The 121,896-nt window shown below is 43.4% G+C and overlaps 2 protein-coding genes across 7 annotated transcripts; one reads left to right on the forward strand and one right to left on the reverse strand.

The window, feature by feature from the left end:
* Positions 1 to 1,654: 1,654 nt before the first annotated feature.
* On the forward strand, positions 1,655 to 46,112 carry nfkb2 (nuclear factor of kappa light polypeptide gene enhancer in B-cells 2 (p49/p100)). Of its 5 annotated transcripts, none has more exons than XM_056291707.1 (24): positions 1,655 to 1,736; positions 2,736 to 2,862; positions 18,047 to 18,089; positions 18,313 to 18,388; positions 19,584 to 19,624; positions 20,168 to 20,266; positions 21,876 to 22,027; positions 22,463 to 22,575; positions 22,804 to 22,962; positions 23,535 to 23,639; positions 24,541 to 24,626; positions 24,933 to 25,071; positions 27,508 to 27,624; positions 27,806 to 28,054; positions 31,034 to 31,175; positions 31,862 to 31,976; positions 32,520 to 32,727; positions 37,322 to 37,491; positions 37,626 to 37,728; positions 38,508 to 38,695; positions 41,248 to 41,326; positions 44,594 to 44,766; positions 45,370 to 45,481; positions 45,573 to 46,111. In XM_056291707.1, the coding sequence occupies exons 2-24, from the start codon at positions 2,846 to 2,848 to the stop codon at positions 45,647 to 45,649; spliced, it is 2,763 nt and encodes a 920-aa protein (XP_056147682.1). In that variant the 5' UTR covers positions 1,655 to 1,736; positions 2,736 to 2,845; the 3' UTR covers positions 45,650 to 46,111. The 5 variants fall into 5 exon arrangements, with proteins under 5 accessions (XP_056147682.1, XP_056147683.1, XP_056147681.1 ...); XM_056291708.1 differs by having other exon boundaries at positions 1,661 to 2,233; positions 22,807 to 22,962; positions 45,573 to 46,112; XM_056291706.1 differs by having other exon boundaries at positions 1,661 to 2,233.
* Positions 46,113 to 46,601: 489 nt separating this feature from the next.
* psda (pleckstrin and Sec7 domain containing a) lies at positions 46,602 to 120,665 on the reverse strand. Of its 2 annotated transcripts, none has more exons than XM_056291712.1 (13): positions 105,112 to 105,850; positions 88,565 to 88,759; positions 88,040 to 88,120; positions 87,641 to 87,753; positions 87,277 to 87,335; positions 87,028 to 87,117; positions 68,080 to 68,123; positions 66,203 to 66,393; positions 65,797 to 65,867; positions 55,641 to 55,798; positions 53,769 to 53,913; positions 50,039 to 50,182; positions 46,602 to 49,405 (listed from the first exon to the last, which is right to left on the reverse strand). In XM_056291712.1, exons 1-13 carry the CDS (start codon positions 105,192 to 105,194, stop codon positions 49,106 to 49,108), a joined length of 1,674 nt encoding a protein of 557 aa, XP_056147687.1. In that variant the 5' UTR covers positions 105,195 to 105,850; the 3' UTR covers positions 46,602 to 49,105. The 2 variants fall into 2 exon arrangements, with proteins under 2 accessions (XP_056147687.1, XP_056147688.1); XM_056291713.1 differs by lacking the exon at positions 105,112 to 105,850 and adding an exon at positions 120,594 to 120,665 and having other exon boundaries at positions 47,053 to 49,405.
* Positions 120,666 to 121,896: the final 1,231 nt, after the last annotated feature.

Genomic DNA, 121,896 nt, shown 5'->3' on the forward strand with positions numbered 1-121,896 from the left:
TCCCCACACCTGCCTGGCACCTGTCACCTTGGCCAACTCCGGAAAAGCAATAAGTCCAGCCCCTCTCCAGGTGTTTGGTACCAGAGCCCATGCTATGTGTGGAGGTGATTCTAACTATATCTAGTTGGTACCGCTCCACCTCCCGCACCAGCTCAGGCTCCTTCCCTGCCAGAGAGGTGACATTCCACGTCCCGAGGACCAATCTGTGATGCTGGAAGTTGGCACACTCCGGTCCCCGCCTTTGCCTGCCGCCTGGCCTGCATTGCACCCTACCCCAATGCTCATCCCCACGGGGGTCCACGGGTTGGTGGCTCCATGGGCCGAGGCCCGGCCACCAAACGCTCGCCGGTGAGCTCTCCTCCCAGGTCTGGCTCTAGGAGGGGGCCCTGGTTTCCCTTTTCCGGGCGAGATGCTGTAACTCTGCTGGTGTAAGTTCATTGGGTTTTTTGGGAATCGCTCTTAGTCTGGCCCCTCCCCTGGGACCAATTTGCCTTTGGAGACCCTACCAGGGGCTACTGCCCCCAACAACACAGCTCCCATGATCACTGGGACACACAAACCCCTCCACCAAGTTAAGGTGACGATTCTCGGAGGAGCTTATTAACATTTCCAAGGCAATAAACATTTCTTATTAACATTTCAAAGGCAATAAAATTTTAAGCTCAAGTTTTTTTGAAAAATATAACAGTAAACTTACAATTTAATTTTCCTAAAAATTCCTGTTTATTCCAAAAAATGTTTACAAAGTTCGGTTATTGCAACAGTTTTTCACAGTGTTAATTTTAACATTACTGCATTTTTTTTCAATCATTACGGTATTTATAAAAATAACATCTTATGTCCTTTAGAGGAGGAATTGTGAATTGCGGAATTTTAAACAGCCGTCATCATCCTCGGCTTTACTCAGTTTTGTTTAAAACACTCTTCCAGCTTCCTCTAGTCGTGAGGGTGGGGGATTGGGAGGGACCTCATAAATGGAATAGCCTAGGGCCTCCCTTCATCTACGGATTTAGATGGGTGTCGGATTTAGATGAGTGTCGGACAGATAGATATATGAGTACACACTGAACTGAGGTCGGTTTTATGTCATAGTACTCATATCTGTGTTAGAATATGAGTACTATGACAGCGTCGTCGTAAAACCATAAAACTGACCTCAGTTCAGTGTGTTTTGTATTTGCTGTAGGTGGGTCCGTTCCCTCTTTTTCACCAATGAGCAGGCTGGATTTGTCAAATTGGTGCGGAATTCCCCGCGTGCTCCGGGGCTTTCCAGTTGACCCATCCGTTACCTGTAAGCAGCACAAATAATATTTCCGGTTATAAATACGTGTTTCAAAATAAAAGCACATCAAAAATCCTGCTCAACGGATGCCTTCGTTTTGACAAAAAGAAGTGAGAAAATGACTTTTTTTTTTCACACAACTAAAATTTGAATCTGCAGTTAGCTAAATAAGATCTACATCCATGATCTTTTCCTCATATTTACTCTGTTATGTGACATGTCTCATGTGAAACTTTATATATATATATATATATATATATATATATATATATTATTTATGAGGACTCTTATTTCAAAGAATGGTAACGACAGCATGTGTTTCATTACTGCTGTCTTGACAACGGTTTAACGGAGAACGGACAAACAGACGGACTACGATCGGATCAGACAGACCTTGTCTGTATGTCAGTCCGAACTGGAGACCTGCAACACAGACTGGATCCAATTTGATCAGGTAGAACTAATATGACAGTCATATCTTGCATGCAGACAGGAGGAACAGCAGGAACTTTGCAGTAAATTTCCGGAAAGTATTTGCCTGCAGGCTGCAGACTTTAGTTTGGCTGTTATGATGTGATCAGAAATGACGGCTGACAGTCGGGAAATAAACGCGTTTTGTGGCGCAGAGGCCAGAGAATTGTGAATTAAAGATCCAGGCGTGTTTCCAACCAAACCCTCGGGTTTTATGAGCGTTTTTCACCGTGTATTTAACGGAAGACAGGGGAATTTAAATGCACCTAGAGGCACTGAACCGAATCAACATTGATCCTGAACGCCTGGAAACCAGATGTGACCACCACTGGAAACCAGTATGACCACCGTTAACCTGGTTCACATGGACAGTGAATGAACTGTACCAGGAAACAACCGTCATCTAATAAGGATCCTAATAACATAAGATGCTGGTGAAGTCTGCAGGGCCTCATTGAAGTCCCCAGATTAACGTCACAGGTTCGGTAACCGTCATGCGTCCACATTAAGGATTTTAAAGCTGATGCTCTGAACTACATCTGTTTTTCTGAATGCGAATATGTCCGATAAATGCCTAAACACGAAGGTAGACTCAGTAATCAAGAAAAAAAGGTCAACGCTTGAACAGCAAATGTTTTCTCACTGACATTTCGTTAAATATATTGGACGTCACTCTGTTATTGTACAAATTCATGTTGCTGAAAACGTTGATTTTAGTTTTGTTGAAGTTTTGTTGTTGAAAACAAAACGGGGATTCTTTAGTTTGTGACTGGAAAACGATGGAAATCAAGGATTGTCCCCAAGTAATCATCTAGGCAGTGGAAATTCCCTTGTTAGTGTTCTATTTAAACACAACTTTATCACACACACACACACACACACACACACACACACACACACACACACACACACACACACACACACACACACACACACACACACAGCAATAAACTGAGGATAACTTCTAGTTTGACTTCTATAGGAAAACCCCTGCTGGTAAAATCAGCTTCCTGCTGATGCAGGTCAGCTCTTCCTCCAAAGCATCATCATCCTCTTCACCAACGTCATCTTCGTGGGTTTGGATCCACTGTCATGGCCAGTGCTCTGAGGTACCAAACCGACTTTATTGTATTCCACATATTAAACGTGTCCTGTTCACTAAATCTCTGAGATCTGACTCTTGTCGTGGTGAGTTGATGGTTCATATCCTCTCAGCTAGGCGGCTTGGGTGCAGTTTATAAAGGCTTTGGGTCGAAGTTTGTCAGATGGAGATTTTGTCTCAGCTTTTCTGGCTAATATTAAGAAGTTGCGGTTTAAATCTGAGAGTGAATCGGATGAACTGTGTCACGTGCAGCTCCAGTTTAGAGTTAAAGTCCCGTTACTCAGTGGCGTGTTGACGGTTGGCGACATTGTTGGTAAGAAATCTTACTGAACGACAAAGCTAAAAAGTCTGTTAGAAAACGTTAACAGAACATTTAGTCCTTTCCAGGGGAGATTGTTAGAGACAATATCGCTCCTATTTCAAACGTTGTCCACGGACAGAGTCAGAATCTGCCATGAAGTTTTTCAGATGGTAAATTAACTTGAAGAGAACTTCTTTTGTAATTTGTCCTCTCTTCATATTCCAGCAGGGAGTTTTTTTACAAACTGATTGTTTTCATCAGAAAGCTGAAACGTCTTTAGACGGCTGTAATTTTCACTGAGGTTCAGGTTCAGAGGCAGACAGATGAGACGCATTGCACGCCGAGACAACATAAAGCCCCAGAAACACAACCAGCTCATCGGCGCTGTAAAAAAAAGAAGAAGAAATTTCCTGTATTATTTTCCTTCTCTCGGCCGATAAATCAAAAAATGTGTCTGCTGATATTGAAACATGTCTGAACCGTTTAAAATCAAACTCTTCATAGGAAAACTCAGGAACTTTCTATCGGAATCACCAGAGAACTGTTCCCGTTAAACACTGAACGCAGAATACATCAACAGGACTTTAGCTTGGCAGTTTCTGCTGTGAACCACAGCCGTGATACCTAAATGACTGCTAATTTATTGTTGAAGAAATGTATGAATCTACATGGAAGCACTTTTGGGAGGGGGACAGGGGGTGTAGCTTGCATGGCAGAGTTCACCCATGTAACAGCCCTGGGGCTTAGGAAAAAAATGTTACCAAATCTGGCTGTGTGAGTAGAAATACTCCTGTAACGCCAGATGGTAATAGAGTAAACAGGCAGTTTCCAGGGTGAGTTGGATCCTCGATGATATTAATAGCCTTCCTGGGGCAGCACACATGTTGTAGATGTCCCCCATGGTTGTAAGTTGTGATCAAATAATGCGTTGGGCAGTTTTGATGACATGTTGTAGGGGTTTCTGGTCAGCTTTGGAGCATCCCTAATACTTTGTGCCTTTGTGCACAGAGAGGCACTGCCTGTTGACACCTATGTCCTATCGGACTTGAGCCTAGTTTTTTGGTACTTAGTTGCATTGTTGTCTCCTGACTAGATCCTTGCTTGTGTTGTATTAACTCCCAGATGTATACGTCGCTTTTGATAAAAGCGTCTGCTAAATGTAACATTGTAACATTGTAACAAGGGGTGGGAATCCCTAGGCACCTCACAATTCGATTCGATTCCGATTCCGATTCTATTGATGCGTCTTGATGCATCAGTATTTTTGATTTCTATACATGATTTATTTTTCCTCACCGTGTGACTATTTGCAACTTTTAAAGCATAGCATATTTGTAATGATCCATAATCAAAATAAACCGATGAATTTACTTCCATTATCTTTTATTAATACAGTAACAAATAGAAGAGATGTGTCAACTGAAAGGTCACGTTTCCCAGCATTGCAAAGAACCAACAAGAAAAAAAAAACAAAAGTGTGCCTGTAGCAGCATCCTTTGTAGAAATTAACACGGGCTTCAGCAAAACTTCAGCAATCACTTGATAACATAAAAAGCTGTCCTCATTCACAAATAAATAATAAAGACTTAAACCGAAATCCTCCTGTTATGGGCAATGAGCACAGAAACCCTCAGACAAATTTTTTTTTTTTTGCTTTGCTGTATCTTAAAATAAAAAACAGCTTTCATACAAAAACAACATAGAATTCTGTACCAGCTGTCATACAAAACTAACACTTTCTTTGGAATATGTGTTAAAAGAATAAAAAATGGAGAAAATACAAATAATAGGCCACAATGAAATCATGGAAATGCATGGAAGTGCAACATAGCAAATGTGCTTCACTGGTGAATGCTGGAATGTGTACGTTTTTGTGTAAGAACAGGAGTTGGTCTACATGCTCCGGTGTGCGTCGCTGTGCAGTAACGATATCCCCTGAAGTAGAGAAGACTCTCTGCAGAGCCACTGGTGCCTGGAATACACAAGTATCTCTTGGCCAACTTGGAAATCAGAGGTAACATCACCTCATTCTTACATCACCAACTGAGAGGGTCCTCAGAGAGAGGGGTGAAGCACTACAATACCTGGCCACTTCCTCCTCAGCTCTGGTAGAGGCTGACATGGGTTGCTGAACTCTAGCATCAGTGAAGGTCTATCCCAACAGATTCACTAGCAGAGAAGATGAAGCCTTTCTTTTGGGAGCAGAGGGGCTTAACTTATTCCAGCAGTGAGAAAAATGAGCATCTGTGACCAAGAGAAAATCGCTGGTTTGAAAAAGTTTGTGAGGTTCACAGCATCTCATCCCTGAAAGACGTTCAACAATTTTATTTGAACCAGTTTGTAGTTTGTTGGCCCTGTGATGGCCTGGCGGCCTGTCCAGGGTGTCTCCCCGCCTGCCGACCAATGACTGCTGGGAGGGGCTCCAGCATCCCCGCGACCCTGAGTAGGATAAGCGGTTTAGATAATGGATGGATGGATGGATGTTTCAGGCGGGTCTGTTTTTTCGGTAGCTACATTTCAGAACTGACCGCTCCTAAACGTCGTGCCAAATCAAAAGTCTTTGATTGGTCGTTTTGAATGTCAGTCCAAATCCCTTTTCGAGTTAAAGTAGACGACTCTTAAACTGGTCAAAGAACATTAAGGACCAGACTTCATGACCCCAGTCAAAACACTACATGGGGCCTAATATTCTAAGTATAATCTTTTTAAAAGCCCAGACAGAATAAAAATGCTCCACATAAACACTTCAATCGGAGTTAACAGGCCAAAACCGATAGATATTTCAATTGGTTCTAGAAGAGTAGTTTAAACCTTTTCATAAACAGATCACAAGAAAAACGGTACCATATAAATTATTTAACCTGATTTCTTTCTGGCTGCGTTCTTTCTGCGCATGCCATGCTGAGTCATTTCTGGTTGTCAGCTGACGGTTTGTTTTTGTTTGTTTGTTGCTCTGCTTCCTTGCTTACCAACTTTTAACGTTAAATAACTTTTAAATTATTTTATGGTTTGCCTGTACTATTTTATGGATTTCATCCAATCGTCAATTATTGCACGAACTTGATCGCGCTGAGGTCTCCGACTCTGTAGTGCTGGCACTGTATGTGGCAAGAACCGTGTGGACCCAACCCTCAGCCGTGGCCGTGATCGACGGGTTTGTTTATATTTCCTCGCTGAGCTTTTTGTCCGATATCTGGAAATACAGTCAATTAATTGTTTAATTTATGAATGGATTCTACTGTCGCTTGACTGTGGCTACCTGACACTCAGACTGGGCTTTCCTGGCTTTGTTCACGATCGCTGATCCCTGCATTTGTATTGCTAGCAGATTCTGTTGCTAGCTAGCACCAGCTTGTTTTTAGCCAAAGTAGCTCGCTAATGCTCAAAGACATTGACTTTCGCTGGGTCGTATCTCTCTAAAGACTCCAGAATTCTTTTGTGTGTGTCAGTCGTGGTCTGCCACTTGTGGGACTGACATCCTTCTACCTCACAAAAGTCGGATTGTATCTGGATCAGCCCTGTGATGACTGCCAGCTGCTCCAGAAGACGAACAGAAAGTCTGTTAAAGAGCTGAACATTATTGGAAGCCCAGACGGTAGGGAAATAAGAAATAATGACCTGTTCAAACTGTCATAGTATTACAGTTAATACGGTAATTGTTGACGTCGTCATCTTTGAGGGCAGGAATACCAGCTCAACTAGACTCATTTCACGGAGAAAAATCACGCATGCACTTCATCGGTGTTGCTGTAACCGGAATGGTTTCTTTATTTTGCGCATGCTCTTTCAATAGCCACATGTCAACACAACGGCGCGCCCTCTATTGGTGACATCAGTATAAGAGCACATACACATAACCTTGGTTTAGCCAATAATGTGCACGACAGTGACGGAAACTGTGAGATGTGGCTGTACATGAAAGGTGTTTTTACGACAGTAGACTGGATGCGTGAAATTCGTGTTGCATACATGTGAACTGACCTATTAGCTGAATAAAGTAGACACTTAACCTGCTCCGTTTGACTGGACATCCCGTGATTTATTACATGGTGTCAGAAGTGAGGCATATATTCACAAAGATAGTGAATTATGGAGAAGTTTAGCCTACCAGAAAACTTTTGTTTTGATAAACCGACGGAATGGACTGACTGGAAAAGACGCTTCGAGAGATTCAGAACGGCGACCAAGCTCCACAAGGAAGATGGTGAAGTACAAGTGAGTTCTCTAATATATGCGATGGGGAGTGAAGCAGAGAACATTTTCAAGTCTTTCACTTTTGCTGAAACAGCACACGAGAAGGATTCCAATATAGTCATGGATATATACAACGAGTACTTTTTCCCTAAACGTAATATAATCCACGAGCGAGCCATTTTCCATCAGCGGGGGCAGCAGCCAGGTGAGAAAGCAGAGACATTTATCAGAGCCCTTTATGAGCTATCAGCGCACTGCGAGTTCGGGATAAATAGGGATGAGAATATTCGTGACCGGATCGTGGTAGGGATTCTAGATAAAGAGCAGTCTCGTAAATTGCATCTCATGAATGATCTCACGCTAGTACAAACAGTACAGTCAGTGCGTCAGTCAGAGACCGGTAGCATGCAAATTAGCAAGCAAGGGGAAGCTACAAGCGCTGCAAGCAGCTGTGCAAGAGGTTCACGCACAGGGCGCGTGGAAGAAAAACCCAAAATGGCAACGTAACGCTAAACAGAAAGGAGGCAAAGACTCCAGAAACACGGAGCGCCGAGGAAAGTGCGGCAGATGTGGAAAAATGCAACACAAAACCCAGAAAAGATGCCCAGCGTTCAAATCAGCATGCAACAAGTGCAACAAAAATGGACACTGGGAGAGAATGTGTAAGAGCAAATCGGTGAGTGAAGTTACAAAGACTGATGAGCAGAATGCATACTTTTTGGGATCAGTGAATGCAAACTTGAGTGATGAAAAATGGACAGTGCAGCTTCTCATTGGTGCAACACCAGTGGAGTTTAAGATTGATACTGGAGCAGACGCTAGTGTTATGTGTGAAGAGACTTTCAATGTGCTAATTCCAGAGAGCTAAAGCAGACCAGCATTTTACTATGCAGTCCAAGGGGTCAATTGAATTGTCAAGCGCAATTTCAAGCATGCACCATGTACAAGGGGAAGTCATACTCATTCCCAATGTATGTTATCAGAGTGCAGAATGTCAATAACTTACTAAGCCGTTCCACTGCAGCAGAGTTGGGCCTTGTGAAGTGAGTCGAGGAGGTCCATAATACATTTGGAGAGCATGGCACTCTCAAGACAGAGCCCGTAAAGATACAGTTAAAGGACAATGCCACACCATATGCAGTGCACACAGCGCGCAGGGTCCCAATACCACTAATGCACAAGGTTAGAGAGGAGCTGCACCGGATGGAGGAGAACGGCATTATAGAGGAGGTAACAGAGCCGACAGATTGGTGTGCCCTATGGTGCCCGTCCTGAAAAGGTCTGGAAAAGTGCGAATATGTGTGGATCTAAAGAAACCGAATGAACAGGTCAAGAGAGAGAGAGTCATCTTACCTACACCGGAGGAGATCATAGCCAAGCTGAGTGGAGCAATGGTGTTCTCCAGCCTCGACGCAGCCTTGGGATTTTTCCAGATCCCTTTGCACAGCAACAGTGCCAGGCTGACGACGTTCATCACTCCATTCGCCAGGTACTGTTTCCGACGCTTACCATTTGGAATAACGAGTGCACCAGAGATATTTCAAAGAAAAATTACAGAGACACTGCATGGCCTACAGGGGGCAGCTATGTACATGAACGACATAGTCATATATGGAAGGGACATAGAAGAACACGACCTTTGGCTTCAGAAAGTCCTGGAGAGAGTTGAGTCCGCTGGACTTAAGCTCAACAAGGAAAAGTGTGTGCTGAGGCAGAAACAGCTTCACTTCCTGGGACATGTGATCGATGCTGCTGGCGTGCGACCAGATCTAGCCAAAGTGGAGGCTATCCGAGAGCTTACCATACCAGAGAATGTGCAGGACCTGAAATGAGTCCTTGGTATGATGAACTATCTCGGTAAATACCTGCCAAACCTATCCACAGTGGGCCAGCCACTGTATGAGCTGCTAAGGTCCAAGACAGCATGGACCTGGGGGCCAGCACAACAGACGGCGTTTGAGAGACTTAAAGAGCTCCTGATGACATCGCCTGTGTTGACATTCTATGACATCAACAAACCCACCGCAGTCTCAGCTGATGCAAGTAGCTATGGGATCGTTGGCATGCTACTGCAGCTGCATGGGGAAGACTGGAAGCCAGTAGCATACTGATTCAGAAGATTGACTGATGCGGAAACCAGATACACGCAGATCGAGAAAGAGTGTTTGGCGTGTGTCTGGGCCTGCGAGCGGTTTGAAAAATACCTCTATGGCCTCTAGAGTTTCAAACTAGTGACAGACCACAAGCCCTTGGTCCCACTAATGAACAGCAAGGACTTAGATAATGTTCCACTACGGTACCAGAGACTTCTTATGCGGCTCATGAGGTTTAAACCCATAGCGGAGTATGCACCTGGAAAGACACTCATTGTGGCAGACACACTGTCAAGGAGCCCTGTGCACCACATGAACAACGAGATGGACACACACTCAGATGTGGAGTGCTACATCACAGCTGTCATTGAGAACATGCCTGCTACTCCACAGAAGCTGGCCAGCATCAGAGCAGCCACAGCAGTGGATGAGATGCTACAGACAGTGATCAGACACATCAAGTCAGGGTGGCCTGAACACGTGAGTAAAGTCCCAGGTAACATAAGAGTATTTTCCAATGAAAAGTTAACTTTCAGAGTGTAAAGGAATGGTTACTAGGGGATACCGAATAGTGATACCTGAGACATTGAGGACAGACATTCTTGATAGGATTCATGATGGACATCATGGCCTCACAAAATGTCGAGAGAGGGCAAACGCCTGTGTCTGGTGGCCAGAGATTTCCTCACAGATAAAACACAAGGTTTCTTCATGTCAGTTTTGCTGTGAGTCAAGAAGAGCACAGCAAAAGGAACCATTGATCTCTACTCCGCTCCCCGACAGCCATTGGAGCGTATAACTCTGGACCTGTGTGAGTACAGCAAACAGAACTATTTAGTTATCTCAGACTACTACTCTAGATACGTAGAGATTCTACACATGACAACAACAACTAGTGCTCATGTCGCTCTTAAGCTAAAAGCAACATGTGCCCAGTATGGCGGACTGGATGTGGTCATGAGTGACAATCGGCCACAGTTCTCGAGCGCCGAGTTTCAAGACCTAGCCCGTGAGCTCGATTTTAAACATATCCCTTCGAGCCCACACAACGCACAAGGAAACGGTCACACTGAAAGGGCCGTGCAGACTGCAAAGAGAATCCTGAAACAGAAGGACCCTCTCATTGCACTCATGTGCTACAGGTCGACTCTGTGCAGCACAGTGGGAGCCAGCCCAGCTGAGCTCCTAATGAGCCAAAAGATCAGGATGATGCTTCCTACCCTTGAGAGAAACCTGCAACCTAGATGGCCTAATTTGCAACGAATCAAGCAGAAGGACAAGGCCAAAAAGAAGAAGCAAGCCTTCTACTATAACCAACGTCACGGGGTGAGATCCCTACCTCCACTGCAGCCAGGTGGTCATGTTCTCACCAAACTGGGCCACCAGAAATCCTGGACAACTCCTGCAGTAGTGACCAGCGAGAGTGTCACACCACGCCCTACCTCATCGAGACACAGCAGGGTGGAATGTTCCGGCATAACTGTTGCCATCTCCAGGAGATGCCTGCTCCAGAGCCAGCTGGGAACATAGCGCCTGTTTCACCTGTTCGCAAGGACGCCAGTCAAGAGCCTTACGACACAGTTGGACATGGGACTGGTCCACACACCCCCAGTGTCAGTATACATGCTGGTACAGAGAAACTGTCACAGATCAGGTCTGGACGGGACATTAAACCAGTTGTTAGACTGGACTTGTGAGTGACTGTGTTCTCACATCTCATGGCCTTTGGGGGGGATATACATTTATGAAAATAGGGGGGGGAAGAAAAGGGTGAATAAAGGAAAAAAAGTTCAAGATAAAGGGTGAACAAAAGAGAAAAAAAAAGTTCCAGATGGCAAACTATATAACTAAGGAGTTATTTGGAAATGTCAGAAGAGTTCCAGAGTATAATAGGTTGTGAAATGTTAAACTGAATGTTGAAGTCTTATTGTTGCTCTCAGTGTGGTAAGAGTTTTATTGATGCTACAGAAGAAGAGCACTATTTACATAATGTTTAACATAATGTTATATCTGTTTACTTTAAAAGGTGAAAGAAAAACTAAAAGGGGGAGATGTCATAGTATTACAGTTAATACGGCAATGTGCATGACAGTGACGTAAACTGTGAGACGTGGCTGTACATGAAAGGGGTTTTTACGACAGTAGACTGAGTGCGTGAAAGTCGTGTTGCATATATGTGAGCTGACCTATTAGCTGAATAAAGTAGACACTTAACCTGCTCCGTTTGACTGGACATTCCGTGATTTATTACACAAACAAGCTCACGAAAAAATGTCACACAGCGCATGGCACACAGCTGTTTCTATTAGATCAGATCCCATGTAAACAGTTGACCCGAAATCTTCAATCGGAATGATTTCAATAAGAACCAAAATAGTGTGCATGTACCTGCAGCTAACTGTGGCCACTAAACACACATTACTAGACTATGACTAGTCATAACCAACTATCATCATCATCATCGGCGGTCACTTGAAGCAAGTATGACTGTCCTCTCTGTTGGGTTGTCTATTTGTGGGTCTTCAGATGGCTGTTGAGGCCGATCTGCAATCCACATACTTTGGTGCAATGTGGACAGGGGAAGTTGGTGGTGGTGGTTGAGCCTTTTTCTCTCTCTCCTTGCGGTGCTGTTGCTTTTTCTCTGCGGCACAGTGGAGTTCCATTTCATGACGTGCAGCTCCTTCTGCACGGATTTCTTCCAGGATCTGTGTGGGGAGACGTGTGTTGTACATGCGGATGACATGGCCTGTCCATCAGAGTTGGTGCTGCATTATTGTGATGGTGATGCTAGTCATGTTGGCTTCTTCCAGGATGCTGATGTTGGTGCGTCTGTCCTTCCAGTTGATCCTCAGGATCTTTTGTAAGGATCTTTGGTGGATCTATTGTTCCAGGGCTCTCAAGTGCCTGCTGTAGGTGGTCCATAACTCTGTTCCATACAGCAGGGTGGGGAGGACAACAGCTCTGTAGATCAGGTGAATTGGCCATACTAAATTGTCCCTAGGTGTGATTGTGTACACCCTGTGATTGATTGGTGGCCTGCCCAGGGTGTGTCCCCACCTGCTACCCAGTGACTGCTGGGATAGGCTCCAGCATCCTGCGACCCTTAGTAGGATAAGCGGTTTGGATAGTGGATGGAACGATGGATTATCAAAACTGAGCTTAGCATCGAATATTACCCCAAGATTCCTAGCAGCCTGATAAGACTACCTGACAGACCACCAAGTTTAGTAACAAAAGGGCTGATGGAATTTTCAGGACCAAACAGAATGACCTCAGACTTATCATCATTAAATTTGAGAAACATCCAGGATTTAATGTTAGAGATTCAAGTTGTGAGATTTGCTAGGGCGCAAGGATCTGTGGGTTTTACTGGCATGTATAACTGAGTGTCGTCAGCATAAAAATGGTAGAGCACATCATGATTTTGAATGACCTGGCCAAGGGGCAGCATGTATATAGTAAAGAGAAGGAGGCCAAGAACTGAACCTTGAGGGACACCACAATTGAACTGAGCCACCGAGGAGGTAGAGTTAATAAGAACAACAGAAAAAGTTGTAGTTGTAGACAATAGGTGAAATATTAATTGGAATTAGACACCTGGTTGACAATTTTGACAACCAACGCTTTGGACAATGTGGTCACACTTTTGATAACATTAAATGTTTTGTTCTTTAGATTATTAGGTACTTCGTTACACATTTCACCACCACCAATGTTAGCAGTTATAATTAGATTATTGTGAGTCACACATTTAGGAGAGGAGAGCTTGGGAGCAATACAACAGGCTAGGGAGACAGTCTCAGTGTTACAGACCAAGCTGTCAGTCTGATAATCTACATTATGAGAAATTCCCTGGCTAAACATATTAGTTGAATTAGCTGACTCCACATCTGCACTAGATTTAAACCTAGCAGGCTCTCTAATCGCCTGCTGAATGATAAGTTCTTAGTGTCAAAATAGATATAGACAGCTATCTATATTACTAGACAAAAGAGTGGCACTGTCCCCACTAGGGTGAATGCTGTCCGCTTTCAGCAGGTAAGGGTGGCTCCAGAAAGAAGGCCAGTTATCAGCAAAGCCAAATCCCTGCTCATTACAGTAACGAGTCAGCCAGCAGTTCATTGATGTGGGCCTGGTGTACATACCATCATGACCCCTCACGGGTAAGGGACCAGAGACAATTAATCGATGCTGACACATCTTTCTGGCAAACTCAAGCGTTCTGACTAGGCTGGCTTTTGTGATCTCTGATTGCTTCATCCTAGCATTATTGGTGCCGAGATGAATAACAATGTTGCTGAAAGTGGTGGTGCTGTGTGCCTGGGTTCCCTGATACTCCCTCCATGATGCCAGCACCCTAAGGTTATCCTCTGTGTTGGAGAATCTGGCACTGGGTAAACAGTGAACCAAGGCTGGCGATGCTAATCTAATATTGCGGGTAATGGATGCTATCACTAGCGTGTGTTGATTTATTCTGTCGACAGGGGTGGGGGAGGCCTGTAGGACTACCAACAGGGCTGGTGAGTGGCGGAAACCGGTTTGCAGTCAGTAGAGTTGACTACAGACCAGGCCACATGACCAGTGGCTTGCTCTTGTAAGCCTTCCCACACTGGTAAACAGAGACAAACTCTACCCCATTTGCCGAAGAGGCTAAGCTAGTGCTAACAATAGCAGGTCTGCTGTCAGGCCAAGGGTTAACACTATCTGGAGTGCCCGTCACATCTAAGAAAGAAGCTGCTCTCACTCACGGGCATGTCTCTCTAGTAGAGACAACCTATCCGTAACTGTGGAACTGTCACCACACACCATCATTTTAACGTGGCTGCTAGGGGGCGTCCGGGTAGCATAGCAGTCTATTCCATTGCCTACCAACACAGGGATCGGTGGTTCAAACCCCGGTGTTACCTCCGGCTTGGTCGGGCGTCCCAACAGACACAATTGGCCATGTCTGCGGCTGGGAAGCCGGATGTGGGTATGCTGCACTAGCACCTCCTCTGGTCAGTCGGGGCGCCTGTTCACGGGGGAGGGGGAACTTGGGGAATAGCGTGATCCTCCCACATGCTACGTGCCCCTGGTGAAACGTCTCACTGTCAGGTGAAAAGAAGCAGCTGGCAATGCCACATATATCGGAGGAGACATTTAGTAGTCTGCAGCCCTCCCCGGATCAGCAGAGGAGGTGGAGCAGCAACCGGGATGGCTCGGAAGAGTGGAGTAATTGGCTGGATACATTTGGGGAGAAAAGGGAAAAATCCAAAAAACGTGGCTGGTTTGACTACAAATGTAATAGAGCTAACTGCTAAGCTAGGCTAAGCTCGAAGCTAGTAAACTAGGAACGAGAGCCTGCCTATTAAACACACGAGTCGTTTGAGAAAGAGAATTTAGCGATAAGTGAACTAAGCACAGAAAATAGCTAAATCAGTTGAACAAATGAAGCGGTTAGGGCAGAATACAGAGAAGAGATAGTAAGAAAATAAACAGCAGTTATCGATCTCATGAAACCACCTCTCACGAAGGTGGAAGCAGGAAACAGCTGGCAGTGACATCCAAGGGTGCAATGATGCATCCCTGTTTGACACCTGTTTCCACAGTGAAGGGCTCTTACTCAGAGTTGCTGTTGCTGAGCACTGTGACTGACATGCTGTCATGTAGAAGCCTCAATATTCTGATGTATTTGTCAGGGCAGCCATATCTTAATAGTATGCTCCACATAGCCTGGCAGTCTACTACTCAAAGACTTTTTTAGGTCTATGAAAACCATGTACAAAGGCTGCCTTTGTTCACGGCATTTTTCCTGGAGTTGACATGCTGTAAATATCATGTCTGTTGTACCTCTGGATGGGCAGAAGAGATTCTGGGAATACTTCCTCAGCTAGTGGTAGCAGTCGGTTTGTGAGGATGTGAGCGAGGACTTTGCCTGTTGTTGACAGGAGTGAGATGCCCCTGTAAATTCCACATTCCGCCTTGTCCCCTTTCTTGAATATGGCCACTGTTAGAGCATCTCTGAGCTTTGAGGAAAATTCTTCTTTTTACCAGACCTTGAGGAGGAGAACGTGGCTGTGGTACAGTAGCTCTGGTCTACCTTCTTTTAAGATCTCAGCTGCAATCCCATCTGGACTGGTGGCCTTATTGTTCTTAAGGCTCCTGATGGCATCTTGGAACCTCTGTCATGGTGGGAGGGTCCCCAGTGTCTTCTCTGGTGGGACTCTAGGGAATGTGGCTGGCAGTGTCTGGTTCAGCTGTGCTGTTTAAGTTGAGGAGTTCCTGGAAGTGCTGCTTCCATCGGGCATTAATGGACTCATTGTCCTTCAGCAGCTCCTGCCTGTGCTTTGAGCGCAGCGGGTTTAAGCTGTGGTTACTTGGATCATAGATAGCCTTAATAGCGCTGAAAAAGCCTCTGGTGTCACCCAAGTCTGCCAGTTGCTTGATTTCTAGAGCCTTTTCTGTCCACCAAGAGTTCTTAAGCGCCCTCACCTATCTCTGGATGTCTGCCTTGGCTCTGGAGTGAGCCACTCTTTAGCCTTGCACTATCTATTAGTGTGTGCACATTCCGGGCTCCAAAGTTCATGTTTCTATGTTTCTGATCGCATGTGGTGATCCCTCTGGACGCAGTAATCCAGTCAGGAGGTTTGAGGCAGGCTATTTTAAGGCACCTTTTCTAGCCCCTTCCCCAGGTGGGGTGAGCAATGTGGATCCTAAAGAGGGCTTCTTAGTCGTGGGTGCAGTTACTGAAGGGCTCTTTCTACTTTGTTCCAAGAGTCCAGCAACTGAATCTAGCACCCACCACCTGATGTGCTGGCTCATGACTAGAGGTGTTCAGATCTAACAATCCTGCTCACGCCGCCACTTGCTGGTTACCATAGGACTTAATCCAGGATGTTAGGGTGGATTCCCTTTATGGAGGACGCCTATGCATGACTTTGTTTAATGTGGAGAGACTGATGCATAAACAGACAGCCACCACACAGTCCTTGACAGATCTGGCCAGGATCTAGTGATATGGAGTCCAAGTCGACTGGGGGCCCATTTCTGCTGCAGCCTTCATCCGCCTTCCGAGCCAATGTGACGCTTTTCTAAAGTCAGTCATCAATCCTCCGCCTATTCCACCGTTGAGGTCTTGGTTGGATTGTCGGCCATCAATCCTCCCCGCCTGTTCCACCGTTGAGGTCTTGGTTGGATTGCTCTTTGTCAGGGACCTTCCCTTGACTTTACTGCCATAGGTGACCCTACCAGGAGCATAGGGCGCATCAGGGATCTCAGGACCATGCAAGCTTCACCATGACAAGGTGACAATCCACAGAGATTAACTGACTATCATCAGAATATAACTCAAAAAGCCAGACTATAGCGGGATTATAATTGAGTTAATTTATTATAACAAGATTATAACTATAATCATATTATAACTGGATTAATCAGATTATAGCAGACTAGTAAATCCTCTAAATATGTCTTGGCCAAGTCTCTGTGGCAAGTCTTTTTCTGTCTGTCTGTTTGTTCAACCTGCTGAACTGACTCGTTTTAGCAGCATGTCACTTTGGGTCGAAGGTCAAATACAAACTTCCCCTTTGAGTTTTATGTTCTTTCCGGTGAGAAAGAGTAAAAGTTGTGCGTCTTTATGTTTTTGTGGTTTGCTGTTGAAAGCTGTCCAGGTCGGTTTAGGGACGGTCCCGTTCTCCTGAACTGAGCAACTGGGTATTTATTCGGGTTTAGATTTGACGATATGAAGCACCAGCCGTTCCGATCAATAGATTTATATTAATAATATAACGTGTTTGAACTGAGATGGGTTTTTCTGATTCTGTTGTTTTGGCCCAGAGTTACAGGAAGTGATCTGGATTTGGAAAACCACAAAAATAAATAAATAAAAATGTCGCCAGTTGCTCCTTTTTGTCACTGAAATCTGATTTTACTGAGTTTACATCTGACTCACAATATGTATACCTCTCATCACGCGGTGGTTAAGATGTCTTCTTCTGATAAAATTGAATTATATGTTGTTGATTTGTTTGCCTCTCTCCCTTTTTTAATGCAGCAGATTCTCTTTGATTAAAACTTTGATTATAAATGAACGTGTTTCATTCTCCTTTTATTTTTCCATCTTAATTCCACATCATGTTGACTCTCTCCTGTGGGACAGTTTGGAGAGGTGAGGAGAGGCGCGCTGGCTGCTATCTGCCACCAGAGGCAGCACTGAGCTGGAATTCTGGGGGCTTTCCTTCACGCTCTTTTCTTTTCTTTTTTTCATCCCCACTTCCAGGAAGTGACTCGGGAGCAAAAAGGGTGGAGTCGGAGAGAGAGAGAGAGAGAGAGAGAGAGAGAGAGAGAGAGAGAGAGAGAGAGAGAGAGAGAGAGAGAGAGAGACTGATCGGGAAATTCAGACGTGTGACTTGTGTTTTGCAGAAGAAGACGAGGGGATTTTAAGTGAGTCAGGCTACAGGTTTTACTGCTGTCACTCACTTCCTGTGTGTGTGTGTGTGTGTGTGTGTGTGTGTGTGTGTGTGTGTGTGTGTGTGTGTGTGTGTGTGTGTGTGTGTGTGTGTGATCGTGGGACAAATTTGTAGTCAACTCATTTTACATGTTTCTATCTTTCTGTCTTTGTTCAGGATGAGTGAGGCTCAGTACAACATGAACATATATGAAAATGAGGTAAGTCTTCATCATGATTCCGTTTGGTTCAAACTAAATTTCATGTGAGGGAATTGATAAAGACATTTTTAGCTGGTTGAATGCAGAAAGGCGCTGCAGGGTTTGTGTTGAGGTGAAGTTGGTTTGATTCTCACTGTTCAACATTTCAGAGAAATGTATCCACCAACTGTCAGGTGTCGTGTTACGCAAAGATTTTATTAGTCTAAATCTTTCATCTGTTTAGCTGCTGATGCATCTGACGACATATGACTACATTCCTCCCATGGACATTAAGACGGAGCCCTACGTACCTGAGACAGGTGAGGACATCTTAAAATGTCACAAAACCTTCAACATCCGTTCTGTTCCACTTCAGTCAACGTTCAGCTCAGTCCCAAACAGCAAAGTCCTTTTTAACACAAGTACTTCCTGAGTATTAGAAGAGACAAACTAAGAGTAAACGTACGAGTATTCTTTGCTTTATGAGTAAAGAATGAGTAATTAATTGCTTTGAGTAAAATGACTCAGTCTTACAGAAATGCAAAACGTTCTTTACGTTTCTAACAGGAGAATATTTTGTGATATGGTTATTAATTTTTGTTAATATTTTTGTTAGTTTATTAATTCAGTGATTACAGATTAAAAGATCATCCGTTGTATCAGGAAACCTCTGTTTGTATTTATCAGTTAAAATCCGCCTTTCACTAAAGTGAACGGCGTTCAGCTGACGGAGGAAAAAACTATTCCACTTATGAGAAATGTGATGATTTGTCGTCTGTATAATTAATTCCACTTTTTTGTTTATAACTGATGAATTGTAACAGTCAGCCGACACTTAAGAGAACTGGTGTAATCCGCATTTAGTATTCCAGAAAATTTTAAATATTTGACAAAAAAGGACTTTTATGAGGTTTTTGTCTGACATTTTTTGATCATTTTATTCAGTTAAAGCGATCCAGCATGTCTCTAATAAACTCAAATGTCCAGAAAACTACGGAAACTGAAAAAATGCATAATCTCTTTTAAAGTGTAAAACTCCAATTCAGAGGATTTGATTCTTTGTAAAACTCAACAGCCAAAACCACCAAATTCATAGCCACCGACCGAAAGGTTTCTTTCTCTCTTCATCCAAACTTTATTTCACACTCAGGCTCCAGATAAAAAACAGGACATTACATAAAATATATTACAAAGGCACCTTAAGAGATTAATAAATAAATATTTATGATTCTGTCTAAATTAGTTTCTTGTAATCTGGATTATCTTCGTCCTCTACACTTCTATAATGGTCTTCAGACCTCCCCATCCTCACACGCTAGCATCACTTTATAGACTTCATAGAAAGACAGTCACTGTTAGATCCTGAAAACATCTTTTAAATCTTGATTTTCTGGCCAAGCAGACTCCAACAGCCCATGTCCTGTTAATAATTTTGTCTCTGCGTCCTGGACGTGTGATGGTTTGAAAGGAGAATTAACAAAGAAAGACATTAACTGGTTCCTGTTCCTCTTTCAGCTCACGGCCCTTACATTCAGATCATCGAGGAGCCCAAACAGGTAAAATGCCTTTCATCACTGGATTTACTCAGCGACTCATAGAGAACCATCATATCCTCTATCAGCTGGTGTACCAGTAACCGTGGCAATGAAATTAAGATGATGGCGGGAATAGACATCTGTTGTCTCCATGGAGACAGAAAATGCAAGGAAAGACGGAATAGTTGTACCAAGACAGCCGATGATGAGGATGAGAGAAATCAGGAGAATATTGGTGTTTAATACATTTTTTTTACGTCAGTCATTGCAGAACTCTATTCTACTTTCTACTCAAAACTAAACTGATGGATTACAGACGGACAGTCCGTAGTTTAATCAGATGGCCTTTGACACGAGGACAGACAGACAGAGGAGCACACAGTCTGCTTTCTGTCACTGTGCTTCATTTACGATGGTTTTAAATTTGTTTTCACTTTTTGTTTAAAAAGTTTAAAGATGGCAGAACAGTAAACTGAGTCTGATGTGTCAGCATGTGACTTTTGGAAAATCCGGGGGATTAAGGAAGTAACTGGCGGACTAACTAGTGTATGTGTGTGTATACAGAGAGGATTTCGTTTCCGGTATGAGTGTGAGGGTCCGTCTCACGGCGGGCTCCCCGGGGCCTCCAGTGAGAAGAACAGGAGAACATATCCTACCGTCAAGGTGAGACGCGATCATCATGGCAACACACAACTTGTGTAGTATGATGCAGTTTTCTGACACATGTGGCATGATGGTTTTCTGATGTGTGTAGTATGATGCAATTTGGCACTGGTTTAGGCCGGGGATAAATAAGAGATTTTAGGGATGAAAGGTTTTAGTTTTAACTCCATTGTGTCGTTTAATTCCAAATTGATCAACAAATCATAAGTTCAGTCTTGTAACTGGAATTTATTCATTTTATTTTACTTACCAGATCAAATTATGCCATGAGGTTTATCTTAACAAGTTTGAGACGGACTGGTATGTGGCCGGTCTCCAACACTGAACAAGTCAGTGGACTTTACCGCGTTTCTCAGACGGTCGGACAGTTTTCTTGGACTCACTATCGAGCTATTTTAAACGTCTTTCCTTACAGATTATTAAACCAGACATCATTAGATATCAGCAGAGGTTTTTAGAAAGTCGAGTTCAGCTAAATTATGATGGAAAATTGCAGGTTAACCCCTAAATTAGCACTTGGATTATAAAAATGGGAAAAGAAATGAAAGGAAAACAATGAGAACAAATGATGGTGTTAATTCAAAGTTCAGTGGTAGTAAACCTGCATTTCTCACTGATGGATGGTAGGTTAAGTGGAACAGAACTAAACTTTAGCAAATATACTGCAGTTTATCTTAGTTATACTTAAAGCTAATCAAATAATGATCAGTCAGTCATGATTAATGATATGATTGATTATAATCAATCAGATCATTGATACTGTCATCATTGTTAAATTTCAGTAAATCAGCTTCCGCTTTTTTCCAAAAGTATTTTTTCAAATAGCATTCTCATATTTCAGTCAAAGTTTTTTTTCCACCCTCCCCCCTTTTCTCCCTAATTGTACTTGGCCAATTACCCCACTCTTCCAAACCATCCTGGTCTCTGCTCCACCCCCTCTGCCGATCCGGGGAGGGCTGCAGACTACCACATGCCTCCTCCGATACATGTGGAGTTGCCGGCCACTTCTTTTCACCTGACCCTGACAGTGAGGAGTTTCTCCAGGGGGATGTAGCACGTGGGAGGATCATACTATTTCCCCCAGTCCCCCCCCCCCCAAACAGGCGCCCCGACCAGCCAGAGGAGGCGCTAGTGCAGTGACCAGGACACATACCCACATCCAGCTTCCCAACCGCGGACACGGCCAATTGTGTCTGTAGGGATACCCAACCAAGCTGGAGGTAAAACAGGGATTTGACTCACCGATCTGTGTGTTGGTAGGCAGCAGAATAGATAGCCATGCCACCTGGACGCCCTCCAGTCAAACAGTTTTAATCTGCCGCTCAGTTCTGATCTGTTCAGATCAGAACTGAGCGGACACAACACATTTCAAATAATTTAATGAATATCCGTCATCAATCCGTCTGACAGACAATCTCAGTATGAAGAAGATTCATCTTAATATTACGGAGTTATTACAAAGTTAAACACTGAAATATCCCCAATCCCACAGAATGAACAGAAAAACTACCAATTCATCCTCCAATCATCATTCCTATGCTGTCTGTTTGTCAAACTCTGACATCCCCCCTTTCTCTCTGTCTGTCTGTCTCGCTGTCTCTCATCCCAGGTGAATAATTATGTGGGTATTGCCAGGGTGGAGGTCCAGCTTGTGACCCACACCGACCCCCCCTGTGTGCATGCTCACAGCCTGGTTGGCCGACAGTGCACGGAAAATGGCACGTGCACACTGGACGTGGGCCCCAACGACCTCACCGCATCGTAAGTAACTAATCACATTCACCAGATCACTTTTTGTTTTTCTTTAGTAGGCGCTAGATGAAAACTGAAGCTACAAGTTTTCTTTTAATCCTGTTTACTGTTGAGAAATGTGTATTATAACTTTGGACACGTTTCAAAGAGGAACAAGGTCCACAAATCAAATACTTAAATGTAAGAAGATCTATTTAGAAAGTGCTGATGAAAATATTCAACCAGTCTTGTATTTATTGTATTTGTACATTTTAATGGCGATATCTTTTCCCCTATAAAGAACACTGTATTGTATTTTTATGCAGGCAATATGGTTTAGAAATGGGGTTTTGATTGATTGATTGATTGGTTGATTGGTTGATTGGTTGATTGATTGAACCCTTAAGGTCAAACGTGGCTCTATGCAATTGTGTGTATGTGTGACTTTACTTCCTGTCCCCGTAGCTTCAGTAATCTGGGAATTCTCCATGTAACCAAGAAGAGTGTTGTGGAGGTTCTGACCAGGAGGCTGAGAGAGGAGAAGAGACGCCAGAAAGGAACGCGCTATGATTCTGCCGGTTAGTTAAGTTTCCTTTAAGTTTAGCCTAATTTAGTTTGGACTTGTGTGAAGTTTGGTGTAGTAAAATTTAGTTTAGTTTGATTTCGTCTTAAGTTTAGTTAGTCTCATTAGTCTAACTGGCTATTTTCTAGGTTGTTGAATGTCTGGCTCATCTCAGACTTGGTTCCAGGAAAGTCTTTGTGATTCCTGTTTAGAAATATATTTAAATCTCCTCTTTCCCGTTCAGAAGCAGAGCAAAATGCAATACTGAAAGAAGCCAAGGAGCTTGGCAAAGTGATGGACCTGAATATTGTGAGGTTAAAGTTCACGGCTTACCTACAGGACAGTAACGGAGGCTTCACCAGAGCGCTCAAACCAGTGGTGTCCAATCCCATTTATGACAGCAGTGAGTCCTACACTTTCCGCTCCATGCATGGAAATGAACAGAGATGACCTTAGTTAGCTGTTAGACACCAGAGTCTGAAGTTTGTTAGCTAGTTAGTTAGTTAGTAGTTATTAATAAGCTATTTGGTTTGCTAGTTAGCCGAAGCTAGTTAGTAGTCGGTTAGCTAGTTAGTTAATAAGCTGTTTAGTTCATAGTTAGTTAGCTAGTTAGTAGTTAGTTATTTAGTTCTGCCATGTCAAGTGAAAGAAAAATCTGCTGGTCTGATGCAGCATGGGCAGGGTGCATTTAAAGAAGGCTTACACAATGAGCACCAGTGGATGTAGTACTAATGCAGTATGTAGTACATTGCAAACCAAAGCAATCACAATATAAAACTAAATAAATAAAATGAAATATAATAGCTGAAATCAAAATCGACAGCTGCCTCTGCAACCATCCTCAGTGCTTCTGTAGCTTTGAGCATAATTTAAATTGTAGATTAATGCATCTTAAAGTGATCAGAGGTGACACAGTTATTAGATTAATCAGTCAGTTTCCAGTCCTGATTTACTGTCTTGTGTTTTTACCTGCAGAGTCTCCAAATGCCTCCAACCTGAAGATCTCTCGCATGGATAAAACCTGTGGCTCGGTTCTGGGAGGAGACGAGATCTTCCTGCTGTGTGACAAAGTCCAGAAAGGTTCTGAAACACTTGGTATTTTTTCACATAAAACTCTGGACCATCATCCACGTCTCTGTTGGACTGTACTAATCCGGTTCATTTAATGCTGCCTGATACCAAGTGCATCGTTGGGCTTAAATCTGAATTTAAATGAGATGAGGACATGAATGCAAAGCATCTTGGGTAGACAGTGGGACGTTTGGTTTCCTTTTTAGCATGCTAACAGGATACAGATGATAACCAGGATTGATCATTATGAGTTCTGTACTCCCATGAATAATTCAATTCAGTTCAATTTATTGTCATTAAAAACAATGTGCAGGCACATGTAAAAAATGAAATGAGGGGTTAAAAATTAAATGAGGGAATAAAAGTTATGAATCACCAGCGAGGCTCCATCTCACCTTGTCATTGGGATTCTTTAGGTTTTGGATTTTAAAGCAAACTAAACAGTCCACTGTGAACCCATAATGCCATCCCATCCTTCAGCTTGGCGAGCACCATAGTCCATGTGGAATATTCACACTTGACAAAAAAACAAACTTCACCAATTGTTCAGAAAATTTGGACCAAAGGATGTTGGTGTGAAAACCATCTCTAAAACATATTTACAGACTTTTTTTTATCAGCTGTTTCCATTTATTCTGTCCTTTTAAAATGAATTATCAAATGAATAAGCTAAACTGTTTGACTCTTCTGGCTTTTATCACAAAGGACTGAGATTAGCTTTCCTTTTTTATTGTGTTAATCTGACTTTCATTTGGTTTTTCTTGTTCAGGTTTACCTTAGCTCTTATTTGTAAAGACTGATCTGTGTTAAAAGTGTTCTTGGGTACAAGTACAGTTTAATCGTATTGGAGAGAGCAATGAGATTTAATCTGACAGTGAGTGAAAAGTCATTATGAATGTTTCTGTTGCAGATGACATAGAGATCCGTTTTTTTGAAGACGAGGAGGGAGGATGGGAAGCGTTTGGTGACTTTTCACCCACAGACGTGCACAAACAGGTAGCATTTCTGTGTGTGTGTGTGTGTGTGTGTGTGTGTGTGTGTGTGTGCGTGTGTGTGTGTGCGTGCACACGTACATGAAATTGAACCTGCATGTAGACAGGCATATGCATGTCTGTGCACATGCATGCGGGAGTGCTTTGTGTGTGTGTATATGTATGTGTACACTTTAGGTGTGTGACCAGTCTTTTGCTGGTCAGTTTTTGGTGCAGGCAACTTGCATACACATTGTCATTATTGTTGTTGTTGTTGTTGTATTATTAGCTGGATGTGTGTATTACAGCTGTGTGTTGTCCCTGTGCGCAGTACGCCATCGTGTTTAGGACACCGCCATATCACAGCACAGAGATCGAGCGTCCGGTCAACGTCTTCTTGCAGCTGAGGAGGAAGAAGGCGGGTGACAGCAGTGACCCCAAACAATTCTCCTACATCCCCCAGAACCAAGGTCAGTCTGTCTGCAGTGAAATGTCAGATGAACTTTATCTTCACCAAAGTGCTTCACAAAACAAGAGGAACAAACAGTAAAACACTTTGTATGAGTAGAAAGAAACAATAGAAGAATAAAAAGCAATAAAATGTAAAAACAACTCATAAATTATAAAGATAAAAGGTTCGTGGATGACATTGTAATCTGTAGTGAGAGTAGGGTGCAGATTGAGGAGAGCCTGGAGAGGTGGAGGTATGCACTGGAGAGAGGAGGAATGAAAGTCAGTAGGAGCAAGACACAATACATATACATGAACAAGAGGAAAGACAGCAGAATGGTGAGGATGCAAGGAGTAGAGGTGACGAAGGTGGATGAGTTTAAATACTTGTGGTCAACTGTTGAAAGTAATGAGGAGTGCGGAAGAGAGGTGCAGAAGAGTGCAGGCAGGATGGGGTTGGGTGGAGAAGAGTGTCAGGAGTGATTTGTGACAGAAGGGTACCAGCAAGAGTTAAAGGGAAGGTTTACAAGATGGTTGTGAAACCAGCTATGTGGTTTGGAGACAATGGTACTGACGAAAAGGCAGGAGGCGGAGCTGGAGGTGGCAGAGTTGAAGATGCTAAGATTTTCATTGGGAGTGACGAAGAAGGACAGGATTAGGAATGAGTTATCAGAGGGACTGCTCAAGTTGGACTGTTTGGAGACAAATCAAGAAAGGCAAGATTGAGATGGTTTGGACATGTGTGGAGGAGAGATGCTGGGTATATTGGGAGAAGGATGCTGAATATGGAGATGCTAGGGAAGAGGAAAAGAGGAAGGCAAAAGAGGAGGTTTATGGATATGGTGAGGGAGGACATGCAGGTGGCTGGCATGGTAGCGAAAAATACAGAGGACAGGAAGAGATGGAAACATGATCTGTTGTGGCGACCCCTAACAGGAGCAGTTGAAAGTAGTAGTAGTAGTGGTAGTAGTAGTAGTAGTAGTAGTAGTATAAAGATAAAAGGTCAGAGCAGAATGGCTTTTCTCTCATCATGAACAATATGTGTTAATTTTTTCATCTTGATCTTTATTTTCTTTTTCTTGTTTAAAGATTATATTTTTTGGCATTTTCTACCTTTATTTGATAGTGATAGTAGAGAGAGACAGGAAAGACAGGGGAGACAGAGAGGATGACATGCAGCAAAGGGCTCGGACCAGATTCGAACCCAGGCCATTGCGGTAAGGGCTCAGCCTTATGTGGTACGCAGTCTACCTGGTGAATCACTGGGACGCCCCCGATCTTTATCTTCTTTGAAAGCATTTCAGTATTTTTCCTTCCGCAGCCAAACAAGCCCTATAACAGTCAAATGTGAAAATGAATGTTTTCATTTTCAGTGAAAAGGAAAACACATGCCAGCAAGGTTCATGTTACTGGTCCATTAGAATTACAGGTTTTAACAGAATAATCTGTACTTCTCTGTGAGTTTATAATTTTGGTTGGTATCTCATGAATCCATGCAGGAGAGTTGCAGGGCTGTCTGGTGTTTTGGTGGATGTCTTATAACAACAGTGATGACAACATGTCAGGTTTCACATTCAATATTAATTTTCTCTAAAGATTCATTCAACATATTTAAAAGTTTCAACAAGTTTCAATGCAACTACTTATATTTTCATAGCGCATGTTTTTTTCCTCTTTTTTTTTTTTAAAGAAATTAACGTCACTGTCTGGCAAAAACCACCAACGCATTTTCTTTTTCCATTATATAAACCCATGTATTATATTTACCCCTTTGAAGCTCGTGAACACATCAGTGTTCCTAGACAATGAAAAGTGTTTAGAACGCCTGTGAAAATGTCATTTTTGGATATGAAATGGTGAAACAATGAGTTTTTCCCTCCCTTTAAAGTTAGCTCCTTTGCAGATCCATGGTTCTGTAGTCATATGGATGCAGATGTGTTGGGGAGGTGCATTAGTAGAAGGAGGTGTTGGAGTCGTGACTTCAGCGGAACGGGACAGGTTGAGAAGGACATTGGGAGTTTTACTGTCAGGGTTAAGGTCACAGTCAGATATGTTTCACATGTGTTAACAAACAGGCGAAGAGGGGGTGCCCTGGTGGCTCACCTGGTAGAATCAGAATACTTTATTCATCCCCGAGGGGGAATTGGGAAATTAGAGCATGTACCGCATAAGGCTGAGTCCTTACTGCGTCGGCCTGGGTTTGAATCCAGTCCGGGCCCTTTGCTGCATGTCATCCCCTCTCTCTCCCCAGTCTTTCCAGTCTCTCTCTACGGTCACTATCCAATAATGGCAGAAAATGCCAAAAGAAATCTTTAAAAAAAAAAAAAGAAACAGGAGAACAGCTCAACTACTCCTGTTCTTCATCTCTTTCTCTATTCTTTCCTCTTTTCCTCATTTGCCCTTGAACCTCTTTCCTCCTCCTGCTCTCTCTGTCTCTCCCCATCTCGCTTTTTCAGACAAAGAGGAGGTGCAGCGGAAGAAGCAGAAACCCCTCCCCCACTATGATCCGTGGCGAGGAGGAGGTGGCGTTGGTGGATTTGGAGGAGGTGGAACAGGAGGAGGGGGGGGTGGAGGTACAACTCAGCTAAAACACAATCCTGAAGATAAACTTAGAATATGAGGTCAACTTTAAGAACATTAACCAAGAAGTGCACTGAAAACAGAATGTTTGTCTGTAGACTGGGAAAATTGGGAAATTAAAATCCTCTTGCTGGGAGAACTGGGAGTTTACTGACACTTCATTTCTTCCTCCAGGTTTCCAGTTTAACCAGCAGATGAATGGTGGAGGAGGTGGCGGGAACTTTTATACAGGAGGCTTCATGGGCTATGGCGGAGGGGGAGGAGCCCAGATGTCAGGCTCCACCCCTCTGACAGGAAGCAGTCAGCAACAGACAGATGTAACCCAACAACAGACAAATGTAACCCAACAACAGACAGATGTAACCCGACAACAGACAGCAAGACAGACAGGTTCACATTTACAACAGCACCTCCTCCAATTAGGTAAGACACTCTACTGTCTCTCAGTCTCTCATCTAATATGGACATGTTGATATTTCATTCTGATTGGTCAAATGTGAGTCTACTGTATTGATACTATACTCTGATTGGTCAGATGTGAGTCTACTGCGTTGATAGATCAGTTAGCAGTGATTTACTGATTTTCATTTACTGGAGTCTTGTGTTAACCATGCAGCCTATTGGTGAGCTTCCCTTTGCTTTCCTGGTTTTTATTCGTCTGTATGTCCACTACTTTTCATACAATGAACATGTTGGTAAATGTATAAAAGCCAGAATAGCCACGAGGGCATTCTTTCTACTGCCTTCGCAGCTCATTAATAAATGAAATCTGTGGCGCCATATAACAAGTAACACTTTTCTTCATACCAGTAATTTACGCAATCAGTCCACAGCTTCAGACTGGATGGGAAGTATTTTAGTTTATGTTTCCTATGTGGATTTATCATTTATTACCTTCACCTGGATTAATGTCGGTGTCAGATGGCAGGTCTCAAAGAAAAAGTAGAAGTCCATTTTGGTTGCTTTGGTTTCAGGGCTGTCAGCACAAGAAAAGAGGCTGCAGTTGAGTGTTTTTTAATAACATCACAAATATGCAGCCCATCACAATCGCATGAACGTGCCAGTTAAGGCTGAATATTATTGAGAAAAAAGTCAACGCTGCAATATTTTTGTCTTGTGTGGTATGTATTTTAATATTAAAGTCAACAAGAGTTGGTCAAAACCTAGTATTTGGCTGGACCGTTTATGGTCAGTGTTTGAAATTGTGGCCAATTTGTTAAAGGGATAGTCAGTGGTAGTGTCTATAATGTGAATTCCTGGATATTAAATGTTCATCTGCAATTTTCTGAAGTGGCACCAGTAATATTTGTTGTTCAAGTGTACTGAATAGCATATCACATGACATGGTTAAGCTAAGTTTGAGTAAAAAAAAAATATATAAATGCAGTTGCAAGAACAATACTTTCCACTCATATCTTGGGATGTTTGATTTGAAAGAGAACTTAATTCAATTGTAATTATAACTATTCTAATTATCTGTTAACTCTTCCTCCTCTTTCATCAATTTCTCTGCGTATGCCTCTCGTCTTTCTAAGACTCGGTCTGTGTTGATAGGTAAATTCAAAAAGAATGTATTGCGACCGCTGATAGCACCATGAATTACACATCACTGTTCTCTCTCCCATCTCAAAGTCTGATTCACAAAAGATATTGCGCAAATGATATTAGAGTGCAAACACACCCAAATGGTAAATGGACTGCCTATATATAGCACATTTCTAGTCTACTAACCACTTAAAGTGCTTTACAGTGCATGCCTCACATTCACACACACATTCATACACTGATGGTGGAGGCTGCCCTGGAGGCGCCAACCTGCTTATCAGGAGCAGTCAGGGGTTCAGTGTCTTGCTCAAGGACACTTCGACACGCTGTCTGGAGGAGCCAGGGGTCGAACCAGGAACCTTCTGATTACTAGACAACCCGCTCTACCTCCTGAGACATGCCGCCTCATAACGTTTTGCAGCTGAGTGCAATTTGTGTCTGATTGTAACAAGATTTTCCTCATTTCCATGTGAGAAAGTATAAATGGTGGCTTTGCGCCAAGAACACATTAGCCAGCCTCAATGTCCTCTTTGATGTCGTCAAGTATAGCGAGAATTGTTTGACCTGGCAACCTGTATCTGCCAATGATTTCAGTCTCAGTTAAATCAAAAAGTGATATTCTCCTTTGAAATATCCACTCACGAGCATGCCTTGCATGATGATACCTTCACATGGCTACAATCACTGCTGCCATGATCACTGGAAAGTCCGGGTGTCAAGTTATCACCAACTCACTGAAGATGCTAATAATTTTCACTCTAACTGCCTGTGGCTATTAGCGTTGGTGTTTGTGAATTGCACTTTTTTTTTTTGCTTGCATTGAAGCTCATTTGCATAGAAAGGGGCCAATTTTGTTCCAAACTGTAGATAATATGCAGGTGAAAACCTGCGTATTATCTACATACAAATAGCACTGGAGCACCAAACGCTATTTGTGTGGCAGTGCAGTTATGGGTTCATTTCATGCTTTGTGGGTGCTTTGAGAATTTCCTGATGACATTTTGTCTTATTTGTACAGGTTTAGCAGCTACAAAAGTCATGTCTGTGAATGTTCTCATTCATCCAGGTCATGGTTATCCAAAGGAGTTGAATCAAGTGCAACTGGACTTGGTATATTTCACGGATATATACCAAGTCCAGTTGCACTTGATTCAACGCCTTTGGATACGAAAGTCAGGCAATCCTTTTGTGAATTCGCCAGTGAGTGTTTTGTCAGAGGGAGTGTTATTTGGGGTGCTTTAACTGTGCGCTCTCCCTCATGCCTCTTGGCGCTCAGCCGACCAATTATGTAATTTCAGTGATGTTCTTGGTTACCTGATACAGCAGCCCAGTCGTGTCAAACATGATCACTCAGTCAGTCAGCAACATTGGCGTTTGTAGGGCTGGCCCGGTACTCCGGTCCAGCCAAAAAGGAGTTCCATAGGTACACCAGATATGTGCAGCTTTTAACTTACAAAATTCCATTTGCAAATATTTGTCAGATGCGGTAGAACGTTTTTCTTCAAGCGTGGTTATAAAAAGTGGACCTTGCTAGATTTCATTTTCTTTCAAGCTGTAAGACGTTTATGCCAGACATGACTGATGGGCCCAGTTTACACTGCATCCTTTGCAGTGTGACTATTGTACATCTTGTGTGATCTTGACTCTTAAACAATGTACCATTCAGTCCTATCTCCAATTAGCGACCAGTGACATGACATTACCCATAAGCAGCCAGTCACTTGCGATACTATTTCCTTCTTATCTCTGGAACACTACTGTTGCTAAAAACACCACTGAGTTAACATTATTGATCAGAGAGCAGTGCTGTGGTTGATTGTCATGTAAATAATCTTTCCTTTCTGACTGTTTGTTCAGCTGCTTCCCTCCACAGTAGAGCCAGTCAGACAGCCAAGCAGACTGCCAGCGCTCTGCTACACTACTGCAGCACGGGAGATGTTCGGGTCCTTCTGGCAATCCAGAGACACCTCATTGGGGTCCAGGATGACAATGGAGACACGTGAGTCTTCATTGTGTTCTTCTGGATGGCTCTGTAAAGAATTCTTTACAGAGCCTGACTGTTTCTCCAATTTGAGAAGAACAGATAGCTGAAACGTTGTTGACTTTTTATTTGTAAGATGTGATTTTATTGCCCACTTTCAAGGCTTTAAATGGTCTTGCTCCTACATACATTTCCAATTTATTGAGCTGGTATATGCCCCCTCGACCATTAAGATCTGCAGATGGAGCCCTGCTGGTTATTCCCAGGTCTCGGTTTGTTACAAAGGGTGATCGGGCTTTTGCTGTTAGAGCCCCCACACTATGGAACTCTCTTCCTGTTGAGCTAAGACAAACCAAGTCTCTAGCTTCTTTTAAACCTCTTCTTGAAACTTCTTTTTGTGAAAGCTTTTACAAATGTTTATTTTTTTATTTATTCATACTGTTTTTATTTTTACTCTTATTTGGTCTTATTCTTATTTTTGCCTTGTGTGGTTTTATTTCTTTGTAAAGCACTTTGTAACATTGTTTTAGAAAAGTGCTGTAAAAATAAAATTATTATTATTATTATTTACAATGCAGTTTTTAAATCTTGGAACCCAAGAATGAAAAATGGTGTTGATTTGTTTTTTTGTTTTTTTTAATTTGGTCCTTTTGTTAACAGAGATGATCGACTTAAAGTCTGATATATTGTTTGTCTTCATACAGTCCTTTACATTTGGCCATCATCCATCAGCAAAGTGGAGTCATCCAGCAGCTGATTCACATTCTGATGAACAGCCAACAGAACCGAGTCCTCAACGCAGCAAATCACCTCAGACAGGTGACTCACCCGTAACTAACCCCTAAATAACTCAAAACTAACCGCTAACAAACCTGAAATCCATAACTAACACAAAACTAACCCCTAACAAACCTGAAAACTAACCCATAACTGACACAAGACTAACCCCTAACTAACCTAAAACAAACCCCTAACCAACCCAAAGTAACCCAAGTCACCCATAAATAACCCTTAACTAACCTGAAACTAACCCAGACATATCTCATAAGTAACCCCCAACTTACACAAAACTAACCTGAAACTGACCCCTAACACAAAATTAACGTGTTACTAACCCATAATGTGACTATAAATAACTCCACATTAGCTAACTAACTCCAAAAAGGAATTCCCTTCCAAGTCAGTAGAGCTAACCAAGGTGACACATACACATTGTGAGGTGTAAGGTAAGGTGTCCTTGAGTGCTCTGAAAGGCGCCCACAAATAAAATGTGTTATTATTATTATTATAATTGTACCTGGTCAACATGTTTTAGTTTGACAGTTAATTGCTGACTGAAGCTTTAACCCACTCTTCCTCCAGACTCCTCTGCACTTGGCGGTGATCACGCGGCAGTGGAAGGTGGTGGAGGTCTTGTTAAGGGCAGGGGCGGACCCCGGCCTGCTAGACTTGGATGGACGCAGCCCGCTCCACTTGGCTGCTCTGGCCGGAGATGACACGACACTCCGCCCACTGCTGGCTCACCTGGGTGAGCGCAACGCCTACCTTGTCAACAGCCCCGACTACCATGGTGAGTATTAATTCAAATGGGGTTATAATCTGATAAATCTGTTAACACGAGTTTGCCGTCATGTTCAAATGAATGTTAAAAAGAGTCTGAACAACTTTTACACACATTCAGCAGCTTAACCTGTCCTAGATATGTCTCTTCTGTTTCTACACTGCATGTCAGGATCTCCTTTTATCTGCACTATATCCTTGTTACCAAAAATAGAACATTTAAAAACTGCAAAACATTGGGTTGCAGCCTGTTCTTTATAATACAATACATGAGATTTGACTCTGGCTGTTACAGCTCATGTCAGACTGCAGTGTTGTAAAGTCTTGAAAAAAACCTCAATTTAAGGTGGAATATGTCTAAACAGCCTTAATTTATCTTCATTAAAATCAAGTTTTAAAGAATCAGGAACACTTTATTTGTCATTTCATTTCATCACTGTCCAAGCGAACGAATGCCAGGATGACTGTCGGAACTGCCGGTCTGCATGGGCTAGCAGTTAGCTTAGCTTGCACCGTTTTAAAAAAAAAAATTTTAACTTCCGCATCCTGTCAGACCGCCCTTGGTGTTTCTTCCTTGGGTGCAGCTCAAGAAGGCAGGGCCATGCTCCCTGGGCCCACTGGACACGGTAGACCCCCCCCCCCAGCCGATCCAACACCAGCTCTCCCAGCCAGACACCTTTGACACACCTTCCTACACTCCCCTAGATGACGCTAAACACAAAGTCAATGCTAGGTGAGGCCGCCGCAAGACCACCCTTGGTGTTATCTGAACCGCCGGTCTGCATGGGCTAGCAGTTAGCTTAGCCTGCCCCGCTTCCGCGTCCTGTCAGACCGCCCTCGGTGTTTCCTCTTCAGGCGCAGCTCCGAGGGCCGTGGTCCCTGGGTCCACAGGACGCAGCAGACCAATCTCTCCTAGCCATCAAACGAAGACATAATCAAACGAAGACAAAAAAAAACAAACTTAGACACAGATCTGGACAAAGACACTGCATGAACAGTACTGGGTGAGGCCGCCGCAAACGTAAGTTCACGCCGCCATCTTCCCACACTGGTACTGGGTGAGGCCGCTGCAAACGTGAATTCGTCCAACCATCTTCCCACATGATCATCAGAAAGACCTTAGACCTTCTATGCAAGCGGCTGTGCTGTGTGGGTGAGAAAATATGTTCATTATGACTAAGACCTTAGTCAGACTATGGTAATCAAAAAATCTGTTTACTTGGTTGTTTCTGATTCAGAATATCATTTCAGATTAAAACTAGAGTATTGGTGCCCGTGTGAATGTCGTCTTTCCAGTTACTTTAATGGAGTAAGGTGGCACGGTGGCCCAGTGGTTAACACTGTTGCCTAACAGCAAGAAGGTCCTGGGTTCAAATCCGAGGCCATCCCAGGTCCTTTCTGTGTGGAGTTTGCATGTTCTCCCCATGTCTGTGTGGGTTTCCTCCGGGTGCTCTGGTTTCCTCCCACCATCAAAAACATATGCATGTTAGGGTTAATACTCCTGCCTGTGCTCCTGACCAAGGAAATGGAAAGCAGAACTGGAGTTGGTCCCCCGGGCGCTGCAGCTGCCCTCTGCTCCTATACAATAGGATGGGTTAAATGCAGAGAACAAATTCATTGTTAGAATACAATGTCAAATAAAGTGGCTTTCATTCATTCTTCTTTCATTAAAGATTTGCATGAAGCAAACATCAGATTAGGCCTAGGCAATAAAATGAAAGTGATATGTACCGGCGATAGACACTTCATCAATAGCAATAAGAAAATTGTTCGATAGAATGTTTGATAGTTTCATTTAAATGCATTTTAATGCAAACCCCAATGAAAGCATATAATGAATACGCATGCTCCTTCCCCGGCTTATAAACAGCCTGTCATATCCCTTGATAATGGAGCGTGCTACGTGTGACATGCAAACAGCCAATCATTTAACAGGTGTGTTGATCGGTTGCACCATCGACTTGTGACAATAGAAATGGCGTTTAATGAAAAAATAATGAGTGCAGATGGTGAGGAAATTGTTGATAAAAAGGACAGGTAAGCTTGCCAGTATGGCAGTTTTTTGTTTTTTTTCCCAACGGCGTGCACGCAATGGTTGCAAACTGTAGTCACGCACTCACAGATGACCTGAGAGGGACTTTTAGTCATAATAATAATAAGAAGAATAAGAATGAAATGGGAGTGATATGGCCTTGTCTCTTGGAATTTGTTAACAGTCTGGCTGCTGAGTTTTGGATGAGCTGGAGGTGGGAGATGGACTTTTGACTGAGCCCTGAATACAGGGAATTACAATAATCCAGACGTGATGAAAGCAATACATGGATGACTTTTTCATGGTCCGTTTGAGATAGACATTTTTTAATTTTTTAATGTTCTTGATTTGGAGAAAGCATGACTGTACTTCCTTGGTGATTTGTGTGTCCAAACAGAGCTCAGAGTCAAAGGATACACCCAAATTACAGGCAGAGTGCTTGACATTGGCAGACAGGTTCCCAAGATTATTTTTCAGGTTGCCAGTCAGGTTAGGGGGAGGACCTCAGATCTGGACTCATTGAGCCAGAGGAAGTTTTGTTACATCCAGCATTTAATATTGGAGAGACAAACCATAACATGGGAAAGTTTGTCTGTGTCACTACCAGCAAGTGGAACATAAAGTTGGGTGTCGTGAAAATTAACATTATGACTGCAGATGATCTGACCCAAGGAAGCATGTAAATGGAAAACATTGGACCAAGAATTGACCCCTGGGGAACACCACATGCAAGGGGGGTTGAGGATGAGGAGAATTCTCCCATTACAACAGAGAAAGACCTGTTGGATAGGTAAGATCGGAACCAGGCATGAGCAGTGTCCTTAATGCCCACATAGTTTTTCCAGGCGATTTAAAAGGATGTCATGATCGACTGTATCAAAAGCGGGACTCAAATCTAGCAGGATTAAAATTGAACAAGCACCAGAGTCACTGGCAAGCAGTAACTCATTGGTAACTTTAATAAGAGCTGTTTCTGTGCTGTGGTGGGCATGGAACCCTGATTGATATTGCTCAAAGATACTACAATTATTCATGTATGGAATTAGTTGAGTGGCCAACTTGTATATGGAAGAAGTGAAGAGGGCTCTGATGTCTCTGACGTCCTATCCAGGGACACCACCTATCCATTGGTTCAGATTTGTGGATGACACCTCGATTAAAATTAAATCTCAGGATGTACCACATCAGGTTCACCAGGGAGGATGTGAAAAACGACAGGTTAGCCTTCTTAGACTGTGAAATTGTAATTGGTGATGGGGGACATTTGATTGTTGATGTTTACCGTAAATCAACACATACTGATCAGTACTTAAGGTTTGACTCTCATCATCCACTGGAGCACAAACTAGGAGTCATCAGGATGCTGTACCACTGAGATGACAATGTTCCCCCTGACACAGCTGGTGGGGAAGGGGAGAAACACCACATTTAACAGGCCCTGGTTAAGTGTGGTTATCCTAGCTGGGCATTTTTAAAGCCAAGAAGACGCCAAAACAGTGCACCAGTCGTTTGAAGAGAGGAGAATGACAACAGCTGTCTAAGCATAAACCAGTGGTGATTCCATTTGTGGTGGGAGTGTCAGAAGAGTTGAGATGGGTATTTTCCAAACACTGCGTCTCAGTTGCTTTCAAAGCCCAAAACACTTCTTTGTCTTTCAGCTTGTTCCCTGTTTCCCAAAACACGTGGCAAAAATTGGTCCACCCCAAGCATGGTTCCCCGGCACAAAAGTTGAGACGCGTATTTTCCAAACACCGCGTCTCAGTTGCTTTCAAACCCCAAAACATGCTGCGCCAGAAGTTGGTCCACCCCAAACAGCGGGTCCCCCAGCACAAACAGAGCAATATAGTGTATGCTGTTAAGTGCCAGGAGGATTGCCATGACTCGTACATTGGTGAAACCAAACAGACGCTGGCCAAGAAGATGGCACAACACAGAAGAGCTAACATGTCAGGCCAGGACTCTGCAGTCTGCACCCAACTAGAGGCCAGTGGCCACTAATTCAAGGATGAGGATGTGCACATCCTTGATAGGGAGGAGAACTGGTTTGAATGGGGAGTCAAAGAGGCTATCCATGTGAAGAGGGAATGACCATCCCTGAAAGGGATGACAGATTTACTCTTAGGGGGCCTAAGAGTACATCTGTCACCATCTTACAATGCTGTGATTGCAAACATTTTGCTCAGTAAACATTGTGTCCAGATGAACTGATTCAACTTTCTGTGCAAATTATTACCTGTATGCCTTGATAAATAGAGTGATTTAATTTAAAGTAAAGTGGTTAAATTCAACCTTTTTTCTCCTGGTCTTTATGAAAAATAAGTCATTAAAATTAATTACTTATTAATTACTGAAATTAAACATTTTATCGTGATACATTTTTCAGCTTTATCGCCCAGCCCTATGGCTGATAAGTGATTAAACAATGTAGAGGCTCTGAGAATTCTTTACATTAAGTATTTTCATGGTCAGAAGTAGATTATTTCAAATCAATCAGCTGTTATTCACAGAACAGACGAGACTGAACATCGCAAACATTTTCTTTTTCATATCTCTCTCTCTCTCTCTCTCTTAGGTCTCCATCCTCTCCATCTAGCAGTGAGGAGGGGTGGGGAGCGTTGTCTGCGTTTGCTGGTGGAGGGCGGAGCCAAGATCAACGCACCTGAACAGAAAAGTGGAAACGCTGCCCTCCATCTTGCTGTTAAAGACAACCTGTTTAAGGTGGCCTGTTTCCTCATTGAAGAGGTAGGACACACACAAACATAGACCCCAACACACACACACACACACACACAGATCCAAACAAACATACACATAAATACACACATACATAGCTAAATACACAGACAGACACACACATTAACCTCTGTTGTGTCCAGTTGACAGCTGATGTTAACGTCTGTACATTTGGAGGAAACACGCCTCTCCATCTGGCCGCCAGTCTGGGATCTCCGACGCTCTGCTCCATGCTCATTGCTGCAGGTCAGAAACACGCAAACCAGAAACACAACCACAACATAGTTTATATTGGCTTTGTTTAAGAAACACAATGAAACTTAACTTAAGATTGGAGAAAGAAAGAATTTCAATAGTAAATGAAATATGAAGTAATAAAAAAGGATTATAAATAGATACAAGGAAACTTAAAGCTACAATCCTGAAGATTAATATTAAAAACAAATTACTTTTTGATTTTCTATTTCCAGTTATGTAAGACAATATCTAATCCATGAACATCAGATCCTGCAGACTTTCGTAGTATGTGATGTGAATGGTTGGTGTCTGGTAGGACTTTGCCAGGAAAAGTGATAGGGTGCATAGTGTTTTCCATCTACATCATAGCAGCCAAATAAGGAAGAAGAAGGCAAGTAGTGTCAAGTTTGAAGAAGTGAAGTTGTTGTGTCTAACAAGCAGATATGACAGAACAAGCTGGTAGAAGACCTTTACCAACAGATAGTACAACATCAATAAGTAAAATGTAGGTTCAACTAGGGGTTTTGGTTGTCTTCTGACACAACAGCACTGCTGACTCTCATTCATTTGGAATGGAGCTCAGACAACACTCACCTTACCAACATTCACATAGGAGACACACTGGTACAATAAACCAGCAGATTCAGGACCATAGCTTTACCTAAAGAAAGGTGAAATAAAGAAAAATCGGTGTGACAAATATTTCGGAAAACAGAAACATATTAAACTAGAAACCAGAAAAATTGAGGTTCTGAAAAGCTTCTTCCTTTCTCTGTTTTTCTCACCAGGCGCTGACAAGAACTTGGAAAACGACGAGCCTCTTTTTTTCACCTCCTCTTCCTCAGAAGAAGAACAGGAAGATGATCAGCCAATCAGAGATCAGGTCAAAGGGCATGAGGCTTCCTTGCAGCCAGTCAACCCTCGTAAGAGGCTGGCATGCGGACACACTCCTCTGGACTTGGCTAAATGTCAGAAGGTTTGTTAGAAATGAAGTCATTCTCGTTTACAATGAACAAAAATTAATCAGCATCAAAACAATGAGGCAATGACAGAGATGTTGAAACAACCGAAAAGGAAAAAACCTGATGGATTCTAAGACGTGACTCTGTAGTACTGCTTAATAATAAGTAATTACAAGTCACTGATAATGATTGAGTGGTAATAATGAGCCAATATCATTAATTCAATAAATTAAAGTTAACTTTTTAGCTAACAGCTTGCGCCAACATACTGCACTGTCAGTTTTCTACCAGCTAGCTAGATGTTAAGACTATAAGCGGATCTCTAAATTATGATGAATGTTGGTTATCTGGTAAAATGGCTGCTCGTGAAAGAATAATTCAGCAGTCATAATCAAATCCGTCCGTCCGTCCGGCTGCTGCTTTCTATCTTAAACACAGACAACATGCAGGAAAGCCTGTCGTCCCTCAGCATCTTGATGGAAACGAGGAGGATTCTCTGGTTCCTCGTAACAGTAAAAAAAGAATTAAATCACAGCATTAAGATGGACATCTCCTAATTCACCTCATTCCAAGTCACAATCTGAAATTCAACACGGCAATGAGAAGGAGATGTTTTGATTTCTGCGTGACTAAAATAGGTGAATCTATTTTAGTTTCTGAACATCAAAAAATCCACCTGCTGGGGGAGTCCGGGTGGCGTGGCACTCAATTCCGTTGCTTTCCAGCATGGGGATTGCCAGTTCGAATCCCCCTGTTACCTCTGGCTAGTCAGGCATCCCTACAGATACAATTGCCCGTGTCTGCGGGTGGGAAGCTGGATGTGGGCATGTGTCCTGGTCGCTGCAATAGCACCTCCTCTGGTTGGTTGGGGCACTTGATGGAGGGGGGGCTGGGGGGAATAGCGTGATCCTCCCACTTGCTGCGTCCCCCTGGTGAAACTCCTAACTGTCAGGTGAAAAGAAGCGGCTGGTGACTCCACATGTATCGGAGGAGGCATATGGTAGTCTGCAGCCCTCCCTGGATCGGCAGAGGGGGTGGAGCAGCAACTGGGACGGCTCGGAAGAGTGGGTTAATTGGACGGGTACAATTGGGGAGAAAAGGGGGGGGGGAATCCAAAAAAAAAAATCTACTGCAAGGACAGGATGTTGTGTTGCTGTAAAGCCCCCTGAGGCAAATTTGTAATTTGTGATATTGAGCTATACAAATAGCCCTGTGATGGCCTGACGGCCTGTACAGGGTGTCTCCCCGTCTGCCGCCCAATGACTGCTGGAATAGGCTCCAGCATTCCCGCGACCCTGAGAGGAGAATAAGCGGTTCGGATAATGGATGGATGGAATGGATGGATGGCTGTACAAATAAAACTGACTTGACTTGACCTGCTGAATTCAGAGAGGTGAACTGACTAAAGCTTGGAGAAAAAGAGTTTAAAAAGTTTGAATCAAGGAAAAAAAACATTCAAAGAAGACTTTTGGGGATTCATTTTGCATTTTTAAGTGTTTTAAAAACATCTGTGGAGCAACACTTATCTCGACCTCATTTAATTTACTTTTTCCAAACTAGATCATCATTTTAAAAGACATTCATGTTCGTTGTCACCTGAACAGAAATCTTCAGGATCAGGAACACTTTGTCATTTTATTTCATGTACGGAAGTACATGCAATGAAATTAAATATTGTTTCCCCCAGCCCACAGCAGTGCAACACAAAGACCAAAACACATATCCCAAAACTACAAGAACTTCAAGAACACACATACTAACTAACATATATCTAAGCTAACACATACGTATATCCAAACTAAAAAAAAAAAAAAAAAAAAAATCACTGTCCAAGGGAACGAACGCCAGCCAGGATGACTGTTGGAACTGCCAGTCTGCATGGGCTGGCAGTTAGCTTAGCCTGCCCCGCTTCCGTGTCCTGTCAGACCGCCCTTGATGTTTCCTCCTTGGGTGCAGCTCCAGACAGGGCCATGGTCCCTGGGCCCACCAGACGCAGCAGACCAAGGTCTCCCAGCCGATCCAATGCCAGCTCTCCCAGCCAGATACCCCCGACACACCTCCCCGCACTCCACACGACGATACCAAAAACAGTCAACGCCAGGTGCGGCCGCCACCAGACCGCCCTCGGTGTTATTGGAACTGCCAGTCTGCATGGGCTAGCAGTTAGCTTAGCCTGCCTCGCTTCCGCGTCTTGTTAGACCACCCTCGGTGATACATTCTTGGTCGCAGCTCTAGGAAGGGCCGTGGTCCCTGGGCCCACAGGACGCACAGACCAAGCTCTCCCAGCCAATCCAGCACCAGCTCTCCCAGCCATCAAAGGAAGACAAAACTTAAATGCAGACGTGGACAAAGACACTGCATGGATGGTACTGGTTAGAGGCCGCCGCAAACGTGAATTTGCGCCGCCATCTTCCCACACCAGTACTGGGTGTGGCTGCTGCAAATGTGAATTCACGCCACCATCTTCCCACAGTGGAAGTGGAATAGTTCAGTTTATTAACAGGCTTCTTTACGCCGCTGACGTTTTCTTCTCTTATTCTTGTCTCTGCTTTCATCTTCTCTCCAGGTGAGGAACCTTCTAGACTCTAGACCGAGTCCAAAGAGCCGTCACAGCAGTAAAAAGACCAAAGCCAGCAGGAGTGAAGGTCAGACTGAGTCTCTGCCAGATCAGTTCAGTTCATCTACATATTAAAATTGTATAGTGCTAAAAAAGTAAGCATAACAGAGCCTGAAATTAATTAAGAATGTAAAATCTAAAATAAAGACAAGTAATAATGACAAAGAAGTAAAAGTAAAGACTCACTCTTCTGCAAATTCTTCAAATTTTATCTAACTTAATGAAAGTAAAGCTCATTATGGCTGTTTGGGGGGAAAATCATCTGTCTCATGGATCATTTCACTCAGAGAGGCGGAAGAATGTGTATTTATCGTCATTTAGCATTTTGGAAAGAAATTAACATAAATTTCACTTCAGAGTTCTGTTAAGGTTCAGAAACTCATTAAACCGCACACACACACACACACACACACACACACGAACCAGCTTTAAGACAGTTGTGTGCGTGTGTGTAGGTAGAATCTGATGTGTTGAATTTGTGAGCTCTGTGCAAGACTTAGTTTTGGTTTGTTGGGTTTGAGGTGAGGAAGGAGTGGCTATGACAGGTTGTGAAGTGGTGTGAGCTATGAGGGACAAAAACTCTATGTCATGGCAGATTCACTGAAACGCCAACAATGTGTTCACATAAAACACAAATCACAGCAAAATTGTTGTGAAGTCAGCAGCACTGTCGGAGGCACAATCTGAAATCCAAATGTGGACCAAAGTGTTGCCATACCACCAAACTACAAACCACAGGACAGGAAGCTGCTGTCTCTCCCAGATTGATTGACAGGTCTCTTAATACAAGGACTAATAGTAAAACAGAACTAAATCTGAATTTCTAATCAAAGAAGGTTGAATCAGTTCATCTGGATACAGCATTTATTGACAGATACGTTTCATCACTCATCTAAGTGACATCTTCAGTCTAAACTGACTGCAGGTATCCCCACATTATAAACAATACAGTACAGTTGCATAACAACTGAAACCAGTGACCAGTTTCATATGAAAATATGGGTGTGACCACTAACTAGAGTTTCAATGGACATGTGTACTATTTACACAGGATTTGGGAATTTTTTCAATCACAGCATTGTAAGATGGTGACCGATGTACTCTTAACCCCCCCCCCCCGGGTTCAGGAATGGTCGTTCCCTTTTAACATAGATGGCCTCTCTGACTCCCCGTTCAAACCAGCGTTCCTCCCTATCAAGGAAGTGCACATCTTCATCCTTGAAAGAGTGGCCACTGGCTTGTAGGTGGGTGTAGACTGAGGAGTCCTGGCCTGACGCGTTAGCTCTTCTGTGTTGTACCATCCTCTTAGCCAGCGTCTATTTGGTTTCCCCAATGTATGAGTCACGGCGAACATGGATGTGACCACTAACTAGAGTTTATTTGCATATGAAACTGTTCGTTGGTTTCGGTTGTTATGCCACTGTATTGTTTATAAGGGTGGGGATACCTGCAGTCAGCTTAGATTGAAGAGGTCACTTAGATGAGTGATGAAACATATCTATCAATAAATGTTGTATCCAGATGAACTGATTCAACCTTATTTGATTTTCTTACCTGGGTTATTGAGCATGCATCAAGACACTTCAATTATGTATAAATACGAGTGTACCTCAAATTTATATGGTAAAAATATTACCAATTGGGCTTTTAAATCCTTTTTCCAACTATGGAGAAAGCATGGCCTTCCGATAGCACGGTATCGATTTTCAAGAATAAGGGTGATGTGCAGAACTGTAGCAACTACAGAAGTATAAAGTTGATCAGCCACAACATGAATATATGGGAAAGAGTAATAGAAGCTAGGTTAAGAGGAGAGGTGATGATTAGCAAGCAGCAATATAGTTTCATGTCACGAAAGAGCACTACAGATGCAATGTTTGCTTTGAGAATGTTGATTGAGAACTATCGAGAAGGCCAGAAGGAGTTATATTTTGTCTGTGTGGATTTAGAGAAACCATATGACAGAATGCCAAGAGAGGAGGTGTGGTATTATATGAGGAAGTCGGGAGTTGCAGAAAAATATGTAAGAGTGGTGCAGGATATGTATGAGGGAAGTGTGACAATGGTGAGGTGTGCGGTTGGAATGACAGATGGGTTCAAGGTGGAGGTGGGATTACATCAAGGATTGGCTCGATGGACAGGTTGACGGACAAGATCAGGCAGGAGTCTCCGTGGACTATGATGTTTGCAGATGACATTGTGATCTGTAGCGAGAGTAGGGTGCAGGTTGAGGAGAGCTCGAAGAGGTGGAGGTAGGCACTGGAGAGAAGAGGAATGAAAGTCAGTAGGAGCAAGATGGAATACATATGCATGAATGAGAGGGAGGACTGGAATGGTGAAGATGCAAGGAGTGGAGGTGATGAAGGCATATGAGTTTAAATACTTGGGGTCAACTGTACAAAGTAACGGGGAGTGCAGAAGAGAGGTGAAGAAGAGAGTGCAGGCAGGGAGGAGTGGGTGGAGAAGAGTGTCAGGAGTGATTTGCAACAGAAGGGCACCAACAAGAGTTAAAAGGAAGGTTTACAAGATGGTTGTGAGACCAGCTATGTTATATGGTTTGGAGACAGTGGCACTGACAAAAAGACAGGATTTTCACTGGGAATGACGAAGAAGGATAGGATTAGGAACGAGTATATTATAGGGACAGGTCTTGTTGGATGGTTTGGAGACAAAGCAAGAGAGGCAAGATTGAGATGGCTTGGACATGTGTGGAGGAGAGATGCTGGGTAGGCCAAAGAGGAGGTTTATGGATGTGGTGAGAGAGGACATACAGGTGGCTGGTGTGACAAAGGAAGATGCAGAGGAAAGGAAGAGATGGAAATGAATGATCCATTGAGGCGACCCCTAACGGGAGCAGCCGAAAGTTGTTGTAGTAGTAGGAGAAAACACGGCCTTTAGTAATGTGGTGAGTGTTTGTGGGTTCGCTGACACAATGTGAATCAATGAAAAGTGAATGAAGAGCTTATATGACACAACAAGCCTGTTTCCCCCCACCGGGACTCACGCTGAGTCCCCTCTGACTTTATTAGAGAGCGATACTGATTGATTTATTACAAGAGAAAATACTTTCCCTTTATTTCATGAATCTCAGGATGAAACAGCTGCTTATCATGTAATTTCGCCTCTTTGCATTCAGTAACATAAAGCAACATTCAAAACATGATATGGAGGTCACCCATTTCCAACATCACAGATTCTACTTTTCAATAAAGTGTGACTGAATCATTTGTATAATGTATTTGGGAAGAGTTGTGTTTTTACGTTGGTGGCTCAGTGTTGTCCTGTGGCCTTCCAGAGATGGAAACCACGGAAGTACTGGATGACGAGACGGTGGTCCGGCTGGCGGAGGTCCTGGTTGAAGGTCAGGTCACCTGGAAGAAACTGGCAGAGAAACTGGGAATGATGAGTCTGGCTCACCTTTACCAAGACAGTCCATTGCCCTGCCAGCACCTCCTGCACAACTACCAGGTACAACACATTCAGACATGTTCTACTGCTTTTACATTAATTAATGGACAGCACGGTGGCCCAGTGGTTAGCACTGTTTCCTCACAGCAAGAAGGTCCTGGGTTCGAACCCCAGGCCGTTCCAGGTCCTTTCTGTGTGGGGTTTGCATGTTCTCCCCGTGTCTGTGTGGGTTTCCTCTGGGTGCTCTGGTTTCTTCCCACCATCAAAAAGACATGCATGTTAGGGTTAATACTCCTGCCTGTGCCCTTGAGCAAGGCAATAGAAAGAAGAACTGGAGTTGGTCCCCGGGTGCTGCAGCTGCCGACTCCTCCTATACAGTAGGATGGGTTAAATGCAGAAGACACATTCGTTGTAAGAATACAATGACAAATAAAGTGGCTTTCATTGTAGAGGCAAATAGATAAAGTGTGGGAGCAAGAAGAGCAAGGAGTGTTTACAGTAAAATCATCAGCACAAAACCTTTTCTTCTGTTGTCATGTTCATCTGGACTCTTAACTGAAACTGGAAGCAGTTCACACACAGAAACACACCTGCTGAACGCTCAACACCGACCATTACTTTGTGTGTGTGTGTGTGTGTGTGTGTGTGTGTGTGTGTGTGTAGTTGGGTGGAGGCCCAGTGCAAGGCTTGGTGGAAGCTCTCCAGTCTCTGGGTCTGATGGAGGGAGTGAGACTCCTGAAAAACACCAAAGTCCAACAAGAGAAACATACCACAGGTATACACATAAACACACACACACACACACACACACACATATATATATATATGTATAATTTTCTTCCCCCTTGGTCCCTCTTTCCAATCAGAAACCACAGTTGACAGTGGATTTGGCAGCCAACCAATGGAGGAAGAGATGGAGGAGCCCACCTTGGCCAATCAGTGAGGAGCAGAGGACCAATACACTTTAATGAAATTCATCTCAGTTTCCTGGGCTGAAGCGTTTAATCCAGCGAACCATGTTTTATATTTAGAACACAACAGAAGATACACAACAAACACACACACACACACACGTTTTCTTTCTCTCTCCGTTATTTAAAAACAAAAGGTGAATTTCCATGAACGATCAAACTGTTGCTCTTTTTGGTAAAGGCTTTCAGGACAGAAAATCCTGCATCTGTTTTTTCTTGGAAGTGCAGAAAAAATAAATATACAGAATGCTGTCAGTGTTTCCATTAATAATGTCTATTTCGTTTGGTTTCTCTTTTTAACCAAATACAGATGTACAGTCTTGACAGTATCAACATGTAGTGAAACATCACATCTTTGTGATGTGAAGTATTTTAAGTTTGTGTCTTGTCATTTTGTTGAATAAAAAAAACTCTCATTCCAAAATGTATTTATTTTGTCTGTATGCCTTCAAAAGATACAAAGCATTAAGTACATTTTGCTAAGTGCTATACCTGGACAGATATAGACGGTATTTACAGCTAAAGGAAGGCTGATAACTTAGGAGGAACATTCAGAAATGGTGTGCAGCAATAAAACCCTATTCAGAAACCACATCAAGTCTTTCAAATGAGCACAGGGGTGATGACAGACAATAGAAACACGTCGTCCACCATTTTAACACAACCAGAACCCAAAAGTGTCCAGCATGTGGCGCTAGCGAGGCGTTTAGGCTAACGGGAAGATATGGCTGTTCAACATGAAAATGTTCCGTTTACAGCATTCATAAAGAGAAGAGAGGATTCAGCGCCTACTGAACACCAAGGTCCCCAGCAGGACATGGACGGTTTACGTGTGCGTGCGTGCGTGTGTACGTGTGTGTGTGTACATGTGTGTGTGTGTGTGTGTGTGTATACAGGTACACCACTACATCCTACCTTTGTGGTCAGATGGGCCGAAGGAGTTAAGAATAAAATACTGAATTTTACAAGTTTTAAACATTCAAATATCATTGACTGATATCTACTTTACACTGGGCTGAGATATGACATGGAAATCTGATCCACTTCATTAGGTCGGTTTCTGTTAGCATCATTCATTAACACAGTTTGTTTCTCGTGTCCCTGAAAAAAGTGATTTGTTTAATTAACTTTTATTATCTGGACGGACAGCCCATTGAAATCAGCTTCATCTCTGAACAGGAGTACCTTTTCTCTTCCTGAATGTAATTATGTTCTCTGACATTCTTCTATTTCTGATTTTTCTCTTTTTCTCCCAGTTTAGTGGCCGATCGCTCCCTATTTTAGTTCAAACACCCGCCCTCGTACTGCATGCGTTCGCCAACTGCATCTCTCCGGCCGGCAGTCTCGAAGGAGACGCCTCGCCACTTTGGTGACAAGGCGAATCCAGGCCGAATCACTGCTTTTCCCCACACACACAGAGAGACGCATTCATGTGACGAACACAAGCCGACTCCGCCCCCCTCCCGAAGACAGCGTTGCCAATTATTGCTGCTTCATCGAGTCCGGCCATAGTCGGATCTGACGAGACCGGAACCCCGGTCCCCAGTGGGCAACTGGATCGACACAAAGCCGATGCTTAGACCGCTACACCACCGCGGACCCCTATGTTCTCTGACATTCTGAAACTACAGCATGAAATCTGAAGCCTGAGCAGATCTGATAGAAATGAAGAATATTCATTCATGTGAATTTCATGTTATTACAGCTTCCATAAAGTCTCAACAGAAGATGGGATTCTCGCTCCACTGACCTCCATTCAATCTGCAGAGAAAACTGAAACATTGAACAGAGGCCGGCGGCCTGCAGGATGGATGCAAATGAACAGATTCATCCTGAAGCAGGAATGCAGTGAACACTGTTCAACCATGATAAACCAAATTACCAGATCAAGACACTGTAAACAAACATACTTCCAATTTCCAAGGACTGTCTTGAAAATTAGTTTTCTGAACATGAACACATTTCCTTCTGTTTCAGTCGTTTCCATTGAACCGCCCAGCTCCACTTGGAGAAACGAGACAATCCAACCAGTTAATACGAGTCATCCATCCATCAGCAGCATCCAAACCTTCCCTGTGACTGGAGACGAGTCTTTTTATTCTGTAATCCAGTCATTAAAATGTCATTTCCAATGATTGCTTGTTGGCGGAGGTGGAAACTGGTTTCTCTGCTGTGATTATGATGCCGATGACGTCACATTCACACGTGGCACGTTCATGTTGCGTTTAATGATTCAATAATGGCCGTCCTTTCCAACCACCGCCATTCAAATGTAATGACAATATAATTCATATAAATTACATGTGTTTAAATATAGCCCTCACTGTCTGTCTGTTCTAATATAATCCACATCTTTCTTTTCTCTTCATTCGGCAGAACGCATCTGGTGTCAAAATAAATTCACACCAATACGCAGAATTCAGCTTCATTCCAGACTGAAAACACATCATCAATTATTAACAGCCTTATTCCAATTTAATAACCTGCTTCATAAATGTAAACCTGCTTATTGAGTGTTATAACTTATTTAGAAGTAATCAGAGTACTTTGTCCTCACATTGGGAATGTGGTGCTTTTAGACGTTCATATACAGAGTTTTACTGTAGTTTGGTGTGTATAAATGACACTTTCTGTTATTTGAAAGGTAGGTAAATTCCACTGGAATAAGGACAACAGAGGACGTGGGTTCTGGGATGCCTGCTGTGGTTCCAGTTTTCTCCCAGTGCATTATGGGAGTCTGTCTGGTTTCCCACATGGTATTCAGTGGATTCATTGAGAGAAGCTCAGCTCTGTGTTGCACGAGACGATGCTGGAATGGTTAAAATCTATCTTTGCTTTACAATATTAAAGTTCCCTCCGTGTTCAAACACATCCATGGGTTTAAGATTTTACCCTGGACAGGAAAAAAAAAACACACCCATTAATCCAACGGCGGCCAAAGCTGGTACAGAAAACAATCCAACCAAAAGCTTCAGAGAGATTGAGACGTCACATAATGGTTTGTTATCTGGTCCAATTTCTGTCAGAGGAGAGAAGCAGTTATTCTCCAGTAGAATATATAGAATATATCATTCTACTTATTAGAGATCGTATAATAATAGAGAATATAGAGTTCTACTTATCATATATTCATTTGGAAAACAGAATGATTCATGTCGCGGGATGGATGTCTTTTAGAGGAAGTGAGGATTGATTCATTCTGGAACAAACTGGAATGAAGAGGAAACACAAAACAACTCCTCCATCTCCTCCTCTGTTTCTGAACCTGATGAAGCTCCTCTGCTGCTTTACCTTTCAGTCCAGTTCTGTTGGAGCAAATCTCCCCACCAGGACTCAAAGCAGATTAAACAGAGCCAAAACATGACTGTCTGTTTGTTTATTACCCACAATCCTTCTCTTCACCCTACAGTTCGGTGCTCCTCTCTCCCTTAGGGCTCATTTCCCTGCTGGTTGCTATTCACCCGGTGGGAATCAGAGCGCTGACTGCTGCTCTTACTCCTCTTCCTGCTCCCTTCTCTGTCAGTGCTGGACGTCTTGAAGCTCCTGGAGCAGCTCTTCTCTCCTATGCCACCACCGCTGCCACTGCTCTCCTGTGGAAGCGTGGGGGAGGAGTGAGCCCTCTGGAGGCCGCCATCATCCAACAGCTGATCCTCAAACGCAGACAGGTCATCATGGCCGCTGCGGAGCTTGGCACGGAGCAGCATGGCATACGTCCCATATCGCGTTTTCTGAATCAAGACAAGACAGAGCATCAGAAAACTATGAACTCATTTAATTAGATGGTACTCTCCATGAAGTATGCATGTTGAAATCCAACTGGCTTTGTTTTTAAAGAGTTTTATAGTGAACTTACTTGTCAGGCCAGTATTTACTGTGGTAGTATGTTAGTCTGTTAGAGGTACTGTTGTCTGTGTGCAATGTGTATCAGTATGTACTGTGGTACTATACCAGTACTGTTGCATTTCGAAAGTGAATATACATGAACAGATAAAGAACAGAAGGAAGTGTGTAGCTTAAAGAATGCTGCATGTGGTTCTCCCACCCTAGAGAAGTTTTAAATGTATTTTTAATTCCAGCTGGAGGAGAATCACTTAGTTTTGCTGCTCAAAGGAAAACAGGAGGAATACTGAGACATTGAACTGAATCATTCCTCTATCTCTGGACATGTCCATACTTCTATTGACTTTATTGTTTGATTGATTTTGATTCACAAATTAAACTTTGAGCCTGAACAGATCTGTGACTGTTTTCAGACAAGCTCTAGAAGGATCTGGGTGAAGTTACTATTGTTAAAAAATTAATTAGAAGTGTGTGAGTGTGTAGTTACTCTCTCTGTCTAGCAGTGCATGTGCCCCACCCACCTCAAAGTCCAGGTACTCCTCCCGGAGTTTGTGTTCCTCCAGCTCACGACTTTTGACCTTCCGTTCTGGGGGCATGGCGGTGAGGTCGACCAGCTCCGCCGAGACAGCTCTGAAACGGTTCTCATGGGATTTGACCTGCTCCTCCTGTGGCACCCAGAAACCAGAAACCATCTGAGTATTACACGATACTATCCTATCCTATACTATACCATACTATAGCATACTATACTGCACTATAATATACCTCACTACACCATACTGTACCATATGAAAGTCAGTAGGAGCAAGACGGAATACCTATGCGTGAATGAGAGGGAGGACAGTGGAATGGTCAGGATGCAAAGAGTAGAGGTGACAAAGGCGTATGAGTTTAAATACTTGGGATCAACTGTCCAAAGAAACAGGGAGTGCAGAAGAGAGGTGACGAAGAGTGTGCAGGCAGGGTGGAGTGGGTGGAGAAGAGTGTCAGGAATGATTTACGACAGAAGGGTACCAGCAAGAGTTAAAGGGAAGGTTTACAGGATGGTTGTGAGACCAGCTATGTTATATGGTTTGCCGACAGTGGCACTGACGAAAAGACAGGAGGCAGAGCTGGAGGTGGCAGAGTTGAAGAGTTTTCATTGGGAGTGACCAAGAAGGACAGGATTAGGAACGATTATATTAGAGGGACCGCTCAGGTTGGACGGTTTGGAGACAAAACAATAGAGGCAAGATTGAGATGGTTTGGACATATGTAGAGGAGAGATGCTGGGAGAAGGATGCTGAATATAGAGCTGCTAGCTAGGGAAGAGGAAAAGAGGAAGGCCAAAGAGGAGGTTTATGGATGTAGTGAGGGAGGACATGCAGGTGGCTGGTGTGACAGAGGAAGGTGCAGAGGACAGGAAGAAATGGAAATGGATGATCCGCTGTGGCGACCCCTAATGGGAGCAGCCGAAAGTAGTAGCAGTAGCAGTAGTAGTAGATACCATACTGTACTACAATATATTATACTATACCATACTGTACTGTAAACTATGATACCATAGTGCACTATAAATTATGGAAATGAAAAGCTGGCCTCCTGATGCTACTGACGACCTCCAGGACTGCTTTGAGTCCACTGACTGGGCAGTGCTGATGGACAGCGCCGCTAACCTGGAGGAGGCAGCAGACACTGTCACAGATTACATTCGTTTCTGTGAGGAACTCGTTATCCCTACAAAAACAAAGTAAACATCTTTCCAAACAATAAACCATGGGTGACCATGGAATTAAAGGGACTCCTCAATCAGAAGAAATGAGTATTTATGGCAGGAGGTAGCAAAGACGAAAGGAAACACAACGCTGCCTACAAAGACAAAGTGGAAAATTACTTTTAAGAAAGTGATAGAAGGAATGCCTGGCAAGTCTTACAAACTATAATGGGTTACAAACGAAAAAAACACAATGACTGTTGACAATGACCTCACCTTTGCAAATGATTTGAAATTTAGTTTTAAACATGTTCTATTGTAGGTTTGACACATGCGATTTTTCATCGCAACATACAAGCAGTACTGGACAGTATAGACAGTACACCAGCTGTCGATATACTGACTTCCGTCAAAGATGTCAAACAACACTTCAAACGTATCAACCTGAGGAAAGCAAGTGGACAAGACGGTGTCAGTAGTAAGGCACTAAGACTTTGCGCAGAACAGCTTGCATCACCATTCCAGCAACTGTTCCAGCCGTCACTGAACAGTGGGGTAAGTCCAGACTTATGGAAGAAGTCACTGGTCATCCCTGTACCCAATAACAACAGACCAAAAGAAAAGAACGACCTCCAACCCATAGCCCCTATGTCGGTCCCAGTAAAATGCTTGGAGAAAATCATTAAAAAACGCCTCCTCTCTGATGCCTCACCCCTGCTCTAGACCTATACCAATTTGCACATCGACCCTCCAGAGGTGTCGAGGGCGCATTATCAAAAAGACATGCATGTTAGGGTTAATACTCCTCTCTGTGCCCCAGACTGAGGTAATGGAAAGAAGAACTGGAGTTGGTCCCCGGGTGCTGCAGCTGCCCACTGCTCCTATGCAATAGGATGGGCTAAATACAGAGAAATTTCATTGTAACCTCTACAATGACAAAATAAAGTGGTTTTCTTTCTTTCTCTCCTTACTGGTCATGTTGAATAACATTTACAAACACTTAGAAGAAGCAAACATTCTTGTGAAAATTGTGTTTATTGATCTCAGTAGCCATTCAGCACCATACAACCTCACTACATGGTGAAGAAGCTGATGAATATGGGGGTCAACTTTCTGCTGACAAAGCAGATTAACAGTTTTCTTGTGAACCCCACACAACAAGTGAAGTTCAATTCTGCCTTATCCATGCACAGAAAGGTGAGCACGGGTGTTACGCAAGGCTGTGTAATGTCCCCAATCCTCTAAACATTGTACACCAATGCCTGACGAGCCCTGAACCCATTGCACACATTTTACAAGTATGTGGATGACACCACAATTTTGGGTTTCCTACACTCCAATCAGGCATCTCTTGATGCTTTTTTCCCTTTTTTTCTTTTATTCCACCCCCCTTTTTTTTCTCCCCAATTGTACCCGTCCAATTACCCCACTCTTCCAAGCCATCCCGGTCGCTGCTCCATCCTCTCTGCCAAGCTGGGGAGGGCTGCAGACTACCACATGCCTCCTCCGATATATGTGGAGTCGCCAGCCGCTTCTTTTCACCTGACAGTGAGGAGTTTCGCCAGGGGGACGTAGCGCGTGGGAGGATCACGCCGAACAGGCGCCCGACTGACCAGAGGAGGTGCTACTGCAGTGACCTGGACACATACCCACATCCGGCTTCCCACCCGCAGACACAGCCAACTGTGTCTATAGGGACGCCCGACCAAGCTGGAGGTAACACGGGGATTCGAACCAGCGATCCCTGTGTTGGTAGGCAATGGAATGGACCGCCATGCCACCCAGACGCTGACACTGTATCTAAACTTTATTACCTGCTCACCAGTCACAGCCCATGAGTTTCTAGTCTCCTTCTGCAGTAAGGTTGACTGGATCATAAACAAATTTAGTTCAACTGAAATGTTAACCCTTTCTAGCTAGCTGGTAATCCAGTGTCAATACTACAGCTGTGGGATTACTGTGTTAGCATAATCACTTCAGTCAATCAACCAGGATGTGTACAAGGTACTATAAGTGTCACTGACATTTTGTCTCTTTACCTGTGTTGGAGAAGGTAATGTGAACTGGAAGCCCTCTGACGCTAAACTAGGATTTAGGGTGACAGTAAGGAACTGGATTTTGAAATTAAGTCTTGATTTTGTCTGTGAATGTTCTCATTCATCCAGGTCATGGTTATCCAAAGGAGTTGAATCAAGTGCAACTGGACTTGGTATATATCCGTGAAGACGTTTTGCCTCTCATCCAAGAGGCTTCCTCAGTTCGTGCCTTTCTGACTAGACCAAGCTAGTCTGACTGGCTGGTAATGAGACTCAGAATTTATCCTCTGAGTCTAATCACCAGCCAGTCAGACTAGCTTGGTCTAGTCAGAAAGGCACGAACTGAGGAAGCCTCTTGGATGAGAGGCGAAACATCTTCATGGATATATACCAAGTCCAGTTGCACTTGATTCAACTGCTTTGGAAAAGTCTTGATTTTATAGACCAAGACCATATTGAAACCTGGTCATGGTGGGACTGGGTAATGGTGGGACCTGGTCATAGTGGGGAGGGCTCTCATACCTGGGACAGTTTGGTGCTGGAACCTGGTAGCAGGGGCCGGCTGAACCTCTTCTGGGAGCCAATAGCAGCAGGGAAGGGCGGGGCCGAGAACATGGCTGCCACCGTGTTGATGCGTGTGATCCAGGACTGCATCTGCTCTGCATTTCTGCAGGGATGAAGAACAAAAAGTTCTCTAAAGCACTTATCACCCATCGCGCCATCTTTTCTCTTAGGAATAAGTGAAAGTGGGGGGAAATGAGGAAAAAAATGGAAGCAAATATGAAAAAGTCAGGTGTAGTAACTTCCCAGTGTGTTTAAGATAAGCACAACCCGATTGGCTCACATTTTAACCTCATGGCTCTCTCTCCATCTCATATTTCATGTCTTATTAAGAAAACACTGCCCATAAATAGCCTTATCATATGAAAACAACTTCATCAACAGACATTAACTGTTTCCATCAAATTGTCAAGTGAAGCAAACCTTTCTAAAGTCATAAAAAATAAAATGTGAATTGGGGCATCCAGGTGGTGTGGTGGTCTATTCCATTGCCTACCAACACGGGGATCGCTGGTTCAAATCCCCATGTTACCTCCGGCTTGGTCGGGCATCCCTACAGACACAATTGGCCGTGTCTGCGGGTGGGAAGCCGGATGTCGGTATGTGTCCTGGTCGCTGTACTAGCGCCTCCTCTGGTTGGTCGGGGCGCCTGTTCAGGGGGGAGGGAGAACTGGGGGGAATAGTGTGATCCGCCCATGTGCTACTTCCCCCTGTCGAAACTTCTCACTGTCAGGTGAAAAGAAGCAGCTGGCGACTCCACATGTATCAGAGGAGGCATGTGGTAGTCTGCAGCCCTCGGCAGAAGGGGTGGAGCAGCGACCGGGACGCTCAGTAAATCAGGTAATTGGCCAAGTACAATTGGGGAGAAAAAGGAGGGAAAAAAATGAATTAGGTGCTTTTCCACAGATGTTTAAATGAATTAAACCCCGTATATAGTTTCACATGTTGTACATCACATGACTATAGTTTAACACCACCAGATAGATGGACCAGTTAAGCTCCAGAGACAGATGATCATGTCATTCGATTCTGTTCATGTTTTATTTTTTTTTCTGACAAATGTGTTTCCTTCATCAATTTAGCACATACTCTTTATCGACAAAAGCAAAAACGACCTCAAGCAGCATAAAAAAAAAATTTTTTTTGCAATATTTCACAATTTTTATCGAATTTTGTAGTTTCCATCCAGCTTTTCTAATGCAACCCTTCATAATGTGCATCAAAATACTTTGCTGGAAACATGGCTATTGACCTTAACAGAAAATTACCCTTAAGACAGAAAATTACCTAAACAAATGAAAATAACCTTCATAACATTTGACTGATCAACAGACATCTATATGTAGGAAAAAAGAGAGCTAGATGTGTGCTATCTGTACAAACTGCAGATCACCATTGGACAAAAGCACCATTACAACTGGGAGGAACACTGGTCATGACTCAAAACACTGCTGGTTTATGTCTGTGAATGTTCTCATTCATCCAGGTCATGGTTATCCAAAGGAATTGAATCGAGTGCAACTGGACTCGATTCACGGATATATACCAAGTCCAGTTGCACTCGATTCAATTCCTTTGGAAGACTGCTGGTTTAATTTCACCTACTTAAAATACAGTCAGTATTACCCGCACATTTCCCTTGTCTAACTTCAGCTGAGCACTGGGAATGATCTGTCTCTATAAAACAGCCAACAGAACATTCTGTCTGACCTCCATAGTTTAGATGACGAAAGAAAGAAAAAGAAAGAAAGACAAAAAGACAGACAAATGGACAGAGCAAGAGAGAAAGGGATGGATAAAGGGAGTGATATATGGATAGATAGAGTGTCTTACGGTGCCTGGAAGAGGAAGACCCTCCAGTCAGCGGTGCGGAGGTAGAAGACGTTTGGTCTCTTGCCGTAGTCTGCCGCCCTCATGGCCAGAGAGTGATGGATGGACACAGCATTCTTCAAATCTTCATCACTCAGCTGGCGGTCTGGATGGTATTCACCCTGCCCACACATCACAGCACAGTTTACTCATCCTGTCCACCAATCACAAGGGAGTTTACTCATCTTGCCCTCCAGTCACAAAGCAGCACACAGTAGAATCAATACTAATTCACTGAAAAGGTTTGAAAGGACCACAGCATCTTTCAAAAGGCATTTTACTGAGAAATCAAATAAATATGGTCTAACACGTTTGGGCTGGTCATGATTTTAAAAACAGCCTCAGTGATTCAAATGTGACAACTTGCAGAAGCAGGAGAGAAAGGCTATTCTGTAACAATGTCATCAAACAGAAAACATCTTTCAAGTTTTAAGTTTGTCATATATGAAATCTAATTTTACACTTATTCTCGTAATGAAATGACACAACACACAAGCAGAAAATAAAATGATTATAAGGGTACTTAGAGAAACCAAGCTGCAAAAACAGGGTACATGTGCAAAACAGTCAGTACAGACTTCTTGTTGCTACCACTGAACTCTTCTTAATGTTATGTGGAAAATTACATATCTGGCTTTCATAAAGGGCTAAAAAACATTTGATTTCTAATCCTCATTGTATTTGACCCAGATGTGATGATTTTCCTAAGGTGTAGAACCAATCTGGGACAGTCTGGGTTTGAAATAGCAGCTTTGTGGGTGCAGAGTTACTATCAAACAATCCAAAAGCTCCTCGGCTGTGAAGCTTCTTCTGAATGAAAAAATTATCCGTTTTCAATCCACTGGATTTTAGTTCTTCAAACATTCAAAGTGTAAGTGAATACATACTGAATTCAAACATGTTGTAGGATGTGTTTGTGGACCCATGGAGCAGCATGGACAATGACTAAAGGATAATTCTGTTTTTTTACAACCTGGGTCTTATTAAAGGCTCAAGCCTGAAGGGCTGAAACCCTATTATTTTTGTGCTGGTTTATAAGGGGTCCAAGCTGAGGAGGCTGGGGGCCACATGTTGCAAAGCAGCATGGCTCCCAGTACCAGCGGTGGTGGGAGCCCTATTGTAATCACTCATTTTGATTATAATAATCATTCAGATAAACAGGAAGTGTTGAATATCTCAGCAACAATCGGTCCTATAAAAATGAGTCTCGGCTCAGTAGTTTTTCACGTACCACTGAGGCTTTTTGATAAATTTGGCACAAATCGGCCACTAGACGGCGCTTTCCCAACTACTACTACTACTTTCAGCTGCTCCCATTAGGGGTTGCCACAGCGGATCATCCGTTTCCATTTCTTCCTGTCTTCTGTGTCTTCCTCTGTCACACCAGCCACCTGAATGTCTTCCCTCACCACATCCATAAACCTCCTCTTTGGCCTTCCTCTTTTCCTCTTTCCTGGCAGCTCCATATTCAGCATCCTTCTACCCATATACTCAGCATCTCTCCTCCACACATGCCCAAGCCATCTCAATCTTGTCTCTCTTGCTTTGTCTCCAAACCGTCCAATCTGAGCGGTCCCTCTAACATAATCATTCCTAATCCTGTCCTTCTTTGTTACTCCCAGTGAAAATCTTAGCATCTTCAACTCTGCCACCTCCACCTCCGCCAACTGTCTTTTCGTCAGTGCCACTGTCTCCAAACTAGACAGCGCTTTCCCCAAAATCGCAAAACATGTGAAACTGACTTTTTCGGACTCCTAGGCTGTAAGTTCGATCTGCGCAAAATTTTATAACCAGAATCTACAGACCCTTGTGATTAAACGTTATTAAAAGAATTTGAGAATCCAAAAAACACGAGTTATACAGGAGCAACTTCCTCTGGGTTGCAGTCAAAACATGAAGCGTTGCATATCTCGGCAGCAATCAGTCCTAGTTACACAAACTCGGTTCAGTAGTTTCCCATGTGCCACTTATGAACATGCAAAATTTGGCACCAATCGGCCACTAAGTAGCGCCTTTTCACAAAATTGCTAAACATGCAAAACCTTCTTTTTCAAATCTGTCTTACGTTGTAAGTACAACCTGTATAACACTAACCCTTTTTTTTTACAATAACAGCTTCATCTTCAAACATCTGACAGTTCACAAAAGCTATTGTCCTTATTCCTGAAACCCATACTACTGTGTGACACTGCTGCACTTTAACCCTATACTTGTACTAACACCAATGATATGACACTCATACTGCAGCTGTTTAACATCACTCCTCAAGAACTTTAAACCCCCCAATTTAAGCCACTCTGTGGCTAATGTCGATTTGCAGCTTGCAAATCAATCAGGCCCATGGGCCTGCAGGTCTGACTTGCATGTACTCTGGGGCACCAGGTGGGACTTGCGCAGGGGCTTGGACCCTATTAAGACCCACCTGTGTGTCTAGTTATTATTATTAGGGGTGTCTTTATGCATGCTCAATAATCCAGGTAAGAAACTCAAAGAATGTTGAATCAGTTCATCTGGACACAATATTTACTGACAGATACATTTCATCACTCATCTAAGTGACCTCTTCAGTCTAAACTGACTGCAGGTATCCCCACCCTTATAAACAATACAGCTGCATAACGGCCGGAACCAACAACCAGCTTCATATGCAAATATGGGCGTGACTATTAACTTGAGTTTGAATGGCCATGTGTAGTATTCACAGAGGATTTGGGAATGTTTGCAATCACAGCATTGTAAGACGGCGACAGATGTACTCCAAGGGGCAGTTGCTACAAGCCATCCGGTCCTTGTATAACCAAAGTGAGAGCTGTGTCCGCATTCTCGGCACAAAGTCAAACACGTTTCCGGTGGGTGTCGGACTCCGCCAAGGTTGTCTCTTGTCTCCGCTTCCGTTTGTGATATTCATGGACAGGATTTCAAGGCGCAGCCAAGGTGGAGTGTGTCCATTTCGGAAACCTCAAAATTTCATCTCTGCTCTTCGCAGATGATGTGGTTTTGTTGGCTTCATCAGAATTGTGGATTGCTCCCTCCGGGTTGGGGATGAGTTGTTGCCTCAGGTGAAGGAGTTCAAGTATCTCTGGGTCTTGTTCACGAGTGAGGGTAGGATGGAGCGGGAGATTGACAAGTATCTCAGGGTCTTGTTTACGAGTGAGGGTAAGATGGAGTGGGAGATTGACAGGCGGATTGGTGCAGCATCAGCAGTAATGCGGACGTTGTACCGTGCCATTGTGGTGAAGAAGGAGCTAAGCCGGAAGGCAAAGCTCTCAGTTTATCAGTCAATCTTCGTTCCAACCCTCACCTATGGTCATGAGCTTTGGGTAGTGACCAAAAGGGTGAGATTGCGGATACAAGCGGCTGAAATTAGTTTCCTCTGTAGGGTGTCTGGGCTCAGCTTTAGAGATAGGGTGAGGAGCTCGGACATCCGGAGGGAGCTCAGAGTAGAGCCGCTGCTCCTTCGCGTCGAAAGGAGCCAGTTGAGGTGGTTCAGGCATCTGATTAGGATGCCTCCTGGGCTCCTTCCTTTGGAGGTTTACCAGGCATGGCCAACCATCCTCCAAAGTGAATATTCCATTGAGTCTCCAAAGCTGAAAGGCTCCATCAGAAACAGAGGGGACCAAAGACTGATTTTATGTAATAGGGGTACCAATAGACGATGGTGAGGATTAAAGATGGCAGTGCGAACTTACATTTTCGGCAGCCTCACCCAGTACCGTCCGTGCAGTGTCTTTGTCCACATCTGTGTCTTAAGTTTGTGTCTTCCGTTTTCAGGCTGGGAGAGCTGGTAATAGATCAGCTGGGGGAGCCTGGTCTGCTGTATCCTGTGGGCCGAGGGACCATGGCCCTGCCTGGAGCTGTGTCCGAGGAGGAAGCAATGAGGACGGTCTGATGGGATGCAGAGGTGGGGCAGGCTAAGCTAGCTGCTAGCCCATGCAGACCAGCAGTTATGATGGCACCGAGGGCCGTCTGGTGGCGGCCTTGCCTGGCGATGACTGTTTTTGGTGTCATTGTGTGGAGAGCGGGGAGGTGTGTCGGGGGTGTCTGGCTGGGAGAGCTGGCAGCGTTGGATCAGCTGGGACAGCTTGGTCTGTTGCGTCCGGTGGGCCTAGGGGCCACAGCCCTGCCTGGAGCTTCACCCAAGGGGGAAACACCGAGGGTGGTCTGACAGGACGTGGAAGCAGGGCAGGCTAAGCTAATTGCTAGCCCATGCAGACCAGCAGTTCCGACAGTCAACCTGGCATTTGCTCTCTTGTACAGTGACATTTTTTTTTTTATATGTTGGATATACACTCACTGGCCACTTTATTAGGCACACCTGTCCAACTGCTCGTTAATGCAAATTTCTAATCAGCCAATCACATGGCAGCAACTCAATGCATTTAGGCATGTAGACATGGTCAAGACGATCTGCTGCAGTTCAAACCGAGCATCAGAATGGGGAAGAAAGGTGATTTAAGTGACTTTGAACGTGGCATGGTCGTTGGTGCCAGACGGGCTGGTCTGAGTATTTCAGAAACTGCTGATCTACTGGGATTTTCATGCACAACCATCTCTAGGGTTTACAGAGAATGGTCCGAAAAAGAGAAAATATCCAGTGAGCGGCAGTTCTGTGGGCGAAAATGCCTTGTTGATGCCAGAGGTCAGAGGAGAATGGCCAGACCGGTTCGAGCTGATAGAAAGGCAACAGTAACTCAAATAACCACTCATTACAACCGAGGTATGCAGAAGAGCATCTCTGAACGCACAACACGTCGAACCTTGAGGCAGATGGGCTACAGCAGCAGAAGACCACACCGGGTGCCACTCCTGTCAGCTAAGAACAGGAAACTGAGGCTACAATTCGCACAGGCTCACCAAAATTGGACAATAGAAGATTGGAAAAATGTTGCCTGGTCTGATGAGTCTCAATTTCTGCTGCGACATTCGGATGGTAGGGTCAGAATTTGGCGTCAACAACATGAAAGCATGGATCCATCCTGCCTTGTATCAACGGTTCAGGCTGGTGGTGGTGGTGTAATGGTGTGGGGGATATTTTCTTGACACACTTTGGGCCCCTTAGTACCAATTGAGCATCGTGTCAACGCCACAGCCTACCTGAGTATTGTTGCTGACCATGTCCATCCTTTTATGACCACAGTGTTCCCATCTTCTGATGGCTACTTCCAGCAGGATAACGCGCCATGTCATAAAGCTCGAATCATCTCAGACTGGTTTCTTGAACATGACAATGAGTTCACTGTACTCAAATGGCCTCCACAGTCACCAGATCTCAATCCAATAGAGCACCTTTGGGATGTGGTGGACCGGGAGATTTGCATCATGGATGTGCAGCCGACAAATCTGCAGCAACTGCGTGATGCTATCATGTCAATATGGACCAAACTCTCTGAGGAATGTTTCCAGTACCTTGTTGAATCTATGCCATGAAGGATTAAGGCAGTTCTGAAGGCAAAAGGGGGTCCAACCCGGTACTAGCAAGGTGTACCTAATAAAGTGGCCAGTGAGTGTATGTGTTTTGTAGTTTTTGTTTTGTAGTTTGGATATAGGTGCTCTTTTAGTTTGGATATGTGTTTTTGTCTTTGTGTTGCACTGCTGTGGGCTGAGGGAAACAATATTTCATTTAATTTCATGTGCACAGATGCATGGAATTAAATGACAAATAAATGTTCCTGATTCCTGAATAGGGAGCTCTTTAAAATTGAAAGCCTGTCTAAATTGTTTCCAAATCTTAATAGACTCACATATGACTAGACTATCAGGAAATTTTGGTATAGGGCGAGCCCAAGGGACTGCTGAGCAGAGAAGTGAGTGCAAAGATACATGAGAGTCAGATGACATCTCAAAGGCTAACCAACATGTCTTTATGCATGCTCAATAATCCAGACAAGAAAATCATAGAAAGTTGAATCAGTTCATCTGGACACAACGTTTATTGAGAGAGAAACGTTTCATCACTCATCTATGTGACCTCTTCAGTCTCAACTGGCTACAAGTATCTCCACTCTTTTAAACAATACAGTGGCATAACGACCGGAAACAACGATCGGTTTTTAGGTGGCATGTGGTGGCCCAGCGGTGAGCACTGTTGCAGAAGGTTGCATATTCAAGTCACGTCAGGATCCCCACCTTGCCGTGGTGGAGAAGCTTGCATGTGCCAATGATCTCAAGAGCTATGCCATCTGAAGCTTGGCTCTTGATAGGGTCACATAGGTCAAGGGAGAGGTTCCAGATGAAAAGCGATCCAACAAAGACCTCAACGGGGGAACTGGAGGAAACAGGGTGGTCCCCAATCGTCTTGGTTCTCCATGCCATTGGACTTGGGCCACCCCCTACCAAGGACTGTGGGATGGCTACAGGCGCATCAGCCACTCCACAGAAAAAGCTGTCACGCTGAGGCATTATGCGGCTCCAGGATTGGCCTCTACACCCACCTTAAGATCCAGAAGGACGACGGTCATACTTGACTCTGAGTGACTGCCAATGATGATGAGCACTGTTGGCTCACAGCAAGAAGGTCCTGGCTTCAAACCCAAGGCCGTCCTAGGTCTTTTCTGTGTGGAGTTTGTATGTTCCCCCCGTGTCTGCGTGGGTTTCTTCCAGGTGCTCCAGTTTCCTCTCACCATCAAAAAGACATGCAGGTTAGGTTTAATACTCCTGCCTGTACCCTTGACCAAGGCAATGGAAAGAAGAACTGGAGTTGGTCCCCGGGTGCTGCAGCTGCCCACTGCTCCTATACAATAGGATGGGTTAAATGCAGAACAGAAATTTCATTGTAACCATTGTAACAACTGTACAATGACAAAAATAAAGTGGCTTTCTTTCTTTCATATGCAAATTGCCATGAGTGTTAACTAGAGTTTCAATGGCAATGTGTACTATTCACAGAGGATTTGGGAATGACTGCAATCACAGCATTGTGATTGGTGATGGTGGACATTTGATTGTTGATGTTTACTATAAACCAACACCCACTGATCAGTACCTAAGGTTTGACTTTCATCCTCCATTGGAGCACAAACTAGGAGTCATCAGGACGCTGTGCCACTGAGCTGACAATGTCCCCACTGACACAGTGGCCAGGGAAGGGGAGAAACCCATCATTAAACAGACCCTGGTTAAGTGTGGTTATCCTAACTGAGCATATGTCAACACCAGGAAGACGCCCAAACAATTGGATAACAGCTGCCTAAGCCTAAACCAGTGGTGATTCCATATGTGGCAGGAGTCTCAGAGAAAAGGTGAGACGTGTATTTTCCAAACATCGCGTCACAGTTGCTTTCAAACCCCAAAACACACTGCACCAGAAATTGGTCCACATCAAGGATTGGGGTCCCCCGGCACAAACACAGCAATATAGTATACACTGTTAAGTTTCAGGTTGATTGCTGTGAATTGTACATCAGAAGAGCTAACACATCAGGCCAGGACTCTGCAGTTTATACCCATCTACAGGCCAGTGGCCACTCTTTCAAGGATGGGGATGTGCACATCCTTGATAGGGAGGAATGCTGGTTTGAACAGGGAGTTAAAGAGGCCTTCTATGTGAAGAGGAACATCCATCCCTGAACTGGGGGGGGGTGTAAGAGTACATCTGCCGCCATCTTACAATGCTGTGATTACAACCATTCCCCAATCCTCTGTGAATAGTACACATTGTCATTGAAATTCAAGTTAATGCTCACGGCAATTTGCATATGAAACCAATCGGTGTTTTCGGTCGTTATGCCACTGTATTGTTTATAAGAGTAGGGATACCTGCAGTAAGTTGAGACTGAAGAGGTGACTTAGATAAACGTTGTGTCCAGATGAACTGATTCAACTTTCTGTGGCTAACCAACATGGAATTTCGGTGCCTGCTAACTGAGACTTCCAAAAGGACAGTGCCCTTACATTACAGGACCAGTAATATTGATGAAAATTGGTAAAGCCATTCCACCAGCTTCACAGGGTTTCTGAAGGACCGCTTTGCGTATCTGAGGCATTTTTCCATCCCAAATGAATGATGAAATAAATTTATCTGGCGAAGAGAAGAATTTCTTTTTAATATAAATTGGTATAGATTGAAAGAGGTATAAAACTTTGGGTAAGATATTCACTTCAAATGCATTAATATGACCTGTGTGAGATAGAGGGAGCCCAGAACAGCATTCCAGATCAAGTTTAGTACGGCCTAGTAGAATTAGAAAGTTAGGTTTAAAAAGATTATTATATCTCCGTGTTACAACAATGCCAAGATATATAAATTTGTTAGGTGAAATCTTGAAGAGAATGGAGCTAAGTGGACATTTATCTGCCATGGAGTTATTTTGGATTAGTTCACTTTAATGTAAATTGAGTGTATATCCAGAAAATGTTTCAAAACTCCTTTCAATAATGTCAAGATTTTAGAGATGCAGATCAGGGGTCAGACACAAAAACCAACAAGTCATCAGCAAAAATTGATACCTTAAGTTCCTGGTCTCCATGAATACCACGGATGTTGTGGTTGCTACGCAGGGCTATGGCCAGAGTATCGATTGCTATCGCAAGGAGCAGGGGGCTTAAAAGGCACCCTTATCTAGTTCCTCTGCCTAACTGGAAAGAGGAATCGATTATATCATTTGTAAGTATTAAGGCCTTCGGGGGTGAGTACAATAATCTGACCCAGGATATAAAATTATCACCGAAACCAAATTTTCACTTAGCTTCACTTAGCTGAAATTCACTGCTTTACGTATAGATCGCATATATTGCACTAAAATGTCAAGATAAGCACCAGGGTTGATGTCTCTGACTTGGATGTGTCCAAGTACTTCAGTATTCAGTGAAAATAAGTTGTTTTAGTGTTAAGTTGACCTTTAAAGGACAGGTTTACGACTCCTGTTCAGTTGTCCCATAAGACACTGTTGTAAAGCGAGTCCAGCAGTGGTCCTGTGTCCAAAATCTATAAAATGAAGCCAGTAAGTAAAATGAGATCATAACCGATAGGAACAATGGGAAACACTACGACAATAAGACCTAGGTTGTAAAAAAATTAAATGATCCTTGAAATCATGGTGGAAACTAATTAGAAACAAGAATCAGACTGTAAAGCAGTCATACCAACATGTATCCTGGTTCTGCTGAATGACAGAAGCTAAGCAGGTGTGGACTTGGCTAGTACTCAGAAGAGAGACCTCCCAGGAAAACTGAGTTCCTGCTGGAAGTGGTGTTCGTGGGCCAATAGGGGACAGTCTTCCCTCTGGTCTTTAAAAAAAAAAATCCCAATGCTCCAGTGCAGTGACATGGACACTGTGCTGTAGGAGATCCGTCCTTTGGCTGAGATGTTAAACTGAGGTCCTGACTCACTGTGGTCATTAAAGATCCCATGGCACTTATTACAAAGAGTAGGGGGTCCCCTGATATCCCGGCAAAATTCCCAACCTGGCTCTCTCCATCTGGTCACCTGATCATCCTCCGTGTAATTCGATCAGTGATTCCTCCCTCTCCACCTACGGCTGATGGGTGAGTGTTCTGGTGCAAAATGGCTGCCATGCATAACCCAGGTGGGCGCTACACATTGGTGTTGGTTGAGGTGAGTTTCCCCCCCCTCCACTGTGAAGTGCTTTGGGTGTCTGGGTAAAGCTCTATATAAATGTAATCCATTACAATTATTATTATTAAAGACAAATAATGTGAAAGGTCATACGGTCTCAACACAGAGTTTTATTGGTCCACTCTCTTATCAGTCACATAGGAAGATGTATGATCTACATTAAATTTCATCAAAACCACAAATATTCACATCTTCTGTGGGCAGGAGTGAGCTTTTCATTTGCTTTTTTATCAGTCTGTCATGGTGTTGCCGTATGACTCAGACTGTCCAATCAGGGAGCTGTTCCTGTACCTGCTGGGGCGAAGTTTCAACACAGCACCTAAAATTAGGAAGTTTAGAGTGGCTATCTGTCTTCAACAATGTACCACGGAGACCCATGTGCACACAGGTTGTTTTTCCAACACAAGACCATCTGGTTTTACTGATTAACTCACCATCAATAACCAGAAAGCAGAGGACTAACCAGTGAAACCAGCTGGCTTGGTGTTGGGGTGGACAGAAAAGCTCCACAGCACATGGTTGAGGGGCACCGGTTTAGAGCTTTACCTTCTGTAAGTAGAGCACCAGACCCTTCAGCATGGCATAGAATGACTTCCACCCCCTCTTCCCACGTGGAGCTAAGGAAAAACAAGGCATGGTGAGAAATAAACGTCAGAGTGGCGTCTAGAGAGACTCTGACATTAGTTTCACTGAATAAACACGGATTCAAATCTGATCTATGTTATGCCTGAGAGGAATTTCCTTTAAATCAATTTGTGGGGAAAAAACATGTTGGACATTACAGGTCAACGCTGTGATGTACAACATGCAACGTAACATGAACTTCTCACAGATTAGACCTAATTGCCTTCTTTATACGGTGTGACTAGATGATGATGGATGACCATTTATACCTTTATTATTATTATTGTTATTATTATCATTGAATTCAAACATGTATGAAATGTCATACTTCTCTTTCCGTCCAAGTCAGCATGGACTTTGCGAACCAGGAAGCCGTTCTTGTAGAGGACAGCATCAGACTGCTGGGCCACACCCACCAGAGGGTTTCCTCCGCTCCCCATTCGCTTCATGGTGTGAGAGGCAGAGTCCGTGCGAACGTCTGCCAACTCTGACATGGACTTCCTGAGTTCCTCCTCATCACTGCATGTTTGAGGACATGAGAAAATAATTAGCTTCATCTAGCTGAAAATGGCTGCTGCACATGAACACAACACAAGGTTTCTTCTGGAGTCACAGAAAAGCAGCAACACATTAAAGTGCAGTCTTGAGCTGCACATTTTTATAACTGAAATCTGGATCAGAATCAGCAATGGGTCCAAAAGACACCATGGGTGAAGCCAAAACTAAAACCAGGCAATAATAATCACGTTGTCTCAGAGTCATCTCATCAGCCAACAAGGGGAAGTGGTGAGATGTACGACTATGATGTTCACATTACTCTTAATCTGATCAGATGTCATGTTAGCCATTCAGACCACCGACCAACCTGCAGTCAGATGTACCAATGGAGACCATGTCTATTTATTACACAGAGAAACACCTTTTGGCTGATCAGGACTGTTGACAGACACACAGGAAACAGGAAGTGTCAAACACGCAGCTGCACTGACGATCCAAATGAAGACACTGCGCTAAGTGGTTGCATTTTGTCAGGTTGGGTTGATGTTATCTCTGTGAACGCTTACATTTTAATGAATTATCTAATGTAAGAAATCTAAAAATGGAATTATGAACTTTATCATACCATCTACCATCTCTTCATTTCATTTATATCTTTAAATATTATCTCATATTATCTAATCAGATTATCATCTCATCCCATCTCATTTAAAGAATTTGTCAGTTTGCTAGTTTGTTTTTAAATTCTCCTGTTGTGATAAACCACAAAGCCCTGACTGGCTTTCAGAGGGAAAGGGGGTTTACGTGAGAGATCCAGGAGTTAGTTCCACTATGGTTTACTATGGTTTCTTCCAGCTCTGTCTCTACGAGAAATTAATGGGGCTTTGGCTAAATGTCTGAAATAAAGTCTGTGGCTGACACAAACTTTACAGATTTAGATGTTTTGTGCTAACATAATCTTTACAAATAAACACAAAATCTTCCAAGTTTTGAAGCCTAAATACCTTTGATATATGTAAAAAAAAAACCCACTAATTTGTGAATGGTCTGCCTATATGACATTGTGTTTAGGTGGGAGGAGTCTGTAGAGGAAGTGATGTAGGGTTTGGGTATGGTGTGACATTAACTATCAAAGGAAAGACAGGAAGTCCAGTCTCTGGTCTGGAACTGATTTCAGCTGTTGCTAAGTAACTGCGGATCTCTGAATCCACAAGAGAAAAGAACAGAGAGAAGAGAGGAAAGACAGAAGAGAGGAGCAGCAAAGAGGAGAAGTGGAGGAGTGGACTTAATTTCTAAGCTTGGATTTTGCTACTGTTACAGTAGCAAAATCCAAGCTTAGAAATTAAGTCAATTTTATTTGTATAGCCCATTATCACAAAAATATTTACATGCAACATGCCTCTGTGTGTGCACATGTTAGTATCTGTTAGTGTGTGTTGGTGTCTGGTTGTGTGTGTTTGTGTGTGTTTACAGTTAACATTGGTGTTGAGAAGTTGACCTGCAATTACAGGAAAGCAAAGACTGGTGTGTCCATGGCAACAGAGTTTTAAATTAAGCTCTCTGGTTAGCAGGGAGGGCCGGGTTCAAAATGACAAGATACAAATATTTTATACTATCACACAACCAAACACACACACAAAATACACGTAACGAGGCGTAAATAATGGTAGATGTGTTCGGGTGTGCGTTTAATATGACGGTACTCACATGGTCCACTGAAGCTTCTCAGTCTTTATGGAGCTGTAAAGCGTCTGTAGAAACACAGCACAACAACTTTACTATGTCTGTCTGTGTGTATGTATGTGTACATTTGTATGTGTGTGTGTGTGTGTGTTTGCCTGTGTTAGTGTACGTGTGCATGTGTTAATTTGTGTGTTTTGTGTCGGTGTGTGTGTGTGTGTGTGTGTGTGTGTGTGTGTGTCTGTGTGTCTGTGTATGTATGTATGGGTGTGTGTGTGTGTGTGTGTGTGTCTCAGCGATAGTGTGATGTGAGTTCTAATTGATACATTAATCAATCCAATAATAGATCATCATCTCCACATTAAACTGCTGAGCAGAGACATCCCACATCAGACCAACACAACCGCTTCTCTTTTACTTCCCTCAAACAGTTTTATTCATTTATTCTATTGTTTATTCATTGTCACTTCATTTTGTCTTTTGCTGTTTTTCTTTTACTTTTTTTTTTTTTACTATGGAATGATTGGGAAAAAACTCATTCTGTCTATTCCCCTCCAAAGTTGATATCAGATTTTCGCCCCTGCACAATCGAAACGAAAGTGGAACTAATAAAACATTCAGAGAGAGGTGAAACGCTCTTATCGTTTTTTCACTGACCCAGTGAGGCGAGCTCCGAGTGGGCTCTCGTTTCGCGACCCGCTCTGACACAGTGGCAGGTGGGGAGTTTGAAATGTAAGAAATATTTCTTTTAAGTTTATTATACATATAGACGTTCTCTCTCTCAATTATAAATACTGTAGCGATCGGGGTGGACGGTTGCTTCGACTCTCGGCGGCTCCGCGGTGGGGGAGTGCAAGGACTTATGGGACTGTTAATGTTCATGTTCAAATTGTGTTTTAATATTGTTCCGTTCATGTTGTGATTATTGTTGTTTGTTTGGGGGTTCGACTCAAACTAGGTAGACGACCATTTTACTGACTGACTGTAGGACCGTGACTCAGACTGGTGTTCTCAATAACGACTTTGTTACGGGAAGCCATTTTTTCAGCAACCATGAGGAGCAGGCAGGATGAAGACATACTCCTGGGGTCGTGCGGTGTATGAGACGCAGGAGCTGCCAGCAACCATGCAGAGCAGGCAGGATAAAGGAGTACTTCTGGGGTCGTGCGGTGTATGGGGCACAGGAGCTGCCATTCAAATTGAAAACTTGCCTCTCCTTTCCCGTCAGTTACATTCAGACCTGACGGAAAGTTAAAATTAAACACACTCTTGAAGTCATGCGGCGTATGGGCCAAGAGAGTTACGAATAAGAGATCTTTACCTCTCACTCTTCCATGCAGGTTCAACATAATACTGTACTCTTATTGAATGTATTATCATTACTGTATTGTTATATTTATAATGTTTTAGGTAAAAAATATATACTAAGACAAACATTGATTAATTGACGCTAGATGTGAACTGTATGTAACTGTCCTGAGTTACATACAAATTCAACATAGTAAGAACAGACTCAAAAATGGAACTCGTTCGTAACCCGGGGACTACCTGTAACTAAATCAATAGTCATTGAAGAGACTGACCTGTATTGCAATGTCTATGCCATCTGTATTTATTATTACATCCTCAACCTGGAATGGTACTGCTTTGTGAATTAGAGCACAACACCATGAGAATAAGATGTAAAAGAGGATGCGAAAACTTGCTCTTACCATCTCCTATAGACTTTAGGTAGCTCACACCTTGACAAATACTATTAGAAATACAAACGGTGAATTGATTTGTTTGATCTTAGAAAGTTTACAAACCGCACAGACATTCAATGCACATGTTTGTGAAGGGAACATAGGTGATGAGGAGGTGATGTATGGTGTCAAAGAGAGGAATGTGGAAGGACAGATGGTGGTGGATTTTATGAAAAGGATGGAAATGGCTGTGGTGAATACATATTTCAAGAAGAGGGAGGAACACGGTGACATATAAGAGTGGAGGAAAGTGCACACAGATGGGTTATATCTTATGTAAGAGGCTCGATCTGGAAGAGACTGGAGACTGCAAGGTGGTGACAGGGCAGAATGTAGCAGGCAGCATTGGATGGTGGTCTGTAAGATGACTTTGGAGATCAAGAAGAGGAATTGAGTGAAGGCAGAGCCAAGGATCAAATGTTGAAAGTTGAAGATGGAAGACTTTTGTGTGGAATTCAGGGAGGAGTTAGACAGGCACTGGGTGGTAGTAAAGAGTTGCTGGATGGCTGGGCAACCACTGCAGAAATATTGAGGGAGACAGCTAGTCAGGTAGTTGGTGTTGCATCTGGACAGAGGAAGGAAGACAAGGAGACTTGGTGGTGGAATGAGGAAGTAGCACAAACTATACAGAAGAAAAGGTTAGCAAAGAAGTGGAATAGTCAGAGAATGTCAGAGATGAAGAAAGTAGACAGGAGTACAAGGAGATGCGGCATAAAGCAAAGAGAGAGGTGGCAAAGGAAAAGGCATACGGTGAGTTGTATGAGAGGTTGGACACTAGGGAAGGTGAGTAGGAGTAAGGAAAGTGAGTAGGATTAAGACAAAATACATATGCATGAATGAGAGGGAGGACAGCGGAATGGTGAGTATGCAAGGAGTAGAGGTGACGAAGGCGTACGAGTTTAAATACTTGGGGTCAACTGTTCAAAGGAACGGGGAATGCAGAAGAGAGGTGAAGAAGAGAGAGCAGGCAGGATGGAGTGGGTGGAGAAGAGTGTCAGGAGTGATTTGCAACAGAAGGGTACCAACAAGAGTTAAAGGGAAGGTTTACAAGATGGTTGTGAGACCAGCTATGTTATATGGTTTGGAGACAGTGGCACTGACGAATAGACAGGAGGTGGAGCTAGCGGTGGCAAAGCTAAAGATGCTAAGATTTTCACTGCGAGTGATGAAGAAAGACAGGAATTGGAATAAGTGGGGCGTCAAGGTGATCGGTTTCTTATGCAAACTGCTGTGACCATTAATTAGAGTTACAATGGTCATGTGTACTATTCACAAAGATTGGGGTATAGTTGCAATCACTGCACTGTAAGATGGCAACAGATGTACTCTTAACCCCCTCTCGTCACGTAGATGGCCTCTTTGACTCCCCATTCAAACCAGCATTCCTCCCTATCAAGGATGTGCACATCCTCATCCTTGAAAGAGTGGCCACTGGCCTGTAGATGGGTGTAGACTGTGGAGTCCTGGCCTGACGAGGTAGCTCTTCTGTGTTGTGTCATCCTCTTCGCCAGAGTCTGTTTGGTTTCTCTGATGTACAATTCATGACAATGCTCCCAGCACTTAGCAGCGTATGGCCCCCTAAATCCCAATAAGCAGCCTGCAGGCCAAGTCTGGCCCATGAGAGCGAAATGTCTGGCCTACGCCGACCCATTGGCACTAACACACCTGTCATAACATGTGGAATAAAGTGCACATGTGAAATAAATTGCGTGCTGCTCTACTTTATTTTGATTCACCCCACACAGTACATGACCTATGCCGTAGCATACATAGTCAAGTTTATTTATATCGCAGATGTAAAACAACCACAGTTAAACCAAAGTGCTGCACAACCTTAAAATACAATATAAAATAAGTGACACATATGAATATAAAAATATATGTAAAGAAAACATAATAAAATGTGTATTGTACATGGGAAAATATGAATATGGGAAAATATGAATACGCATGCTCAGAATGTTAGTGTATTCAATGTAGATCATATGAATTTGATGACAATTGAGGCTGACGGCCAATATGCCCACCAGCCATGGGATATTGTCATCACTCAAACTGCTGGTAAAATTAACCGCGGCTTTAATGTGAAGGCACAAAAGAAGGTACTCTGCTATTTGGTGGAGATTGTACTTGGTCAAGGACTGGTTACAATGATTTGAAACATCTTTCTAAGAGAATTGCAATCCATGAGAGCAGCGGGAGTCATCTGGAAAATGCTGTGAAATTGGGCTTACTTAGAAGGGTAAACACCACTGCCCAAATTGAAAGAGCATACAGGCACTCCATTGAGCAGCATAACAAAAAAGGTGAAGAGAAGTTTGCCCAGAGGAGGAACGGTCATGCTGCCTTTCTCTTCAAGTGAGCCCTCAGCTTTGGTGAGTGAAAGCATATTTTATCAGCCTGCCTTTGTGGTGCTAGTCCATCCATTGGCCATATTGTTGTGCTGGATCGATATAGATGTGATGAGTGTGAGTGTGTCCATGCCTATCTATCTATTAAGGTTGTTCTCATAAAATGGATCTGTATCGATAAAATGTTTGTGTGCTTCGTTGGGGCCTTCAGTGATGTTGAGCTCTTTGCTGTTTGCTTATGGCCCTGTAGAATCCTTTGTTCTGAGCTTGGTTGTGTCGGCTTATCTACTACTGCTACTACTACTACTACTTTCGGCTGATTCCATTAGGGGTTGCCACAGCGGATCATCTGTTTTCATCTCTTCCTGTCCTCTGCATCTTCCTGTCATGCCAGCCACCTGCATATCCTTCCTCACCACATCCAGAGACCTCATCTTTGGCCTTCCTCTTTTCCTCTTCCCTGGCAGCTCCATATTCAGCATCCTTCTTCGAATGTACCCAGCATCTCTCCTCCGCACATGTCCAAACCATCTCAATCTCGCCTCTCTTGCTTTGTTTCCAAACTGTCCAACCTGAGCTGTCCCTCTAATATACTCGTTCCTAATCCTGTCCTCCTCCATCACTCCCAATGAAAATCTTAGCATCTTCAACTCTGCCACCTCCAGCTCCGCCTCCTGTCTTTTTGTCAGTGCTGCTGTCTCCAAATCATACAACATAGTAGCTGGTCTCACTACCATCTTGTAAACCTTCCCTTTAACTCTTGCTTGTACCCTTCAGTTGCAAATTACTCCTGACACTCTTCTCCACTCACTCCATCCTGCATGCATGCACTCTTCGCCTCTCTTCCACACTCCCTGTTACTTTGAACAGCTGATCCCAAGTATTTAAATTCACATGCCTTCATCATCTCTACTCTTTGCATCCTTACCATTCTGCAGTCCTTCCTCTCATTCACACATATGTATTCTGTCTTCTGCCTACTGACTTTCATTCCTCTACTCTTTAGTGCATACCTCCACTTCTCCAGGCTGTCCTCAATCTGCACCCTACTCTCGCTAAAGATCACAATGTCATCCACAAACATCATAGTCCACAGAGACTCCTGCCTGATCTCGTCCGTCAACCTGTCCATCACCATTGCAAACAAGAAAGGGCTGAGCCAATCCTTGATGTAATTCCACCTCCACCTTGAACCATCCGTCATTCCTACTTCACACCTCACCACTGTCACACTGTCCTCATACATATCCTGCACCACTCTTACACACTTCTATGCCACTCCTGACTTCCTTATGCAATACCACACCTCCTCAGTCAGCACCCTGTCATATGCTATCTCTAAATCCAAAGACACAAAGTAACTCCTTTTGACCTTCTCTATACTTCTCCATCAATATTCTCAAGGCAAACATTGTATCTGTAGTGCTCTAACATGGCATGAAATCATACTGCTGCTTGCTAATCATCACCTCTGCTCTTAATCTAGTTTCCACTACTCTTTCCCATATCGTCATGCTGTGGCTGATCAACTTTACACCTCTGTCATTACTACAGCTCTGCACATCACCCGTATTCTTGAAAATCAGTACGAGTATACTTCTTCTCCAACCCTCAGGCATCCTCTCACTTTCCAATATTGTGTTAAATAATCTAGTTAAAAGCTTAGAGCCTATCCTTGTTGTAATCCCACCTCTACCTGGAACCCATCTGTCATTCCAACCACACACCTCACCATTGTCACACTTCCCTCATACATATCCTGCATCACTCCTACATACTTCTCTGAAACTCCCGACTTCTTCATAAAATACCACACCTCCCCCCTCGGCACCCTGTCATATGCTTTCTCTAAATCCACAAAGACACAATGTAACTCCTTCTGGCCTTCTCTATAGACCCTTTTATGACCTACATCACACATAATATCCACACACATTTTGGCAGCAAAAGAGGCAATTTCTCCATCTCCAATCAATGCAGAGTGCAAGTGGATTTTTGATCGACTGATATTTACGTTTTTAAAATGTAATCTTGTTGTGTTGTGGGTTGTCAGAACAGGTTTAGCAAAACTAAAGGTATTCATTGCTACCATATTCCATCGGGGAAAAGACCGTTCAATAACAGGGGGCCAGATTAGGGTAAAAGCATACTTCGTCCTGATCTGGTCGCAGCAGTGTATTTTCTCACTCCCCAGTCCCAACTAAAGTCCAGGGCCAGCTCTTATTTTTGCTGCCAAAATGTGTGCGCATACTAAATCCCGTGATCACTGTTTACCAACTGTAAAAGGGTCTATACTTCTCAATCAACACTCTCAAAGCAAACATCACATCTGTGGTGCTCTTTCATGGCATGAAACCATACTGTTGCTCGCTAATCATAACCTCGCCTCTTAACCTAGCTTCTATTACTCTTTCCCATATCTTCATGCTGTGGCTGATCAACTTTATACCTTTGTAGTTTCTACAGTTCTGCACATCACCCTTATTCTTGAAAATCGGTACCAGTATGCTTCTTCTCCACTCCTCAGGCCTCCTCTCACTTTCCAAGACTGTGTTAAACAATCTAGTTAAAAACCCCACTGCCATCTCTCTTAAACATCTCCATGCCTCCACAGGTATGTCATTGTGGACCAACTGCCTTTCCACTCTTCATCCTCTTCAAAGCTGCCCTCATTTCCTCCTTGCTAATCCACCTTACTTCCTGATTCACTATCCCCACATCATCCAAACTTATCTCTTTCTCTCATCTTCATACATCAGCCTCTCAAAGTACCCCTTCCACCTTCTCAACACACTGTCCTCGCTGGTCAGCACATTTCCATCTCTATCTTTGATCACCCTAATCTGCTGCACATCTTTCCCAGTCAATCGATACAAGTCCTTTTCTCCTTCCTTAGTGTCTAACCTGTCATACAACTCACCATACGCCTTTTTCCTTTGCCACCTCTCTCTTCGCCTTAAGCTGCATCTCCTTGGTAGTGTCAGCTTATGACTAGGGAATATTGCCTTCTTTATTTAGACTTGTGACAGTGGTAACTTGTGTAATTGCTCTCCTTCTCTCTCTGTGTGTCTCTCTCTCTCTCGGTCTCTCTGTCTGTCTGTCTCTTTCTCTGTCTGTCTGTCTGTCTGTCTGTCTGTCTGTCTGTCTGTCTGTCTGTCTGTCTGTCTGTCTGTCTGTCTGTCTGTCTGTCTGTCTGTCTGTCTGTCTGTCTGTCTGTCTGTCTCTCTCTCTCTCTCTCTCTCTCTCTTGCTCTCTCTCTGTTTGTGTACAATACCTGCTTGAAGAAAGCCACTCTGTCATTAAAAGTGTTTTGTGGAGCCGTGCATGGATCCATGATACGTTAAAAAAACAACAACAAAAAACTTCAGCAGCAAGACAGAGTACTGTAGTTTTCCTGGTATGTAGCCTATCAAAGTGGTTGATACCTCACCATTTTTTACACATGAAAACATCACTATACATTGCAAATAGAGAGGCAGCATAATAGTTTTTTGCTGAGAGCGGCAGAAGTGCATGCGCTGGTCCTGTTCAAGACCATGACCCTTGCTTGGGCTGCTGATATTCATAAATGAAAGGGAGCTCTCATAAATGTACCCAAATTTGTGGACTGCTCTCAGAATTTGTCTTACTCTTCCAGTGACTGTGGCTAAAGCAGAGAGGAGCTTTTCAAAGCTGAAGCTCATCAAATCCTACCTGAGGTCCACCATGTCACAGGAACGCCCAAGTGGCCTTGCTGTCATCAGTATTAACCATGCAATTGCTGGGCAGATTTCTTGTGATGATTTAATTAATGATTTTAAATTAAGGAAGGCGAGAAAGGTCAGGGTTTGGATGGCAGTTGTGCAATTTAGTTTGTGTTTCTTATCTGAAGTGCAATAGAGTAATAACCAGGTTTGCTTCTTTATAAGTGTGTTATTCTATTTGTGTATTTGTGTGATATAGGATTTGTGCAATTTAGTTTTATTTTTGTTAGTAATAGGGTAATAATGTAATAATTTGATTTTTTTATCTGTACTTATATCCTACAATTTGTTTCTATATGTCTTTACTTCTTTTTGATATCTATGAGTCTTATATTTTATATTTATATAGTTTTAAATGCTATGATTATTTGTGTTGTTGAAAATGTCTGAATAGTTTGTACAGAATGTTTTTGGGTTTTTTTTTGGCGAGGGGATAGACAATTTTTGTTAGCAGGGGAAGGGGCTGAAAGGGGAGGGGGTCTCCCAGGGTGCCATACAAGCTAGAACTGCCACTTGTTCACTCTAATGAAACATCAGCTTGTCCAGTGTAGTTGACGCATGTGTTTGGCGTGTGAAGGAAACCAGGTGAACATGGGAAGAACATGAAGAACTGGAATCAAACCTATAACCCTCCAACAGTGAGACCACACACAGATTAATACCAAGCCACACGTTGTTATTATTATTATTACCATTATTATCATCATCATTACTATTATCATCATTATTGATGTACTTTTCTTTTTGGTTCTACCTTTTTCTTGCGGGCCTGCGGATGGTTCTGTCCGTCCTGGGTCTTTCCCAGCAGGTCCGGGAAGGCCAGTGGTTTGAGTGAGCGGGACCGTGGCGTTCGGGGATAATGAAATGGGTCTGCAGCTTTAGAGTCCCGCCCACTGCGAACTGAGCACAGTGAGCGTGAGCGCATGCGCCCTGTTGAGTGGATGCTATTGACGCCAATCATTGTGGCTGAGCCAATAGATGGCGAGTGCTGGAGGGAGCAGCAAGACGAGGAGAGTCCTTGTTTCACTCTAATTCATCTTTAATGTCGTCCCAATTTGTCTTTGTAGGAGTGAAGGAAGAATCCAAACGAGTGAAAGAAGAGAGGATAGAAAGCCTGGCCCAGCAGGCTGACCATCTTTTTTGTTAATTTCTTTTAATTGTTTCAGATGTGCAAAGTCCTCTAAAGATGACAGCAAAAGACAGAATGACAGAAAATTTTCAGACCAACACCACAAACACACAATTCACTCTCACTCACTTAAGATACTGCCAAACCTGCTGACTGCTTTTCCACACCTCCACTTTCACTGTTTTACTCAGAAACACACAATTCACCCAAAACAGTACACCCTTCAAAGAACCTCCAGCTACTTCAGAGATATTAAAGGATAAGCTTTAGGTGATGATTTTAGTTTTATCCTCCAGGTGATGCTTGGTTGCTGGTGGAAAACATGCTTGACACTCACAGTTCATCTTTTGGGGTTTCCCAAAGCAAGTTGCAGGGGCTTTGGCCCCAGCATTATAGACCCAACTCCATTATATTGAATGAAAACAGACTGACAACCAGCATGACTACAGAAAATTTACATCTGTTAAACTTTGAAACCCAGAGATTTATAGTGAACTTACGACGTTGTGTCAGTATATACTGTGGTACTATGTTAGTCTGTTAGAGGTACTGTTGTCTGTGTACCATGTGTATTAGTATTTACTGTGGTACTATGTTAGCACTATATGTAATGTGGTTGTCATTACAGCTCTACATCTGTGTCACTGAAACAAACTGCTGTACATTTATTAATATTGATAACAAATGATTCTTAGACAAGAGCAGCAACCTTAAACATTAATTAAGCATTGAATGTCTCTTTCTTTCTCCTGTGTGTGTGTGTGTGCGTGTGTGTGTGTGTGTGTGTGTGTGTGTGTGTGTGTGCATGCACCTATGTGTTCATGTTTTGCTTGCTTCACTGGGTGTTCACAGGGTAATCCTTCAAATTCACAAGCAATTATGCCCAATTCATCAACACACACACACACACACACACACACACGCGCGCGCGCGCGCACCTAGTAAATGATCTGAGCAGCAGACAGTCAGTCGACAGCCAGTCAGTCTGACAGGCAGTCAGACAGTTAGTCAGACAGTCAGTCAGTCAGACAATCAGTCAGGCAGTCAGACAGACAGGCAGTCGGTATGTCAGTCAGTCAACCAGTCAGGCAGTCAGACAGTCAGTCAGTCAGACAGGCAGGCAGCACAGTAAATCTGAACAGGCTTGTAAAGAGAGAAGGGAGGACAGGAAACGCCCCGCGACACAACCACACCTACAGCTAATCTACATGCTAGACACTTCCTCTACACAAACGCCTTGTTCTCAACTCTCTCTCTCTCTCTCTCACACACACACACACACACACACACACACACACACACACACACACACACACACACACACACACACACACACAAATCACAAATGTCCAAAAACAGATCAGGAAGAGGAGAGAGAGAGTACCCCAAAACTGACGTCACATTAACTCACGACCGAAACATGAAAACAAGTTCTGACTACTGATGAGAAGACAGACACACAGACACACATAGACGTGCAGCCAGATGCGCACACACACACACAGACAGACACAGACAGTCACACACACAGACAGACACACACAGACAGAGACAGATACGCAGAACAGCTGTGTCCTGTTGCTCTTCGATAACAACAGATCACTGAGATGAAGAGAAATGAGAAAATCCCCGTCTCTCCTTCTTCTTCTCTCTGTTGTCTCTCTCAGTCTTTTCTACTGTCAGCATCTGTCTCTCCTGTCCTCTGTCACTCTCTCTCTCCCCTCAAACTTCACCACACTCTTCCACTGCTGGTTATTTCCTGCGTCACCTCCTTTCTTCTCCTCCAGCAGAGAATCGCTCTTTTCACCGCTCTCTCTCCTTTTTTCCCCCACTGGTCTCTCTGTTTGCTCCTTCTGGTGTGTTTTCCCCTCACAGAGCTGAGCATCACTAAACCAACAGAGAGCTCTCCTCTTCCTATCTCACTCTCCTTTTCTCTCTCTCTCTCAATGCGCATTTCTCGCTGCCCATGCAGCCAATCATGGCCTTCAATTCTGAGCTACATCCCACCCCTCCTTGGAGATGTCAATCAGCCAGGCTTCATAGAGCACAGTGAGGGAATGTAATTCCACAGCTCAGCAAACAGATGGCCCAGAAAACATTGAACTGCCAGTACAACCAGTCTTCTACTTTCAGCCACTGGGAGCTGCCCAGTGTAACCACAGTGATGACTGTGCTTACACTGGGCAGCTCCACTGCACACCATGACTTCAGTGCTTCCCCCACAGCCTCATAGCTAGTGAAGGGTCAGAGACGAGACAAGTTAATATTGCTTATTAATTAGTATCCTGATAGTTCCTATGAAGAGTTTTTATATGTTTTTAACACATTCCTTATTTTATTATTTCTTAATTATTTCTGTTTGGTTTTGGAAAGGTAAAGTCTCTCCAGACCCCTGGCTGCTCAGTAACCCAGACTGATCCTGGTACCTTATTTAATAACACACAGCTACTTCCACTTCTCTGTGTGTGTATGTGTGTGTGTGTGTGTGTGTATGTGTGTGTGTGTGTGTGTGTGTGTGTGTGTGTGTGTGTGTGTGTGTGTATGTGTGTGTGTGTGTGTGTGTAGTGTGTGTTTTTGTGATTTTTCCTCGCTGTGATATTGTTCAACACATTGACAGAAAATTAAACTGGTCCTCTCAACTACAGAAGTATTCAGAGTATTCCGTTACATACATTATCAGAGGTCAGAATTATCATTAAAATTTATGGTAACACTTTAGTATGGGGAACATATACACCATTAATTAGGTGCGTATTAGCATGCAAATTAGCAACATATTGGCTCTTCATTGGTCTTTACTAAGCACTTATTAATGCCGTATTCTGCATGGCCTTATTATACAACCAGTAAGCCATTAACTATGAGTTTTCCCTCTATAACCTCAGAATTATTGCTTATTAGTAGTACCATCTCAATATGCTTTGCTTAGTATGGACTTTATAAGGTGGTAGTACCACAAGAAGAGTTATTCTCCCTTACTAACACGTAATGAATATGGCCTGTTCTTACATAACAAAACACAAAAGTACAAGTGTTAATAGTGTTAAATTACTCTAAATTAAGTTTTTGTTACTTAGCATATGTTCCCCATACTAAAGTGACATCTTGATCATTACTAATTCACTAGTAATTAAGTTTTTTTACTTAGAATATGTTCCCCATACTAAAGTGTTACCAAATTTATTTCTTTTAAACTGTTCAATCACTCATTTAAACTCTCAAGTTTTGCTCTTTAATGTTGTAGAACTTTTCACGATACAATAGAAAGTGAACATCTGTCTCAACCGCACCTGTCATATAGTGACGACATCTTCTGTTTTCTCTAGTCTCTGGTTATTTATGGATGTAGAAACTGGCTTAAACAGAGTTGGCACATTATCTCATCTCCAGTAAATTTAATAATAAATGAAGCAGTGGTGTAACTACTCTTACTTTTGGCTGTTCCCATTAGGGGTTGCCACAGCGGATCATCGGCTACTATTGCTTCCTGTCCTCTACATCTTCCTCTGTCACGTCAGCCAGGTGCATGTCCTCCCTCACCACATTCATAAACCTCCTCTTTGGCCTTCCTCTTTTCCTCTTTCCTGGCAGCTCCATATTCAGCATCCTTCTCCCAATACACCCAGCATCTCTCCTCCGCACATGTCCAAACCATCTCAATCTTGGCTCTCTTGCTTTATCTCCAAACCATCCAACCTGAGCTGTCCCTCTAATGTACTCCATCCTAATCTTGTCCTTCTTCGTCACTTCCAAAGAAAATCTTAGCATCTTCAATGCTGCCACCTCTAGCTCCACGTCCTGTCTTTTCGTCAGTGCCACTGTTTCCAAACCATATATCATAGCTGGTCTCACTACCATCTTATAAACCATCCCTTTAACTCTTGCTGGTACCCTTCTGTCGCAAATCACTCTTGACAATCTTCTCCAACACTGCACCCTGCCTGCACTCTCTTCTTCACCTCTCTTCTGCACTCCCCGTTGCTTTGAACAGTTGACCCAAAGTATTTAAACTCATCCACCTTCATCACCTCTACTCCTTGCATCCTCACCATTCCGTTGTCCTCCCTCTCATTCACACATATGTATTCCGTCTTGAACCTACTGACTTTCATTCATCTTCTCTCCAGTGCATACCTCCACTTCTCCAGGCTCTCCTCAACCTGCACCCTACTCTCCATACAGATCACAACCTTGATGTAATCCCACCTCCACCTTGAACCCATCAGTAATTTCAACCACACACCTCACCACTGTCACATTGCCCTCATACATATCCTGCACCACTCTTAAATACTTCTCTGCCATGCCCAACTTCCTCATGCAATACTACATCTCCTCACCCTGTCATATGCTATCTCTAAATCCACAAAGACATAATGTAACACCTTCTAACCTTCTCTATACTTCTCCACCAATGTTCTCAAAGCAAACATCGCATCTGTAGTGCTCTTTCCTGGCATGAAACCATACAGCTGCACGTTAATCATCACCTCTCCTCAAAACCTAGCTTCTATTACTCTTTCCCATATCTTCATGCTGTGGCTGATCAACTTGAATCGAACAGAACCCATATCTGGTCTGGCTTTTGTGGGTGATACATGCCGAATTTCGGCTGCTCCTGTTAGGGGTCGCCACAGTGGATCATCCATTTCCATCTCTTCCTGTCTTCTGCATCTCCCTCTGTCACACCAGCCACCTGCATGTCTTCCCTCACCACATCCATAAACCTCCTCTTTGGCCTTCCTCTTTTCCTCTTCCCTGGCATCTCCATATTCAGCATCCTTCTCCCAATATACCCAGCATCTCTCCTCCACACATGTCCAAACCATCTCAATCTTGCCTTTCTTGATTTGTCTCCAAACAGTCCAACTTGAGCGGTCCCTCTGATATAATTGTTCCTAATCCTGTCCTTCTTCGTCACTCCCAATGAAAATCTTAGCATCTTCAACTCTGCCACCTCCAGCTCCACCACTGTCTCCAAACCATATAACATAGCTGGTCTCACAACCATCTTGTAAACCTTCATTTTAACTCTTGCTGGTACCCTTCTGTCACAAATCACTCCTGACACTCTTCCCCACCCACTCCATCCTGCCTGCACTCTCTTCTTCACTTTGGACAGTTGACCCCAAGTATTTGAACTCTTTTGCCTTCATCACCTCTACTCCTTGCATCCTCACCATCCCACTGTCCTACCTCTCATTCATGCATAGGTATTCCATCTATCTTGTGCCAAGATAGATTTTAAAGTAGAACAGCTAGGAGAACTTGGTTTTAACAAAACTTTATGCTTCATCCATTTTTCATATAAAACATATTCATACACAGTATCTGTGTATAGAGTTCATCTGTTTTATACAATATATAAGATTCAAGAATCTTGAATCTGAATCTTTCCACTGTATATGTATATGTATACGTAATTGTTTTAGCTGTGCTGACGTATACCGCTACCCTTGGAAAAATGAATACAGCCCCCCAGTAGCCTGTGGTCCTCATTTGCATAGCCCGCATCCCTGTCACTACGGAAACACACACTCTCAATACAGCTAATCGTTTCTGTAGAGACGGAGGAGGAAGGATGGAGGGAGTGGGAGAAAAGACAAGAGCACAAAGTACTGAACAGAAAGAATAAAAAAATACAGAGAATAAAAAGACAAAGAGAGGGAAAGGGAGTGAGAGAGAGGGAGTGTGTAAAAGGAAAGAGAGGAAGACAGAGAGTAGGAAAGACAGAGGAGAGAAAACAGATGGGGAGAAACAGAAAACCTCATCTTTACCATGACAGAAAAGAGAGCCAGCAAAATAAAAATAGTGTAATCATACATCTACACTCACACACCAACAGAGCCAGCGGGACCTGTTTACTGGGATTTGCTTTGGACATTACCAGAACCATGAAGTCCTCTGAGGTCATCAATATGCAGACACAGACATACAGACAGACACAGACAGACAAGACAAGGGACAGAGACATACAGACAGACAAACAGAGAGACATACGGACAGACAGACAGACAGACAGAGCTATAGACAGTGACAGACATACAGACAGACATAGAAAGGGAGACAGAGACACAAACAAACAGAGACAAACATACAGACACAGACAGACAGACAGACACACACAGACACAGACACAGACACACACACACACACACACACACACACACACACACACACACACACACACACACACACACACACACACACACACACACAGAAAGAGACAGACAGACAGAGACATACAGAAAGACAGATAGATACACATTGTTTTCTTTTCAAATGTTTAATAAAGCGCATCATCAAAATCCAAACAGTTTCTATTCCACCAAAAACACTCTTACTGAACAAATTTGGACAAATCAACCCATCTCATGTTTGAGATATCTTGCTGACAGACCAACAGACAGACAAACTGAGAAAAAAATGACCTCCTTGCTAAGGTTCAAAGTTGCCAAGCATGAATGTCAATGAATCAAGCAAATACTCCAGTATCAATTAAATACTCTAAATTACACTCTTAATATGCTCTTGTAAAAAACAAACCAGCAGAAAACCAGACGGATCAACTTTCCCCCTGGTTAGAAAAGAGTTTGCATAGCAACTAAAAGAGAATTATGGGACTTATCACAGATGGAATATGTCTGTGGCCAATCTGGTTCCTGGGCTGAAAATAACGAGGGTAGCCATTGGATATGATTAAGCTGTTACACACACACACACACACACACACACACACACACACACACACACACACACTAAAACATATATATACATATGTATACATGTATGTATACATATCTTTTGTATGTACATATGTATGTATGTATATCTACATACATTTCTATACAAACACAAATATACACACACAAACACATCCACTCACACACATGCACATCCACAGACATCCATGAAAACTACACAAACCTATCGATGTCAACATTCTCTCTTGCACACACATACTGACAAGTACACACTATTGTTCACTTATCTGCATGAGACAGATGAACAGAGAGACACAGTGGAGACGTACTCACACTAGATACAGCTGCCTTGTACTGTGCCTGAGCACGATTGTCTCCTCTCCCCCGCTGGCCTGTGCTCACATTGCCTGTGCTCACATTGCGCTTAACATTCCGGGCCTGAGCACGCTTATGTCATCACGATGTGATTCTTTTTGTGTTGAAGAGAATCACTCCCAAATAGCACAATGGAGTTCATGATTTATTTACCTTGTGGCTTATTTGGAGTCGTTTTGGGCACGGTGACACATGACCCTCACATGCCTTATAGATTTACCAATTATGCGACACAGAGATTTCACTGAACAATTAAGATTTTGCTTCCTGAACACTTTTGGGTATATTTTATGGATTTTGGGCTGCTGATCATGACAGTCACCTTAAAATTGTCCTATCACGTACCGTTTTGTAGATATAACCTATTTTTGTGATTTCCTGTCATATTTTAAGTCTACTAGTTTCTTGCCCACAAAGCAAGCTGTTTTGGTCAGTCCAAGCATGCCTGGGCATGCATTCAGTGTAGGTGCTATGCAAATGATGTCTTAGGCATGCCTGGGCATGCTTAGTCAGGTTAGATGATGGCAGACAGGCTATAAAAGCTGCTCACATTTACAGATGCTGTTTGGACGCATGTTGACACACATGTTCTTCTGGCAATAGCATAGTGAGTATACTTAATAATAGGACTTATTGTCTTCAGGAAGATTTAATAAAGCAGAAATTCTCGTCAATGTTGCAACAGCTGCAATACATTCTGTTACATCTGTGGCGAGGATACGCTTCAGGCTCAAAGACGCACCATGACTGCACTTATTAAGAAAGCCTATGAGCTGTACTTCAGATCTAAAATTGGTGACCAAGAGAAACCCTGGGCTCCTCACAGTTGTTGTCCTCACAGAGACATGGAGCCTAGATGAGGCAATGAAGATGCCACAACGCATGAACCAGATGTGGAAAACAACACTGATCCAGATGTTTGAGCCCTTTATGCCTGGTTATCCTCATCTGATAACACAGCCAGAATTAAATGACCTGGTCAGATTTGTCAAAAGCTCAAGCAGAACTACTTGATTCAAGATTGCAAGGATGGGGTTTGCTGTCACCAGGTACAAAAATGTCTATCTTTTGGAACCATCAAGAACATCTGACAAACTTCTTCAGACAGGTTGAAAACCTCTGCTTCTGCACTGACATTGATGGATTTTTCATGGCTTTAGGTTGTATGCATGACCCACAACAATGGCGTCTTTTTATAGATTCATTTGTATCGGAGGAGGCATGTGGTAGTCTGCAGCCCTCCCCGGATCGACAGAGGGGGTGGAGCAATGACCAAAACGCCTTGGTAGAGTGGGGTAAATGGCCAGATACAATTGGGGAGGGAAAAAAAAAGAAAGGCTACTTCCCTTCTGGACTGCCAAGATCACCCCCTTTAATCAGAGTTTGAACTGTTACCCTCAGGTAGTCGGTTTATGGTCCGCAGCATGAAGACTAAGAGAAATGTTTCCTTTGACCCTGCTGCCATTCAATGGTTAATGGTAGATAGTATTTTACTGTTGTCTAGAGACTGCTTATTTGCACAGATTGCATACTTAACTTCTGCAGTTTGACAGTGATGCTGAATGAACTCCTTTAAATCTCTTTGCCCACTATGTCCTGTTGTTTGTTGTTGTCCATCAGTGCTTTGGTGTTTTGTGCATTTTTGTATACCCTGGCTACAAACCAATTTCCCTGTAAGGGAAAATAAAGATACTTTGAACTTTGATAAATATTGAGTCATAGTCATAGCAGCACCTACTGACAACAGGAAGTCAGCCTTATGTGACAAACATCATCCGATTTACATGAAGTTTACATGTTGTAGTCTACATGATATACAGCAATTGACATATAATTAGTGGATGTTCTGTAACACCACACAGTGGACACAGGAAGCAATATTTAACTCCTTCATGCAACATTCGATATTCATGAAAATTAATACGCATGTCAGACAACCTCCACTAAATGTATTGCTGCATTAATGAAAAACTTGTATAGCACCACCTACTGACAGCAAGAAGTGAAGAGTGATAGTTATAGCACCACCTACTGGCAAAAAGTTGTCAGCCTTATGTGACAAACAATTTGAGTTACATGAAATATATTACCTTGGCTTCACTTCATAACACTACTTCATAACACCAGGCAACAGGAACTGAACCCTAAGGGACACACTGTTCATCAGATGTATACACAAATTCCACCATGTACTGTCCAGCACCATGTACTACACAGTTAATATTTTACCCATTCACACAATGCCCGATAATCCAGAACATTCAGAGCAGTGTCAACCAACGTCCACTAGCATTACCATGGCTGCCACTCCCTGCGACATGCGTGAGGTGCGAGGGCCCGTTCATCACTGCTTGCAACTTTTAATTATTATTGTTATCTAAGATGAAGAAGTAAACATGTATTACCCAAACAGGTAACTTAACCAGAGGTGCCACTCCCAGAGGTGGGCATTTCTAAACTCAGACAATCAAACGGCTGCCTAAGGATTTCTGAGGTCTCCTTATCCCTGTTTTGTTTGATGGGAATTTCTCCAGACCTCCTTCAGCTTGACAAGATGGAGATCTGACTACATGAGATGAACCCAAACCAAACTGATTCCTGTCTGCTCCTTATTGCAGAGCTGAGACTGTCAGTTTCTTGTTTATGTGAGATACAAAGCAAAGACATATCCTGAACACACACGACACACAAGCACACAAACACAGACACACTTAATGACCATAGTGTGGACACAGAGAGGAGCATAGATTAGGGTACGTCTGAGTGATAGGTGAGACACAGATTAACTTTGTCTTTAAATGTAACAAATATAAAAACATAAGTATAGAATACATCCAAGCTTTATCAAACTAGTGTGCGTGTGTGTGCGTGTGTGTGTGTGTGTGTGTGTGTGTGTGTGTGTGTGTGTGTGTACGCACGTGCGTGTACCTTGAGCAGTTCTTTGGGAAAGTCTTTTCCATCATTGAGGCCCTCCAAGTTGGAGATGAACTGACTGCAAGACATCCTCTTCCCAATATTCTATCTCACACAGACACACAGACACAAACACACACACAAACAGACACACACACCCTTTGGTCTGTTGTTTTATATGTAAAAGATTTTAATAAAGTAATGGAATTGGCCACAAGGTGGCAGGATGACAACAGAAAGTTGAACATTCATTCATTTACTCACATGCCCATGTAGGTCGGTGTTGAGAAGCATCAGAGCACATGTCAACGTGTGAACACTGTCTGTGGGAGACAGACAACGTCAGAGAGACACATAGACAGGAAGGTAGGACAGAAAGTATGCAATATGAAGGAACAATGCTGCACACTGGCAAGACACGTTTATTTATATAGCACAGTTAATACACAAGGGCAATTCAAAGTGCTTCACATAAAGGCATAAAAATATATGAAAAAAGACACAGAACAGTTTTTGCATCTGAGTCAGAAAATCTCTCTACACACACACACACACACACACACACACACACACACACACACACACACACACACACACACACACACACACACACACACACACACCCTACCTTCATTGGGAATGGTTTGGGGGTTACACTGCAGGTATCTGTTGGAGAAGTGAGACAGGACTCTCTCTCTCTCCTGAGTCTCTCCCATCAGAGCAAACTCTCGCAGAAACACTCTGAGTTCAACACAAACATCCAGTTAACCTTACAACTGACCAGCAAACACACATAACACACAACCTATGTACCCGATCCAAACACACACACACACACACACACACACACACACACACACACACACACACACACACACACACACACACACACACACACACACAATCTCTGAAGCTGATCCCAGACAGCTCACTGGCTTTCATTTTACTTGGATGTTTGTGAGAGTTGTTTGCTCTGTTGAGGTTCATGTTGCTGGTTGGTGTTGAAGGCAGCTGGCAGAGCACTGACCTGAGAGCCTGGTCGATGGTCAACCCAGTGAAGTTAAAGTTAGTGAGATACTCTTCTGCTACCATCCTACTGAAGTCATTACTGACAGACAGACAGACAGACAGACAGACAGACAGACAGACAGACAGACAGACAGACAGATGGACAAACAGACAGACATGAGGAAAGATTACAGAAGTGATCAATCAATCATAGAATCAACCAGCCATCTAGTCAACTTATCTGACCATAATGTGCCATACATCTAATAGAAACAACAGCGAAAGCAATCAATCGACCAATCAATCTCTTGGATATTTTTGAACACATAATTCTAGATTTGAAAAACATCAGGTATAAAGAACTAATTCTGTTGGTTTTTAGTGCTGGTCAATGTCACAAGGCTGCTGACAGACACAAAGGCACGTACCAACAGGTCTAATAACAACCCAACATATCAAAAGACACACACACACACACACACACACACACACACACACACACACACACACACACACACACACACACACACACACACACACTGACTTCTTGCTGAGGTGGCGTGCCACGTCTGACTTCTTGAAGCCATCCAGGTTGAAGAGACGCTTGGCGAGGCGTTTGGCTGCCTGCAGATCTGCCTTGGTGCCGTTGGCCAATGCATCGCTGCTGCCCAGAGCCAGACGCTCCGCTACATCCGCCTGAGGGTACAGGAGCTCCGGGGGCCGATGGACTGACCTCTCCCTATGACACACACACACACACACACACACACACACACACACACTTTAAGACAATTTGACGACCCCTGGACCAAAATGGGCATCAGAGGTTTTTTTTTTTTATAAAACATACATGTTCAATTCTGTGAAGCAATGAAACATCCAAAACCAGATCAAACCGCTCATTCACTGACATTTCCCCTTTTCGTGACATTTCAAGAAGAGAGTGAATTTAGGAAGTCATTGTGTGTGTGAATGTGTGTGTGTGTGTGTGTGTGTGTGTGTGTGTGTGTGTGTGTGTGTGTGTGTGTGTGTGTGTGTGTGTGTGTGTCCTTCCTGCTTCTTCATAGCTCCATTCACTGATGTCAGAAATAACTTCTGCCTACAAATCAGCAAGAGCAAAAAAAAAAAAAAACACCAGATGAACTTCACCAACAGCTGTCTCTATTTCACAGCCAACCAGAGACTTGGAGCGCTGCGAGAAAACCAGCTCACTAGTCTGTTAGATTGCCAAAGCACAGGTACCTGAGACTGTGTACCGAATCAGACTTTCAGAAACACAGCAGCTCTTTGAAGGTCTAAACACCCCCGTCTCTACAGCCAACATTAGTTCCTTCCACCCACAGTCTCCCTCACTGCCACAAACAGGAAGAGCCACTGGAGCGATCGGATCGAGGGGTTCTTAAAACAATGACCCCAATATCTTGACTAAACCGAGAGAGAGAGAGAGAGAGAGAGAGAGAGAGAGAGAGAGAGAGAGAGAGAGAGAGAGAGAGAGAGAGAGAGAGAGAGAGAGAGAGAGAGAGAGAGAGAGAGAGAGAGAGAGAGAGAAACCTTGACCTTTAACCAAGTCTTTAATGGTCTTAACCAAGTCTTTAAGGAGGCTCTTCTGAGTTTCTGTCAACTGTAGGATGTGTAGTGCAATTTCAGTCTCCTCCCATGACTGTTATTGAGCTACTATTAAACTGTTTGTTTGTCTTTCAGTTTGACAAACAATCCCAAATGATCAGTGCCAGTATTATAAGCATACACATTTAGGAAAACAAAAGGTATCTCTCAAATTGTTGCTTGAACTACTTGGATTCTGCTCTGCTCCACTTCACATGTCAAATCTTTTGTTAAAAGGAGGCGCTGCAAGAGAGCAGCTATAGCCATGGTACCTAAAGTTGGTATCATGGCTAAAAAAAAAAAACTGGCCTGTCCAACTCATTCCCCACTCTACCTCATTGTCTACAGAACTGTGTCTCCTGTAAGAAGTGCAAATCTGATTTTAGCTCTACTCAGCTCAGCTACCATACCTCGCTTACCTCTATCCCATCCTCCATTTATATTTAAACTTCCTACCCACAAACTTTCCATAAAAAATAAAGAAAAGGAAGGAAAAGAACACAGTGAAACCTTTCCTAGAGGAAAACACCTTTTGTGTCTCATCTCATCTCATCACCAGCCACTTCTTTGGGGTCGGGTTGCGGTGGCAGCAAGCTAAGTGGGCACTCCAGATGTCCCTCTCCCCAGCAACGCCCTCCAGCTCCTCCTAGGGGATCCCAAGGCATTCCCAGGATAGATTGGGCATGTAGTCCCTCCAGCGAGTTCTGGGTCTACCCAGGGGTCTCCTCCCAGTTGGACGTGCCCAGAAAACCCCCAAAGGAAGGCGCCCAGAAGGCATCCGAATCAGATGCCCGAACCACCTTAACTGGCTCCTTTCAACACGAAGGAGCAGCAGCTCTACTCCAAACTCCCTCCGGATGACCGAGCGCCTGACCCTATCTCTAAGGTTGAGCCCAGACACCCTATGGAGGAAACTCGTTTCAGCCGCTTGTATTCGTGATCTCACCATTTCAGTCACTACCCAAAGCTCATGACCATAGGTGAGGGTTGGAACGAAGATTGACTGGTAAATTGAGAGCTTTGCCATCTGGCTCAGCTCCCTCTTCACCACAACGGTCCAGTACGACATCCGCATTACTGCTGATGCTGCACCAATCCGCCTGTAAATCTTACCCGCACTCGTGAACAAGACCCCGAGATACTTGAACTCCTTCACTTAAGGCAACAACTCATCCCCAACCCAGAGGGAGCAATCCACCATTTCCTGGTAGACAACAATGGCCTCAGACTTTGAAGTGCTGACCCTCATCCCAGCCATTTCACACTCGGCTGCAAACAGCCCCAGTGTGTGCCAGAGGTCGCGTTCTGATGAAGCCAACAAAACCACATCATCTGCGAAGAGCAAAGACGCAATTCTGAGGTTCCCAAAACGGACACACTCCTCACCTTGACTGCGCCTTGAGATCCTGTCCATGAATATCACAAACAGAATCGGAGACAAGAGACAACCTTGGTGGAGTCCATACCCACGGCACCGAAAACATATTTGACTTTGTGCCGACAATGAGGACACAGCTCTCACTTTGGTTACACAAGGACCAGGTGGCTTGTAGCAACTGCCCTGGTACCCCATACTCCCACAGTACCCCCCACAGAGTGCCCGGTTTACACGGTCGTAAGCTTGCACCAAGTCCACAAAACACATGTAGACTGGCTGATCAAACTCCCATGCCTCCATCAGCACTTCTGCAAGGGTAAAGAGTCGGTCTGTTGTTCCACGATCAGGACGGAATCCGCATTGTTTCTCCTGTATCCGAGGTTCGACAATCGGTCGGAGCCTCCTTTCCAGCACCCTTGAGTAGACTTTCCCTGGGAAGCTGAGCAGTGTGGTGCCCCAATGATTGGAGCACATCCTCCGGTCCCCTTTATTTTTTTTTAATTAAAAACAAATTCAAATTAATTTAAATCCGGCCCCCTTTTTGGTGATACCCATATCACCCATTTTTTTTATTTTGTGCATTTAAAGAATCTTTTCCTCACTTTTCTTTCCTAAGTTCAGTCAAAATCTTCTTTAATCGAAAGCTCTTCTGTTTACTAAGCTCTTCATAGCCAACCATTTTTCTAATCCTCATAACCGGGTTAACAAACCAGTCGACATCAGAGAAGAAATCTGTTATTTCCTTTTTCTCCCCAATTGTACCTAGTCAATTACCCCACTCCCCCAAGCCGTCCCGGTCACTGCTCCACCCCCTCTGTCAATCTGGGGGGAGGCTGCAGACTACCACATGCTTCTTCCGCTACATGTGGAGTCGCCAGCTGCTTCTTTTCACCTGACAGTGAGGAGTTTCGCCAGGGGGACATAGTGCGCGGGAGGATCATGCTACTCCCCCCAGTCCCCCTACCCCCCTGAACAGGCACCCCGACTGACCAGAGGAGGCGCTAGCGCAGCAACCAGGACACATACCCACATCCGGCTTCCCACCCGCAGACACGGCCAATTGTGTCTGTAGGGATGCCCGACCAAGCTGGAGGTAACACGGGGTTGGTAGGCAACAGAATAGACAGCTACACCACCCAGACGCCCCATGCCTCTAGGCTATAAGAACTGCTCGTACACAGCCGTGACGTCATGCAAAAAAAAGAAAAGATTTTTCTGGGCTTTGGAAATTTAAAGAAAAGATTAAAACCCCATGGCTTAAAAATATACAATACAAAGAGTAATAATTGACCATGATTATAGCTGCAGGTGTCCTGTCAAAAGTTTTACAGGCGTCTCTTTTACGATGGTGGTCTATGGGGAAAATGCTTTTGGACCGCAGGGGATTTTTCGTTGCAATACCACGAGTGACCACTGGAAAAAATTGGCTGCAAGGCTGAGCGGCGGCGCCGTATCCAGTTCTACTATCCATGTTCTGAATCCACTAGCAAACTTTCCGAAACGACTCAGTTCTCTTTCCAGGAGCTCGTTCCGGATAAACAGAGGTACGCCTGGCACGGTGTGTCGATGGCACACACAATCGCGAGACGGCTACAAACGTGTCGTCTAGCAACAGGCCTCTCTCAACCAACAGGTGGACCAAACGCTCCTCTCGAACTAGCCACTACGGCTTTATTCATCCGAGAGCCGTATGTGATGTTCTCATAGCCGACCTGTTCTCCTATAGCAAGGAGAACCTGTTCAAGTGTGTCAACCACGACTCTAGCCCCGTGTCTGATAGACAGGGGAGGCGAACCCTCACTAGGAAGGGACGCCATACTGCACACCACCAAACTCCAACCAGCTACTCAGTCACTTTCCAATAACCAGAAATGAAGTAAAAGTAAACTGCTCTTACCTTACCATGTAGAAAGAGAAGTGGAAGGAGCAGAAAAATGGTGAATTACCCCCCCCCCAAAAAACAAAAAAACTCAAGCTCATTCAACACCCTCACTCATGCTCATACACACAACCTCCCAACATGCAGTGAAGGGAGAGAGAGAATTTTTAAATTTACAACAGCTCTTTTTTTAACAAGAAAAAACTTAAACAATGAACAGTGACATCATCAGCCATAGTCACTCCTTTACATTAACATGCACAAAAAGTTTCAACTTCCATCATTGAACCAAGATCGATTCAGAGAAAGTGAGTGGGAGAGAGGAAGAAAGAGAGAGTGGGAGAGCAAGGGAGAAAGAGGAAGAGAGAGTGGGAGAAAGTGGGGGAGAGAGAGAGAGGAGGACAGGCTGGGAGTTGGTTTCCAGGGTGGGGCCGCCAGATGGTTTCAGTTCAGACCACAGTGGAGACTCAGCCAGCAGACTGCAGATTAAACTAAATATGCCATAAAAATAATTTAAATGGAGGCTGTCAGATTGAACAGCATGTTGGGGATTTTGGCAGGAATGAAAAAAAAAAGAATGTTTATTTTTCTAAAAGTCACCCAACACACAAAAGGACCAGGGAAACTTTCCATGGAAGTGTTCCATTTAAATAAGAAAAAATAAAATAACAAACACTGAAATGCAACAGCTGCTTGCTGAGTCAAAGTACCGTCACCGCCGGGGCTCACACACTGACGGAGACTCATCAGTCATTCAGTCGGTCCTGAGTTCATTAAGCTGGGAGTAAACGGTCAATACACACACACACACACACACACACACACACACACACACACACACACACACACACACACACACACACACACACACACACACACACAACACACACAATGTAATGCACACTCTTGAAAGAATAAAATCTCATCTTCCTTATGAAATGTGAAATTAGAAAGAAAACTCAATGCCAACTAGTTACCCAAAACCCAACCCACACCAGTCACTATGACAGACAGAGAGACGGACAGACATACAGATGAAGAAACTCTAAAGTCAAACTTAGTCCAGGTTGAAGGCTTCAGTCTGAACAGGGTTTTAATTTAAAACAGGATCTTCATCAGAAATTCAGTGGGAAGCTCCACACAGTGTGTGTGTGTGTGTGTGTGTGTGTGTGTGTGTGTGTGTGTGTGTGTGTGTGTGTGTGTGTGTGTGTGTGTTGTTCTGGTTCTGGATATATTCAGAACAGAGCTGGTGGTTCTGCTGAACCAAAAACCTGCTTCTCCCAAGCCTCACCTATATGTCTCTGTGTAGCAATGAAGAAAGAGTTCCCGCATAATCTCGCAAAGGCTTGCCTCCAAAATCTCAGCAGCCACTCAACAGTTGAACAAACTCTAGTTTCTTCTTTATTTATTTTCCTTGTTTCTGTTTTCAGATTTCTTCCTCTACTCCTTTCTTATGTGGCTTTGTAAAAACAATACTACCCTCTAGGACACACATCCAAGTTCACATGTGTGCACATCAAACACACACACACAGAACCCAGTAAATCTGCATTCAGGATGAAAGCATTTCGAGTGAATCAGCTGAAACACATCAGCGTGTCGTGGACTTGATACCCATCGTCTTTAAGCTCAGATGACTGTAATGAGTTGACTGGAGACCAGAGGCCTTTCTGTCTCCATGTTAATAATGAGTCCATGTCAGGTTTTGCTCTTAGGTCAAAGTCAAATTGCCTAGACTAGAACCAGTACACACATGTATTTGTCTCTGCTTATCTGTCTGTCTCTGTGTATTTGTCCCTTGGCCCCTCTCTCAGTCTGTCTGTATTAATGTGTTTTCTGTCTCAGCTAAGGGGTAAATTACTTGTCAATAAGAAAGCAGATGAAATCAGTCACAGTACACGATAGAAGATGACAAGATCTGGATCTTTGTTTTTCACATTCGTCCTGTTTTAACTCTCTTACTCCAACAGACCAACAGCAGAGTACATTTTACTTTTCTAGATCACTATGATTCCAACCAGCTGGTGGGTGAGGTTCGCACCTTTCTCTTCCATGTCTTTCGTTCATTTACAAATCTCATCCAGCTGCCACATGCCTAAGGTCCAATGTCAGCCAATGTCCTGAACCATGAGCCTCTGTTTCATCTGTCAAATCATACACCGATCAGCCAAAACATTAAAACCACTGACAGGTAAGTGAACAACAATGATTATCTCATTACAGTGGCACCAGTCAAGGGATGAGATATATTAGGCAGCAAGTGAATAGTCAGTTCTTGAAGTTGACCTGTTGGAAGCAGGAAAAATGGGCAAGCATAAGGATCGGAGTGGGGTATCAAGGAGGCAAAGAGGCTGATCGAGCAGTGCAAGCAGGACATACACCGCTGGCGCTCCTTACCTCTATCACTAGCTGGCCGGATTAACCTAATTAAGGTGAATATTTTTCCTAGATTTCTCTGCTTGTTCCAATGTATTCCGATTTTTATTTCTAAAAAACATTTTTATCACTGGACCAAGTCCTCATTGGATTTATATGGGATGGCAAAACCCCATGTATTCGTAAGTCATTTCTACAAAAGCCAAAAAAGTTAGGAGGTATGACCATGCCTCACTTTCTTCACTATTATTGGGATAGCAATATCAAAAACATTATAATGTGGGCCAGGGATGGTGCAGAAGCTCCAGTTTGGGTAAAATTGGAATCTTTTAAACTGAAACTGCCGTCCTTAATCTTGGCCCCTTTACCACTTAGTGCTGGCTCTTTTGAAAATCCTGTAGTTAACCATACGATAAAGATCTGGGTACAGTTTTGCAAACATTTTGGGTTGCAAAACACTTCACTTCAGGCTTTTATTTTTGCAAATCATCTTTTCACCCCCTCTATGTCAGACCTGGCTTTCAGGCCTGGCAAGGGAATGGCATTAGAGTTGTTAAAGATTTATATATAAACCAAGTATTTGTCAGAAAAGTATGCCCTGGCACACTCCCATTTTTTTTCGGTACCTTCGGATTAGGCACTTTGTACAAAAAGGCTTTCACCCCTTCCAAGCACCCCCTTAGATGCGCTTTTAGGATTTAAAACTAGTCTCAAAGGGGCCGTCTCCTGGATAAATGATGTTATTAACACTATTAACCTACAATCTCTAAACTACCAATAAATACAATTTGGGAACAAGACCTAGGCCTGTCTTTTGCAGAGGACAAGTGGACTTCAATTCTCAACCTAGTACACTCCTCATCTCCTTGTGCTAGACACAGTCTAATACAATTCAAGATAGTTGCCAGTTTCTCCTCACTAAGGAGAAACTGGCAAGGATATACCCAAACATTGATCCCACCTATGATCGATGTAAGACTACCACTGCAAATTGGTTGCACATGTTTTGGTCATGCTCAAGCCTTCAGACTTTTTGGAAAAAGGTCTTTGAATCCCTTACTGACATTTACAATATGACAATTGGACCCCAGCCCATTGTTGCCCTGTTTGGATTGAGGCCAGAGGATGCAGTGTGGTCGACTGAAATGTGCAATGTGGTTGCCTTTACCACTTTGTTAGCTCAACGTCTCATCCTCCTCAAATGGAAGAGAGTGGTGCCACCATCCCATACAAGATGGCTTAAAGACATTATGTTTTACCTGAAGCTTGAAAAAATTAGATTTAAATTGAAGGGGAATGCAAATAAATTTGAAAGAGTCTGGAGGCCTTTTCTTACCTACTATGATAGCCTAACCCAAATAACAGACTGGGATAGTTCATAACCTAATAATTTCTTGGTTGGAGCGGAACTGTAGCAGTCTAATTCGAATTAGTTTAAAAAGATGAAAATGAGTGGGGGGTTTTTTTATTATTAATTTTTTTCCTCCCTTGTCTGTGTTTATGTGAATGATGTTGTTGTATATCTGTCGTATATTTATTTGTACTTGATGTCATTTCGGAGGATGTTGGGGGGGGGGCTGGAGACATGTTAGGGAGCGGGGGAGGGATGGGAATAATACTGGATTTATTTCATATGTTGATTCTGTGATTTGTAAAATGCAAAATCCAATAAATATAAGTTACAAAAAAGATGCAGAGGACAGGAAGAGATGGAAACGGATGATCCGCTGTGGTGACCCCTAACAGGAGCGGCCAAAAGTGGTAGTAGGTACATGGTGTCTATGGATGCATTTCATATGAAAACTCACTGGACAGCCTGAACATGGGTGCAATGGTCTCTGACAATAGTGAAAAAAAATCCCCCAAATACCATCTGATCACACAGAAATTAACCAAATTATTGTGCATGTAGGGACGAATGCTATTCACAGAGAACAATCAGAATTGCTAAAGCAGGATGTGATTGCATTATTCCACAGGCTAGAAATTCAAGCATTTATCAGTGGACTGCCACCAAGTTGATAGAGGAGTCAATAAATTTAGCAGACTACTTGGATTGAATACCTGGCTCTCCAAATCCTGCTATCAAAGAGGACTAAAATGTATCAAAAATTTCAATCTGTTCTGGAGGCGCAGACATGTTTTCAAAGGAGATGGCATCCACCCAAGCAAAACTGGAGTGAAACTACTATCGGACAACTTCCTCTACAACCTTCATCCCCCATCTGGCCGCTCGCCAGATCAGCACCCACTTGTTCCCCAAGCTGATCCACCTCAACAATGGTCTCAACACCAGGATGACCACTCTGCCACACTACAGCCACTAAGCCAGCCCTTGGATGACACTAGGTCCTCTCACATACCCGGGTCACTTTCCCACCTCTCCCCCCTCATTCCTCCAGCTGGAATTCACAAACAACATTGAAAGATTGGTGAATGCAGGCATCAAACTCACCCACTCCTTCCTAGCAAGTCCTCAATCCTCAAACCCTCCCGCCACACATACACACAGCCCCATTGCTGACACCAATGCCTGCAAACATAACAACTGACTTCTACAGGATCCTTGCTACTGTAGAGAGGATACTTGTGACTGTTCCCTTATCAGGCAGGGACCCAATGTATATCTTGCTAACCCTTCAACATCAAAAAGACACTCTCCTGCAATGCTGCCCATACATGTCATTAGTGAAAGACTAAAAAAAGTGTTATCAACCTGCACAACAACCCTTACAAATCTGATATCTATTTCCTGTCAGCAACCAACTGCCTTGTGCTCTGTAAGTTATTCGATAAAACTAGCTCTGCTAGATGTTAGATCGCTAGCTAACAAATTATTCTTACTTAATAATCTTATTATAAATCATAAACTACATTTTGTGTTTTTAACTGAAACTTGGTTAAAGATGAATAGCAATGCAACTCTTATTGAGGCATATCCACCAGACTACAACTCCTATCAATCAGTGAGACAAGAAAAGAGAAGGGCCGGAGTCGCCACCATTTACTCAAAACAGTTTAGCTGTACAAAAGCGGACCTGGCTAAGTTTTTATCTTTTTGAATAGCTTGCGCTTGTGGTCAAGGTGGAACAAGCAGTACTCATTTTAACAATATACAGGCCTACAAAACAATTATCTCTATTTCTCCCAGAATTCTCCAAACTGGCTGCTCTTATCATCACTAAATATGATGGAATCATTTTAAATGGAGATTTTAACATTCATATTAACAACAGCACAGACGCTAAGGCTAAGGAATTCTTGAATCTACTTGAAAGCCTTGAAATTACTCAACATGTCACAGAGGGCACCCACCATCATGGCAATATCCACGATTTGGTTATGTTAGAAGGGTTATCAATTGATAATGTCTCACTGTCTCATATCCCTGTTTCTGAGCATTACTGTGTATTCTTTGACAGCGTCCTATCCGTAGCTAGGATCACAGATAAGTTTGGTTCAGAAACAATTCTTAGATGCTGCAGCAGAAAATGAGTTCTCTGAGCTTGTAAGTTCTTTTGATCCATGTGATGTGAGCTGCTCACTTGATGAAATGATTACTGCTTTCAATAAAAACCTCACTAGCACACTGAACAAAGTTGCCTGACTCAAGGTTAAAAAGAAGTTATGCAATAAAACATCTCCGTGGACAGACCACACTATCCATGCGCTCAAAAGATCACCTAGAGCAACGGAAAGAAAATGGAGGAAGACAGGACTGGAGGTCCACTGCAGGATTTACAAAGAATACATAGTCACCTATAATAATACAGTATGCATTGCCAGAAGGGCTTACTTTTCCAAGATCATTACAGAAAACAAAAATAACTCTAGAATACTGTTTTCTACCATTGACAGACTGTTAAATCCTGCCCCCGCCCCTGACCTCTTAAGCCAAGCCTCTAACCCTACATGTGAGGAATTTGCAGCTTTCTTCAACAATAAAATCACAACCATCAGAGCTGGCATTGCTAAAACTGCCAGCGATCCCTGTATTCACCCTTGTGAAAGGCAGGCAACCATGAGCAAATTCACCAGCATCCCAACCCCAGAACTTTGTAGATTGTTACTATGAGCAAAACCATTGTCCTATTCTCTTGGCCTGGTCCCTTCTCCACTCCTTAAGAGTGTTTTCAATAGTATCTCAAACTCTGTCCTGAAAATTATTAATACATCCCTGGAAACTGGAGTTTTCCCAGAGGCCTTCAAAACTGCTGTTGTAAAACCTATACTGAAGAATCCCAATCTAGACTGTGGAATTTTAAGCAAGTATAGGCCCATCTCAAACCTTCCATTTTTAGGCAAGATACTTGAAAAAGTTGTTTTCCACCGGTTAAACAACTTTTCTAAATGAAAACAATATTCTAGAGAAATTTCAATCAGCTTTCACAGCTAATCATAGTACAGAGACTGCTCTCGCAAAGATAGTTTGTGATCTGAGACTTAGTACTGATCCCAGTAAGGTTTCGGCCCTAGTTGTCTTAGATTCAAGTGCAGCATTTCACACAGTAGACCATGAAATTCTCTTAAACCACTTTGAGAACTGGGTTGGCCTCTCCGAATGTGTTCCAATCCGAATGTGTTCTAAACTGGCTCCAAACATAAACATTACAGGAAGAAAATGTATGTTCATCTTGGGGACCATGTGTCAGAGAAACATGACATAACCTTTGGTGTTGCACAACGGAGCTGCCTTGGCCCTCTGTTGTTCACACTATGCATGCTTCCTCTTGGCGATATCATCAGGGAACATAATGTCAGCTTCCATAGAGCTATGCCAATGACACACAATTGTACATAACTGTTGAGCTAAGTGATATAGATGTCTTAAGCTCCCTCATTGCCTGCCTGTCAGCAATAAATAAATGGATGAATAACTTTCCTAATCTAAATGAGGACAAGACAGAAATTCTATTAGTCGGCCCTATATCCAAAAGAGAATGGCTGCTTAAAACACTTGGTAATCTAACTTCCTGGATCAAACCAGAAGTAACAAGTCTGGGTGTTATTTTAGACTCAGACTTAGGTTTTATGTCCCATATAAACAAAGTGCTGTGATGGTGTGGCGGCCTATCCAGGGTGTCTCCCAGCCTGCTGCCCAATGACTGCTGGGATAGACTCCAGCATCCCCGCGACCCTGAGAGCAGGGTAAGCAGTTTGGATAATGGATGGATGGAATGGATAAACAAAGTGACCAAGCATTCTTTCATCTCACAAACATTGCCAAGATATGGCCATTCCTGACCCAGCAAGATGCTGAAAAATTAATTAATGCTTTCATTTCAAATAGATTAAACTATTGCAATGCACCTTTTGCTGGTCTTCCTAAAAAGTCCATTGAGAGGCTGGAACTTATCCAAAAATCTGCTGCTAGATGGCTAATAAAAACAAAGAAGAGAGAACACATCACTCCAGTCTTAGTTATACTGCACTGGCTCCCTGTATCCTCTGGAATTGATTTTAAAGTCTTTCTACTTATTTACAAAGCTCTCAACGGCTTAAGACCAGCCTACATCACAAATTCTCTGTTGTTTTATATTCCTTCACAAGCCCTCAGATCCTCTACTGCTGGTTTTCTAGTTACTCAAAAACCCACCAAAAAGAAAATTGGAGATGCAGGGTTTTTTTTTTCAACTATGCTCCCAGACTGTGGAACAGCCTACCCAAAGATATTAGAGAGGGAGGCTCTGTTGACATTTTTAAATGGCACTTAAAAACATATCTCTTTAACCAAGTCTTTTTCTAGCACAACTTCTTATGATGACCGTGCCTCACATGTAGTCCCACATGCTGTTTTTAAATGACTATTTATGCCTTTAAATGTCTTTTCATTTGTTGACCTTTCAAATGGCTCATTTTCTCTGCAACGCCAAGCACTTTACAATGTTATGATTCCATTTAGCAGATGCTTTTATCCAAAGCAATGTACATCTGAGAGTTAATTCAACACAAGCAAGGATCTAGTCAGGAGGCAACAACGCAAGTAAGTGCCAAAAACTAAGTTCAAGTCCAACAGAGCATAGGTGTCAACAGGCAGTGCACAAAGGGTGCATAGAAGCGTTTTGGGTTTTTTTTACCTTTACTTTTTTTTTTTTAATAAATTTATTTCTGATTTTTTCCCTTTTTTCTCCCAATTTAGTGGCCAATTGATCCCTATTTTAATTCAAACACCCACCCTCGTATTGCATGCGTTCGCCAACTGCATCTCTCCGGCCGGCAGTCTCGAAGGAAAGCGCCTCCCCACTTTCGTGACAAGGCGAATCCAAGCCGAACCACTGTTTTTCCGACACACACAGAGACGCATTCACATGACGAACACAAGCCGACTCCGCCCCCCTCCCGAAGACAGCGTTGCCAATGATTGCTGCTTCATCGAGTCCGGCCATAGTCGGATCTGACGAGACCGGGGCGCGAACCCCAGTCCCCAGTGGGCAACTGTTTTACCTTTACTTTTACCTGCTTTCTTCTTAATTTGTGTTGCCTGTTTTTATTCCATTTTAAATGTAAAGCACTTTGAGCTACATGTTTTGTATGAACGATTCTGTACAAATAACGTCTATTCATCTGCAGGGACAAATCGCTTAAACACTCACATGGAGCAAAACTCACCAAGGTACAAACACAACTACCATGTCTGAAACTGACACACACACAGACAGACACACATACAGACACATGGAAAGACAAAAAGACAGACACAAACAAATAGAAAGACAGACACAGACAGTCACAAACAGACATACAGACAGACACACAAACACACACAGGCAGAAACACAGACAGACACAGAGACAAATAGACAGACGTAAACAAACACAGACACATGGACACACAGACACAGACAGACAGACAGACAGACAGACAGACAGACAGACAGACAGACAGACAGACAGAAAGACAGACAGACAGACAGAGAGAGAGAAAGATCGACATAGGCAAATAGAAGAAGAAGAAAGCAACTTTACTTTTGTCATTGTACAGTTGTTTTTGGTTACAATGAATTTGTTCAATGAATTTAACTCATCCTATTGTATAGGAGCAGTGGACAGCTGCAGCACCTGGGGACCAACTCCACTTCTTCTTTCTATTGCCTTGCTCAGGGGCACAGACAGGAGTATTAACCCTAACATGCATGTCTTTTTGATGGTGGGAAGAAACCGGAGCACCGTGAGGAAACCCACGTAGACACGGGGAGAACATGCAAATAGATAACAGAAAGACAGACACACAAACACACACAGACAAACACAGACAAATAGACAGACACACAGACAGAGAAAGAGACAGACACAGAAAAGACCAGACAGACAGACAGACACATAGACTGACTAAAACACAGACAGTCACACAAACAAATAGACAGACAGACAAGCACACAGACAGACAGGCACAGAAAAAGACAGACCGACAAACAAATAGACAGACACAGAAAGACAAAATGACAGATACAGACATACACACAGACAAATAGACATACAGACAGACTGACACACAGATAGACAGATAGATCAACAGAGAGAAAGACACACTAATAGATAGACACATAGACAGACAGACAGACAGACAGACAGACAGACAGACAGACAGACAGACAGACAGACACACAAACAGACAGACACACAGACATCCATCCATCCATCCATTATCCAAACCGCTCAGGGAGACAGATGGACAGACACACAGACAGACATAGGGACAGACAGACAGACAGACAGAAACAAAATGATAGACACAGAGAGGCACACAGACAAATGAAAAGACACAGACAAACAGACAGACAGGCTAATAGATAGACATACAGGCAGACGCATGGACAGACAGATACAGAGACAGACAAACAGAAAGACACAGACAGACAGAAACACAAACAGACAGACACACGAACAGTCAAACAGACAGGCTATATAAAATGCAACTTGACTGACTGACTGACAGACAGACGAATAGAATGATAGACATACACACAGACAGTCACACAGATAGACAGACGGACCAATAGACAAACAGACACACACACAAACAGACAAATGGACACAGACAGACAGACAAACAAACAGACACAGACAGACAGACAGAAACATACACACAGTCAGGCAGGCACACAGACAGACACAAGGACAAACAGACAGACACAGAGAAAGATACACAAACAGACAAGACCCACAGAAAGACAGACACAAAGACAGACAAACCAAGAGAAAAACCAACAGACAGACACATTCAGACACACACACACACACACACACACACACACACACACACACACACACACACACACACACACACACAGACAAATAGACAGACACACAGACAGAAACACAGATAAATGGATAGACACACGGACAGACACACGGACAGACAGACACAGAACGAAACACAAATAGACAAGACCCACAGACAGACAAACAGACACATTCCCACGCACGTGCGTGCGCGCAAACACACACAGACAAATAGACAGACACACAGACAGAAACACAGACAAATGGATAGACACACTGACAGACATACAGACAGACAGACAGACAGACACACACACACACACACACACACACACACACACACACACACACAGACATGGCTCAGGAGGTAGAATGGGTCATCTAGTAATCCAGAAGGTCACTGGTCCAATCCCCGGATCCTCCAGAGAGCGTACTGCAGTGTCCTTGAGCAAGACACTGAACCCCCAGCTGCTCCTGATGAGCTGGTTGGCGCCTTGCCATGGCAGCCTCCGCCATCAATGTATGAATGTGTGTGAATGGGTGAATGTGAAGCATACACTGTAAAGCCCTTTGATTGGTTGGTAGACTAGAAAAGAGTTACATAAATGCACTCCATTTACCATTCACAAAAACACAAACATACAGACAGAGACAAATAGACAGACACAGACAGACACACAGACAGATACAGACCAACTGACAGAGACAGACAAAGAGACAGACAGACAGACAGACAGACAGAGACGCATAAACAGACAAACACAGACACTTACTTACACACACAGACAGACACACAAACAAATAGACACACAGACAAACAGACAGACACAGACGGACAAACAGAAAGACCCACAGACAGACACACAGACAGTTAGACACACAGAAATACACACAGATAAAAAGACAGACAGACACACAAGAAGACACACAGACAGACAGCCACAAAGACAGAAGGACAGACAGATCAACAACCAGACACAGACAGAAACACAGACAGACAGACACACAGACAAATAGACACAGACAGAAACACAAACAGACAGACACACAGACAGACAGTAACACAGAAAGACAGATAGTAACACAGACAGACACACAGAAAGACAGACAGACACACAGAAAGAGAGTCACACAGACAGACAGACCAACAAAAAGACCAACAGACAGACACACACACAGACAGACAGACAGAAAGAGAAGACAGACAGATACACAGACACAGACATAAACACAAACAGACACAGAAAAAATAGACAAACACACGGACAGACACACAAACAGACAGACACCCAGACAGAAACACAGACAGATACACAGACATACAACCAAACAGAAAGACCAACGGACAGACTCGCAGACAGAGACACACACACACACACACACACACAGACTAACAGACACACAGATAGACAGACTGACACACGGACAGACAGACACATAGACAGACAGGCAGCACAACATAAAGACCACCGACAGACAGACTGACACAAAGACACACGGACAAACAGAGAGATACACAGTCAGACAGACACCCAGACAGATAGACACACAAACAAACAAACAAACAGACAGACAGACAGACAGGCAGGCAGACAGACAGACAGAAACAATGACCCTGTGATGTCACTCACCGGTACACTGCTGGGTAGGGGGGGTCATAAATGTACCTGTCATCCAACGCCCCTCCCCCCCAGCACAGTAGGTAACTTGCCATATGTCCCCGTCTACTGTCACATCCAGCCCCTGCACTCAGCGGTGAGGTACAGCCGCCAATCAACCACACGTTGTCCTAGAAACCACATGGATCCTCTTGTACTTAGCTGTCCAATCAGAGGCTGGGCGCCGGTGCAATCAAGATGGGTGGATCTGCATAATCCAACTCATGTATGAATAGGAAGTCTAGACGCCAATCATCCTCCAATGCTACATGCTGTTCTCCTGCAGGTCAATACTCCATCCTGTCTCTTCTCTGATCTCTCTTCCTCCTTCAGAATTCTCTCACCTCTCACAGTGGAGCGTCTCCTCTTAGAGTCTGAGAACAGAGGGATTCCTCCTGCCTACGCCCCTACCTCTCAAAAGTTTGAACGCTCTGGACCGGTGCTCCCAGTATGAGATGGAAAACTCTCTCTCCTTCTCCCTCTTTGTGTGCGTCTCTCTCTACACACTCGTCTGCTCTCCTAGTTTTTCTCTGTCTCCTAGTTTTTCTCTGTTGTCAAATCAGTTTTTAAAACATGCACACACACACACACAGTCTCTCGTTCTCTCTCTGTCTGTTCCTGTCGTCAGTGTTCTCCTCCGCTGAAGGGGAGGAGGAGGTATGTATTTCCTCCCCGGCTCCCTCCCCTCTCTCCACTCTTCTTTGCCCTCTTCCTCTCTTTGTCTCATCTTACTATTCCCTCCCTCTGTCTCTGTTTCCAGCTTTCCTTCCTCCTTCCCTCCTCCTTGTTTAAGTTCTCCTCATCCAGACGGACATTCTGATCCAAACACACTCACACCAATAGTCACCAAACATGACCCCTAACCCACATGAAGGAGGTCAAAGGTCAAAGCCACAGAGAGAAACAGGGATCAGTGATAGAAGGGTCTGTAGTGGAGGGGGGTATGAGGATGTGTGGGGGGTGATTTAGGAGGGAGTCTCTTCAGTGTTCTCTCTCTCTCTCTCTCTCTTTCTACACTGGGCAGACCAATACACATGGAATTTCCTTGAATAAGCGTCTAAAAATGCATCTCAGTTTTGTGTGTGTGTGTGTGTGCGTGTGTGTGTGGTGTTCTACTGTGAATGTGAAACGTGTTTTCATTTGGTTTTCTTTGGTCATCATATGGTGTTTATCTCGGGTTACTGCTGTCTGAATCGTAGAAAGATTTGAAATAAAAACAAAGTTGTGCTGGAATCAAATCACTCCATTTCTCTCTCTCTCTCTCTCTCTCTCTCTCTCTCTCTCTCTCTCTCTCTCTCTCTCTCTCTCTCTCTCTCTCTCTCAGCCACATGTAGGAAACCAGTGACAATGGAGTTCCCCTGTGACTTCAGTCACTCGTTTTTTTTGTTTTTTGTTTGTTTGGTTTTTTTTTGAGTGACTTTCATGAAACTCATTCAAATATTGTAGGATTTTAAAATTGAACTGGAATAAATGACAACAGTGAAAAAACAAATGACAAATGAACCACTTCTATTATTGTACTTAAACCAGGCCAGGGTTAATAATGCTAGGCTACAGCTAGTGCTAAACTATGCTAACTTTGTGTTACATATAACCCAGGGTTTTACTAACACAGAATCTATCTACAGCGTTAAACTCAAGACATATAGTGGGGGAAAAAATCCACATTTTTTTCCAGTCAAGAAAATAGCATTTCCTTGTTGCTTCCTTTGTATTGTCTATACTGTTCACCTAGATGACAGCTTTTCTATTAGCAGGGCTGTGATCAAAACCAAGAATCTGATTTCATTAAGCATAGGGTTTAAAAAACAAAAGAAAACAAGGATTTCATTTCATTTTCCTCTTCAACACTTATATGAAAATGGGATTTTTATTCTCATAAAGTGTTCAGAATATCTCAGTGTAGGAGCAGAACTGAGAGTGTGGGGGGTGGAGGCGGATGAAGAACAGAAACACATTCAGATTCACTTCCTGTCTGGGTGTCAGGACCAGGTGCTGATCAAACCCTCCACAACTTCTCTTCTTTTAAACCCTTCACATCTCACACCGCAGGAAGTTCATCTGCTGTTGTCAAGGTTATCAGAGGGCAGCTGGCTGGTCCTCAGCTCTGATTGGCTGGCCAGCAGAGGAAGCCATCAGGTGTCAGAGGATGACAGTGTTTGACTGGATGGAGCAGGCCCCGTCAGGCTGGATAGGAAGGTTTGATGTGGTGACAGAGTCACTTAATCACATCAACATTTCAGATCTTTACGCTGTTTATGGATTCATTGATTTGTTTCCTTGAATCTGTCCATTTAAAACAATATCGCTGTTGCAGCAGAAAACTCACATTTTCTTGAATGAAGAAACAAACGTTTCTTCTCTTGACTAGTAGTTTTGACTGTCAGTCAGTCATTCAAGAGTCACTCAACACAGACGTGACTGAAGACATTTTAAACCAATGGAACAAAAAAACTGCCATCACTCCCGTCATGTGGCTCCTTTATTATTCAGTATTATTTTAGCTGGGTTCATACCAAGATTTATACAGTCTGTACATCCTTTTACCTAACTGCTTTCCATCCATCCATCCATCCATTATCCAAGCTGCTTATCCCAATTGAGGGTGTGGGATGCTGGCGCTTATACCAGCAGTTATTGGGCGGCAGGCGGGGAGACACCCTGGACAGACCACCAGTCCATCACAGGGCCAACACACTATACCTGAAGTATACAATATACAGAATATACCAACACCATAGCTTATGTAGAAGGGGCAATCTGAAAGGGATTGGAGACTACAAGGTGGTGACAGGGGAGAATGTAGCTAGGCAGCATCAGATGGTGATATGTAGGATGACTTTGGAGACCAAGAAGAGGAAGAGAGTGAAGGCAGAGCAGAGGATCAAATGGTGGAAATTGAAGAAGGAAGACTGTTGTGTGGAGTTCAGGGAGGAGTTAACACAGGCACTGGGTGGTAGTGAAGAATTACCAGATGGCTGGGCAACCACTGCAGAAATAGTGAGGGGGACAGCTAGGAAGGTACTTGCTAAGTCATCAGGACAGAGGAAGGAAGAAGGAGACTTGGTGGTGGAACGAGGAAGTACAGCAAAGTATACAGAGGAAGAGGTTGGCAAAGATGAAGAAAGTAGACAGGAGCACAAGGAGATGCGGCATAAAGTGAAGAGAGAGGTGGCAAAGGAAAAGACGTATGGAGAGTTGTATGACAGGTTAGACACTAAGGAAGGAGAAAAGGACTTGTACCGTTTGTCTAGACAGAGGGACCGAGCTGGGAAGGATGGGCAGCAGGTAAGGGCGATCAAGGATAGAGATGGAAATGTGTTGAAAAGTGAGGAGAGTGTGTTGAGAAGGTGGAAGCTACCCCCTGTCTGTCAGGAAGTTTTTAATCCACTGGCAGATGGGGGCTGGTACAGTGAGCCAGGTGAGTTTGGAGTGGAGGATATCCTAGACGATGGTGTTGAACACTGAGCTGAAGTCCACAAACAGGACCCTTGCGTATGTCCATGGGGAGTCAAGGTGTTGGAAGCCATAGTGCAATCCCATGTTGACTGCATCTTTCACTGAGCTGTATGATCGGTAGGCAAACTGCAGGGGGTCAAGCAGGGGACCTGGGATTTCCTTCGGATGGGACAACACCACTCTCTCAAAGGATTTCATGACCACAGACGCAAATCATATATACTTATTTTAGTCACTACTGTATATCTGAACAGGCTGTAAACCGTGTGTCGGGGGACATTGTATCACAGTTGCTTTCAAACCCCAAAACACACTGTGCCAGAAATTGGTCCACCCCTAAGGATTGGGTCCCCCGGCACAAACAGAGCAATATAGTGTACACAGTTAAGTGCCGGGAGGATTGCTGTGACTTGTACATCGGGGAAACCAAACAGACACTGGCCAAGAGGATGGCACAACACAGAAGCGCTAATGTGTCAGGCCAGGACTCCACAGTCTGCACCCATCTACAGGCCAGTGGCCACTCTTTCAAGGATGAGGATGTGCACATCCTTGATAGGAAGGAACACAGGTTGGAACGGGGAGTCAAAGAGCCCATCTGTGTGAAGAGGAAACAACCATCCCTGAACTAAGGGGGTGCCTAAGAGTACATCTCTTGCCATCTTTCAATGCTGTGATTGCAAACATTCCCAAATCCTCTGTGAATAGTACAAGTGGCCATTGTAACTCTAGTTAATGGTCACAGCAACTTGCATATGAAACTGATCATTGTTTTCAGTCATTATGCAACTGTATTCTTTATAAGGGTAGGGATACCTGCAGTCAGTTGAGACTGAAGAGCTCAGTTAGATGAGGGATGAAACGTTTCTCTCAATAAATGTTGCGTCCATATGAACGGATTCAACTTTCTGTGATATTGATGGCAATATTTCACCAGCACTAGAACTTTTGCTCCATTGATTTGCCGGTCGAGTCAGCGAGACTGAGGGGAATTGACACAAAGTTTAAGCTATTTTAAAAACCTAAAAGATTTGGGGCTTTTGAGAAAACATTCAGGGCTAGAGCCCAAGAAGGCACTCCCCAGCTCCGCCACTGGATCAAACCGGACTGAATCAGATAGGGCTGAACTGTTCACAGCCTCAGAGAGAAAACAGATCATATCAATAGAAGTCATTTCTGGACTATGTCGTATTAAATATATGTATTGTTATGAATAGTGTGTTTCAGAATTTAAGGAATTAGTCAGTTATTCTTGTCCAACCAACAGCAGTGAGGAGGATTTATTTCGAGTCCTGGACACAAGATGACTCTATGTACAACCATTTTTGATTTTAAATAAACCATTATCACTTGACCACGAGACGGTTGTAAAGTGACAATACTATGGAAAAAAAAGCAGAAAAGAAAGGACAACATTTAAATCCCATTTTTGAAAATAACTAGAACTATACAATAAAAGCAACAAACCCAAGATGTTTACAAGCGGCTGTATAACATGAAAAATGGTAGTTTTGACTCCATTAGGAGGCCAGACAGCAGACGAGGATACAAACGCCACATTATAAAACCATGACACATAATAACACAAACCATCACAAACCAGCGAGTTCAGCAAGCATTGGATAATCTGTTTGCCTCCACTTACAGGCTGGTTCATTATCTGCAGACTGTAATTACTGTTAGAACCGTGAAGCGGCTATTCAGGATGTCTCACGGTCACGTGAGGTTACGTGGGGTCACTGAGGTTACATAAACCAACAGGAATTGAACGAAGCCTGGAAACCACTGTATAATTAAAGTCATGTGAAGTCAGCCCACGCAGTGTATGCACGCCAACACACACACACACACACACACACACACACACACACACACACACACACACACACACACACACACACACACACACACACAAGAGTTCTCATCTTGGAGTAACCTCTGTTTAAATCAGCAAAGCAAATAACATCCAAATGTATGAGTTGCTACAGCGCCGATCTATGGTAGAAACATGAAACTGCAGGAGTAGATCTGCATGCATACGGCAGTATTAATAATAATAATAATAATAATAAAAACAGTAATAATAATAATAATGACAACTTTATTTTTAACATAGTACTTTTCTAAAAAAAAATATTACCAAGTCCTTTACAAAAAAATAAAACCAGACAAGGCAAAAACAAGAGTAAAACCAAATAAGTAAAAGTAAAAATAAAAACAGTATTAAGAGGGGGCGTCCTGGTAGTGTAGTAATTTATTCCGTTGCCTACCAACACGGGGATCTCCGGTTCGAATCCCCGTGTTACCTCCGGCTTGGTCGGGCGTCCCTACAGACACAATTGGCTGTGTCTGCGGGTGGGAAGCTGGATGTGGGTGTATGTCCTGGTCGCTGCACTAGCGCCTCCTCTGGTCGGTCGGGGTGCCTTTGCAGGGGGGAGGGGGAACTGGGGGGAATAGCGTGATCCTCCCACACGCTACGTCCCGCTGGTGAAACTCCTCACTGTTAGGTGAAAAGAAGCAGTTGGCGACTCCACATGTATCAGAGGAGGCATGTGGTAGTCTGCAGCCCTCCCCAGATCGGCAGATGGGGTGGAGCAACAAACAGGACAGCTTGGAAGAGTGGAGTAATTGGTCGGGCACAATTGGGGAGAAATCCCCCCCCCCAAAAAAAAACATCATTAATAAATACAAACAAAACAAAATAAATAAATAAAACTCAGCCTTTGAGGATTCACAAGCCAGTGCATTCTTAGTGCTGGTCCCACGCCTGGGTAAATGGGGAGGGTTGTGTCAGGAGGTGCATCCGGTGTAAAATGTTCATCAAATCAAATATGCAGATCATAAACCACATTTACATACTAGATCTGTCGAGGCCTAGGTTACCAACAACCGCCACCAGTACTGTTGGCCAGAAGGGTGCCAGTGAAAACGTGAAAACTATGCTAGTGTTTGGCAAACGAGAAGGAGAGGGGGAAGGCATGTCCAGAGGCAGTGGGAGAGGAGAAATGGTAGGAGTGTGGAGGTGAGAGTCCGAACTTTGAATGTTGGCACTATGACTGGTAAAGGGACAGAGCTGGTTCATATGATGGAAAGAAGAAAGGAAGGTATACTGTGTGTGCAAGAGACCAGGTGGAAGGGGAGTAAGGCCAGGAGCATCGGAGGTGGGTTCAAACTCTTCTACCTTGGTGTGAATGGGAGGAGAAATGGGGTAGGGGTAATTCTGAAGGAAGAGTATGTCAAGAGTGTGCTGGAGGAAAAGAGAGTGTCGGACAGAGTGATAAGTATGAAGCTGGAAATCAAAGGTGTATTGATGAATGTTATCAGTGCATATGCCCCGCAAGTTGGGTGTGACATGGAAGATAAAGAAGAATTCTGGAGTGAGTTGGATGAAGTGGTGGAGAGTGTACCAAAGGGGGAGAGAGTGGTGATTGCAGCGGACTTCAATGGGCCTGTTGATGAAGGGAACAGAGGTGATGGTTACGTAGGGTGTCAAGGAGAGTAATTTGGAAGGACAGATGGTGGTGGATTCTGTGAAAAGGATGAAAATGACTGTGGTGAATACGTATTTTCAAGAAAAGGGAGGAACACAGGGTGACGTACAAGAGTGGAGGAAAGTGCACACAGGTGGACTATATCTTATGTAGAAGGCGCGATCTGAAAGGGATTGGGAGACTGCAATGTGGTGACAGGGGAGAACATAGCTGAGTAGCACATCGGATGGTGGTGAGTAGGATGACTTTGGAGACCAAGAAGAGGAAGAGAGTGAAGGTAGAGCAGAGGAATCAAATGGTAGAAGTTGAAGAAGGAAGAAGACTGTTGTGTGGCTTTTAGGGAGGACTTAAAACAGGCTCTGGGTGGTAGTGAAGAGTTGCCAGATGGCTGGACAACCACTGCAGAAATGGTGAGAGATACAGCTAGGAAGGTACTTGGTGTGTCATCAGGACAGAGGAAGGAAGACAAGGAGACTTGGTGGTGGAATGAGGAAGTACAGCAAAGTATACAGAGGACGAGGTTGGCAAAGAAGAAGTGGGATAAGATGAAGAAAGTACACAGCAGTACAACGAGATGCAGCATAAAGTGAAGAAAGGTGGCAAATGCAAAGGAAAAGGTGTATGGAGAGTTGTGTGAGAGGTTAGACACTAAGGAAGGAGAAAAAGACTGGTACCGATTGGCTAGACAGAGAGACTGAGCTGGGAAGGATGTGCAGCAGGTAAGGGCGATGAAGGATAGACATGGAAATGTGCAGACAAGTGAGGAAAGAGTGTTGAGAAGGTGGGAGGAGTGCTTAGAGGGGCTGATGAATAAAGAAAATGAGAGAGAGAGAGAGAGAGAGAGAGAGAGAGAGAGAGAGAGAGAGAGAGAGAGAGAGAGAGAGAGAGAGAGAGAGAGAGAGAGAGAGAGAGAGAGAGAGAGAGAGAGAGAGAGAGAGAGAGAGAGAGCGAGAGAGAGAGAGAGAAAGAAAAGGCTGGATGACGTAGGCATAGTGAATCAGGAAGTGCAGTGGATTAGCAAGGAGGAAGTGAGGGCAGCTATGAAGAAGATGAAGAGTGGAAAAGCAGTCGGCCCAGATGACATGCCTGTGCAGATATGGAGATTTTTAGGAGAGATGGCAGTGGAGTTTTAACTACATTGTCAAACACAATCTTGGAAAGTGAGAGGATGCCTGAGGAGTGGAGAATAAGTATATTGATACCGATTTTCAAGAATAAGGGTGATGTGTAGAACTGTAGCAACTAGAGAGGTGTAAAGTTGATCAGCCACAGCATGAAGATATGGGAAAGAGTAATAGAAGCTAGGTTAAGAGCAAAGAGCACTACAGATGTGATGTTTGTTTTGAGAATGTTGAGTGAGAAGTATAGAGAAGGCCAGAAGGAGTTACATTGCATCTACGTATGTGGATTTACAGAAAGCATATGACGGGGTGCCGAGAGAGGAGGTGTGGTATTGTATGAGGAAGTTGGGAGTTGCAGAGAAGTATGTAGGAGTGGTGCAGGATATGTATGAGGGAAGTGTGACAGTGGTGAGGTGTGTGGTTGGAAAGACAGATGGGTTCAAGGTGGAGGTGAGATTACATCAAGGATCGGCTCTGAGCCCTTTCTGTTTGCAATGGTGATGGACAGGTTGACGGACGAGATCAGGCAGGAGTCTCTGTGGACTAGGAGGTTTGCGGATGACATTGTGATCTGTAGTGAGAGTAGGGTGCAGAGTGAGGAAAGTCTAGAGAGGTGGAGGTATGCACTGGTGAGAGGAGAAATGAAAGTCAGTAGGAGTAAAACAGAATACATGAATGAGAGGGAAGACAGTGAAATGGTGAGGATGCAAGGAGTAGAGGTGATGAAGGAGTATGAGTTTAAATACTTGGGGTCAACTGTCCAAAGTAATGGGGAGTGCAGAAGAGAGGTGAAGAAGAGAGTGTAGGCAGGGTGGAGTGGGTGGAGAAGAGTGTCAGGAGTGATTTGTGACAGAAGGGTACCAGCAAGTGTTAAAGGGAAGGTTTATAAGATGATTGTGAGACCAGCTATGTTATATGGTTTGGAGACAGTGGCACTGACAAAAAGGGAGGAGGCAGAGCTGGAGGTGGCAGAGTTGAAGATGCTAAGATTTTAATTGGGAGTGACAAAGAAGGACATGATTAAGAATGAGCATATTACAGGGACAGCTCAGGTTAGACGGTTTGGAGACAAAGCAAGAGAGGCAAAATTGAGATGGCTTGGACATTTGTGGAGGAGAGATGCTGGGTATATTGGGAGAAGGATGCTGAATATGGAGGGAGCTGCCAGGGGAGAGGAAAAGAGGAAGGCCTAAGAGGAGGTTTTTTGGAAGTGGTGAGAGAGGACATGCAGGTGGCTGGTGTGACAGAGGAAGATTCAACAGTTGACTCACTGCAGTGGTAACACCCTTGATTTGGTTTTATCTATAAAGGGATAGTTGTTTCTGATCTGAATGTCTTGCCAACCACATCTTTTGTCAGATCATTTTCTCATGAAATTTGAAGAATTATTCGCCTGCCCAGTTAATGTTGGCTCAGATGCAATTGCCACATTGGTCTGTCCACTGTAGCTGCATTTGGCCAGCAGCTTCCTGAAGTCTTGGCTCCTTTCACTGTAGTGACTGACTGCTGAAATTTTCACTAGCAACTTAAATGTGGTCCTCTCTAGTCTCCTCGATTCAGTTGCACCTCTCACTAACAGAGCTAGGCAACTAAAGAGGCCTACACCCTGGTTTTAATGACAAGACATGTGCTTTTAAGCGGGCCTGCAGGACACTGGAACATAAATAGCGAAAATCAAAATTGGATGTTTTTACCTATCTTGGCATGAGCGTTTATTGAAATACAGTACAAGTGTGCTTTATCTGCTGCAAAAGCAGCGTATCTCTTGCTTAATCAATATTAATAAACATAACCCCAGATTTCTCTTTGACACTATCTAAACTTAATAAAAGCAGCCGTCTATTAGCTGCTCACCATTCACAGCTCATGAGTTTCTAGACTTTTTCTGCAATAAGATTGATGAGATCATAAACAAAATTCGTTCAACTCCAGCTACTCCTGCAGATCCTGTCTTACCAAATTCATATCTATACAATGAGTCACTGATGGTCCCTATTATTACAGCCTTTGAGATTATCTTGCTTGATACTTTTGACTAAGCTCGTGTCAGCTTCTAAACCAAATACTTGCCTACTTGACCCTCTATCAGCAAAACTTTTTAAAGACATCTGGTGTTTCCTGGGACCTACAATGCTAGACATTGTTAATTTATCACTTACTATTGGCACTGTTCCCAGCAGTTTTAAGTCAGCTGTGGCTAAACCTCTACTTAAAAAAAAAGCACCTCGATCCAGGGTCTCTTAACTATCAACCAGTCTCATTCTTTTCTAAAGTACTGGAGATAGTTGTGCATCAACAACTTTCGACCCAAAAAGAAGAAAACCATCAATATGAACCTTTTCAATCGGCTTTCAGAGCCAGTAACTCCACAGAAACTGCTCTGACCAGAGTGGTGAACAATCTTCTGTTAGCTATGGACTCTGATTCCACTTCTGTGCTTCTACCACTGGACCTCAGTGCAGCCTTTGACATAACTGATCACTGTATAATACTACTAATAATTTGTTCTGTTATAATTTTGGTGTCTCTGGCTTAGCTCGCTCTTGGCTTAAGTGCTACTTATCTGGAAGAACACATTGTGTCTGCTATAATAAAATATGCTATAATAATAATGCTATAGGCTCCAGCATCCCCGAGACCCTGTGAGCACAATAAGCGGTTCGGATAACGGATGGATATTACATCAAAGTTCTCCGATGTTAAATACAGTGTACTTCAGGGTTCATTACTTGGCCGTGTTCTTTTCTCTCTTTATATTTCACCTCTTGGCCAAATTATACGCAGTCATCAGATAAATTTCCATTGGTATGCTGATGATACTCAGCTGTATGTACCTATAAGGGCTGATAATCATACACAAATGACTAATTTCGAGGCCTGCTTGGCTGCTGTAAAAAATCAAATGTCACTAAACTTTCTGCTTTTAAATTTGAATAAAACTGAGATGCTGGTCATTGGCCCTGCTAGACACAGACACCAATTTGATCAAGTAACAATAACAATCGACAACTCTGTGATATCTGAAAGTGTGGCAGCCAAAAATCTTGGTGTTACGTTTGATCCCAGACTCTCCTTTGATAAGCACATTAAAGAAATCACCAAGACTGCCTTTTTTCAATTACATAACATAGCTAAAATTCAGTCTTTCCTGTCCATGGCTGACACAGAGACTCTAATACATGCATTTGTTTCATCCAGACTTGATTACTGTAATATTCTGTTTTCAGATCTGTCACATGCTAGTACTAAGTCTTCAGATGGTTCAGAATGGTGCAGCTAGAATCCTAACCAAAACTAGAAAATTTGACCATATTACACAAATTCTTGCCTCCCTTCATTGGCTTTCTATCCATGTTAGATCAGAATACAAGGTGCTTCTGCTGACTTATAAAATCCTAAATGGGCTTGCCCCATCTTACCTGTCTGATCTCCTTAAACCATACATTACATCTCGAGCTCTTCACTCTCAAAATACAGGGCTCCTGTGTGTACCCAAAATTAAAAAGAAGTCAGCTGGTGGCAGAACCTTTTCCTATCGGGCCCCATTCTTGTGGAATAACCTGCCTGCTGCCATCAGACAATCAGAGTCTGTTGAGTCCTCTAAATCCAAACTTAAAACTCATCTTTTTGCCTTAGCTTACAATTAGCTGCCTTTAAGTTGAGTGCTTCACAACCTGTACTGCATGGCGGGTCAGTTTCTGTCTCAATACCAAGCACTGTTCTTCCGACGAGATTATAGTGTATAGATTATTAACTATTGCAAACTTCTCTTCTCTCACATGTTTTTTCTCTCTCTCTCTGAATGATTTCTTCTCCTTTCTCTTCTTCTGTGTGTGTGAATGATGTGATGTGAGTCTCCCTTGTGTGCACGTTCAGTCTAACTTCCTCCCAGGTTTCCATGGTGATGGTGGTCGCCACATGGACACTGCTTGGCATCCCCCTCATCACATTTTTTTATATATATGTCATAAATCCATATAATTTTGTTATACTGTTTCAATGTTATATCTTTCTAATGTGTTTTGTTTTGTTTTTTTGTGTGTACATGGTGACGCTGGTCAAGTGGCTCGGGTCCTGTGCTGTTCTGTTGGCATCTGAACACTGCTTGGCAACCTCCTCATCATATTCTTCATACATTTTATAATTCCATTATAATTCTGTCATCTTCTTTCAATGTTGTATTTTGTAAATTGTTTAAACCCAACATCCATTGCACGTTGTCTGTCTTGGGAGACAGATCCCTCCTCTGTTGCGCTCCCTGAGGTTCCTTCCAATTTTTTCTCCCTGTTAAAGGGTTTTATTTAGGGAGTTGTTCCTTCTCCGATGCGAGGGTCTGAGGGCAGGATGTTGTGTTGCTGTAAAGCCCACTGAGGCAAATTTGTAGTTTGTGGTATTGGGCTATACAAATAAAATTGACTTAACTTTACTTAAAAAGAAAAGTTTTAAGACGAGATTTAAAAGACGCTAGAGAATTTGTCTTAATTTGACAGGACAAGAGTTCCATAGTGTAGGCGCTCTAACACCAAAAGCCCGATCACCCTTTGTAACAAACCGAGACCTAGGAATAACCAGCAAGGCTCCATCTGTGTATCTTAATGGTCGAGAGGGCATATACCAGGTCAGTAAATCAGAAATGTGTGTAGGAGCAAGACCATTTAAAGCCTTAGAAGTGAGCAATAAAATTTTGCAATCAAATCAAAATACAACAGCGAGCCAGTGTGGGGAGGAAAGCACAGGAGTGATATGGTCCTACCCGGTAATGAGCCGAGCAGCGGTGTTTTGTAGCAACTGCAAATGGTGGAGGGAGCCCTTGCTGATACCAGAATAAAGTGTATTATGATAGTCAAGCCAAGAATACATAAAAGCATGTACAGCTTTTGGAGATTAGCTTGAGCTGGAGAAAGCATGACTGAACAACACGTTTGATTTGATTATCAAAACTGAGGTTAGCATCGAATATTACCCCAAGATTCCTAGCAGCCTGCTATATTTAAAACTACCTGACAGATGGTGGCTTCCAGTAATGGCGTCGCTGTGAATTACCTGGCCAAGGGGCAGCATGTATATAGAGAAGAGAAGGGGGCCAAGAACTGAGCCTTGAGTGACACCACAACTCAACTGAGCCACTGAGGAGGTAGAGTTACCCAGAACAACAGAAAAAGTTCTGTTGGTGAGGTAAGAGCATAATAAGTTAAGAGCCGAGCCCTTGATGCCAACCTAAGTCTAAGCGATGTAGGAGGATGTTGTGATCAACTGTGTCAAAAGCAGCACTGAAGTCCAAAAGAACTAAAATCGAGCAGTCACCTCTGTCTGCAGTCAGCAGTAGGTCATTAGGGACCTTAACTAGAGCTGTCTCGGTACTATGAAGTGCTCTAAAACGAGACTGAAATCTGTTAAAAGATACTATTAGTGTTCATAAAAGAAATCAATTGAGAAGAAATTACTCTCTCCAGAACCTTAGATAGAAAAGACAATTTGGAGATTAGTCTGTAGTTACTTACGGACAGGGATCTAAATTAGGTTTCTTCAGTAATGGGTGAACAATGGCATGCTTAAAACTGTCTGGAAAAGAACCTGAGGCCAGAGAATTATTAAAAATTTACAGAATAACGGGGCTGATAGTTGAAAATGCCTCCTTGAGTGGCTTAGTGGGATAGATGTCTAAGATGCAGGAGGAGAAGTTCATATTGCAGACTGTACTCTCAAACCCTGAAAATGTAAGTGGTTGAAACTGGGTAAAAAGAGGCAGAATTAACAAGGGGAATGGAATGAATGCAAGAGCCTGGCTGGATTTGGGACCTGATATTCTCCATCTTATTCACAAAACAAATGAGAAATTTTTCGGACAACTCAACATCAGATTCAAAAACAGAAGTGGAGGGACCAGGGCTGTAGTTATTTCTTTATATTAGTTCGGAGAAGTATGCTGATCTTGCATCCTTAACTGCCTTCTGGTAATTTTTTTCTTTGGATTTTTTCCCCCTTTTTCTCCCCAATTGTATCCGGCCAATTACCCCACTCTCCTGAGCCATCCAGGTTGCTGCTCCACCCCCCTCTGCCGATCCAGGGAGGGCTGCAAACTACCACATGCTTCCTCTAATACATGTGGAGTCACCAACTGCTTCTTTTCACCTGACACTGAGACATTTCGCCAGGGGGACGTAGCACGTGGAAGGATCATGCTATCCACCCCCCCTCCGAACAGGTGGCCTGATCAACCAGAGGAGGCACTAGTGTAGCGACCATGACACATACCCACATCTGGCTTCCCACCCGCAGACATGGCCAATTGTTTCTGTAGGGATGCTCAACCAAGCTGGAGGTAACAGGAGGATTCAAAGCAGTGATCCCGTATTGGAAGGCAATGGAATAGACCGCTACCCTACCTGGACGCCCTCCTTCTGGTAAATTAACATTTGTTTGTTAAGGGTGTTATGTGTTAATTCAGACTTGTTGACCTTTCATTGTCGTTCTGATTTTCTAGAGTCTTCTAAGGGCACAAGTGTGAACTTTCAGCCAGGGGAGGTAATTTGATTTTTGATTCATAGTTTTAAATGATGCAATTTGGTCAAGGATGGATAGGCATGGATCACTGAATGAATTTAACAGTGCAATACTATATGCATTAGTCAAAATAAGGTCCCCATCCATCGCCTCAGTTATTTTTTTTGGGGGGGGGGGCTGGGGGTTGTTCCTGCATCCCATTCTACTTTGGACATCTGGACTCCCGAGGTGCTATAAGGATGTCTGCAGTGGAACAGCCCCTATAAATCTCGATTTTTTTTATTATTTTTTTTTGGTAAATGTTAACATGGACTTCATTTTTACAATTCTTTTTTTAAAGCACTTTACAATTAATGCCTCACATTCACACACACATCCACACACTCATACACCGATGGCGGTGTCAACCATGCAAGGTAACAACCAGCTCATCAGGAGCAGTTAGGGGTTAAGTGTCTTGCTCAGGGACACCTCCACATTTTTGCCAGGAGGAGACGAGAATTGAACTGCTAACCCTCCAGTTACTAGACGATCTGTTCTACTCCCTGAAAATCCAGAAATTTCTCACTACTAACTTTTCCAAGATATAGATACTAAGTCTGACATGAGAAAACAGGCAGACCATCATCAATTTAAAGGTCATAATACAAATAAGTTGTATCTCTATAGTGAATCATGTGTCATTTTGAAGGGGATTTGTTTAGCTAGTGGTTTAGCTGATTAGGTTTAATTAGCTAAAGTCAGCACTGGACACCTTTCTATTTGTTTTCTCTAATCTGCTACAATGAGAGCCTTTAATTCAGAGGTTTCATGTAGGAAAATACAGTTCTCAGGTTGAACGGAAGTCAGCAGAAATGAATCTTGACATTTCCAGACTCACCGTGTGCTGCTATGGAGTGATGGGACAGAGTTGGCTTTGTGGAACCCATCTCGCATGTTTGCCCGACGCCAGGAATCCCATTCCCACCGGGGACGCCCTTTGGAGGCGAAGTCATCCTTGGAGCCACCTCTAAGCCCTGCCCCCAAAATGGCAAGGGTAGTCTCTGACCTGGAGGTCTCAGACAGACCAGGTGTATCCGGTTTGGCTAATGGTGCGAAACTCAACTCGATGATCTGGCGTGCACTATCAGATATCTGACTCTATACACACACACACACACACACACACACACACACACACACACACACACACACACACACACACACACACACACACACACACACACACACGTCATGTGAACTACAGGTCTTGTTCAGCCAGTCATGATCTTTATTTATCAACTTTATACAAATATTTCCCCATAGATTTGTCCAATTTATATTCAAATATTCCATGAAATGGTGAATATCTCATTTTGGACAGACAGACAGACACAGACAGACAGACAGACAGACAGACAGACAGACAGACAGACAGACCATGTGACTGACAAAAATTCTCAAATATTTGTTAATCGGGTAAAGCACTTTTTTGGTGCTTATTCATAATAATAATAATAATAATTATTATTATTATTATTATTATTATTAGGATAAGCAGTTCAGATAATGGATTGCTTATTATTGTTGTTATTATTACTACTATAAATTCACAGTAGTAGTAGATAATCATAAAGAAACTGGCCTCACCTGAATCTCTGGGGTGAGTGTAGGAAGGTCAAAGGTGAAGACAGGGTTCCCTGTAGAGGTCAAAAGGTCAACACTGTCCAGGCTGGAGTAGGAGGTGCCCTTGGCTCTGTGAGACTCCATGATGCTTTCAAAGTGACGGCTGAAGGAATCCAGGTGGCTGTCAGAGCTTCGATGGGGGCTGCTGACTGAGATGGGCGACTTTAGGGCTGTGTGGGCGTCTGACACCCACTCCAAGGGCCTAGAGAGAGACAGAGCACAAGAGAAAGATGAGATAAAGTGTGCGTGTGTGTGTGTGTGTGTGTGGGTGGGTGTGTGCGTGTGAGACCTCTGACCTCTTCAGCAGCAGGCTGTAGACTTGGTCCTCATCCTCAGTTGCTGTCTGTCTCTTCCTGTCTCCCTGCATCCTGACGCTGGCCCAACTGACCACACCTTCATCCTGCTCCTGCTCATCCTCCTCCTCACACTGGTCTCCACCTTCCTGCTCAGCGCGGCTCCGGCCAAAGTTACTCTTAAACACCGAGTCCTCCTCCATCCCCTCCTCATCAGCCTCAGCC

Source organism: Lampris incognitus, chromosome 13 (genome assembly GCF_029633865.1).
Source record: "Lampris incognitus isolate fLamInc1 chromosome 13, fLamInc1.hap2, whole genome shotgun sequence".
Lineage (NCBI taxonomy): Eukaryota > Metazoa > Chordata > Actinopteri > Lampriformes > Lampridae > Lampris > Lampris incognitus.

Excerpts from the sequence above, each read along its gene's own strand:
- psda (XM_056291712.1), bottom strand. The coding sequence starts at position 105,194 with ATGGCAAGTTACCTACTGTGCTGGGGGGGAGGGGCGTTGGATGACAGG. Across the intron at positions 66,394-68,079 it reads GAGAAGCTTCAGTGGACCAT|TGATGAGGAGGAACTCAGGA; the intron begins GTGAGTACCGTC and ends TCAAACATGCAG. Across the intron at positions 49,406-50,038 it reads AGGAGTACCTGGACTTTGAG|AAAACGCGATATGGGACGTA; the intron begins GTGGGTGGGGCA and ends GTCTTGATTCAG.
- nfkb2 (XM_056291707.1), top strand. Across the intron at positions 18,090-18,312 it reads TGAACATATATGAAAATGAG|CTGCTGATGCATCTGACGAC; the intron begins GTAAGTCTTCAT and ends TCATCTGTTTAG. Across the intron at positions 45,482-45,572 it reads ACAAGAGAAACATACCACAG|AAACCACAGTTGACAGTGGA; the intron begins GTATACACATAA and ends CTTTCCAATCAG.